Source organism: Tachypleus tridentatus, chromosome 4, assembly GCF_004210375.1.
Source record: "Tachypleus tridentatus isolate NWPU-2018 chromosome 4, ASM421037v1, whole genome shotgun sequence".
Lineage (NCBI taxonomy): Eukaryota > Metazoa > Arthropoda > Merostomata > Xiphosura > Limulidae > Tachypleus > Tachypleus tridentatus.
The window spans coordinates 87,021,407-87,154,124 of NC_134828.1; the positions used below are offsets into that span (position 1 = coordinate 87,021,407).

Genomic DNA, 132,718 nt, shown 5'->3' on the forward strand with positions numbered 1-132,718 from the left:
ATCAACTTGCTTTGAAAAATTGTCATCCAGTCATCCTCATGCACTAATTGGATTATGGAAAACATGGATGAATTGTAGACTTTGGAGAGGCAAGCACTTTTTTCCTACTTTTAGGGAAACTATGCTGAAAGGCTATTACCAAGATTAACTGTAGTAATATGGTGAGGCTCCAAATTCTGTTTAATATAGTGTACTCAACCTCTGTGTATGTTCACTATTGTCTAGCATTAACACTATAAAATGTTTTCAAATATTATAATGAGTCACTTTAATTGTCTCATAAATCTCTTTCAAAGAGTATCAGGCTAATCGTGGCCCGGTGGCTACTATTCCAGACTGGGGATCAAAAGTCCCATGGTTTGCAGCTATTTACCATGAAAATAAGTCAAGCTTTGCACTTTGGGGCCATGGGCTTTTTCTGAAAATAACAATTAAATAACATTATTTGATTAGATAGAGTAAGTGAAGAGTTGGTATTAATTGCTGTTGAACAATGCCACCTTCCTTCTGACTCATCACTTCAAAATTAGAGATGGCCCTAAGTAACTTTGTGTGACATTCTACAAATAACATAAGAAGTTGTATGTTTGGTACATCAATTAATTTTTTTATCATTGTAAGATACCACTTCTAATTTTTCTTTTTTATATCTATTTCTCTTTTCAAAAATCTGGATCCAGGAATTTCCATTGTGGTACAATGCAAGTAGATAATGTAACAAAGAAACATGATTTTTCTTCAAAAATGAGGAATCATTTTTATATAAAAATTTACTATTTATAAAATTAGGAATTAACTCTTTCAGTGTAACATTGCTCTAAATATCATTTATGATCCTGTTTGTAAAGTTGGCATAAGATAACAAGTAATAAAAGTATATTTTAATTTTTAGGTCTGTCATACAATATATCTTCATATAGTTGTTCTGTGTTAAGCACAAAATTTCTTTTTTTCAAAAATGAGCAAACAGTTTATAATGGAAGAGCTATCTACTTAAATACAGTATTACTGTATAGTTAATATGCTATTTTCACAAATTTATTTCTAACAACAAGTCAATATATTTATATGTATTTATAATTGAAATGGGATAACCAAAAAAAGCTACAACAAGTACGCATTTCTTGAAATACTGTTCCTGGACTTGATTGAATGTAAACAAGAGATTATGACCTTTTTTATTTGTTGCAAGCGATGGTTAAATCATATCTGGTAATTTGCTTTTTTGCAACCACAGAACATCCATTTATCCAGAAAGTGGCAAAAAAATGTCATCAGAACTTGTGCCTTTGTTTTATGCATCACTAGGCATCATTGTATTGCATCAAAACTATATATATTACTCTTACTGCCACAATTAATCTCAATACTTATAATTGGTATATCTTACAAACTAATTTAAAAAGAAAAGAGGAAGAAAAGTAATTTTGTGTCAGTTGAAAACTACCAGAATCTATCCTTTGCTTTTTGAGCTTCAAACTGGCAACATGAAATACTAACTGCATTACCCCATAAGGTTGCTATACAATCAGCAGAAGCTGAAACAGCAAGAGTAAATTAATATATGTATGTAATGTCTAGCACATAAGAGTTTGTATAACTGATTGTGGTAGCTAGGAATTTGAAACCTCAATTAAAAGGACTTTGTGCCCTATTGCTTTCTAAGCTAATGGGTGGTATTTCACAATCAAAGAAGGAATTTTCTGATGCAAAATACTATCTCACACTTCAGAGAATCAGTCAGGTAATGTAGCTGAGAGGTGAAAACTATAGTGCATGCCATCCTGTACTTGCTACACTTACCTACATAACTTGGAAGCATGTGAATTCTACAGGTAGCAAGAATGTTGTGGTTCCAGTAAGTGCTTAATGAGGTACAGAAGTAAAAGCACAAATATTTATAGTGGCTGATTAAAATTTTTACAGAAAAAAACACCTTAATTTGATCAAATAGTATAATCAGTCAACCATTTAGAGATGCCTGAAACATATACATGTGCTCTTACATGATGCTTCTGGTGGCTAAGCAGTAGGTCTGAGAGTTTATAATGTTAAAAATCGGGTGCTGATTCCCGTGGTGAAAAGAGTACAAATAACATTTTATGTGGCTCTCGGCTTAACTACAAAAATTTTATACATATATAAGAGCATTGCAAACAGTTATTCATGTGTATAATGTAACACACTTGAATAAGTTGAATTGCAAACTTTGTAAAGTCTTATTCTGACATTACAGCCAAATAAAACAGTTTTCAACAAGAAAGTATCTTGAGTGGCATTTGTTTGGTTTGGTATGAATTTCACGCAAAGCTACACAAGGACTATCAGCATTAGCCGCCCCTAATTAAACAGTGTGAGACTAGAGGGAAGGCAGCTAGTCGTTACCACCAACTCTTGGGCTACTCTTTTACTAATGAATAGTGGAATTGACCGTAACTTATACAGAAGTCCAAAATAAAACTTTCAGGAAATTGATATAAAACTTTTATCACTTATCTCTCCAAAAGAAACAAACTGTAAATCAACAAAATCATTCTCACATTCGTGAACCAATTCGCTTAAGATAAAAAAAAAGTTTCTACTTAATGGTTAGGCCTCGAGGTTACATCTCGCGTGAATAGTTAATTAGCATAATCTTTCACATTATTAATATATATATATGTATGTACGTATGTTACGCTAGTCAACGCAAGAGAAAACTTGTATCAGTTTTACAGTTCAAGCATATTGAAATTCAACGATCTCTAGCTAGAAGATGAGTTAGGCTTTTAAAATAAAGGGAATAATAAATAAAAGATAAACAAAACTAGAAGGACGCTCAATAGAGCACATGTTTCTCAAAAGATGTTCCTTATGTTAGTCGTTATTAACAGATATGAACCATTTTCACCAAAATCCGATTTTTTTACTGAATTATAGAATAAAAATTAGAATTTTATTTTTGTGATTTTGCTGTTACTTACAACGTTAGAAACTGGGTTTCGATACCCGTAATAGGCAGGCCACAGATAGCCCACTGTGTAGTTTTGCGCCTAACTTCAAACAAACAAAACCTTGCTGTGACCTTAACCTTAAACTTTCAGAAACTAATCACTTCTAAGTTGGTTTATAGTCCATATATATGCACTAACTTTTGTCTAAATTCATTCAGCCATTTTTAAGAAATCTTGCTGACAAACACCCACAGAGAGAAAGGAGTGAAATAAAGATTCCGTCCATTTTCGTTAGCAGAGTTAATAAAAAGCAGAAATCAGTGTCATAAGGTCGTTTATATCAAGTTTTAATACACTACATGGCTAAAAGTATGTGGACACCCCTTCTAATTGGTGGATTCGGCTATTTCAGTTACACCCATTGCTAACAGGTGCATAAAATCAAGTATACACCCATGCAATCTACACAGACAAACATTGGCAGTAGAATGGGTCGAACTGAAGAGCTCAGTGACTTTCAACGTGGCATTGTCATAGGATGTCACCTTTCCAACAGGTCAGTCCGTCAGATTTTTGTCTTGCTGTTGCTGTCCCAGCCAACTGTAAGTGCTGTTGTTGTGAAGTGGAAACGTTTAGGAGCAACAACAGTGCATCCACAAAGCGGTAGACCACACAAGCTCATAGAACGCAACCGCCAAGCGCTGCAGCGCCTAGCGCATAAAGGTCGTCTATCCACAGCTGCAACACTCACTACTGAGTTCCAAACTGCCTCTGGAAGCAAAGTCATCACAAGAACTCTTCGTCGGGAGCTTCATGAAATGGGTCTTCATGGCCGAGCAGCCGCACATAAGCCTAAGATTACTGTGTACAATGCCATGCGTCGGCTGGAGTGGTAAAAAGCACACCACCATTGGACCCTGGAGCAGTGGAAAAGCGTTCTCTGGAATGCTGAATCATGCTTCACTATCTAACAGTCTGACGGACGAATCTAGGTTTGTCAGATTCCAAGAGAACACTACCTGTCTGTTTCCGACCTCAATAATGCTCTTGTGGCTGAATAGGAGCAAATTCCCGCAGCCATGTTCCAAAATCTAGTGGAAATGTTGTGGAGGAGGAATAATGGTCTGCGGCTGTTTCTCATGATTTTGGCTTGGCTCTTTAGTTCCAGTGAAGGAAAATCTCAATGCTACAGCATACAATGGCATTCTAGAGAATTGTATGCTTCCAACTTTGTGGCAACAGTTTGAGGAAGGCTCTTTTTTTGTTTCAGCATGAAAATGCCCCTGTGCACAAAGAGAGGTCCATAAAGACATGGTTTGCCGAGGTTGGTGTTGAAGAATTTGACTGGCCTGCAAAGATCCCTGACCTCAACACCATCGAACACCTTTGGGATGAATTGAAACGCCGATTGCGAGCCAGGCCTTCTAGTCCGACATCAGTTCCCGACCTCAATAATGCTCATATGGCTGAATAGGAGCGAATTCTCGCAGCCATGTTCCAAAATCTAGTGAAAAGCCTTCCCAGAAGATTGGAGGCTGTTGTGGCAGCAAAGGGGGACCAACTCCATATTAATGTCCATGGTTTTGGAATGAGATGTTCAATAAGCACATATGAGTGTGATGGTCGGGTGTCTACACACTTTAGGCCATACAGTGTATGTTTCTATACATTAATATGCACTACAGAAATCAAATACATCCCTATATTACTTACCTTTCAAAAGTGCTTGGTTTATAGGGAGTCATGTTTTCTAACATCATGAATAAACAGTAAATGCATCAACGGAAGTATTTCTCAAGAGACGAAGACTTTTGAGTAATTAACTAATCCTGGAAAACTTGCAAGGATGCATGTTGTGATTTGTGTTGCATCTAATAAACATTATGTTTCACTTTAAATCATGCATCAAGTCTTTTTTTTGTTTTGGCTCGGACATAGTCATTTATTTAACTTAAATACTCCGTAATTTTCCATTGATCACGTTTGGCATAGCCAGGTGGTTAAGGTACTCGACTCGTAGTCCGAGGGTCGCGGGTTCGAATCCCTGTCCCATCAAACATGCTTGCCCTTTGAGCTGTGGGGACGTTAGAATGTTACGGTCTATCCCATTATTCGTTCGTAAAAGAGTAGCCCAAGAGTTGGCGGTGGGTGGTGATGACTAGCTGCCTTCCCTCTAGTCTTACACTGCTAAATTAGGGACGGCTGGCGCAGACAGCTTTCGTGTAGCTTTGCGCGAAATTTAGAAAACCAATTCAAGTGATCAATTTCCCGTTATAAAGTGGACCTAAGACTCCTAAAGATATCAGTACCATCATAGAATATCATAACCACGGAGCAAAAAATCCATCAGAACGAAATCCACTTGACATGTGTTATCTATGGCAGCACAAAATTAGAAAAAAAAAACGATTTAAAAATCTTCCTGAAAGTGAGAAGGTATAGTTAGTTTGTATACCACACAGTGAGTAAACTAACTACAGTACACATAAACGAACATTTAGAAAAATATTGCTTCGAAATACATAAATAAATATATGTTCCTTCTAATTATGAAAAAGTGATTGGTTGGTTTGGCGTTTTATGGCGCAAAACAAGTAGACTATCTGCGCCTTGAAAAAGTGAAATTAACAACTTTTTCAATTGCGACGTGTGTAGTGAATAATAATTAAACATGTGACCACGCCTGAAAACACGCAATAAAAAACAAAATAAATATATTTATACAATATACATTCACTGAATTTTTAATCGTGAATGTTTTCCCCGTTTCATCCTTTAAGAAACATTTTATTTAAACTTATCATAATATTATTTGTTGAAATTTTTATGTAAGTGCTACCTTTAAAATATATCATTTGCAACATGGCAGACACCGAGGACTTGTTTAGTGTATTTGAAGATGTACCGAGTACAAGCACAAATAAATTCTCGAAGAACCAAGAAAAAACACCAAAAGTTAAGGATGAGAAAGGATCACCTATATTAAGTGAACATACGAGGTTTGAGTTTCTTTTTAATTAAAATGTTAATATGTATAGAGTAAAACTTACAGGTTTGGGTTTGTATGTCATTTTGGGCACGTTGCTTTAAGATTCACATTAAGCGAAATCTATTTATACGTAACGTTACCATATGCAGTATGAATGGTATTACTGTTAGTGTTTATTTGTAATTAGTATACACTTATTCTTAATTATAGTGTAGGTTATTAAAATGCGTAACAAAAGTTTAGTGATTGGAACATTCTGGATGGACCGATACTTATGGCAATATGTCCATTGTTCTTAAAATTTCTTAGAAATGGGATTTGTTCAATGGTGCATATTTACCGAATTTTCTGTTTTCACAGTAAATGAAAGAAAAAAGTGTTTCATATACATTCGCTTACTTTTTACCCTTAATGTAGAATAACTAAAAACTGAAGCAAGGATACATCATGACACTACTGAAAAAACAAAAACGTTTTTTGAGGTTAGTAAGGTTATGGTTACATTCCATTGAGGAAACACAAATAGTTAAAGAAAAACCTTATTTATAAATAATAAAATTAATATGTTACAGTTAAAAATAACCTAAAAATGAGAAAATTGTACAAAATAAGAATGTGGATTTAAATTCAAAATAATAAAAAAATAGTTGACTTAAGATATTATGCACAGTTTAGGGAATTATATTCATATTTATTTAAAATTTATGCATGCACTTCCCAGATCATTAATATCAGGCAAAGAGGAAAAATCCTGATGCACAAATTAACCTGGATAATAATGTTAGAGTTGTGGTTTAAAGCATGTCAATTATACTTCATGTCCTTTGGCTGATATAGATATTAATGGTTAGTATGAAAGATATATCATCAAAATGTTAAAAATAAAATTGTATATATAAGTATATAAGACAAACATTACAACAAAACTAAAATTTGATATCTGTTATGATTTAATGTTGATAGCATTACTGTTTGTCCCCTGCTAGTACAGTGGTATGTCTACAGATTTACAATGCTAAAATCAGGGGTTTGATTCCCCTCGGTGGGCTCGGCAGATAGCCCAATATGGCTTTGCTATAAGAAAACACATACATTACTGTTTTATAGTTATGATTTATTCACTTACATGCACACGCAGAATGCAAGGTTCATATTCACATTTGCTAGAGAGTTACAAGGTGTCTGACTTTAACATTCACTGGCTACACTTTGGAAATGCAAATACAACTGCATTATGAGTGAATTCTTTGTAACTAGGCAGCTGTATATAATTTGTAAGTAGGTCCTGTCTTAATCAACTTCATAAGAAACGTGTTTTGTGTGCAGTTACAAAAATTGTTCCAGTGATATAACTGTCAAATGATAATTACGTTTCTTTTACTCATTTATTCTTTTAATTTGCACAGGCAAAGGGGGATTTGATGATTGGCTATACTTTCCTAATTTAGAATTTCAGATTCTAAACTTTTTATCCAAAAATATGTGAGAAAACAGTGTATTCAAAACTGCATATTTAATTTTTTTATCACAATTATTATTCTCAGTCTGTAAATAACAAGTAACAAAAGGTTCAGAAAAGTTAATCCTATCATGATGGGCCACATGTCAAAGGCCATGTCATTGTTTTTATTGACTTGCATTTAAAAGCTCATTTTTCTATTATTTTATGAATTTATGTTAGTATGTTTAGTATAAAATTGTAGATTATAATTCTAATTTTAGTGTTATACATAGTTAATTTCTTAATTTAAAAGTAAGAATTAAAAGTCTTAAATACTGATTTTTGTTTTTAATCATGTGGTATTTTGAATGTAGCACTGGCTCAAATTAGGTGTTTGCAATGTCAGAATACCAAGTCTGTAGTTTTGTACAAACTAGAAACTCAAATTACCGATATTGACAAAAATAAGAACCTCGTATCTTTTCATTTTCTGCAATATGATTTATTTACTGAAAGGAATACAGTGGCCCCATTCACCTTCTTCCATGTCTGTAAACTGTCCCTTATATACACTTGCTTTTCTATATGATGTGAATAACCAATCAACAACTTAGAATGTTCTTCTAGTGGTTTTTCTCAGCCATTTTAATCTGTTAAGACTACCATATTCTTTAAAGGTGAATTTTACAGAAAAAAGAAAACTTTGCAGTCAAAAGAACTACTCATACTAATTAATTTTGCAGGTTCACATTTTTTATAAAAAATATGTGCTAATAAATGAAACATAGAACTTGGTGCAGAAAGGGCCCTTTCTGAGCGGCAATCCAAATGTTTTAGTTTTTACTTTTGCCGCTAGGAAAAGTACTGTGACGTAATAGTTGCCAAACAAACTACCAGCATGTTGAATGTAAATAAACATGGCCAGTGCATATGGAGAAACAGAGGCAGAGTCTGTTTTGACTTTGTTGTCTGAACAGTGATGAGTAGTGCCATATCAATTTGAACCTACTTTGAATGAACCTAGAACAGTTACTTTTGACACAGTTCTGATGAGTTCTAGTGATGAGGACAGTTCCATGAGTGAGAGTAGCGGAATTGTGAGTGATACTGAAGAAATAAGTTTATATATTAAAACAACATTCTTTATAAGATTTATGAGATTTACATTTAATATGACAATGTCAAAGTACTGTGTTAAAATTAATTTTATTATGATGAGTTATGAAAATGTGTTATGGAGTTTATATTTGATTGTTTACAAGTCTACATTTTTTTTTTTAAATACATAACATGTACTTGATTACTTCGACATGTTCAAGACATAGTCTTATTTCAATTTATCTTGAAATGTTAAATTTGAAAAATGGAATTCTTCAAACTTTTCCATATTTGAAAATGATACAAAAACATCTTCAGAATGATTTACCAGCTTTTAAACTTAGAATATACTCTATTTGGGATAGATTTGTCCACTGTCTAGACTAGGAAATCAAGGTTTCACTGACTTATATGTGCCACAAATGCAAAACACACTCATGAATGTGAAATGTGTATGTCTAGTTACATTCTTCAAAAACTTGTACTTTTTAAATTATTATATTATACCAGTTATCGTTTATCGCGTTATACTGCACACATACCTTTAAGTCAGTTCTTTTCATGATGGCAAGGGATGGCTTCAGAGGGGTGGAACCTGTATGCTGCAGGCTGAGATCAGTCCTCAGCTCTACATGAGGAGAGATGGTGGGGACGATCCTGTCTACTGCTGATGGTTTTTTAGTCTCAACCTGCCTGGCTTTAAACCCACGGAATCCAAAACAGTGGAATCTGACACAGAACATGAGCGTTCAAAGTGATCTTGACAAAGCTTTGTATGGTGTGGAGTCCAGGTCTTCCAATTGACCATCTGTACCCACTGTTGCCACCTTGCCGGTTTCTTCTCCTTGCACGGAAAGAAAAGAAGCTTTTGCTCAATGCTGAACTGTTTTTACAACCATAAACAATGCAGTAAAAATAAAGTAGCAATATGGAGACAGAAAATAGTCTTGCAAAGTATGTAACCCAAAAAAAGCACTGATAGATTTACATAAAACACCAGCACTGAAAGGAACAAAATGGTCGGCACACAACGAAGCGTGTTTGGCAACTATTATGTCATAGTTGTAAAACGTCACAGAAACAGCCGAACGACCAAGAGGAACTTGAGTTCAAGGACCTGCATATGCTGTTTCATTTTTTACTCAAAAACTAAAGTGTTTAAACATGTGACAACTACACAGGAATTATACCTAACCAAAGTACAGTTTCTAAGGCAATTATTAAATTTGTTGAAAATTCACCTTTAAGAACCACAATTTCAAGGTGGTAGGCTGGGTCTTTAGTAAACAATCACACTGACAAACACAACACCAACATAATTTATAAAATACAATGCAACAACTGCCATGACTTCTATCTTGGAGAAACAAATAGAAAAATTAAATTCAAAGAACACAAAAAAACACCTTCACACATTTTTAAACACAGCAAATCAACTAAACACAACATAACCATAGAAAACACCCATATATTAAGTAGGGAAACAAATCTAAACAAATGCAAAATCAAAGAAGTCCTGATTGTACAGCAACTAAAACCAAAATTGAACCATAATAAAGGAACACTTTTATACCTATACTAATTAATAACCTAACATCCATCTGCAACACCCCCTACAATCCGGTACCCATTTACACTCTCGTCCCTAAGTCATGTCCGTCAACAGTCACATTCAAACACTCTCTATTGCTTAACTTGAAGTTGACCTAGGAAAGTTGGAATGTTGTTCTTTCCTGATCAGTAAAAGTGTTAATACCCATAGCAGCCATTCTGAAATATAGTTTCATATCTTCTATTTGGAAATTTTAAAAATATATGTCCAGCAGCAACCAAGTTCAAACCCCATAGCTAGAAGAGATAATTGTTTGCTTTACTTCTTTATTTACCATTCTAAGTTTTAAGAAAAGTTTAATAACTTATTTCAAAATAGTAATAATCAATATGCATAAATAATATATTATTATTGAAATGTGTATGTATATTACAAGATACTAGTCCATTAGAACACAGCCAAGACAGGGTCACTTTGTAAAGACTAAAGGTCAGTTTTATATTAGTGCACTGAAACAAAATGCTGAATTAATCTTAATTCTAAATAAACAATAAGCTGACAAAAATTATGTTCAATTAATTAAATTACAGGATTCCTTACTTATTTGAAATGAAAATAAGATAACCTTGCTTAAAATAGTGTATTTAATTGCTCATCAGACTACAAATTTAACCCTAACTTGGTAAATTGCTAATGGTCTGATTATAATACATATAAATTGAAAAGAAAAGGCCACATAAAATTACAAACATACAATTTAATAGAAAAAGTATTCCATAAAAGTCATTAAATTTCATTAGTAATTATTTTTTGAAATTGATAAATCACATATTTGATTATTTTTATTCACATCAAAGGAACATTATAGTAAAAGAGTTTGGGAACCATTGACCCAACTCGTATCCTTCTGTAATATATGTTTTTGAACTTTTAATACTTTTCCAGGTTTGAAGTATAAAAAAAGAAGAGTTAAATATTTCTTTTACTGAGAAGCACAAACTTGAATACATTACTAAAGGAGACACTTAGTATACCTGTCACATATTTTTTGCACTTAACAATAAACATATTGGCAATATTTCATTTACTTGAATAGTTGGAATAATTGAATATAATAATAATTGCAAAATCATAAATTTGATTTCATTATTATTTTTGTAACAACCGATGTAAGTGTAATTTTGACTAATCAGTTGTTGAAATAATCAAAACCAGTAATAATGAGAAACACTCAGTAAAATGATTATTTTTCATGACAGTCAACTAATTGTTATTTTTATTAATCAGTTGTTGGAATAATCAAATACAGTATATATTGGAAACATTAATTTCAAGTAGTTGATTATTTTTCGTAACATCAATTAATTGTAATTTTAATTATTTGATTATCTTACCTGGCACTAATTAATGAAATTATTGCTTGTAGGTAAAATCAACGAGTTCTAGTCATGCTAATGGATAAGCCAAGAAATAACTTCATTTTGCTCTTAGATTTGCAGGCAATGTGTAAAGAGCAAATAATTTGTTTTTGAGTGAATTTTTAATATTTTAGTCTTGAATAAACTTCCCATTTTAAAGTTATTGTGAGATTTAAGAGAATTTTTTGCATATTCCAATTTAAGATAGGTTTAAAACAAAAGTGCATGCTATATCCATTTCTGTGGATTATTACATATCCTTTTTCTGATTTTACGTAGTTTATTGTTAAACTGCACATAGAGGCTTGCATTAAGTAATGGTATACTGCAACCAAGTTTTGTGTTGCAAGTGTTTGATGTGACTATTAGTAAATATGAAAGGAATTTTATTGAAAAACAAGGGCTTATGTAAATCATAGTATAGGCATAAAGTTTTTTTCCAATGAATCTTTTTAATACTGATTGAGTATTTTATGGAGTTCAAAATTTATATAAAGTATGTATTGGAAAGTTATAATGAACCAAAGAAAGAAGTGAAGTTATCAACATCAAAGTACTGAGGAAATTTGTCTTTAGTAATTTTTAACATATATTCAACTACATTTATTAAAATAATTTATGTGCAAACAGGGCTGCCAAACATGTAAATATACTTTATTTTATTTTTTAGTTCTGATGACTTTGTGAAGTCTGTGATTGAAGGGAAACGAGGCTTTGGTGATGATGAAGAAAATGAAACACTGGCTAAAAAACAGAAGACTGAGAGCTTACTTGACGATATTAAGTAAGTTTTTAGTTCTTGTTTGTTTTTTGTTTATCTAAACTGTTTATATATAAATGAAACAGAAGAACATTTACCAGTAAATTTCTAAATAATTTGAAAAAAAATTCATTAACTCATCTTACATGGGTATGTCATATCTCTCTCTTTATTTTTACAGAGTTGTACTCAATTTGTAATTCATGACACGTTTGTTGCTATTTATTGACTTAGCATATTAATTTTGGTTATCATACTAAATATTGATGTCTGTTGAATTTTAATTTAGTCAAATTTAAACATTTTTCTCTGTATATTTTTAACTCTGAATATCCAATATGTTTTGCCACATGGTTGTACTACTGGTGCTAAGCCCACTAAAAAAAAAAAAAAAAGGCTGCTTGCCATATGTTTGTACAAATAGTAGTCATTTCAAATTATTTGTGTGAAAATTCTCGTATTTTATGGTAGTGGTGCCTGGTGGCCTTTTTGAGAAGTAGGTAATTTAAGAAACTGAAATTAACCAGGGATGTGTCTTGTAACTTATTGTCCTTTCAAGCCTGTTTCAAACATTTTGATTACTCTCCACTTGGGTTGGTAATGGGTTCTGGTGACGTGTATTGTTCTTTGTTTGAAGACTTGCCGTTTACTTTTGCAGAAGTTGAATTTGTGAATGAAGCTTTAGTAGCAATTATTTAATTTTATTATACTCTAATATATGATTACATTAAACTATAAATATTGATAAAAAAAAAGTGTTTGAGTTAGAGATTTTGAAATTCAGTGTGAGGCAATAATCCACATGCCTCACCTTATGAATTGGCACGTTTTAGTGATAGGCAGCAAATTAGTTGATTGGTTACTCTTTTGTCCCTAGTATTCACTGAAAGAGTATTGCAGACTGCACAGATATAAAAGTTGGTTTAGTTCGTGGGGTATCCTGCTGTCTGAAAACGTTACTCAGAAGTTTACCTTTTATAGTAAAGAGTATTTTAATGGTCACTGTTTACTCCTAGTTGTTTTTATTAAGACATCATTTTACTCTTTCTGAAGCTTCAGTATATTGTGCTTATGGTAAAGTATAATGTATGTAGAAGTTTAGGTTTAAAACATTCATGAAAAATCTGTTAACCATATTTGGTTAAGATTTTACAATGTTTGAATAACGTATTTGATGCATTGCAAAGTAGTTGTCTTTACTATTAATTCTTAACCATAAGTTATACAACCAAGAACATCTCTTAGATAAGAAAAATACAAATATAAACATTATTATACTTTAATTTTTAATCATATTTGGATTGAAAATGAGTGTTGATTTCATTTCCACTTGCATCATATGACAAAACAACAACAATAGAAAAACCAAATAATTGATAAAATACAAGTTTAATGCTTAAAAACTTAAATATTTAAAAAAGTACTAATTCATAACAGATAAGATAAATTTAGCAAATATCTTATTTCTTATTTTATAGGATAATTATAAGTTTAAAGTTTAGACATTAATCTACCTGTAACGCAAGAAGACAAATTAGAAAGTGTACAAGCTTGTTGCACTGAAAATTGACATAAAAAAGTGGGCCTGATAGCACATATGGAAAAATTCTAAACATGTTTTGAAAATTTCATGAGCTAAACAATTCAGTTAGTCTGTAATATGTAATGAGTTTAGTTTTTGATTACATTACTTTAAAGCATTTACTATTATTGAATCAGTAACATACTTTTAAAATGAGTTTGAATACTCTTCATATATTCAAAATTTAAACTTATCCCATCTATTCTGCAGAACATACATGCAAAAGTGCAGAGCTGGGTGATTGATGGTATTTGGTAGTGGATTAATTAGTGGTCATATTAATTGATCACATTTGTTTAGTAGATTAATGTATTGTTCTTCAAACTGTGGGAAAGAACAATATAGGCATTGGATGCTGTCAGCCAGTTGCCTACATTTTAGTTAGCAGTAAAAATTAGTGAATATAGCAGATAGCCTGATGAGCATTGCTATAGCAAAGAGAGGGTTAGCAAATTTAGTATTTGTATTGCTTGGATAAGTGGAATAATCAGAAACCCTAATATCATTTAGTTCCAGACACTCGATATAATCGGAAATTTGATTAATCTATTGCTAGAATAATCAAAAACGTTAATAATTAGAAACACTAATTTCAGCAAATTGATATAATCATTATTTCATTTAATTGATTGTATTACACGACATTTATGTGGTTGCTGGTCATAGGTAACTGATTAAATCATACAGCTCTAACAAAGCATTTTATTTATTATTTGTACTTAATGTTCACAATTGACTACTTGATAACTTTAAACTGAACTTGATAAATGTGGATCTTTTTTAAAGTATGCTGTGGAATATTTAGGTCAGAAGATACTGTACTCATTCATACTTATTATTTAAGCTTACCTTTAGTCTTATAAAAGAATACAGCTGAAGAACACGGGAACATTTTAAAAGATGTACATGTGTTACACCAAAAATTACAAACTAGGAAACTTGAATTGGTTACCCAGTCTTTTAAAAGATAAATTTTTACCTTCTTTTTAAAACAGTGGCTAAAAGGACATACATCTTATAATGGTGTTAAAACTAGGATAGTGGATAATATATCAAAGCAAATGTTTCACTGCCATTTCAAACTGTACTGTAGATAATACTGATAGACGTATCTTCTCTTTTTGATTACTATGATTGTAGTCTGCCTCAAAATAGAAGTAATATTTTGTGTGTTACTGTAGAAACACTTGGCTTGGATGCTATTGTTTATGTATTATACTCAAGATTTGGGGGGGGCATTGCTTTTGTAATTGCTAGTATTTAGTGGTTTTATGCATTATATCGAGTCCCTATATTACTTTCTTTATTGTCGTAAAAATTGCTTTATGTTTTATATGTATTTATCATGTCTTGTTACATTATCTCTCTGAATGTGGGATAGGTCATTTTGACTAACCTTGTAAACACCATGCAGTCATGAAACTATACATACTATAACTCTGTGTTAAGTGTATCTTCATGAAATTAACAAGTTCATAGTAGACATTATAAGTCTGTTGTACACAAAAAAATCAAATTTTCTGATAAAGTATTTTTATTAAATATTTGTCTGAGTTTCTGAAATCTTTATTGAGTCAGTTTTACTAAAAGGCAAGTTTTTTATGCTGAGATTAAAAACACGTAGTTTCATCTTGCAGTTTTTATATTTTCTTTGCATAACCTTTAAAACCTTGTAAATGAATACCATTTTTTAACTTTGTATTCTATATCTTTTTTTTTACCACTGTAACATGAGGTGAAAATAGGAAATAATTATTTTTTTCCAGAATGACAACAGACTGTAACAAACAGTTGTAATTATTTATGTTAAGAACCTTATGGTTCTTAGCTTTTCACTGCTGTTTTAATGTAATTTTTCTGTTTTACTGTTCTTCAAACTGTTTCTAACTACTATAAGTTTCATCTTGCAGTTTTTATATTTTCTTTGCATAACCTTTAAAACCTTGTAAATGAATACCATTTTTTAACTTTGTATTCTATATCTTTTTTTTTACCACTGTAACATGAGGTGAAAAATAGGAAATAATTATTTTTTTCCAGAATGACAACAGACTGTAACAAACAGTTGTAATTATTTATGTTAAGAACCTTATGGTTCTTAGCTTTTCACTGCTGTTTTAATGTAATTTTTCTGTTTTACTGTTCTTCAAACTGTTTCTAACTACTATAAGAAGCAATATAGAGTGTGCAAAAATGAATTTGCTGAAAGTGAAGTTGAGTAACTTTATTGTTGTTTGTGATAAGTAAGATTGAGAATAAAGACAGGTAATGGGCTTGTAAGTTATAGTTTTAATAATTAAAGGGTTTCTACGTGTCTTCCATCATTCACTATAATTAATCTACTTCAAACACTGAGAAACATTTTTTTAATACAGTAGTAGGGATGGATAAGATAGCATCATGAATCCAATGCTTTAGTTCTTCAAGGTTTTGGTTTGTTGCAGTAGACTTTTGTTTTCAAAAAAGCCACAAAGGTGAAAACTGAAGGAGTTAAATCAGGCAAATAAGCAGGTCATTTGATAAGTCCTTTCCTATTAATCTAGTGCTCTGGAAAAGTTTGGTTTAAAAAAACTTAACAGTTCAAGCAAAGTGTGGTGATACTGTATTGTTTTGGAAGGTTGCTCTTTGTAACAAGCCAGGAGTTTCTCAGAGTTGTGGAATACAGAACCCTATAGCATATGTATTTACAAATACCCATTTGTCAAAGAAACAAGAATAAAACAAAAATTATACAACAAAACTTACAAGCCTACCACATGTAGTTATAATAAATTTTTGTTGTTATCTCAAAAATAAAGTTATTCACCTTTATTTTTAGTATATTCATTTTTGGACATCCTGCATACCACCCAATGTAATATTTTGGGTAAACAAAGTTTTGGGTTCCATAATGTGATCTCCTATGCAATTCAAATCACATTCATAAAAAATCGTTAAGTAAGTGTTTAATTTTTACAATTTAGTCACTTTTGTTAAAAAATATGTAAGAAATTAAAGAACAATAAATTTAGAACTTGCATAAGCCTTAGGCCAGTTTGTACTCAGGTGGTATTATAAGCCTTCTTTTTATAACTAAGTTTCTTGTCCAAAAAATTACTTCATTTTGCTTTCTGAACAAAAAATGTATATATTAAGCACTTAAATACGATGTTCCAATACTACTAAAATTTGTCTGACTTTTTGACTAAACTGTAAACAGGTCAGATTATTTCCTTTTATCTGACTTCAGTGTATACACAAAATATTCTATTTTTAAAACAGTGGCTATCAGCAGAAGCACATAGATCACAAAATGACCTTTCTGTTAGTTATAAATATATACCTTTGATAAGTAAGCATGAGGAAATAAGTGAATTCAAAAGTGTGAATGGTCGGATTAATATGATAAATTTACTAATGTCTCAGAAAATAAAGAAAGTAGGACACAGAAAAATTAGTATTTCTTATATATTTTCTTTTGAAACTAATATATTTAGACTTGGATGATACAAGAATTTGAAATATAAACTATGTTGTGATACAAAGCTTATCGATAAATATCGCTAATAAAGTAGTTTAAATTTTGAATGCAGTTTTTTAAAAAGGTTGTGACATGCACACTTTGACTTTACACTCCCACCCCTATGTGGACAGAGCATTTACAGTAGTTATCACTGTATAAGCATTGTTATTTTTTAGTATATTTTGTAGTTTTTACATACAATATGATAATGTTGTATTACATTGTTCTACAGTTAGTAGCAATGGTAGTTATATTTTGCAGTAACAAAGTCTTATAAGTTATCAAGAAATAAAAGAGTATGTTTAGTTTCCATGAAAAACATTTTCAAAAAATGGACAAATGAAAATGCAGATCTGTTTTTCTGGGGATAATCATTTTATGTGTGTGTGAACCTTTTTTAGTTTTAGCTTGTATGTAATTATTCCACATACAATAAGGAAAGTTTAATTTCTGTGGTGTTTTTAGCCTTTTTTAATAAGCATTATTCAGTTTGAACTTTTTTAATGAAAACTAGAGAAGTGATATGTGACATTTTCTTCTTAGCCCATTAGATTATTCTTCTAGAATTCAGATTCATACTGTGGAAAGTTTGGAAGCCTGCTTACATGAGGTGAGTAATCCCCAAAAATATATACTTATGCACATTTTAAAACCTTTTAACCATTATTGTATTTGAGAAAAAAAAATACCACAAGTTTATGAAATCATTAACAGGAATATAATGACTGGTGCATGTCATTTTGTCTTTGGAAGAATTCCAACAGATTTTGAACTTTGCTCAGTAGTTTTAATTTATATATTTTTTGTGATTTTTTTTAATTGATCTCTGTTGTGCTTTCAAGAATTTGTTTCGTTTACTAAATTTAACACTTTCTGGACCAATGACCAGTGAGTACCTTTTAGCTGTTGAATGCAAACCTATAAGTCAATTGAAAATATTTAAGTAAAAATAATAATCTTTTATTTCAACAATAATTTAGGAAAATGTTTTAAGAATAACATTTTGTCAATTTATAACTTCTAGCATAATTTGCAAAGAAAAATGAAAAGTTCAAACACATTTCTGCACAACTTTAGGGAGAAGTGCCTGTATACAATACACTTATCAATTAAAAAAAAATATTTTGAATTTTTAAGCCCATCCAAAGGAACAGGCTTGTAGTTGCTGAAAGAAATATTATTTCTTTGCAATATAATTATCAGTGTTCTGTTTCTAATGTATTTTCTTTCTCTTTCACATATTTTATTAGATACAACCTACACTTATACTATTTTATCATTAAAAATCACTAATGAATTTCTGCTTTTCAAGTAGCTACAGGCAGAATTTAAATATCATTGGATAGAGTAGAGTATAAACCGTTTGTGATAATATAGACTAAATAAATGATATCAAAATTAATAATTTATGATTTTATTAGTAAATGACAAGACCTAGCTTTGGCAGAGAAGAATAAAAGAATACACTGGGTAGCTTAAAATACATAGGAACAAACCATAAATTATAAACTATTTTATAATTTAATTTGACATTGTTTACATTCCTGAAAATGCTTTTATATTAAATCTTACTTAGAGAGTATGTTAGAAGTAGCAAAGTATTTTGGTGACTGAAGTTGTTATTTATTGAATATTATTTATGAGTGTCTTGTATTCAAACAATGATTGTAAGTACTTTATTGGAAAAAAATTATTTATTATATATGTATGAAATAATTCAGACAGAGAATGTTGTTAGAAAATTATCTTTCCTGATCTGATGCCATTATAAAAGGTTCAAATAAAATTCAGATTGTAAGATGAAAGAGAGTACTTTTAATGTTTTTTTGAAATAGTGTCTTACAAAAATAAATTTGCAAATTTCATGATCTAAAGAAAATTACAGAAAATACAATATGAAAAACAAAGATAAACTAAATCATGTTTCTAAGACAGTACATAACCACATTACATGGAATAGCTTCATTCCTTGCATAACTGCTTATTAGACTTGCATGTCACTAGCCTTAAACTAACTCCCATTTACAAAGTCTCATAATTTTATCATGAACTTTGCTTTTGCACAGTGACATCATTATATGATGATATTCTTCCATCAGTAGGAAGATGATACAACCTCCTTGTGCAGTAATTCCCATTAAGCACCTGTGATTGAAATATTTTTGTTCTTATCCTCAACATTGTTTTGAATGGACATGTTTATTGTATAATAATTCAATTCCATGATATTTGCATTAGTTGAAACTTAAAATTCTGTTCTAGTTTACCTATTTATTTGATAGCCAAAGTGTAAAAAAAAAAAGGGGGGGGAAACTTTAATGAATTTTTGTTATTTCTGTCCTCACTCTTATTGTTGTCAGGGGTGACTGTCTTGTTAAGTCTCACTCTGCCAGCCTTTGGTATTCATTGTTTAGCCAACAGATGGATTCTCCTAGTTTTCATCTACTACCTATGCCTTCACTTCTCTTCCTTCCCTTTTCCCATTCTTTTCATCTTCCCTCAATTCCTGTTTAGCATTTCAAGGATGTGGTTTCATATCTCTTGGCCAAGAACACCATCAAGAAAAATGCCTCTACTCTGGGTTTTTTATTTTCATATCTTTATGGTCCCTAAGAAGAGTGATGTTTGGCATTTGGTTACATACCTGTCATATCTCAGTAGATTTCTAATCGTCCCCTCGTTCATCATGGAGGGTTTCTTTTTTTTCTCAGATGGTCTTTTGTACTAGGTTTGTGGATGACCAAGGTTGACATATTAGATGCTTCTCTACATATCCTGATTGCTGCCTTTTCAAAAAAGGATTTGCACTGCCCCCAATAAAAGTCATTTCAGGCAGACATCTGATGAAAATACAAGAACTGTTTCAGGTCTCCTCACTACGAATTCTTCCCCCAACTTTTCATGTAAAACACAGGAGGTGAACTTTGTATATTTCCTTACCATTGTGCACAGCACTGGTGATGACATTACCTGTGTAATACTAATTCTTCCTCAAATATATAGTGTGTTCCACTCCTGCAATGAGAGTCTGTCCAGTTGAGTTGTTCACACACCTTACACTTGATCACATTTTTGCTGACCACTTGTGTGTGGATGTTCAGTTGGTAATGATCAATTTCTGCCCATCCCTGCAACAGTTGTTGCTCTTTTGCCTTTCCCGTTTCCTTCTGAGGAAAGAGTATATTCTATTCAAGGCAACATGCAATATCTTATAGATGTGGTTGATCCTCTGCCATTAGGTGCCACACTTCATGGACATTCCATTTCTGTACGTTTTGAAGGGAGTTTATTTAGGTTTAATATTCTGCACTGGTCCCTTCAACACTGCATTGTGGGAATCTAGCTGTTCTGTATATGGAGGCAAAGTATCATCTCAGAATTGAACGTTCCCTTCACCCCAAACTTTATTTCTTTTTGAAACCTCATCACACCTTACAACCTGTACTCCCATTTCTGGCACATTTGCTTCTTGCATTTACTATTTTGAGCAGAAGTGCTTAAAAGGAGTTATTGCACTGGTGGGCTGTTTATCCTGCTATTAGTGGAGGTTTATTGTTACATGATGATGTCATCGTGTACTCATGTAGTTCACACTAAGTGCATCATTTTTAGGTGGGTGTATTAACTCAAAACAGCATGCAAATCTCATAAGCAAATGTGTGAGGAATGAAACTGTTATGTATGAAAGGTGAATGAATATCTATCAGAAATACACTGTTAGGTAACACAAATCTTGGACTTAGGAATTTTTTTCAAGCCAGAAATAGATAATATTTAGTAAGTTTGCCCTAGGTATTGTGCAGTTTGTTTTAGTATTTATAGAATGTGAAACACTCAGGATATCCCTGTTGTTTAGAAAAGGTTTAATATCAGTGTGATATAACTTGATATTTCTTGAATACTTTGTTTAATTTATAAATATGATTTTGTTTCTTTGTTTTATGGGTATATTTTTGTTATTTTACAACATAGAAGCAAAGTTAGTTTTAAAAGAAAGTGGGTATTTAAAAAGAAAAGCAATAGAGAAGTAACTTGCTTAAAGACTGGCAACATGCTTTAAAACTATGGTTGTTTTACTCTACTCACATAGAAGTTTGTTCTTTTGGATGTCTGATACATATATGAGTTGTTAAAAAGTACTTGCAAGTTGTTAATAGCTAATTTTATGAAGCACTTATCTGGGGTTACCATATACATTATCACACCTAGAGAATTATTTTTAAAAAAATCATTATAGATTACAGAAGTCTGTCAAAGTTTAAACAATGAACAGTCGTTAAAACACTAAATATAGAAATATGTATTGAATATTAAGTGTTTAAGCCTTAATATGGTAATGTATATTTCAAAACAGGTAGCTGTACCTCCAGACATAGAATATGTGCCACTGAGAACATTTTCTGGTAAACCAGTGAAGGAATATTCTTTTATTCTTGACCCCTTTCAGAAGGAGGCAATTCTTTGCCTTGAAAATAACCAGTCTGTTCTAGTTTCAGCTCACACTTCAGCAGGGAAGACTGTAGTTGCTGAGTAAGTTTGTTTTTTTTCAAATATATGAAAAGAGGAAGTCAACTTGTCTGAGATTTAACCTTTGATATGGGTGGTATGTAGTTTAAGTAATAATCAGAGCATTCTATGTGTTTGGATCCTTTTGTAATGAATCTAGCAGATACTTAGGTTGGAAGGTTTGACAAACATTTGTTTGAGCAAGTCAAAACTTGCCATATTAAAAAAGAAAAAAGTTGACAGTACCAAATAGTCAGCATCTAACTGATATTCCTGTTTATCATAATATCAAAATCACAACATATGCTGTATCATGCCCATGTGCACATATTTATCTCTCAATTTGCTCCCCTTCACTATTTTCCCACTTTTTGTGGAGGGTTGACAGTAACCCATGAGGCAGTGATAATTTTCCTATCATTTTGAGAGAGACTGGTCTTGGTGGAATCCTGCCTGCCACATGGCACGAAAGGCTAAAAAATGGGCCTGGGATATTTTTTGTAGGTATCCCACACTCTAAAACCACTTCACTTTCTAGCAGGCCCATGCACATACTCAGCAGGTAAGATGTCAAAGCCAGAAGGGATCTTGGATTAAATTCACAACCATCATCTTTTCTACCACCAGTTCCAAAGTCATATAGGGACAAGATTTGAAAGGTCAGTAGGCAGTATAATTCTGTCCCCCTTTCAATCTTGCTCTCTGATGGCTAGGAAGTAGCTAATACCTGGAGCATTGCCGATAATCTTGATAAACGCTTTTGCTGGGTATCTAACACTTCTGCTTCATCTTCCACCTTCTTAGCCATCAAGACTTGGGCAGAGCAATCACCTCTTTCCATTCGAGCTGATCGTCTTTATGACTATAATTACCCTTTTGCACTCAGGTGGAACTCAATACAGCCCTTCATCAATCTGGCAGTACATTTGTCAAGCCTAATGATAAACACTACAAGATGCTGCACCATGTATCTCCTGCTTCTCTTGCTGTTCTTCTGATTGTTTTTAACCAAATCTGGCAGGATAATGTTTTTTCTGATGTTTGGCACCAGGCTATTGTCCTACCTTTCTCTAAGCCTTGGATGGATCCCAAAATTCCTTCAAACAACTGTCCAATTGTTTTGATAAGCTATATCCGTAAGACCTTAGAGAGAAGGTTAATGCCTGTCTTATTTGGTTCCTTGAATCAAATAACCTCCTATCACCCACCCAGTGTGGTTTCCAAGTTCCAACAACAGCACTCCACTGTGGACCACCTTATTTGACTTGAAACATCAATTAGAAAAGCTTTTTTCAAATGATAACATCTTGTATCAATATTCTTTTACCTTGAGAAGGCTTATGATATTACATGGAGGTATGGCATTTTGCAAGAACTCTACTTATTCGGGTTACATGGTCATTTGCTCATTGCTATTAAAAATTATTTTAATAGACAGGTGATTCCAAGTTCATGTGGGTTCGAAACTTTCTCATTCTTTTCTACAGGAACTTGGAGTCCCTCAGGACTGTGTTTTGAGTGTCACATTTTTCAGTGTAAAGATTAATGCCATCACTGAACAACTCCTTACTGCTGCAAATGTTGATGAATTTCACATTTCACGTCTGTTGTTGAACATGAGGTATATTGAGTGGTAAGTACAGACTTCTCTCAATCCTTAACTGAAATGGATTACAGCAAACAGTTTTAACTTCTCTCTCTCTAAACCCGTTCTCATGCACTTTTACCACCAACAGGGTATTCACCCTAATCCTGAACTTTGTGTTGGTGAAGTTGTGCTACCTGTGGTTCCTGAGACAAAGTTCTTGGCGCTTATCTTTGACCGTAAGCTGACCTTTATACTACACATCAAGCAGCTATGAACAAAGTGTATAAGGGCACTGAACATCCTCCATGTCTTCTCTTCCACTTCTTGGGGAGTGGATCGATGTTCTGTGCTAAAGATTTATCGTGCTCTTATTCTATCAAAACTAAATTATGGATCACTGGTCTATGGCTCTGTCAGGACCTTGACTTAGAAGATGATGGACCTCATTCATCATCAAGGACTTCAGCTCTGCACCAGGGCTTTCCATACTTCCCCAGTCTAGAGCTTGTACACAGATTCTCATGAAAATCCTCTACACCTCTGCTGTTTGTAACTATCTTTACTGTATGTTTTTAAACTTTTATCCTTACCACAACATCCCACCTGGGGTTGTGTTTTCCTTCCTCAGTGGGCCATGCTATTTCATAAAAGACAATCTGTCACTGTTTCTTTTGACCTTCGTATCCAGGTGCAGTTGGATGAATTGGGTCTGGGCTTGGATGACTGCTTTATTCATTGACCAGTCCATCCTACCATGGCTAATTACAATCCCCAAGCATGACCTTTCTTTAAGTCACCTGAGAAAAGCAGATACTCCTGATTCAAAGTACCATATTTTATTTGCTGAACATCTTTTGAACTATTCTTCTATCTCCATTTATACAGATGGCTCAAAATCTGGTGACTCTCTGGGCTCTGCCATGGTTTATTGTGGTATGGTTGTTGTGCACATAAGTTCCTCAACAGTTTCTGTGTTCACTTCTGAACTGTATACCATTTCTCTTGCCCTGGATCACATAGAAGTTAAACTGTACTCAAACTGCACTATTTATACTGACTTGCTTAGTTCTCTACTAGCCCTGGAATCACTTCATGTTAGTTCTCACCCTGTTCTCGCTGATATTGAAAACTGATTGGCCCATCTCTCTATCCAGGTTTTCTGGATACCAGGCCACGTTGGTATTTGCGGGAATGGGCTCGCTGACACCGCAGCTAAAACTGTCTGCTCTCTGGCACTGTCACTGCTGTGCCTGTTCCATACATGGACTATGGTTCTGCATTCAAGACTCTGTTTCTTGCCCATTGGCAGTCGACTTGGAGTGAGCAATGTGAAAACAAGCTTTTCCAAATGAAACCCTGTATTGGACTTTGGCCGTCTTGTTTCCATAAGGATCGGAAGGAGGAAGTTATCCAAATTAGATTACCCATTCATTGGTCATAGTTTTTTAGCTCATTGTTTTCTTTTATCTTGGACTGATGCACCAGTGTGTTGTCTGTGTGGCATTCAGGTTACAAAAAGCTTGTCTTGTCATCGTTACAACTCTCAACAATCACACTATTTTAGACATGTTTTGTCCCAAGGTTTATCCCTGTTGCTGGACTGTGTCATTGGTAATGGTGACATTGTCCACCTTACAAATATTTCTAGTTTTTTAAAGGCTATTGACCTTTTTAATGCTATTTAAGTTTTTAATTCATAAATTAGACCTTTTTTTTAATATGATTCCTTTTTAAGAATTAAAGTACAACTAGTTCGATATGAAATTAGAAGATGGCTGTAACGTTAAATAACTCAAAACAGGGCTTGACAGGCCAACTTCAGATGACTATTGCTGATGTTTGAACTTACCCATTAGTCATCCTGGCAAGTTATGAGAATTAAAATTATGCTACAGAAAGTCCTTTAAAACTTGTGTTATTGTACTTTCTCTCTTACTGCTGTAAACTAGATATAAAAATTGGATCTAATGCTATTTAAGTTTTTAATTCAAAATAAACTTTGTTTTGTTTTAACTTGATTCTTTTTACAAATGTTAATAATTTTACTTTACTTTTAACTTTTTACCAGATGTTTGGCGCAGGTAGCCTAGTTGCTTTGCTCCACAAAATGTCAAACCAACCAACCAGCCCATGTGCACATGCATAGCTCATAACAGAACCTGATGCCATTGTGTATAAATGTATCTGTGGCACACATATGTTACATCTTTAGTTTTATGTGGTAATAATTATAAACCATACTTTAATGTGTAGAAATATAGTATATTTTGGTATTCTGAATATAATTGTACTAGTTAAGAATGCATATTGCTATTTTTATTTTGTACTTACTAAATGTCAAAAAGTTTAACCAGATTTTAAAATAATGTTTGTATTATTCTTTTTCTGAAGTAATGAATCATGTAACCACCCCCTCACACCATTTTTATGTAATCTTTGGAAAATTGTGTACTAAAGAAATCAGTGTACTTGTTATTGTTTGTAAACTTTTAAATACTTGACGAGCATCTGTACTGAAAATTGAACATCTAATTTCTTTATCATTTGATATGACAGTACTATCTTTATGATACTGCTTCATTCATTTGTTTCAATATGACTGTGTTTTTCGACATTTTATGTTGTCACACTACTATGTCTAAATATTATAATAGCTATCAAAATGTAGCCTTTCTATGCAGATTAAAAGAATAGGTTTATTGAAAATCTACATTTAGTGTACTAACATTTTTCTTGGCTCATGAAAAAGGATGACTGACCTACTGCTGTGGTATAACTGATAAAAAAAATTCTTAATAAATAATTGAACTTTTATTATTTTAAATCTATTCTATAGAGTACCTTCAATTAAACTACATATCTGTAAACAAAATAATCATGATTAATAGTTAAATAGATTAAAAATATTGTTCATGCCATGAAGTATTGTGTGTCACAGCATCTAGTCACAAGAATAAATAACCTACCACTGAAGTTAGCAAACTGGGTAAGAGAGATTTTGTTTGCTCAGAGCCATCTGGGTAGTTGTGTTTAATAAAAGTATTATTATAGTTTTGTAATAAATTATTTTAATTAATTACCCTATTTTTGTGTGTTAAAACTTCCAAAGAAAGTTTACAGTGTACATTTCTGATATAACTTTGAAGTATTTATTTTGAAGATTTATTTACTTTGACGATTTACCCTTGGTTTAGTGCAAATTAAATGTTTCTGCCTTTAATATGTTACTGAAATGTTGAGAAAATCCAGATTTCTGATTTGGGTTTAAGTATAAATTCTTAATCTGCTAACTGGTATGATGTTACTGAGATGACTGTATGTATGATTTCTTAGTTTCACCATTAACAAGTGTGTGTTATAAAAAAACAAAGTTAAAAGTTTTATTAAATAAAGTATCTTAATGATTTCTGCTGGTAATTTATAATCTTTATATATTTAGATATGCCATTGCTATGTCATTGCAAAACAAACAACGTGTGATTTATACAACTCCAATTAAAGCCCTGAGTAATCAAAAATATAGAGAATTTTATGAAGAGTTCAAAGATGTTGGTTTAATGACTGGTGATGTTACAATAAACCCTTCAGCTAGCTGTCTGATTATGACAACAGAGGTAAATTATTTAATTTCCAATTTTTTCAAATGTTGTTATGCTTGTTTTTTTCACTGGACATACAAATAAACATGAGAAGCCATTTTGGTTATTTACTAAAAGCCAAACCTTTCATAATGTTTGTCTGTTCATTTTGTATATTGTATATACTTTTTTCTTTTTTAATGAGGAACAGTCCAAATTACAAAACTAAGAGTGATAATTTTAGATGTTGTCACCAAAATATTTAATAACTTGTTTTGTAGATTTAAATTTGTTCTTTATATAATGTAAACTGTATTTGTCTTGCTGACTTTGGAACATATTTACTAGATTTTACCATTAAAGAAATTGATGGCCTCAATTTCTGCTACTTTTTCCTGTAAATTTTTAATTACATCTACTTTAATTTCATTTCAAAAGATAATATTAAATAAACAGCTAAGTTTTATTAGTTTGTAACCAGATTAAATAATTGTGTGTAGTAAACAGACATATTTAGATATGATATTTTAGTCTTCTTTGATGTACTTCATGCATTTGGTTTTGCTGCAAATTAAAACTTTCATTTTGTTCACACAATTTACAAAAATTGTTTTTAACCACTGTTAGAACATCCATGTGGTCTGTTCTGTGACTGTTTGCCTTTGTGGCAAAAATTTTTAGGCCAATCACTCTTCTCCAAATGTGATAGTTTATCTCTGCTTCTTCCAGTTTCATTGTTGAGATACTAGCTTAAACTTGTAACAGAGGTAAGACATTATAATGTAAACTGTTACAGAAATCAACTGAGATTCTAAGATATTTCTTTATGTCATTTACCCTTCTCCCCACCTTGCTGAGTTCTGTCAGAAAATGTGATTGCAAAAGATGGATGTACGATGTGGAAATTAAGTAACAATTGTACATTGTAACAAGCAATGATTAGGCTGGAGATTTTAATAATAGAGGATCTTAATAATGTTGCAGAATTTGTAACTGGTAAACAGAATGAGTAGAAGTTGAACTAAACCATTTGATTCTTGAGAAAAGGAATAGCTTAGTCATGGTAAAGATAACCGACTTTCTAAATTTTGTCAGAAAATGTTAATATTAAGTGACTGTGATTCAGTTGATATTTCTATTTAAATACATAAATGATTTTTGTACCAAACTGTCCAGTAATGAAATGACAAGAGTTACAATATTTTATGTTAATTTCATTTTAGATCTTGCGTAGTATGCTATACAGAGGTTCTGAAGTGATGAGAGAAGTAGGGTGGGTGGTATTTGATGAGATTCACTACATGAGAGACAAAGGTGAGAGAGATTGATGAAAAAACAATGATATGATGTATGCAACTGAACAATAATAAAAGGAAGAAATTAATTGCATTGAATTAATAATTTTATACTTGTATATTTATGAAGCAGTTTTAATTGCAACTAGATTAAATACATATGCAAAAGTTTTCCTTTGCTGTAATTACTGGTTAATAAATGAGTACATTATACTTGTGCTTAAAATGAGATAACTTGTTTGTTGATTAATGGCAAAAGGGCAAATTAACTTGATTTTAAAAAAAATGTTTACTTGTTTTCTATTCATAAGATTTAATTTATTGAAAGCTGTACTGGTTATTGAGAAATACCTGGTGGTGAATTGTTTTATTGTAAAGTTTTGTTAATTAATCTTTTTACAGAAAGATTTTACATCCTTATTACTAAAGGTTTTTATTATTCTCACAAAAGGGAGAGAATGTAGGACCATATGAAGTAGTTATAGTAAGAGTATTCTTAGACTAGGATAAGAATGTGTAGAAGTTATTGAATAAACCTGTACATATTTATTTTGTGTTCATTTGTAAGAGAGAGGAGTTGTATGGGAAGAGACCATCATTCTGTTACCAGACACGGTTCATTTTGTATTTTTGTCTGCAACTATTCCAAATGCAATTCAGTTTGCTGAGTGGATTTGCCATTTACATCATCAGGTATTTGTTTTTAAGTTGATTTGTAATGCTTCTGTGTTATCAGTTACTGTTATTGATATTTGAGTACATTGAAAGGATTTCTGGAATATACAATTCCTTCTTTTGATTTCTTTAATTGTTCAGGTATATGAATTATAGGTGTTGCTCCATGCTTACTGATAGGCTTGAATTTATTTTAAATAACCAAACTTGTGCTTCATATTGCTGGATTTTACAATTTTCTTTGCTTTGATAACATTATGATGTAAGTTGTACATGAATTTGTGCTTTTATCTTTAGCCTTGCCATGTGGTTTATACAGACTACAGACCTGTTCCTTTACAACATTATATTTTTCCATCTGGTGGGGATGGGCTACACATGGTTGTGGATGAAAATGTAAGTTGTAGATCAATTTTAATTTATTATTAATATGAGATATATGTAAGTTCATTGTGGGTGGATTAACACATTTTGTGATGGTTGTTTTTCTGTAAACTGTTTTGTTAATCAATCATTTGGATACTTTATGTTCTTTGTAATTTAATTAATTTTTAATGAAGTTTTAGTTCGTAATTGTTTTTGTTTTTTTTGGTAATGAAGGCTAACATGCTGATTTTGGTTAATATAATATTAATTAGTTGCTTTGCAAACATAAAATGATAAAAATGTGCTAAAAGTTTTGATCCTAAAAGATTGAAGATATTCTTGAAACTTGTGTTTACATTGAGTTTATGAATATATTTTAACAGGGTACTTTCAAAGAAGAAAACTTTAACACTGCAATGTCAGTATTACAGAATGTTGGAGATGCTGCAAAAGGGGATCAGGGAATGAAAGGAAGAAAAGGTGGATTTAAAGGTATGTATTAGGGTTCAGAGTGGGAGTCGTATTTTATATAGTTTTACTTCTTCTCTTTTGGTTGTGTGGGTGCTTTGTTTTTTTGTTCTAAGAAAGAGAAAAAAAATTATAATAGTTCATTATTACATATAGCTATTTGAAACTTAAGAATTGAAGTTAAGTGAAAGAATTTATGAAACAAACATGAAATTTTTATTTAACACTCATTAGGCCCCACTTTTCGTAGGAGTGCTAATTTTTTCCCACCTCTTTGTTTTGATTATGTTTCACTGTGTTTTGTGCAAACAAATTCATACGTGCTTATAATTTTACAGTATGCTCAAAGTTTTTCTCTGTCTAAAATACACTATGCTTAAATTAATTATAACCAAACATGGTTTTTAAGCCAAATAATTTAAGAAGATGAGAACACATATATAATTATGTTACATTTATTCTGTATTGTTTTTGTAGGAGAATCCAACTGTTACAAGATTGTGAAAATGATAATGGAAAGAAACTTTGCACCTGTAATTGTGTTCAGTTTTAGCAAAAAAGAATGTGAAGCATATGCTTTACAAATATCAAAGTTGGATTTAAACACAAGTGAGTAATGTTTGAATTCTGTGCTCAAAGTAAGTTCAGGTTAATCACTAAATCTGTAGGTGAAGTGTATGTATTTAATAAGATTCAAAGAGAAATATTATATGTAAATGAAATAACCTGCAAAAAGGTTAAAATTGGTGGTTGCAGTAAATGATTAACATCGACCAGTGACAGTGTTTGCACAGCCAATAGTGATCATTATCATTAGTCTTTAACATCCAGTCAGATTTTATTGTAAGTCGTTTAATCCATTAAGCATAAGTGAATGTGATCAATCCAATGGAATGAGTCAGTACTGAAAAAATTAATGCTTACTGTAATTCTGAACTGACGTAGTGCATATTCATTAAAATTTGGCAAGCATTTAGTAAACATGTAAGTACGTTGTCCACAGTAACTTGGAATTTTAAATGAAATATTTGAACTAAAGATTTGTCTCTGAATTTACATAAATCAGTCTGAGTGGAATGTAATTTTCACATTAGGAGTAAAAATACTTTGTTCGTTATACATTTTCAAATTTTATTTGCATAACCTCTGGATCTTCCTAAATGGATATCAAGTGTTGTTTTGGTTTTCCAAAAACTTTATATTTTGTGTTGTTTTCTCTATCCTAACACTATGGGCTCAGTCCATTTGACTAACTATTTAATCACCACAAAAAATATGAAACAAATCTAATTTATACCGTTTTCTAAAATAAATGCAAATGGTAACAGACAACTCGTTACTTATACTAAACAGCCTCAGTCTCTGAAAAGGTTGTATCTGCTGTTTTTGTTTGATTTTATTGTTATTTTTCTTTGAATATCTATCTACCATGAAGAGCAATTTACCATACACCAGGAATGGTGAAAGTTGAGGATAAACAAAAATAGTGGTTACATCGTATGGCATGCAGTGATGTATATTCTTCATTTATTACCAGTATGGAAAATTTCATCATTTGAATGTAATTTTTATCTAACCTAAAATTTTTAAGTTTACATTTTAGTAATTAAAAAATATATCAATGAATAAAAAATATTTGTGAAAAGTAGATTTAGTACTTATTTCAGGATTGTAGTATTTTATTATTTAAAGCCAGTCTTCACTGAATCTAAAGTTTTTTCACTAATTTTCACTTCAAAACTCAAATGATAATTTAAACAATAAAACAGAATTCATCAAAACTACCAAAATTAATCTGGCTTTGTGGTTGATATAAAAGAAGGTTTATAAAATTTCCTTGCTTCCTGGGACACCAACTTCAGTCTTCACTTAATAAAATCTGCTTAAAAAGTGGAGTCTTTTAGATAAAGATATTGCAATAATTTATTTCACATTGCCTTTCTTTTGGTTATAAATGTACCATTTACAAGTAAGTGTGAATAAATAAATAATTTGAAAAATATAAAGAGTTGGAAGGAGCTTTTATGGTGGGAGTGGAATATTTACATACTTCTTTCAAATATATAACTTGTGGTCAAACTATTGTTTTCATTGATAGCAAAATATATAGTTATTTTCTGATGTAGTGAGCAATCAACACTTTGCTCTCCAACTTGAAGCCAAAAATTTCTTTTCTGAAATTTTGAGATTTGTCAAGTATCTCAAATCGTATTTGACTAATGTTAGCAAACAAATTTACACATATAACCCAAGTAAATGTCATCATTGGAATAATGTACGTCACACATAAACAGCACGTATTAGTGGTTCTTCCAGCTGTGATACTTGATTTTATTCATGAAAGTTACTAACTTATAAACCTTACTGACAGATGGTACTTTTTGTTGTGGTAGTTTTAATCAGAGTTTAAGTTGTAATTTCTTGGTCATTATCATATGTATCAAACAGTGATCCGTTTTAGAGAAAATAGAATAAACACTGTTGGTTATCAAGTGCAAAGCATGGAAGAGTACTGATAAAAGTTAATATGTTTAATTTCTGTTTTAGAACATGACACAAATTGCCATGCAGTATGGTTTAATGAGTGTATGTTAAGTGTCCTCTTTTTGAACATAATTTTATTAACATGTACTAAGAAAGAATTGTTTATATGTTGCCCATAGAGGATTTATAAATAAAGAAGTTCCTTTGTCAAGTTCCATTAATATATGTACAGTTACTCTTTTGTTCAAGTTATGATTTTGCTAATGGAACTTTTTTTATGTTAATCTATGTGTAAATAAAATAAAAATTGTATTACTGTAAATAAGATATCTTATTTGTTATGTAAAAATCTTGTGATGTTTTGTTTGTAATTTGTATAAGATGAAGAAAAGAATCTTGTTGTTGAAGTCTTCAATAATGCTATGGATGTGTTGTCAGAAGAAGACAAGAAACTTCCTCAGGTTAGTCTAAACTTTATAAGTTATTTTGTATTAAAATATGGGATGTGTTTGTGTATGGATACATGTAATTTGCTCTTTTGCTGTGGTTATATATACTTCTGTGCCAAAGTAAAAAATAACTTCTACTTATTTGGGCCAGTGAATCATTATTTTATTTCTATCCAGTTGTTTATTCTGTGGATTCTACAAGATAAAATATAATGTTTAAATTAGCTTACTATATATGTATATAATTTTTATGAATTTTAAATTAGGTTGAACATGTTCTGCCACTTCTGAAACGAGGAATTGGGATTCATCATTCAGGTTTGCTACCAATATTAAAAGAAACAATTGAAATTCTCTTCTCTGAAGGTTTAATTAAGGTGAGAAAGGCTTTTGTTTCCATAAATTTTCTAAACATGACAAATGATAGTATTGTGTATACTCTTTTAAATCTTTGAGAATATTGTTCCATTGGTGAGAGAAAAAAAAGTAAACAGATGTAATTAATTTGGAAAATCTGCCTTTAAATTACTAACAGAAATGTTAAATATATGTTAAACTGCATTAATTTATCTAAGCAGTCTCTAATTTCATGTCCTTTTATGTGAAAATGCTTCCATAATTATTCTAACTATAATAAAAAATATTCATTTCTGTAAAGTAGGTTATGATTAAAATTATTTTATCAGCCATACATGTGGTTATTATTTTTTAATAGTAATAATAATAAAAACTAATCACATTGTTTAATGCTACTTGTGTATAAATGTTCCTATTATCTATAGACAAGAAACAAAACTTTTGTACAGTTGAAGAAGTGTAACATCAACAGTATAATTTTATATGTGTGTCTCAATTTTATTGTTATTATACAAAAATAAAAGAAAGAGATTACTGCATTAAAAAACGTCACACTAAAACAGTTTATTTATCAAAGTAATCGAATATGGCATAAGTCTAAGTATTATTGATAAGCATGTTGAATTTTTGTCTATAACGTCATATCAGTTCATTTGCAATAAAATGTATAGCAGGTATTATTAATGTTGTTTTTGCTAATTTTTTTAATATAGGCATTATTTGCAACAGAGACATTTGCCATGGGGTTAAATATGCCTGCTAGAACAGTTCTTTTTACAAATGCTCGGAAGTTTGATGGGCGAGATTTCAGATGGGTATGTCTGTCGATCATAAATAAATATTCTTTTTGAACTTTTATTTTGCATCGAAAACAATATTCAGCAGATCATCAGAGTTTAATGAATGTAACGTGAAAACAAAATCCTTTCTGGGCCTGAAAACATTGTTCTTTTAATTTTATTTTTTCAAAATTTGGATTCAGCCACAATGAGCCTTATTTTTCCTACTTGGTAACTTTAAATACCACTATAATTTATGGCAGGTAAATAGTTGCAACAGATACTGGAAGAAGATGCATTTAAATAAATTTATAGATCTTTATACAGCCCAGAAATCTATTTGAATATCTAAATGTCTTTGAAAATAAGTTGTGACATTTAATGTTATAAATATATCATGATCATGTGCTTCCAATATTTTATTTTGCTCAAATATTTTTAGGTAACATCAGGAGAATATATACAGATGAGTGGACGTGCCGGTCGTCGAGGGTTGGATGAACGAGGAATAGTTATTTTGATGGTTGATGAGAAAATGAGCCCCTCGGTTGGGAAAGATATTGTAAAGGTTTGTCACTGTATAATTTTTTTCTTTCCAAATTGGGCAATTAGGCTAATAACAGACATTTATGAAAATAAAGCATGAATGTTACAGACATTCAGCCCTCTGTTTTAAAAATTCCAGTATGTTGGGAAAATAACATTTAATAATAATTCTTAAGTGCTCATTACTTCATTTCAAGAATGCAGTATAAAGTTAAATCTGATTGATGTAGTCTGTCGTAAAGTCATGGCTATGAGATTGTTCATAACTTGTAACTGTAATTTTTATTATTATTCTTTTTTTAATGCTGGTTTTTACATCTAGTCTGATAGCTACCAAGAAAATGATGATGTTGTAGGTGATGTTTTTTCCTTTCATCAGTAATTATTTCAATGAATTCAATTTTGAATTAATAGTGAATAATTATTTAAAACTATGATAACTGCAATTTGTTTGTGATTTGTTGAACATTTGTTTTTGATATACCACGTGTGTGTATTTGTCAAAATAAGTATGTTATTAATGCAAAGCAACATTAAGTATAAATTTGTAACTTCAGTTTAAAGGTGTTCATTAATTGTGGAAGCAACTGATACATCCTGATACTGCTGTTGTTTGTTTCTTTTGTTTTTTTGGTTCTAAATAGGGTCTGCCAGATCCTATTAACAGTGCCTTTCATCTGACATACAACATGGTTTTGAATTTGCTGCGTGTTGAGGAAATAAACCCAGAATACATGCTGGAAAGAAGTTTTTTTCAATTCCAGAATTATGCAGCAATACCTCAGCTTTGTGACAGTAAGAATTGTTTTAGTTTATTTATGATAAAAGCAAGCTACCTGCAGAGTTCAGTGCCCTTCTGCAGAAACTAGCATCCCCTGAACAGAAGTTATGTAAATTTGTGATTAATGAAAGGTTATCTTAGAACATGAAAGTTGTTTCCTTTATATGTAATTGTAAAAGATGCAAAAACACCCATAAAAACAGCAAAACACAAAATGTGAAACCACATGATAACATGTATCTCCACATGGGCACAACAAACCTTCATACCAAATTTGATGAAGATTCATCAACAGTGGTTTAATTTTGGTAAAAACAAAACAACAAAAAATGCCCATAAAAACTGTAAAATTTGTATGCATATTCTTATGGACACCAACCAACTTTCAAACTAAATTTGGTGATGTTCCATCAACATGGAGCAAAGTAGTGGTAAAAAACAAACAAACTGCAAAACACCCATAATGAATGCAAAATGCAAAACTGAAAATTTGTACTTAATTCCCCATAGACCCAATGAACTTCCATATTAAATTTGGTGAAGATCCATCTGCAAGAGGTAAAGTAATGGTACAAAATGCAAATTCACCCATAAAAACTGTAAAATACAAAATGAAAAACTGAAAGTTAATGTGTACCCTCACATGGACCTAATGAATTTTGGCGACAGTGTCCATCCATATCCTGCAGTATAGTTATATAGACATACAACAGACAGTACTGTTATATTTATCTAGATTTAATGTTTCTCAGTATATGTATAATTGTATAAAATCCACCTTAACTATCCACTTTTCTAAATACTGATTTTTCAGCAGTATAATAAATAGTCATTTCACCATCAGTTCTTTCATCCAACAAATACTTCTAGTATTTTAATAGAAATGAAGAAAAATCAAAAATGATAGTTAGGTGTAAATAAAATAACATCTAGAACAATAAAGCCTATCATTCTTTGATTTTCTTCATGTTGTTGCTGTGACATTTTATAGTTGTGAATCATTACAAAACAAATGCATGTCATTAGCAGTTGTTGAATCAAGGCAGTTAATATCATAACATTAGGTCCTTTAATATTGTGTTTTATAAGAACTGCAACATGTAATATTCATGTTTAATATTATTTAATGACAATATTTTAATGTATGGTAATGAAATCATTATTGTAGCTAAATTTGAATGCAAACTGTATGTGGAAAAATTCTTGTGTATATTATATATAAATATATAATCTACTATATAAAGCAGAGTGTGTGTCTGGGAAAAAATATGTGCTTGTATATCTATCATTTCATATCTATTCCTTATACAGTCAAATAGTATAAAGTCAGGAAGGTCATGATGGAATTGGAGGTTGGGATCCCCTGTCTTTTATATAAATAAACATCAGTATACATGCATATGATTTTATGTTTCCACATTTCTTGATAATTCACTGCTAAATGTGACACAGTGATACAGTATGACATGAGAAAGCCCGTCTAATTTCATGTTGACAGAATTCTGAAAAACAGTCTTTCTCTCTTTTCAGTATTGTTACCTTTCTTTTTTGTTGCACTTATAATGTTTATTATGTTAAAGAAATTGAAGCACAATTTCCTGTCCTTTGCTACAAACAAGTCTTTATTTTGTCCATCCAGTGGATAGGTATTCTAACTGAAGATGACCAAAGAAGGTTGAAACATTGTTCTCTATTTTAATAAAAGTTTGAATACCCATACCCAGCCATTTTAAGATACATTTTTATTTCAAGTGGGTTTCTCATCATCATGAATTCTAAATAGTGTGTGCATGAAAAAGTGTTCATTTCAGTAATGTTTTGATGAGTCAGTCCATTGTTGCTGGTTATTTCTTAGATATATTTAAAAGCTAAAACGTTTTTCTGAATTACTTTATATTCCACTTTCTGATAAAATTATTGTACTTGATAAAATGTGACTTTCCTGTGTATTGAAAAAATCCATATCATCCTTCACTGGATGTTTAATTGGTATTGTGGGATAATGTTTTTTTATTTTAAATTGTTAATATTGACAGTGAACACATTTTTACAAGTTTATTGTTTCTGTGGTATAGAGCTAAAACAGCAGCAGAAAGATCTGGACAAACTTGTGATACCAAGAGAACAAGAAGTTTCTGTTTATTACAAAATCAGGCAACAGTTGGCAAGTCTAGCTAAAGAGTTTCAGAGTTACATTACCAAACCTCTCTACTCTGTTCCATACTTACAGCCTGGGCGGATGATTAAGGTATTACTTTTATGTAGCTTGCTAGGTGTCTGTTAACTCATTTTGGGTATGAGTGAAGCCTCAGCTGTAAGAGAAGTCAGGCATCTTTAATTTTGTTTACTTATGTTTGACATTTTTTGGGCACATAGACCTTGTACATTATCAGACTTTCTGAAAAAGTTAAATCTTTTATACATATTACAAGTAATGTTTTTGGATATTTTTTATACAAGTTTAACATAATTGTTTTTGTTTCTGTGCTGTATGTGTTGAATCATGAATTTAATCAAAACTGTTATTTTAGTGTTACTGTTCTTGATTTTACTTTATTCATAATTTTAAAATATGTGATTATGTGACTATCTCCATAGATATTTGGTGATTTGTCATTTAGGTTTATTTTGGTTGAACCATGCCATGTCCAGTGAAGTTTCAAGCTAATTATATGTTTAGGCATTAACTAAGTTATTGATGTAAAAATAATAGTGATATTGTTTGCTATAATTTAAAAAATACATTTTAACATAAAAAATTTGTCTCTCTTAAAACTTCAATTTTGTTCTTTATTGCAACATAACAGTATTTTCCAGTACATTAAATTTTGGATATTATTAACATATTCACTGTATAATCAGGTAAAGAATGGTGAAGATGACTTTGGCTGGGGAGTTGTTATAAATTATCAAAAGAAAACATCTCCGAAGGTATGTTAAAAATTAATTTTTAAAGCAAAAATCTACATTTTGCTGTTGCTTGAAAATATATTCTGAAGTATTTCATGCTGGTGGAAGTAATGCCAGTTTTAACACTTTCACTAGGGGAATCATTATTTGTCTTTATGTCACAAGATTTTAGTGAATTACATTCAATATTGTAATTAAAGTACTTTATTGTCATAGTATAAAAATAGTATATTTGGCATCAAAACATAGTTAACGATCCAAACGTAATACGGTATAAATTTTAAATTCTTAATTTAGAAGGCATTATCAACTTTTTCAACATGGGGTTGGGCTATACATTCAAACTCTTTGTACTCATTTAAAGCCTTTGTAGACTTAATACTTTGAACTTTCAATTTAGCAGTATTTCAATTAATATTAAGTCTTTAACATACAAAAAATCGTATTTTTTTAGTGAAATATTTCTAATAAAATAACATAAAGATTTATCCATAAATATATTGAGTATTTGTTTTGAATAGTCCATGTGTAAAGTAATTTTCATGTTAAAATTAAATATACCTTTCCTTATCTCAAAATCTCAAACTTCCTTTGTATAATCCCTAAGAACTCCTAAATACATATTAAATGTTTCTTTTTTAGAAGAACTTGACAGTTTATTTGTTATTTTCTCTAATCTAACCCAAAATGGAAACAGTAAATCTGACTGACCTTGTTACCACATACAAAAAAGAAAAAAAAATTGAAATTAACATTTTTTTAATTCTATAATGACTTCATATTGTAATATAAAACCACATTCATTTAACATAATTATCTCTAAGTTCACGACATTATACATTTATTTATAATTAAATGTTATTGTTTTATTGCCCTTTGAACCACAACTGACAAATGTTAAGTTGTAAATCACTTGGGAAACATAGAGCTCACATTATACTAAGGAATTACATTTATCATGAGCTACTACGACAACTAGTATGAGCAGTTTGCATGCATGCCTTGAGAAGTATTTTTATTTTGTTAATATTATTTATTTATTTTACTTAACCTAAACTAACCAAAGAAGATTCTTATATTTTTGTTGCTTTTATAATTATGCATAAAGAATAAACGTTAAAACAAGAAATAAAATACCAAATTTTTTTTATCCTGCTTTTAGTTGTGGAAGAGTTTAATTTTTTAATACTATCCATAGTATTACAGTTAATAATTTTTACTTACTTAATTAATTCTCCAACTAATATGAACTAATAACATGCAAAAAGTAAACAAATTCCCATACCTCTCCAAAATTATCTCCCTCGGTGTGGATTCCTGTATGTGGTTAGAGGACCTCACAGGGAATTTTCTGTTTTTTCATTTTACCTGCTCTGGGATCTAAACATCTATCCACATATTTGCTGTGTGTGGTGACCCGTGAAGGGGAAGAGATGATCCTGGTGGTTGAGGGGTCCAGTCCTTACACACCTCTTTGGCCTTGAATTCCTGTAAACAGGCAGAATTGGGGTAGTTCCCATAGGGTCAACCAAGTACCAGTGTTGATGTTCTCAACAGGTGTGGTGGACATTGTATGTGATGCTGATGTTTGGGTATAGTACCCACAAAACTGTGGCATTGCTGCAGTGTCCTTGTTTGGCATTGTAGTGTGTCCCCTCGTAGGGCTCCATATTGGATGGGGTCAGTGCACACTGAAAAATTTTATAATGGATCCTCCAAATAAAAACTTAAATAAAATAGTGAAAAAACAGTACATAGGTAGATGACCACATCTTGAAGATTTTGAGCAGGAATTTTCAATATCTGTAACACCTGCACCTCATTTTCTTGTATTACATTCTTTCAGACAAACCTGTAGGGCATATGTCTCTGTTTTTAATTCAGAAGGGAATAGAGGGACTTGCTGGCTCTCCAAAGTCAGTCAAAAAGCTTTGCTTTGGTGACATATTGGCAGAAACATCCACATCTAAAGACAGAGAACTCCTCTTACATTCAAAGGCAATTGGAGATATACCTATTGAGGTTATGGCCCATGCTACTTCGAATTCCTCACAAGGAGTTATTATTGAGAGGGATTTGAAGAACATCCAAGGAGTTTCTGCAGTGAGGTGTATCTCCACTCACAAAGATGGAATTATGATGCTGACCAATGTCCTCATTTTACATTTGCATCACCACATCCACCTGCCACCATCAAGGCAGATTATCTTAATTTCAAGGTATGGCCATACATTCCAAACCCTCTCAGATGTTTCCAGTGTCAGTGATTTGGTCACTTGAAAACATCATGTTGTGGTTCCTTGACGTGTGCTTATTGCGGTGGCAAGGACCATGATGCCTGTGAGTGTGAAACTGACCCTCATTGCATGAATTGCAATGGTTCTCACCAATTCCACTTTTGTTCTTGCCCTAAATGGTTGGAAGAAAAAGAGGTGCAGCATTTGAAGATGATTCAAAACATTACTTACTTTGAAGCTCGAAAGTTGCTGTTCACCACTTCATCTTGGATGCATGCTGCTGCACTTTGTTCCACTACTACAGTGGGAGTTCAGATGGAACTCTCTGTGGCTCCAAAAGAATTATTCTCAAACCAAATGAAAAGCCTTTTGACCTCTATGGTTAAGAAAGTTAATGAATCAACATCAACACTTATCTCTGTCCCTAACATATGTTCCAACAAACCCCAAGATCCACTTCCTTTGGTTCTGGGTATGTTCATTTCCTCAGGTACATCTTCTTCTACCCCAAGATGCAAAACAATTGTTCATTCACATCCTCAGTTGCTGGAATCCTCTTCCAACAACAAAGACCTGCCCAGTCGACCCAGAGCAGGATCCATGAGATCAACAGACATGGATAAAGACAATAAAGAAAAAAGACATGGTCATAAACAGAAGGGCTCTCCACCCAATTCACCTGCACATAAATAAAGATGGCCACCTTTTTACAATAGAACTGTTGCGGTTTACGTTCTGATTTGGATGACATCAAAGCACTGATTGCTTTCTGATATCCTGTCTGTCTTTCCTTACAGGAAACATTTCTGTTACAGTCACCTTTCAGCAGTTTTCTTTGAACAGAAATAACAAGCTGTGTGATGGACGAGTGCATGGAGGGGCGGCGCTGTTGATTGATCAGCATGTGCCCACCCTGTCTTTGCCACTCAACACACTCTTGGAAGCAGTAGCCATCTATGTTTTCTTGGGTCATACCATCACTGTTTGTTCTCTTTACCTGTTGGCTGGAGAGACCTATGATCAATCAGCCCTTGATGATCTCATTGAACAGTTGCCATCTCTGTTTTTAATCCTTGGGGAATTTAATGGACATCATCCCCCTGGAGAAGTGCTGATTTTGATGGGAGGGTCACTCCATAGAGCATATGCTCTTTGATCATAATATTTCTCTTTTCAGTACTGGTTCTTATACTTATTTTCATGTACCTAGTCAGTCCTTTACTGCTATTGATTTCTCAGTTTGCTCCCCTTCACTAGGCAGCAATCATTTCCTTATAATTTTGGGAGAGGCTGGCTATGGTCGACGCAACCTGACCTGCATGCCCCAATGGAAGCTGGATCAAGCAAACTGGCTCTCCTTCACTGCTGTCACAGAACTTGATCCTGCAGTTGTCTGTAAGCCATCAATAGACGACTGTGTGGCAGCAGTAACTGACTATTATACAGGCAGCTGCTCAGTGTATTCCTAAAACCTTGACACGTTTTCTATGATATCCTTGTCCATAGTGGAATCCTGCCTGCCATGGCACTGAAGGCTCAGAAATGGGCCTGGAAGGAATACCTTTTGTAGGTATCCCACACTCTCAAACCGCATCACTTTCCAGTAGGTCCATACACATGTTCAGTGGGTAAGATGTCAAAGCCAGAAGGACTCTTGGATTAAGTTCACAACCAGCATATCTTGTATCACCAGTTCCAAAGTCATATGGGACAAGATTTGAAAGGTCAGTGGGCAATATAATTCTTTCACCCTCTTCATCTTGCTCTTTGATGGCCAGGAAGTAGCTGATATCTGGAGCATTGTTGATACTCTTGGTGAAAGCTTTTGCCAGGTATCTAGCACCTCTACTTCATCCTCCATCTTTTAACCATCAAGACTCCGGCAGAGCGAACACCTCTTTCCTTTCGAGCTGATTGTCTCTCTGACTATAATCGCCCTTAAACACTGGTGGAACGAAACTGGCCCATCATCGGTCTGGTAGTACATCTGTTTGACCTGATGATGTATATTATGAAATGCCGTGCCATTTATCTCCTGCTTCTCTTGCTATTTTTCTGATTGTTTTTAACCAGATCTGGCAGGAGAACGTTTTTCCTGATGCCTGGCACCAGGCTATTGTCCTACCTTTATGTAAGCCTGGGAAGGATCTCAAGATTCCTTCAAACTACCGTCCAATTGCTTTGACAAGCTGTCTCTGTAAGACCATAGAGAGGATGGTTAATGGTCATCTTGTTTGGTTCTTCGAATCAAACAACCTCCTCTCGCCCACCCAGTGTGGGGTCCAACGACAGCACTCCACCATGGACCACCTGATTCGAAATGTCAATCAGAGAAGCCTTACTCAAATTACAACATCTCTTATCAATATTCTTTGACATTGAGAAGGCTTATTATACAACATGGAGGTATGGCATTTAGTGAGACTTCCATATATATGGGTTGCATTACCATTTGCCCATTTTTATTAATGGACAGGAGGTTCCAAGTCCATGTGGATTTGAAACTTTCCCATTCTTTTCTGCAGGAACTTGGAGTCCCTCAGGGCTGTGCTTTAAGTGTCATACTTTTCAGTATAAAGATTAATGTCACCACTGAACAACTCTCTCTTATTTGTTGTGAATGGGTTCCATGTCAAAGACTTTCACATCTCATATCAGTCTTCAAACATGAGGTATATTCAGCAGCAGCTACAGACTGCCCTCAATTGTTTACTGAAGTGGACCACAGCGAATGGTTTTAACTTCTCTCTCTCTAAAACCATTTGCATGCACTTCTGCTGCCAGCGGGGTATTCATCTTGATCTCGAACTTCATGTTGCTGAAGTTTTGCTACCTGTGGTCCCCGAGACATAGTTCTTTGGGCTTATCTTTGAGTGTAAGCTGACCTGCATACCATACATCAAGCAGCTACTGGTTAAATGTACAAGAGCACTGAACATCCTCTGTGTCTTTGGCCATCTTGGTTCCATGAGGATCGGAAAGAGGAAGTTGTCCTAAGTAGACTATGCATTGGTCAGTGTTTTAACTCATCATTTTCTTCTATCTGGGACTGATGCACAGTGTGTTGTCTGTGTACCACTCAGGTCACAATAAGCCACATTTTACTGTCTTGCCATCATTACAATTCTCAAGGACAGCACCTTTTTAAACATGTTTGTCCCAAGGTTTGTCCATATTGTTAGACAGTGTTATTCGGGATGATGACACTGTCAAGTTCAGAAATGTTTTCAGTTTTTTAAGGGTTATTAATCTTTTTGATGGCACTTAAGTTTTTGTTGTTTTTTTAAGTTATAAATTAGACCTTATTTAATGTGATTCTCTTTCAAGAATCAAAGTACATCTAGTTCAATTTGAAATTAGAAAATGGCTGTAACATCAAATAACTTGAACCAGGACTGGAAAGGCCAACTTCAGGTGTCTGATACTGATGTTTGAACTACCTGTTAGTCATCCTGGCGAGTTATAATAATTAAACTTTTGCTACAAGTCTTTTAAAACTTGTATTACTTTACTTTCTGAAAATGACTAATGTCAAATAACTCAAAACCTGGACTTGAAAGGCCAACTTCAGGTGACTAATGCTGATATTTGAACTTACCCATTAGTCATGCTGGCAAGTAAGGATAATTACAGTTATGCTGCAGAAAGTCATTTACAACTTGTATTACTGTAGTTTTTCTCTTACTAGATGTAAAAATTGTAGTTAATGCTATTTGTGTTTTTAATTCAAAAATTAAACTTTGTTTTGTTTTACCTTAATTTCCTTTTATGAAATTTAATAATTTTACTTTTATTTTAACTTTCTACTGGATGTTTGGTGCAGATAGCCTAGTTGCTTTGCACTATAAAACACCAAACCAACCAATCAACCAGTCAAAATCCAGTTATCTGGCTTCCTATCTCTGTGACAACAGCCATTACAAATTCGTCCAAGCTAATCGTTACTTTCCCATGGGAAAGCTGTTTATACTCTTGACATTCAACCATTCAGAACATAATGTTATACAACATATAATTTGATAAATAAAAACCTTTACTTTGTATTGGTTATAGGTAATACATAATTAATCTTAAGAGAGAACTATTAACAAATGTTTAAAAGAGAGGATGTGGCAGAAAGGGTCTGATTTCTATTCAACAGCTCTGTAACCAAAGAAAGTTGAAGACTATAATAAGTGTGGTTTATATGAGCAATGACAATTTTATAGAGAGTAATTTACATTTAATGTTGTACTTTTTCAAGGGGTGGTGGATAAAATATGGATGATGATGTGCCAAGAGAATATGTCACAATATGGAAAATTCAGGATTTTTTAAAAATATTGGCTTGTAGAATTATGAACTTAAAAGTTATAAACTATTAAAATATGGATTATTTGTTGAGATATGCCAATCTAATTGATATAACATAAAGAAAAAGTAATTTAATAAAATTTTGAATGTAAGATGCTAAAACTTTGTGTGATGTGCAGTAAAAGATACCAGGATGGATAGGGTTAGAGAAAATCCTAAATTTCATTTAATATGAGAATTGTGACATTTGCTCTCTAGGTATCTTCTCTTTTCTAGTGTATTTACCATCTCTCCAAGAAGTATAATGTAAATTATTATCATAATGTAGTTATCACTGAAGCAAAGTATAATTCTTAGAGCCTTAAAACTTGTTTGTTTATAGAGCCATAAACTAGAAAATTACACCCCTCCTGCCATGCCATTTTGTTGTATTTTTCTTTCACAAATTGCCAATAGTTCTTTCTTAAATTTAATACTATATTATTTATAACCATAAGAAAGCCAAGCCTTTAATATATGAAATGACAAATTATTTTTTGTTTAGAGAATTGTCTGTTTTGCTTTCATTTCAGACTTTATTCCCACAGGAAACACATCGACAGTATTAGCTGAATTTTTATTATCTCTCCTCGCCAGTTAGAAAGCTATGCATTTGTCTCTCCTTATTTACAACCTCTGTCTTTTTTTTTTGTCTTCTGCTGGATTTTGACATCCACCTTTTGTCACTCTGTAATCATCTCGCTATCTTTCAGAAGGATATGTACAATTTCTTTTTCAAGACCCCTTTATAAGTTAAAAGGATCTTGTTAGTTGTGTGGTGTTGCATCCTGTGATATACTTACTCTAAATACACATCAAACCAGTATAACAGAAAGTACTTGTACCATCTGCCCTGACTATCAATGTTTGGTGTCTGACAAAACCAATTACCCTCTCCTCATGGTATACATATTTGTTCAGTTGTTTGATCCAGGCTGTACTTCATGGACTGTCATGGAAAAAGCTAGCACCAAGGCTCATGCTTTCCAGCTTTTCAGACTATGGTTTTGCATTCTTCCATTGCACTGTCTCCAGGACCTATCCAGCTGAAGGTCTAATGTTGTTCCAAACACTTCTCTAATATGAATTCTCCCCATTCCTTGCTTCAAGTAGAGCACAAGAGACCATTGCCATTTACCAGTTTGTAACTGCTGGAGTAGTGAACTGTAAAGAATCCTCACTGATTGAGCTTGATGCAGTATGGTGAGAAGTTGGGAGGGTGGTGACTCTGTGTAGTGTGAGTCACCCTTCAAAGCCATAACATACATTTGTACCCTCTGTCTGCAACCTGAGCTTCTTTAATTCAGATGAACATACAATGTATGAAAAACATAATACAACACTAATATGTCCTCCTCCTCCAGTAGTCTGTTCAGTAAAGGTGAGTTATCCAAGTTATGGTTTGGTTTGTTTTGAATCTTGTGCAAAGCTACACCAGAGCGATCTGCACTAGCCATCCATAATTTAGCAGTGTAAGACTAGAGGGAAGGCAACAAGTCATCACCACTCACAGTCAACTCTTGGGTTAATCTTTTAATAGTTGGAATGACCATTACATTATAATGCCCCCATGGCTGAAAGGGCGAGCATGTTTGACGTGACTGGGATTTGAACCCGCAACCCTCAGATTACGAGTCGAGTGCCTTAACCATCTGACCATGCCGGACTTTCCAAGTTGTGGTCTGAATGCATCTTAACTTCACATATTGGCTATTTGATCTCTTGTGTCCAAGTACTTGGGAGGTCATTTTTTATTTGACTTATCCCTTAAGACTTCTTCCCCCCTTTACATTCTGGGTGAAGAATATATCCTGGTTGAGGCAAGATGTGGTATCTCACAGGTTTACACCCTACAGAGCCCCTGGCAAAAACTTTCACCCTCTATGGGCTTCCCTTCAGGCACTTTCTCCCCATTTCTGGAGCACATTTTTGTCTTTTCTCATCAAAGACTGAAATTATCACAAATGGAAGTGTATAGGGAAGGTTACTACACATGGTGGTTGTATTGTCCTCCTTTTGATAGAGGATTTTTATTGTTTTATGGCAACATCACACTCCAGTGCAGTTAAAATGCATACAATTAGGTGGTAGTTGCCTCATGACTAGTGACATGCAAATATCTTAAGCAGCAGCATAAAGAAGATAGCATTCCTGTGAATGTATCTATCAGACATTCATTTTCAAATTAGGAAAATATTAAAACTGTATTCCAGAAAGGTTGAATAACTGGAGTTAATGAGTTTATTTTTATGTAAACTTTACTTTTTATTGATATCATTAAAATTTCTGTAATACGTTTAGAGCACTGTATGTATTTCTTGTAAGCATTATTAAAACTTCTACAAATAGTTTTTAAGGAAAAGTGATGTCAGAGTACTTTGGCCATTAAGCCTGGTTTTGTATATACAAATTCATTTTATTGACAACAGAAAATGGCTAAATATGAGAATAGTCATTCAATATAAAAAGCTGTAATACAGTAAAAATTTCCATCCTACCTGCAGTACCTCTTTGTAGCTTCCAAACATTTTAGCTAAATCTATATAGTTACACAGTGTCAAGATTATAATTTCACATAAATTATTATTATTATGGAAATTCTAAATTCATGTGTAATTTGATACTTTGATAACAGATGCAAAACTTGGAGATAATCACCTTGTGATTGTTGACTATATCTTGTGTACCATAAAATGTTTTCTACACTTGTAGTATTTTAATTCATAGGATAACCCAGCAGATACAGAAACTACTTATGTTGTTGATGTTTTACTGCATGTGTCCAAAGACAGTGCAAAAACAAAAGTCACTTCACAGTTAAAACCACCACCACCGGGAGAAAAGGGAGAAATGCAGGTAAAAGAATATGTTGAACCAGCTTTAAACTTTAGAAATAAGAATTAGTTGCAGTAAATTAAGATTATTTTGAAGTTTTCCAACATACTACATGTGTTATTGTTAATAAGAAAGATACATTTCAATGTTAAATTTGGTTTATGTTTTGTGTGTGCAAACTGTTATTTTATGTTATATTTTCTATTTTACTAATAGATTCATAGGGCATTTGTTTCTTTAAAATCAAATGTTTCTTGACTTCTCTCATTTTACAGGTGATCACCATTTCATTATTTTTAATACTTTTTCTTTACTTCTTTTTGCAGGTAGTGCCAATAATGCTACATCTAATATGTCAGATTAGTTCTGTAAGGCTTTACTACCCACAAGATCTGAGACCCCTGGACAATCGTATGTCTGTTCTCAAGTCTATACAGGTTAGGCTTTGTTAATGTTATTAAGACTGTCACCCACATCCATCACATAAGAAGTATTGACACAATACTATAACATTTACAAAAAAATAGAGGTATTAACATAGATTAGGTTTATCTTATGCATGTTTGTTTGTGTCTGAACTACAAAGTATGTATTTTATGATTTTATGATACTTTGAATTTAGATTTTGCAGTACTATTAATACTATATTTTAAGTCACAAATGACATATTGTTATATTTGTAACCTTTGTAGGAACTGAGATAACATTTTCTTTTTAACTTCACAGTTTTATGGGCCTGGCATGACCAGGTGGATTAAGGCGTTCAACTTTTTGAGGGTCACGGGTTCGAATTCCCGTCGCACCAAACATGCCCACCCTTTCAGCCATGGGGGCGTTATAATGTTACAGTCAATCCCACTATTCGTTGGTAAAAGAGTAGCCCAAGAGTTGGTGGTGGGTGGTGATGACTAGCTGCCTTCCCTCTAGTCTTACACTGCTAACTTATGGATGACTAGTGCAGATAGCCCCTGATTAGCTTTGCATCATTATGACAGTGGTCATTAAATTGAAAATGTACATTATAGTGACCCTGCAAACATGAGCTACAGGCTCATGGATTTGCTAAATGGTGCCAAATGAATCATCTCAGTCCCAAGGTTTGCACATAGGTAAACCTTTTCACCCTGCACCCTTAAGGAACTTTGGTATTTTGCAAAAACAATTTTACAGGAACTTACTGAAAAAAGGGTCCCAAATATGACATGGATTGACTCTAGAGCATGAAAATAAGTAGGTCTACTAATTTCTAATTGTAACCTGTTTAAAGAAATTAGATTTGCATTATAACAGCCTTGTAAATATGGGCCAGGGGTCAATGGGTTTGATAATGTTAAAGAAGTTCAAAGTATTTGGAAATGTAAAAATCAAACATTTACATTTTTATTACAATATGTTACTGATTTATGACATAGAAAATAATGTATAATGATATTTTAAAATCACATAACAGAAGTTGTAGATTTAGTATTATAAAATTTCAGCATGTAAATTAGAAGATTTTAGAAATATTGTTAAAATAGGAAGACAAGAATGGAAGTAACAACTTTTTTATTGTTCACATAAAAATATTAGTTTGTGGAAAATTTTACAAAATTACAAGCAGTTTCCTAATCTAATTATTGTCTCAACTGCTGCATCATCACTTATGCACCAGTTGGCCTGAAAAGCACTGATATTGGGCGAAAGCTGTTGTAGAAAATATTGTATTAGGTAATTTATTTTTACTTAAAAAAGTTCTTGTTAATAAATAAGAAGATATTACACCAAATATTTATCTATACTTGGTGCTTTATACCAAACATATATATATATATACACACACACACACACACATCCATTTCTGTGTTGGCAGGATTTCATTAGATTAATCTTTTATATAAATCACAACCTTTTGTGTTTTCCCAAGCCTATACTGAAAGAGTTTTTTAGATCATTTGTGATGTGTATATCATTCATAACATTATATCTAATATATCAAGTCTCTGTTAGTCAGGGTTTTATGTGCATTATCTGTAGAGTCTGTTCAGTGTTATTGATAAATTTTGATTTGTGTGATTGTAGTTTCACTGTTAGCAAAATCCTTTGAGAGGTTTTCAAATTATTATGAAAAGGTCCTCTTGAAATTAAACTAGAATTTGGTCTGTAAGCTAATAACCCAGTGGCAATGTTTGTTTGTTGTTCATCACAAAGCTACACATTGGACTGTCTGTGCTGTACCAACCACAAGTACCAAAACCCAATTTTTTAGTGGGGTGAGCCCTCAGACTTACCACTGACTCACTGGGAGAGGTGCATAATATGTATGAAACAGTAATTGCATTGTTATATTCAATAGTTTGTAGGCAACATGCCACTGTTTTAGCTGTTACTTTTCTAATAAAATGCTAAGAGAATTATATATAAACTGTTCACAAGTATACGTTTTAAATCAGATCTACAGTGTATATTGTATTCCTGATGAATAACTCTAAGTTATGAATGATCCATGTTATAGCATACACACATTCATTACTTACATTTTTAATGTGAACATTGTAGCTGAAATTTATTTAGAATGTAACACACCGTTGTGTTCATAAAGTTTTACTAAATACATCAAATACATTTACAATCTACTTGATGAAATATTGTAGTTGTTTTAGATATACAGTTATAATTTTATTTTACATGTTATTACCAAGCTTATGGTTACTTAATGAGCATATTGTACTTTTAAAGCTGCTGCAATACCTGATGATGTTTAAGTAGACTTTTAAAGAATACTGTAAATGCATGTCCTTATAACTTTATAGTCCACCTTATAAATAGTTGACATTGTGATGTGCATTTAAATTATAAACACTCGTTTCTTAACATAACAAATAATCTGTCTCTCTCAGTTCCTTGATGACATTTGTTTTCTCTCTGTTTTATATAGGAGGTTCACAAGAGATTTCCCAAAGGTGTGCCTTTGTTAGACCCTATAGAAGACATGGGGATAAAGGAAAAAGGTTTCAAAGATATTGTTAGGGTATGTACAAACCTGTAGTATACACAGTTTTCTTGTATTTTCTAACTTTTGTTACAAAAAATCTGTGATACTAATTATTACATTAAAATACCAAGTTATCATTTCTTACAAGTTAAAAACTTGTAAACTAAAACTTTTTAGTAAACTTTTTTTAGTTTACTGTTTTTAACCTTTGCAGTATGGTTTATTGTTAAACCTACAGTTTTTATTCAAATTTTTCAATGGTTCTGAAACTGATTTGGTTTTCTTTTTATCTTCTTTATTAAAATTGGACAGATTTATGTGGTAGATACTGCAGGTAATTTTGCATGTTCCTAAGTGTTGAATAATTTCAGTTTGGCAGTATTTAATTAAAGAAGTTAATGAACTGTGTAATTTTGAACACTTAAGGATTGTAATACACTCTTTATCATTATTTATAACACTGAAAGAATTACTTGCATGTATCTTATCGTTCTATTGACTTTTTGTTCTTGCACTTTAGTGTTATGAGTACAAAAGACAGTTGTTGTTGTTTTTTTGTAATCTTCAAACCCTGTGATATGCTGTAAATAGTGCTCTGATTACAAATCGAAGTGCCTGATATTTGAAAGCTTGGTGCTTATATCAGAATTCTTTATTTGCAACAGTATTTGTAAAATGTCCCCCCCATCACCCCCACTTTTGTGAGCTTGTTAAGGAGCTTTGTTTTTATGTTAATATATCTTGTGGGTTATTATTACTTCTTAACCTTTTAGATTTTTCTGATTATAATAGAGTACTTTGTAATAGTTCTTGTTAGTCACAAGTGTCTGAAAACTGTTTGTACTGGAATACTGTGTTAGTCCATGTTATATAAAAGTGTCTAATGCCTTTCATATTCTGCTAGAGAACAAAGCTGTGGTAAGACAAACACAAGATTAATCTTGTGTGTGTACTGGGTTAGTATACTGAATTGAACTTTTCCTGGAAAATTAAAACTTACTATTGACTCGGAATATATAAAGTATGGAGTACTTTTAGCAAACAATACAAGTGTGCTGTACAGAAAAAAAACAAGAGTTTCGAATAAAATATATTTACATTCAGAACTTCCTAAATGAGTATCTAGAGTTCTTTTTTGTGCAAAACTTTATACTTTCTCTTTTTTTTCTTACTTTATCTACTATTTAACACTAGTTGGACTGAAATATTGTGTAATGAAAGCTGAAAATTATGAAATAAAATCAAAACTAATTTTATTTCTTATAAAGAATGTGAGTTGTAATATGCAATTACAGTTATTTATCCCAACAGCTACAGGCCTCCAACTATTACATGAATGAACTTAATTTTGTCTTTTTATGACTCCTTGGGCTATGTCTAACTACTAAACTAGCATAACAAAGCTGTAAATTATGTAGCTAGATCACAGTGTAAATTTCTCAAATTACATCACTGATGAGCAGCTTGTGGAGAAATTTTTCATTTAAATTTTCTCATTTAACCTAACAAGTTTGTAATACATGTCAGTTACTTTTATAACAATGAATAAGTAATATTAAGGAAAGATTTCTTGTGTACAGAATATTTTTGTTCAAGGGTTTTTACTTGTAAGAATAAAGTACCCAAGGCCCATTAAGCATTCTTTTATGTAATGCTAGTGTTCTTACAAATAATTTCTTAAAATTCAAATATGCATGTAAAGTACAAAAAATTGTCACACACAAAACACAAGATATTCTAACACTACTGTAATTTAACTGTCTTTCTAATTAAGTTAAAAATTTGTTAAAAATCCATTACCAGGCCAAACTTAATTTAGAAAATGGCAAACAAACAAGCTGGAGTCAAAATTTTCATATTCTTTTGGCTTAATATTCTAACCCTGTGGAAAAATTAATAAATAGAATACTCTCTTTTTATGCATGTAAATAATCCAGTAAAAAATATCAGAAGTTATTGACATTCTTTGAAAAAGATGATAAGATAGAAGGGGTGTGGCATGTGTGTTTCACTTATTTATGTCTTGGTAAAGTAAGAACTGTGGAGGCTACAAATTTATATTTGTATAAGAGGATAAGATAGAAGGGGTGTGGCATGTGTGTTTCACTTATTTATGTCTTGGTAAAGTAAGAACTGTGGAGGCTACAAATTTATATTTGTATAAGAGGATAAGATAGAAGGGGTGTGGCATGTGTGTTTCACTTATTTATGTCTTGGTAAAGTAAGAACTGTGGAGGCTACAAATTTATATTTTAGCATGAAACTTGTGGAAACTTAAAAGATAATGTAGAAAAAAATATAAAACAGGCAATTTACCGTGAAATACCGCATGATACAAAGAAATGAGTAAAAATTAATATAAATACTTTCTGTTTGAAATTAAGTAGCATGACATGTACTTTGACCTCTGCCCATACACACAGGACTAATATTTGTTTACGTGTACTAACAGTGGTTTTGTGCTTATAATTTTAGGACTGTACATAAAAAGTGTCCATTGTAGCTATAGTCTGTTGTTGCCTCTTACCAGAAATCTAGGCAGTTGAGTAAAATGTTCCAAGTTTTTTATTTACCAAAGCTATACTTGTGTTTATATCCTTTTTTTTATTTTATCCAGAAAACTGAAGCTTTTGAACATAGACTTTACAACCATTCTTTGTATGGGGACAGAGAGATAGAAGACCTGTATAAAATGTTTGATAAAAAAATGGCTGTGAGTATTGATATAAATCTGTAGTATATTGTTACTTTTTCTTTATAAAGTGTTTGTTCTGTATGTGAGAAGATAAAAGTTGGTATATTATACTTCCCCCTAACCAGTCCAACCACGTGCACGTACACACGCATCCACAAATGGTAAATTTCTAGCAGCTTTGGGTTAAGTTTTTTGTTTTGTTCAAATTTTATTTTTAATAGAGTTCTGAGCTGGACAGGTTATAGGTTTAAAAATGAAAGCCTTCAATATAATTATTTTTGGTATATAAACATATTAACATCTTCATATTGCATTTTTCACATACAAGTAAGGTTTTTCTTTTTATTTTACCAATGCTTTAAAAAAAATAGATAATAAGCAGTGTATAAAATCATTTAAAATTTAGTATAGTTTTTGAATTTCAGCTCGTTGAAGAAATGAAGGGTGTTAAAGCTGAATTAAAGAAAGCTAAGTCTTTGCTTCAGATGGATGAACTTAAATGTCGAAAGCGCGTTTTACGACGACTAGGGTATTGTACAGCTACAGACGTAATTGAAGTGAAGGGACGAGTTGCTTGTGAAATTAGTAGGTGAGTGTAGTAGAAAGGTTTCTCTAAAGCAATACTTCCATTTTTAGTCTTCACAAATACATCAAATTTCAAACTAAGTAATATAGAAACGAGCTTTTAATAGTGAGACCTGTAGAGTAATGCCAGAAGTAATTGCTTTTTATAAGTTCTATTTCTCAAGCAGTGTTGTATAAAAGTATCCAATTTTTGCTTTTATTGTTCTAACAAAACTGTGTTTACAGAATTTACATTAATTGTTGGCCTAATTGTTTTTGGTGTTGTGACATGTAACAAAAATAATCTTTAATTTTAAAATATTTTTACAATTCTGATGTTACTGGTTTATGCAAAAGGTATAAACTTTTACAGAGTCTAGATATAATATATATATCCATTGTTAACATTCTACTGGTAATATAAGTGGAATTTTAAAAACTTTCTAAACTTGAATATTTTACAAAAGCACAGTTGTTTGTGATGTATTTTTGAAAATATTTTTATTTTTGGATGTATTTTTAGTGCAGATGAGTTACTGTTAACAGAAATGGTTTTTAATGGAGTCTTCAATGATTTGAATGTCTATCAAGCTACAGCACTCTTGTCATGCTTTGTGTTTCAAGAAAAGTCCAGTGAAATGCCCAGACTGACAGAAGAGCTGTCTGGCCCTCTTAGACAAATGCAGGTACATGAAGCTCATATATAATGTCTTCTAGTTTCTATTGCATGCAGTTGTTAATTAAAAGTGTTTTTTGAATGTCCTTGTGTAAAGTTGTTGATTACAGTGTCTTTTAAATAATTTTATATAATTGTTAAGTTACAATATGTTTATAGGTGCTGTTATGTAGAATTGTTAATTAAAATATATAGGTTTTTAGATTCTATGATGCAGTTTTTAGGTGCAATACGTATGCTTTCTAAGTGTCATTGTGTAGAGTTATTAATTGCAACATGGTTTCTAGTTACTGTTGTGTAGAGTTGTTTGTTACAATATGTATGTTTTATACGTTCTGTTGTGTAGTTTTTTGTTACAATATGTATGTTTTCTAGGTTCTTTTGTACAGAGTTGTTAGATTCAATATACATATTTTCTAGGTGCTATTGTGTAGGGTTTTGAGTTGTATGTTTTCTAGTTTTATAGAGTTATGTATGTTTTCTAGGTTACATTATGTAGAGTTTTTTGTTGCAATATGTATGTTTTCTAGGTTTTGTTGTACAGAGTTGTTAGATTCAATGTACATATTTTCTATGTGCTATTGTGTAGGGTTTTGAGTTGTGTATGTTTTCTAGGTGCTACTGTGTAGAGTTGTTTTACTTTCTAGTTGCTATTATATAGAGCTATTATGTACAGTGTTATTAAGTGCTGTTAGTCACAGTATGTTTTGTGTAGAGTTTTTAGTAAAAATGGTTTTTAGTTGCTCTTGTTTAGAGTTTGGTACAATATGTTTTTAGGTACTGATTTGCAGAATTTTTTATTTACATCATGTATTAGATGCTATTGTGTCAAGTTGTTTTCTAGTTGCTATTATGTAGAGTTATTAGTTACAATGTTATCTAGATGTGATTGTGTATTTTTGTTACAATATGATGTTGTGTGTTATTGCATAGGGTTGTTAGTTAATTATGTTGTGTCCACTAGATGTTCCTATGTAATCATTGGTTGTAATATGTATACTGAATATTCTTATTTAGTTATTAATTGCAATATCTTCTAGAAGTTGTTATACAGACTTTTTTGTTATATTGTGTCTACTAAATCAGTGTTTCCCAAACATCAGTCCATGGACCAGTTCTGGTCCTTGACTTAATTTCTACAGATCTACAACATATCTTGCATGTTGAAAGCACTGACACTTATTTACATTTTTTTCAGTATTTGATGACTAAACATCATCTAATTCCACCTGTTCTGTTTTTTTTTATATATCTTAGATTCTCTTGCAATGTATTTCTGCCACCTACAGATATCAATAGTACAATTAAACAGACTAAATATATCCTGTAGGTGTTGGCAGCCCTGAAAATCAGCTAAAGGTTACCCTCCTGCAGGACTATACAGTTGTTAGTTTATTGTGTGTATATTATCCTTTATCATTTTATTTTAAAACTGGGATAAGTCACTTGCCATGCTGAATTAGTACCTATAAATGACACTTACAGATGTTATGATTATGGCTGACATCCCTGGTTATCAGTCATTTCTAAAGTGATTATTCTTTATCCTGTACTAAAAATGTCAAACTTCACTGAAAAGTTTTTGTTTTAGAAAATGTGACAGTGGAGATGATTTGAATTGTGTTGCTGATAGTTCCACAGAAGTAGAAGATGGTATTAAGCCCACCAAAAAGAAAGTGCACTTTCACTCAAAAATATGACAGCTTATATACTGAGTTTAGATTTATTCAAATAAATGACAATGAAATGGGTAGACCTCACTGCATAACATGTGGGAATGTACTTTTTGATGCCATGAAACTATCAAAACGTTAAAGACATTTGAATACAAAGAACAGCAATCTAAAAAATCAATTCAGCAAATACTTTGAAAGAAAACTTTCCAAATTAAAAGGACAACAACAAATTATTCATACTACCAGAAATACAAATAGAGCGGCATTCAAAGTATCTTATAAAGTGTTGCTACACACTGCAAAGGCTAAAAAGTCATTAACAACTGGTGAAAAATTATTTCAACCTGTTGTGAAAGACATTTGCTTTTAACTCTTTGGTGATTCAACAGCTAAAAAAAAAGTACCTTTATCAAATAATACAATTACCAGCAGAGTAGAAGAAATGTGAAGATATTGATGATCAGCTGTTACAGCAGATACAGTTTTCAAAATACTTCATACTTCAGATTGACAAATCAACTTTTATAACAATTAATGTACTTGTTTTGGTGTATGTACAATATAAAAAAACTTTTATGTTAAATAATTACTTTGTTCCATTGAGCTTCAATCACATTCTAAAGTGGTTGATGTATTTGATATTTGTAATGATTGTATTTCTAACCATGGGTTAGATTGGAAGACGTGTTAGTTAATGCTTGTATGATGCAGCAGCCATGTCAGAAATCCAGTATGTTGTGGCAAGAGTAAAAGTAGTTGCTTCCAACTGTATAGAAACTTGCTGTTTTATTCATTGTGAAATGCTAGCAACACAGAAGATGTTCATTGAACTACATAGTGTTCCTAGTGAGGCTGTAAAGACTGTAAATTTTATAAAAATAAGTTCCCTCAGTTTTCATTTATTTTCACTATTGTGTGATAAGGCAGGGGCTGTGCAGGAGCATTTATTACTAAATAAACAGAAGTGCATTGGCTTTTGCAAAGCAAAGTATTATATTATGTATTGGAACTTCAAAGTGAAGCTAGAATGGGCAAAATTCTTACAAAATACAAAGTGGATTACTAAACTAACATTTTGTAGTTTAAAGAAAATCTTTTGCTACAAAGATAGGATGTTTTCAAATGACTGACAAGGTGCATGCTTTCAAAAAGAAACTAATGCAATGGAAAGGAAGAACATTAACAAGATGTTGCAATATGTTTCCTTATTTTTAATGAAAGTGGAGAAAATACTGATGTTCAGAATGTAAATGCTATGTTTTTCCACTATTTAACCAGCCAGAAAAACAGATTAATGGAACTGTGAAATGATAAGGGCTTGGAAATGCATTTGAAAAATACATTAACACTACACGAGTTTTTGTTAAAAGTTCATTTATAATATCCTAAATTAAGTAAAATGGCATTAGGAGTGCTGCTTTAATTTCCAACAACATACCTCTGTGAGGCTGGATTTTCAGCAGTTACCGTCATAAAGACCAAAACGGAACACGTTGAACATTCTGACTCCATGTGGCAGTATCAAACATATATTCATAAATAGACAAATTTACATCAGAGAAACAATTGCATACAATGTAATATACATAAAGTAAAAAAGTATACTTTGTAGTTTTTTGTTTTGTAAAATATCAAATTATTTTGTGTATAGTTTACAGGTATTTTATTTGAAATGTCAATTCCTGTAAATGTTTTTGGAAATTTGCTCCTCTGTGATTGCCAAGAGTCTGGGAACCAATTTACTAGGTGATCATATCTAGGGTTGTTATAATGTGTACTATATAAAGCTTTTATTTGCAGTGTATCTTTTATGTAGTTATTACTTATAGTATCTCATACACGTATGTTATGTTTACTAACTATGTGTTCTGTATGAAAGTATTTATGATGTATAGATGAAACAGTGGACTGTTTGGTTACACTGTTGTATACATTCAGATAGAAATGTAATCCAAATTAGTAATATATATATATATATATATGGTAAGTTACTGAGACATTTATTAAAAATTAAAAACAGTGAATTCATTTCTGAAGAGGTTTATCATAACATGAAACTCATAGGTTCACAATATGATATTATTTATGGATTACCTAAAATTTGTAAAACTGATTATCCTATTCAACCCATCATAGTTAATGTAGGTATGTATAACCATAAACTGGTGAGTGTTGTGTGGTTTATTTTATAAAACCATTCACCACCAGTGAATAATCATAATGAGATAGTTTTGACTTCTCAAAATATATCAAAAGTCTTAATTTCCTTTGATCACATATAAAGTACCAGTTCTGATACAGAATCAATATACTTATAACCAAACAGATTGTATAACAATGGGGTCTAAGTTAGCATTTTTCCTTTGCTATAATTCATCTCTTTTGCCAATGCTGAAAACATAGTAAGTACAATTACAATGAAATACACGTGAAAATCCACCAAGCCACAAATGTTTTGTGTACATAAGCTACTTTTATCAATAGATGTATTGTTAATATATAAAATAAAAATGTGTTGATAATTATAAAATCATTTCTAAAAATTGTAAATGTATTTTCAAGGTGAAAGATTAAATTCCAAACTGTGTTGCTTCCACAGTACACCATATTGTGGTTCAAATCAAATAATATCTCAAATTGAAGGATATAAATCATTTCAGTATTTACTTACACTTAATAATATGCAAAATGTGGCATCTTAAAAGAAAGACTTTAGATTTCTTTGCTCAGCAGTGATTGAAAGAACACTTTAGATAAAGGAGATTATTAATTAGACATTTAGAACAAAGCCTTTTCTGTTAAATATCTAATTGTATTGAATATTTAATTACAATATAATTCTGAGATGCTTGCATGTAGAGTATTTGCTAGATCTGCTGAATTCTGAAATGTGATGGGTAGAAAATGAGATTTGTTTTGTTGTTAAATAAAACTAACAATAGCAAATACAACTACATTTTGATAAAATATGAAAATGTAAAGAAGTGATTAAAATATAAACTTTATTTTGTTACCATTGGGACTTCAATCAACTGTTAATTTTGAGATTGTGTTCTGGAAGAAAACATGTTTTCAACTATTATCTAAGGCATTAATTTTTTTAGTTTTGGAATCTTGAAAAAAAAGTTTAAAATATAGTTTACTGTTTCATAGAATAGTAAAAAGAAAGACAAAGCTAGTAATTCTGCTTTTTTATCTCTTGCATCAAGAAATCAGTGGGTGTAATTAGTGCCAGATTTTTCATTGTTCATATATTGAAAATGAATAATTACTAGATGTTAAGAATATTTGTTTGAAATAGATGCAGGATGATTCAGAAACATCTATTGAATTCCCTATGGATATAGATTTGATTGTTGTCTCAAAATATTTGTTTTAAGGAAGCAGCTCGAAGGATAGCTCGGGTGAGTAAGGAAGCAAAGTTAGACCTGAATGAAGACAATTATGTTGAATCCTTTCGTCCTCACTTGATGGATGTAATCCATGCATGGAGTAAAGGGGCTACCTTTGCACAAATATGCAAAATGACAGATGTTTTTGAAGGTATTTGTTTGTGTAGAAATGATGGAAACTTATCTGACTGTTTAAAAAAGGATGTTTTTGTCAAAGCCCTCTTTCAGTACAACAGGATAAGGTCATAACTTTTGTTGTTGAGCAACATAACATCTGTTATATCCCATAATTGTTAAAAATAACATCCAATAAGAATTTTAAAAAATACTAACATCTCATAATTGGTGAAGAAACCATTTCTTTCACATCCTGTAATAGTTAAACCTTTTTAATCAACATGTAAACTACACATTCAACATCATAAGAATCATTATTGTTCTTAACAACAATATCAGTGATAGTTTTGTTGTGTTACCAAAAAGAAGAGTGATCAAAGAACAGACGTTGACTTTTATAGATTAAAACTTAAAAATTTTCACCAAATTTTCATTCTATTTTTGTTTAAAGAAAGATGGAATTTGAACTAGTTCTCTTCATCTCACTTGAAATTCCATCCTTCTTTAAATAAAAATATGACAAAACCTTGAAGATTGTTCAATCTATTCAATTTCAACTAATATATTTATATTCTTTTTGTATGTTTTAGATTAACAAGTAAATATGACTGGAAAATATTTTTCTTCATATTTCTCACATTCTTGTGTTAACAGTGGAACATGAATATATAAATATATGTCAGTTTAAACATTTGTATATTACAGGAAGTATTATCAGATGTATGAGGAGACTTGAAGAACTTTTAAGACAGATGTGTCAAGCATCCAAAGCTATAGGAAACACAGAACTAGAGAACAAGTTTGCTGAAGGTAGGAATATTAGAAAGTTGAAATAATTTAAGTTTGAAAATAAAGCAAAGAAGTTTTAATTTATAGTTTTGAAAATTTTGTTGTAGCTGTCGTAATACGGATGCTAGACTTAAGTTTATATTTTGCTGTTTTTTTTTTGTAGCCATCAAGCTAATCAAGAGAGACATTGTGTTTGCAGCAAGTTTGTACCTGTAGTTTGAAGAGCTGTTATATTGTACATTTAAAACTAAACTTTTAAGCTGTTAGAATGACCAAAGTCATTAGACAGGTGTAATGAAACATTCATTTTTTGATATTTCATCATACTCGAGACACAATTCTAAACATGTCATTATTAATAAATCATTTTCACACTGTATTTAATTTTTTTAAATTTAATCTTGAAGTTTAAAAACTAACAGATTATTGTGCAAAAATTTCCAGCATGTTTTGAAACTGGTCAGAAAAACGTTACATTCAGATTTTACATTTTGAACAAGTTCACAAACTGTCACAGCAGCATCCAGCTTTTACAAAGTCAAGATAATTTACATAAAGGTCCTGTTGCCACTCATTGCACTGTTTGTTGATGTTTCTGGGTGTGAAGGTATGGTTACTTTAACTTCTTCCTTCCTGAAATCTTGCTTATTTTTTATTCCTGGTCCACAGGAAAGTCTGTTAAACATTCCCCAGTTTTCACAGTTGGTTAAGCCCCCCTTTATTGATATTTTGGTCATATTTCCTTTAGACCATTCTTCAGGGATTGACTCCTTGTTGGGGATTGCAATGAAGAATATCAATAGCCATGTCTAAGTCTGCTTTGAAGATTTTGACATTTGCTGGGTCTGTTCCTGGAACTTTTACATTCTTGAATGCATGAATGGTTTCCCTGATCTTGACTTTGGAAAGAGGGTCAGCATTCATAAAATATGTTTCTCTGATGTCTGCTAAGTGTTCAGGACCCTCTTTGTTCAGTAGTACCTTGAAGTGCTCTGCCCATTGATGTTCCTGTTTTTTTATCTGATGTGATCTTATTTCCATTTTTTTCTTTAATAGGGACATTAGTTACAGCATGTCTTTTGCATAGCAGTGTTGTAAGTTGGTAGACATTGTTTTTGTCTGTTGTGTAGCTACACTTTTTGTCCATTCTTGTCATTCTCTCTACTTTCTTTGTGTTTTAAGTGTTAATTTTATATGTATATACACACTTGTGTGTGTAGGTGCTATGACTTAGTTTCTCCTAAAGATATATTTGCTAGGCCCATTGTTATTATTTGTCTCTCTGTGGTTTAAGACTGACTAATTTGACTCGTTGTAGACCAACACATTTTTTCTTCCATGCTTTGTTTATTTGGAATACTTGATCTTCTTTCTCACTCAGTGTTTGAATTCTGTTCTGAGGTATTTCTGACTTTGGAATCCCAAAACTTGCTAACATTGTATCTTCTTAAGATGTTATTTGATGCTTTTGAGGTAAAGCCTAATGAAAGCTTTTATAAGGTGATGTCCACTTATATTGATCTGTACATCTTGTTATGTCTACATTGATCTTTGATTCTGGCTTCTTCTGTTGGAGGATGTCCAGGTGATTTTGTGTTTATTTTGTGCCTGAAAATTAATCCCTTTGCTTCTTGAGTTTTTATTAAAAAACATCTAGTACTTGAACTGGGCTTGTTGTAAAAGAGTAGCTCAAAATATTTTGGCTATAGAAAAACTAAAACCATTAATATTTGTTGTTTATAAACATATTTAAGTTTGCTATTAGAAGAAAATATGGAAGTTTCAGAGCAATCAGCAGATATTTTTGGTCTTGTAAAGTCATAGTTCTGACGAGGCAAAATACTACTGTTATAAAATGTCTGTAACCTTCCCTTCAGTTATCTGTAGTGCAAATGATTGACCATTCAGCCTATATATGTATATATAATGGTCTCACAAAACTTTCAAAATAGATATAACTACTTTGCTCATCACAATAATTATTGATTGAATGGAAGTCAACTAATCAGATTAGACTACAATGAATTAGATGCATTTTGAAGTCATTAACAAAATGTGAAAGTCACCTCCTAAGCAATGTACAGTTGCTCAAACAATTGGACAATGAGGCCATTGTCCACAATGTAAGCTTTATGGACCACTATCTGTGCTTGCAATGCCATGATTTTTACAAACCTGATTGAAGACTGGATCAGGTGTTCATAGCACAACTGTATGTCACATCAGTTTAAAACATTCTTCACCAGACTCACTTGTAAGCCAGGTGTGAATTGAGATGCATTCTGTTCATAAAAAACCACAAAGCAGCTTGTAAATAGTGTTGTTGAAAGTGTGTCCATTACAACATGTGGAACAATATTATCTAACAGATAAGTTATTCCTAATATTTTGTTTATTCATTAGGAAAAGTGAAAATGATTGTGATAGGTGTATGTAATACAACATTATATGATTTTGTTATTTCATAAGTTTTCACTAACACATATCCCAGTGCCATTTTCAGGAATTTTAAGCTTTCATTAAACATTATTAATTCAGCTTTATGTATTTGACAAACGTAAGACTATTAGTGTCAAAGGTTACTGTGAAAGTGTCAGAAAAATGAGCAACAATAGTTATTAACTCTGGTTTCTTAACAGAGAACCACATATAAAGAGTTATACTAAATGACATAATACATACCTTAAAATCTTTCAAGCAGTGTCCTAATAATATTAACCAAAAAGATGAAAGTGCTTAAAACAGTCTTAAATTGAACAACAATATCATCATAAAGCCAGCAAACAGGGTGAAGCTTTTGTTATTTCTATCAAAGATGATTATATCATAGAAGCTAAGTGACAACTAGAGGAAACTGATATCTTACAACTCAATTTATTAAGACCATAACTGATGAGCTTAAAGAACTCCTCCAAAACAATAAAATTAACAAAAAACTTTTAAGTATTTGATACCCAGACAAGCTTCTCCTAGTAGGTTTTATATCTTGCTCAAAATACACAAACAAAACAATCCTGGTCGACCCACATTTCTTAACATAAACATGGCTACTGAAAAGCTGTCCATTTTTATTAACCAACACATGAAATGTATTCCCTGTACCCTCCCCTCTTACCTAAAGATACTACCCACTTTCTTAATATCATAAACATAATAATACTGACAGACAGTTACAACCCAATAGTCTTTGCTGAATGTATGTTTTCTCCCTTCACACCAGTATTCCCAGCTGATGGACTAGAAACTGTAAAATCTGCATTAAACCTTTATAAGGCATCAGAATCTCAAACAGTAACTTATCAGGCTGGTTTTAACTCTGAACAACTACGAATTTAATAATAAGCATAACATTCATGTTAATGGAACTGCATGAGTACCGAAATGGCTCCCAATTATGTCAACATTTTTATGGGTCATATTGAAAACCGATTTTTACAACTGAGTCCTGTAAAACCTCGTACATAGAAACGTTACACAGACTTTTTTTTCATTTGGATAGCCGACCTTAAATCACTTAAAGAATTTATCATAGATGCAAACTCTTCTCATAAAACAATCAAGTTTATTTGTGATTGCTCACCTACCCAGATTAACTTTCTTGAGTCACAGTTTTTCTAAAGGACGAAATTTTACACACTGACTTGTCCAAAAAAAAACCTACAGACAGACCCCAATAACTTTGCTGTAAAAGCTGTCACATTTTTCATCTCCTACGGCTCAATGATTGTCTTAAACAGATATCTTATGAAATTCCTGTTGCCTCTTCCTGGAAAATCAAAACTCTAAAAGATATCCTTGTTCACACAAAAGTGAATTACCTAAAAATGGTTGTTGTACGTGCAATAAAGCCTGTTGTCAAAAAAACTACCGACTCAATTTCTGACAAGCACAATTAAAAAGTATCCTAAGAAATTACTTGTGAAACAAAAAAACAATTTACCTTATACAGTGTAGAAAATGCAATCACCTATATATAGGACATACACAAACATCTCTTAGAGAATGTTTCAACAATCATAAATCTTTTATTAACCTCGAAAAAGATCACCCTGTTAACCAACCAGTTCATTCCATTAACGATGTTAGTTTCATTAGTATTGAAACCGAATTCAAAACTAAAGCCGATAGAGAAATTAAAGAAGCTTATTTAATTGCTAATATAAACACTGTTCAACCTTCCCGAATTAATCTTAAATCCTAGAATCGATGATCTTCAATAATAGATTTCATTCTTTGCTGATTTTTTTCATGTGATACGAAAGCTAAATTTCATAGAACTTACAATAAGCATAACATATTTTTTTTAATCAGTGTCTAGGTGTCATCTTTATTTTACTTAAACACTTAAGTATGGTTTTAAATATACATACATTTAGCCATTTCTAAATTAAAATATCCTCAACACCTTGTCACATACACTCTCGCCATCGGTTACATGGTACCGGAAATGAGAGGCTTCTTGGAAAACCGGGTGACCTTCATGAAACGAAACTTTGGCAGAGGTTTAGAGAGAGAAAGGTCTGAGGAATTCTCTCCCCAACAGGGGTGTTCAGGAACGTTGTAGTTCCTCTTCGTTTACCTTTACGTGGGATTTTTTCTGTATTTTAATTTGGCGATAAAGTGAGGTGGGGCAGTATGAAAATGTCGGTGAGAACTCTGAGCGAGACCAAGGCGTTACAATGGAAGTAGGCCAGGCCGGAGCCCGTAGTCCAAATAGCCGGACGGTAGACAAGACGAAACATCAACTCAAACGGCACGATTCGGGGCTGGGCAAGGATATTGCCTTGGCTGGGATCTAAAGATCCAATGTCTGAGATTTAGGTGTGAGAGGAATAAATAATATCAAATTCGTGGCAGGTATTCCGATTTAACACTTTGCGCCTCAGAAAGAAACGCAATGCGATCAAGGGCACTTAGAAGAGACCTTCTCTTCGTCCTACTCATGAGGTTACATTTTGCTAGGCTTGTGATTAATAGCTCAACTGAAAGAATTTTAAGTATACCAGATTATACTACAGGCTGGTGATAAAGGTCCGTTGATGGTCTGCGAGAGGTTAAATATTGACCTCCCCCCACAAACAAAAACAACACAAGAGGATAGGGATCTGTAAATCCTAAAGCCTCAGAAAACCCGCTTTCATGATCAGGGCGCTGAATGATCTACCCTGATCGTGCCCGGAAGTTGCTGAAAAGGAAATCATTGTTAGTAAAGCTTTAAAGAAAACACACACGAGAAAAACGGCAAAACATACGAATTAAAGCAATGATGGATCATAAAATCGATCTAAGGCACCAGGAGGATGTAGATAGGCCGTTCGTGAATATAAAACTGATTGATAGATTCTATCTGTATCGATGAGTCGTTCTATTTCAGTCTGGGGTGATTTGTGTTTTCTTACTGAACGTGATGTTGATGTCTCTTGAGACTGACGCGTCTGTGGTCTTAACGTGCGTGAGTTGAGTCTGGCTTGTAGCTCTATTCTTCGAATTAGGTCGCTGTTGAAGATTAATGTCAACGTTGGTCAGAGTATCCTTGTCTTTCTTCTTGGACTTGATTGTATATATGCTGCTGGCAGCAGAGATAATAGGCATAAATGGAGTTGAAAAGCTTACTGGACGAGGAGTACTCTGATTGACATGACATGTTGAGGTGTAGTTGGTCGACACCAGGGACGTTCGGCACTAAAATGAAAATAATGTAGGGTGCATTCGTGGTTCAGTATATAATCAGCTACCTGTTTATGCTGAGTCACGACTTTTACAAAATGAGTTGGTGGGCTTGTGGTCTTGAAGTGGATTCTATGGGCTGCATGGAGTTTGAGGAAGTTGTTGTTTCCAGAGAATGTTGTATTTCGACTGGAGTTATAGAAAGATGAATGTTCTTAATGAATACTGAGCATAAGCTACTGGAACTTGTGGTGGGAGAGCACTGCACGTTGATATTTGCATTCCACAGTTTACATAGGTGAGCGTGGTCCTGAAATGTTAAAGGCTGCAGTAGTATACCTCCTCAACTAAGGATTGTTTTTCTAGTCAACTGAGACGTTGGGTTTGTACTGGTCGATGAAGTTAATAATCTGGCGAAGGGAGAAGTACATCGGTAATCCCTCAATAATTACCGGGAGTACTGATGATGTTGGCGTAGAAGGAAGCTTGTACGATAAAGGTAACACGGTAGCTATGAATTCACACGTCTGAACACTTCATCTACTAGTCAAGGAAAAAAGAATGAATGATGTCACTAAACTCCCTTTATATATATATATATATATCATATATATAATCTCATTCGATTACGTCATCATTCCCAGTTTGCTCCGGAAGAAGAAAGGTCCTCCTTTCGAAAGCGCTCGAGTTATAAGGTTGTTATTCATTTGTATTAAGACTTCTTGAACCTACGTGATTTTTTTACATCATGAATATATGACAAGCCTCAGTTTCTGTGACAATGTATATGATACAAAGGATAAAAGCACGTAAATATAGCTAACTAGGTCTAGATAAATAGCTTATTTCTAAAACATAACTCCTATACTAACAACAACAAATAAATATATATTAGACTGTACGTTATAATTTTAGGAGCTTTCAACAGTTCCTGATATTTGGAGTTCAATCATTTAAGAGTTCCAATCCGAAGTTCATAATTTGATGATAACGACTCATTATTTCAAGCCTTAATTATTTATGATCAAACTTGATGACAGCTATTTAAAATGTAGAGACTACTTTTTCCAAAGTATTTTATCATTCGAACTACATGCCGTTACCTAAAAGCAGTGATTTCCAAAGTGTGTGCCATAGCAACTTACTAGGGATGTTACGAGAGTTTCACCTAACAAAGAAAAAATAAATTTAAAAAAATGTTTGCAGTGGTGGTGTTGGGGAATTTGCTGTAGTTACGTGTTTCAAAGGTTCTAACTATGTAACTTCGTTCACATCTATATTATACATATAGATAATATGTAATCGTTTTAGAGCAGAAGTTCTGCCCACTTTTAAAATTTTAAATTATTGGTTGGAAAATAATTCTCACGTTAAACTGTAGATTACATTTTCTTACTGTTTCCTTTGCCTTGGTATACAACGCGGGTCAGCTAACAAGGGAACACGTTAAACATGACGCCATTTGCAGCGTTATTTTTCTTACTATACCTTCATAAATTTACTGTTAACAAAATTTTTCTTTATTTCGAATTGTAAAGTTACACAATGTGCTGTCTTTGCTCATAGGTATCAAAATGTGATGTTTAGTGCTATACAAAACATTAATATATAAGCAAAAAGCCTACGTGGAATGTAAAATACAATAACTTCATTTTAATGCTATTTGAAATAAAGCTTTCATTATTAAAATATAAACTGATAATTGTTTTATTTTTTTTATACTAATCAACTTCAAACCACAGATGGCGGGAAGTAGATCAGTCATAAATACCACATTGTCGTGGGAGTCATTTGTGAAATTTATTAAGCCATTTCAAATTAATTTTTAAGCTTTTAATAAACATTCCAGTTTTCTTAATCCTCTTTTACAAATTATAAAGTTTAGGTAAGGAATTATTTTCGTTCCTTAATGCTGGGGTCGATATTATACTATCTAGATACAAAAGTTTTACCAACGGTTTATTACAAGGTTTAACAGCCTTGACAATACCATTTAATAAAATAAAAGAAATGTATAATGCTAAGTACTTTAAGATACTTAGAGTAAGCATATGTAGTTTTCTGCTACATTTTGAAGTAATTCTAGGAAAAAAGAATTTTTATGGTGGTTACGAGGCTGATCAAACTGACCCACTTCACGTAAAATTGAGGTAGTAAATACAGCATATACACTATGAAGATTTATCGAAGGAAAAAAGTCGGAAATTCATTTAGGAGGTTTCAGAAACTACATAAAAATGTTAATTTTTATATGGAGAAAAATATTGTAATCTTAACGTGAAAATCGCCTTACCCTCGGAGCAGTGACAACTTTGATTCCATGATTTAAAACATTAATGTTAAGCAAAAATACTTTATTAGAGTGTGCATGTATTTTTCTTATCCCAAAGCCACATCACGCTATCTGATCCATTTACCGAGGGGAACCGAACTCCTGATTTTAGCGTTGTAAATCTGTAAATTTATCGCTGTCTCAGCCAGGGACACTTTATTATAAATCATAATATTTATATAAGAAGGACTTTTAATGTTTAATGAAGCTTGCCAAATTTCGTGAAGATACATATATAAATAGAATCGTATGACGGCTTCACGATACGATATTCGATCGTATCATGTATTGCTACATCCCTAATTAATGCACACGTAAATGCTTCATTTTTGTAGATGAACACTCCTACTTCTAGGTGGTAATCTAAATAAAATATTAAATAATATGTTTGTTTGTCGAGTGAGCAGTACTAATTTTAAATAACGTACCCATGTGTAATTTACCAAAATATATTTCACAAAAACATTTTCTGTGCATATAGACTTATCTAAATAAGAAAACCAAAGGAGGTCTTTATTTTACTGTTTTCATAATGCATGCTCTACAGAGTTAATTAATAATTTAAATGCTTACCTTTTGATTTGTGGTAAATCACGTAAAAAATAGGACAGATAAATAAGACAAAAAAGGGTCCACTGTATGTCTAATGTTGGAATCATTAATATTTATAATAACACCGACTATTAAACAGATTTTGAATCAATTCCTGTGCCTAACAATGGACACCAAAGATCATGAACATATTATTCCTTTCAAAGTTTCTTATCTGAACATAAACCGTACAGATGTGGTACTTTGATAATATAATAGATGAGATCAAACTGTCTTCTAAAATATCTTTTCTTTACGTGGATAACGGCACAACAGGATCCAGTAAGATATTAGGTTATTCATACACCTGTATGGCACATATATTAATAGTTAACAGCATATATGATAATCATTCATGAAAGTTGCTGATCAAAGGTTGCATTTAACTGGTACTATTTCTGAGAAGTGGTACTTATATTGCGTAAATGATTAAGTTTTCTTATTACGCTGTTTATTGTGATATTTGGATCTGCTCAAATAGATCAAAAATTAAACATGCATCTTCAGAAGAACAGGATAGAAACGTTTATTGGTTTTAAACAAAGTCTGAAAACAACAATTTTTTCCATGTCGATATATTTTTGTAAGTGTTTATAACCTAGTACAATCACACATTTCTACTACGTCTTGTACAGGGTGATAATTAAAAAAAAAATTCAAATTTAGAATATCATATCTCGTAAACATTGTTGCGAATTCCTTTCGAAGGAAAGATTAAAATATGAATTATGACCAAATGTGCTAATAAATGGTTAACTTAAACAATAATTAAAAAGTTTTGCACTCCATTGTAAAATACCTTACACCTGTTTTTAGTAAATTTTACTTATCGTGCGACTACTAAACGTTGTATACATTTTTAATATTTCATAATAGATAAGTTATTAGAAAAAAGTGCAAATAACTTTATAATATATATAATGCACTAATCTAAGAATCTGAAAGAGCACGACCAAACAAACTCTTATGGCAAACTCACAGAAGAGATCACATTACTGCCATTAAAACCCTACAAGTTCAGATTTTGTTTTAAATAATATGATGAACTAAGTCAAAGCTAATTTGAGCCATGGTCCTGTATACATCTGGGGTATGGAAAAGGAAGAAAAGGTAAGAAAGATGTATTGTCCTCAGTAACTAGCCACTCGTTAAGAAGTAAGATTAGTAGTTTTAAGTAATATCTTTTTGTGTGGTTCTGCCAGTGTCATGCAAAAAAAAAAATTACTATAGATGAAATGTCTTTATAAATAACGAAATATTTAATTTGATGATTCATTGGTCTTGAACGGTTTTCTACACTTCCTGGTCGCAAATGCTTGTCTTGGGGAAACTCACAGATGTAAACTCAGATTCGTTCTAGATGATTATTTGTTATGCATTATTCTGCGACTTTATTTGTCTGGATAACGTTTCATAAACTCTGGATGCATCTTTATGAAAGATAAGCATGCAAAGCAATTTAGTCAGCATAGCTAATTAAAATGATGGGCAAAGCGTTGTTCAACATTTCAGTTTTTGATCCTTCAAGTATTTTTGGACATTAATAATTACAGCAGACAGTTGTCATCCTGCATTATAGCGGTTTTTTTTTCTTCTTCTGGTAAATACAGCTGTCTGCTGTACTGATGAATGTCGAAAGAACATTTGAAGTATCAAAAACTAAAATGTTGAACAACGCTTCACCAATCATACTGGTCAATTATGCTGACTAAATGTTTGATACAGCCCTTTTTTACAGCCGGTACTTCTACAATTACGGATCTTTTGTTCGCCATAATCAATTCTCAAACTCGTTAAAATACAAAAAAAAACTTTTTTGCAAATAAAGGCTTATCTGACTCTCGCCAACTTTTTAACATTTTCCTATAAATGATACCTTTTAATAACGATTTAATTAAATAATATTTATAATTTGTTAGTGTTATTACTTGTGCTATAAAATTACGTGATAATTCGGTGAAGAATAACAACAGGGTACATATTATGTTAGTTTAAAAAGCTTTTGGAATGTTACGGACTAGTTTTTGTAAAATTTAATACCGTGATCAAACGTACATTGGAAATATTTTATTTGAGCAATAAGACTGAGATTTTACCCCATAAGAATAGGCAATATAGACAATAAAGGCTTAGTTCTTTCGTATTTCTACAAAAATAAATTATTGAAATGAATTCCACTGCTGTTTTCTTTGGTATATCGTTGTTTATGACTTAAAGTAACATTCAAATACATATTGATGTGTAATTTCACGAGTTTTCAATCTAAATTATATACACTAATGTCAAATCTGCCTTGGATTATGTTTATAAAACCATACTTTATATAGGAGCACTAGTCAATAAAATTACAAAGTATAATCACATTTTAGCTACGGAAAAGTATTTGTATTTGTTACAGTACGATTTCAATTTTTTTTTTTAATTTCAACCGAAGACACTCATAGAACGTTTTCTTTGCCCAATCATCCTGCGGCGAATATGGCAACATGGTGGACTTACAGTGTCAGTCTAATTACGAATTTATTGAGTACTAGTTACAAGATACGTATATTTAAAGACAATATTTTAACCTAAAAATAAACGTTTTAATAATTCAAAATTTCTTAAAGTAAAATATATAAACTAAATTATAAAAGGTAAACATACATGGGGGTATAGCTCAGTGGTAGAGCATTCGACTGCAGATCGAGAGGTCCCCGGTTCAATCCCGGGTGCCCCCTTCGCTATTCATTTATGCCAATTTCCTTCTTTTTACTTATTTTATTTCTTAGTTCGTTAATATCTTAACACTTCGTTATTTTCTTGTTTCAATGAATTACAACTAAAAATTGTGAAACTGACTTACGATAAATCAAATTATTGGAATTTTTCAAGCAAACAATAAGGTGAATCACTACCAAATATACTAATTAACATTACATACAACAAAACCTTAAATTCTCTACTGATAAAAATGTATTACATCCAGCTGCTAAACTACTATTAACAATATTTTCTGATGTAATCTCGTTATTAAGCCTGAGGTTCTTAAACCTATATAAGAAACCTACAGTGAAAAATAATATTGACAAGTAAAAATATTAATTTGAAAAAGAAACTACAAAACATTATAATCACAAATTTTTAATTACATTTAGTATAAAAGAAAGAAAATATAGTTTCTGAAGAAACGTATAAAACACTGCATAATATATTTTTATATTAATATATAACATATTAATAGAAAAAAATGGGTGAAAAGTAAAAACAACTATAAATAAACAGAAACTTGTTAACATGCAAATAAATAGTACATTATCTATATAAGTATTAATAGTTTCAAATTTATAAATGCACCCAAGCATCAATGTGTGTGAGCAATTGATTTATTTAAGTAATACTAGTGTTTAGAATTCCAATACACACAATTACTAACAAATGAAAGTGCATTATGTAACGCCATCTGTGAATAAACATATGGACTAATATGATAATCAATAAAAAATTATCTAGCTGATCGTGCTACAAAACATACTTGACTAAATGGTTATGTTACGAACTAAATATTTTTTGTTTTTCTACATGTTTTATTAAAATTACTTACTATATTTGCTTGATGACATTTATCACTAGTTGTAAAAGGTTTATTCTCTTTGCCACTGTATCGAAAATGCTGTACCAACAAAACTATCACTTAACTGTTCTTAGGTCAGCTGTAATGGTTATGTTGAATGCTCACTATTCATGTTGATTTGTTAGGAAGGACTGTTTTTTTATTATTTGATTTTCTAGTTTGTGTTTTTTTTTTATAAATTCGGTGATATAAAAACAAAATAATACAATTTAATATAGAAGTTTTATGACAATGAGTTGTAGTCAAAAGCAAAATAGTCACGTTTCTGTATTAAATTAAACTACAAATGGTCTTACTATTTATTACTAAAGTTATAAAGGCAGCGTTTAAAAAGTTTTAAGTGGTGAATAAATTTTAATTAATGAATATTAATTTGGTATTTTAACACACGTACTATCTATGTAAAAACGGCTCGTTTGGGTTGAAAAACTTTTTTGTGAACCTGACGATGACCGAAGAAGGTCGAAACGTTGTTCACTCCTCTACGTAAAAAAAATTTCTCAACCCAAACGAGCCGTTTTTACATATATATTTCTCTACAAGTGGGTTTTCTCGACATCACACATACTATCTACTTGGTCTTAAAACATAATGAAAAATAAACGTTATTATTACCAAATATCTTTTCTCTTTTGTACAATCGAAAAAAAACAACAACACTTAAAACATAACATTTGTCGGAATGCCCGTACTATGTTAGGCTTAGAAGTGCTATTAAGTCTTTTTCAGGGTGCACGTTCACGATTTGTTTGTTTGTTTGTTTTGGAATTTCGCACAAAGCTACTCGAGGGCTATCTGTGCTAGCCGTCCGTAATTTAACAGTGTAAGACTAGAGGGAAGGCAGCTAGTCATCACCACCCACCGCCAACTCTTGGGCTACTCTTTTACCAACGAATAGTGGGATTGACCGTCACATTATACACCCCCACGGCTGGGAGGGCGAGCATGTTTATCGCGACGCGGGCGCGAACCCGCGACCCTCGTATTACGAGTCGCACGCCTTACGCGCTTGGCCATGCCAAGCCAACACGTTCACGATAACATTTCATTTTTCCGCGAAGCGTTTACTAAAATATAGTGATTATAGAATTAGTTCGAGACTGTTGAAATAAGGGAAGAGTCGGTTAATTTTGGAGGTACAAATTCGTTTTAGTTAAATTTTATAATTTTCGTTACTCATTCAGCAACGGTTTTCGGTCATTTTCGAGAGGACTTTTTACTAATTTATTTTATAAACAGTTTTAATATAATTTTCGATAAACATGCTTAAGTAATTCTATGAAACACAACAAAGAACATTTATAATTTTCACGCATGGTCCCATAATAACTACTTCTGCACAGAATTCCCTAATTTTGAACTAATGATTTATAGACAAAAGCAGTTAATCAATAGCAACCATCGCCAATATTTAGCCATTTTTGTCTAAGCGATGTTTGATCACTCTTACAGCGTACTCTCATGCCCAAATATGAAGCACATTTTCCAACAATGGGAAGTGCGCCACGAATCTTTGGATTTAAAATTCTGATACTCTAGCATTTATGCGACACCCGGCTCTCAAATAACGTAAATATTAGTTTTTACTTTTCAAACTTCCCACACTATTAAAGAAACACTTTAATTTCATTATGCTTTAATCGCAATTTTTTAACTTAACACAGTTATAGTAATGTATTCGCCAGGAGAAATTTGCTTAATATGTGTAAGATTTGTTTATAGTGAAGCACAAAGCTGGAGTAGGAGCTATCTCGCTCTGCCCACCAAGAGTATCGAAACCAGGATTCTAGCGTTGTAAGTCACAGCAAGGTCACGAAAATAAAAATCCCTAATTTTTGCTCTATTAATTTAAAACTTAAATTTGGATGAAACTGGGTGAACAGATGGGGAATATTATTCATCATTGACAAGCCAAAAATGGTTCATATTCGTTCTTATTTGAAAGAAAAATAAGAAACACCAACGTTTTGGACATGATTTCCTCCCCTTCTTTTTTAAATAAGGCATTAAATTTTATTACAAGTGAAAAAGAAAACCTCAGTACAGTGTACAGATCGTATTGTGGTATAATAAGACGAAATAATGTGGTTCGAATAACAAAAAAATGTTTGAATGTAACTCTCCTTGAGATATGATGTAGTAGTTACGTTTTTTCCCAGTTTTTTTTTTTAACTCTTCCCAATCAGCTGGGTGTCGCTGATATCACCAGATGTTTTTTTTAAATCACAGTGGAGATGATGTGCGTAAACAAACCTACCAAACAATATCCGATTTCGACTTTAAAAAAAATCGTATAAGTTGGTTTAGTTTTATATAGTATTTTAATTAAGTCGTAAATGTTTAATATTTTGTTGAGAGAAATCGTTAAAATATTTTTTCTTGGATTTTTAAAGAATGTTTACTGATGACAAAGACGTTATATTATATATCCAACGAGTTTAATAAAATAACATTTTGTTAACTTACTTTGCTGATCGCAGGAGTAACCATTTCCGGCCCTAATACTTATGAAACTGCAAAAACTGATAACGATTATAGAATATATAGCTGTAGTCTTTCGTAATCGCCAAATCTGACTAAACTTATTTGATATATATTCATTAGTTAAATTATGTATAAAAGGTACAATTTTTTAAAGATATTTTACGATGAAAAATAGTACGCCTGAAACACAATTTCCGAGACTTATGGTTTGTTCCTTAGTTTCTAAGCTTTCCACTACATTACTTTCTTAATGCTACATGATATTCAGTTATTAATTTTCCTAACAAACAATAAACTAATACTTAAACCATTTTATTTAAATATAATTGACTGGAACTTTCCATTTGCTGATCGAGCCAATCACATTTAAACCTTCGCTGTTCGAGTTTAAGCTGTTTTATTGGTAGTTAATTGTTCAAACCACGTGATGCGAACAGAAACATACTTTGCGATGGCCAAAAAATGTTTTTTTAAATCTACAAGCGCGTTGTTTGCAAGCGAAATTCTTCAAATATGTTCAGATTTGAAGTGACTAGCAGAAAGGCCTGCATAAAAAGCATACTATATCGTAAGGTTCTAAATGCTGTGGGCTCCCTTTTTTAATACTTTATATTGTTTGCTATAGAGTTTTGACAAAACGTGATGATGGTGCGACACCTAGCAATTTTCTACCTAGTTTAACGTGACGTCTCAACTATGGGATTTAAGGAAAATCAAGTATCATAAAAACACCAGACAGCGAATTAATCAGGATCGTTCGGTGTTAGTAAGTCAGTCACTTTAGTAATAAGCATGTTTGAACTTGTATCGTAGATACGAGAGGAAAATTAACGTTTTATTTTTGAGTTAGGTCTAGCGCTTAATTACATGATTCATAGAACTACGAAACTTAAGTTTCAGTGAGAAATAAAACTTATGTGGACTAGAATTTGCACTAGTTTTACTGAATAATAACGCACTCAGATTGAAATCGTTAAACAAAGTACCTTTTATTTTTTCATTTTTTATGTGTCATTCATCTATTGTGAAAACAATTTATTAGCAGTATGTACTCAATATAAAACACTCGTTGTTGATTAAGATTGCCTTGCAATTTTTTCCCATTATAAATTAATTACTATTATCATAGAGTAACAAATTAAGTTATAAAACCGGTTTGGGATATAGCAAGAAATAACTAGTTAGAGGTTATTTTTATCTCGCCGCGTGTGTTAAGGCGTTCGACTCGTAATCCGAGGGTCGCGGGTTCGAATTCCGGTCGCACCAAACATGCTCGCCCTTTCAGCCGTCGGGGCGTTATTATATGACTGTCAATCCCACTATTCGTTGGTAAAATAGTAGCCCAAGAGTGGGTGGTGATGACTAGCTGCCTTCCCTTTAGTCTTACACTGCTAAATTAAGGACGGCTAGCACAGATAGCCCTCGAGTAGCTTTGCGCGAAATTTAAAAAACAAACATTTCGCCGTTCTTTGTTGTTTTATCGATTTGCTGCTAATATTTCAGCAAATATCTTGTAATTACGTGTTGCTAAACTGTGTTATATTATCAGGGGTTTTCTTTTAGAATTTTGTACTAGGAGGGTAAGGGTAAGAGGAGGACTTAGCGACTGGTATGGCGCAGGAGATTCAAGTGCTAAAAAACACAGTACGTTTTATTTATAAACATAGAAAGAGGGGCAGTTTTAAGAATACCTAGCTTTTCTTGCACCAAAACTTGAAATAAAACCCTCAAATATTGCAAAAAATTTAGGGAGGGAAATTACTGAATTTAGTAGGGGATGGGGACTTCATGCCCAACGAATAGAAGATCTTAGTTTCTTGATTCATTCCTAAAATAAAAATAATAGTTACGCCCCTACTTGAGAATCACATAATTATAGATTAACATTCATGATAGAGGGAACGTTGGGCTGAATAGTCCTCCCCAGTCTCTCACATTTTTCTATTACAAATGTTAAATTAGAATTGTAAGCCTTCATTTTTTAATCTCCAAATTACTAATTTGAAGGTCTATTTATTTGATACTAGAATTAACTGGTCACTATGGGATGGACAGTGGCAAACAAAGTCAACCGTGGTCACTATGGGATGGACATAGTGGCAACACCCAAATAACACTTTATATGAAGTACGAAATAACAGTGTTAAAGTATTAAAAAACAACTGATGAAATGCATTGAAATGCGTTAATTAAACGGAAAGTAAGAGACATTTACAGTCTGACGTTATTATTACCCAGAAATGAAAGGCTGGGAGACACAGTAAAGGTTGAGGGTGATACACGTGAACAGTCTTACCCGGCGTTTGTTACAAACAAAATTTTATTTCATACAGACATCAATACAAATCGTTTCAAAATATTCTTCATTCAAATTCCTAATGTTACATAAGAAAATAAGACTCAAACTTGAAAATACATAGCTGGCAACCTGCATCAATCGCCTCCCCTTCCTCTCACGAGAAATCAAGGCACAGATTTTTGATGAACAAAGACAAATATTTAAAAACATGTTCAAGTACAATGTACTAATATTAACTTATATTAAAAGAAAAATTTAGTTCATTAAAATATTAGGTATGAACTCTGAAAGACTAGTGGATACCTAATGGAATAATTTAATACTTCTTAATACTAAGACATCCAAAGCTGAATTATATATTCGCATTTTCACTTGTTCCAACATATTTAAAATACACGCAAACAACATACTAAGTCAAAAGCTGGTAGAATAGTTATGTACCCTAGAAAAATAATCTTTCACAATAATACATTTTAAAAAAAAAAATCTGATACAGCAATACTGAAACGTAGTTTGTTAAAATCTTGAAAAGTTTGGTAAAAATAATGAAATTTAAGAATGACACATGTAACAATCTCTTCACAAAGATAAAATATATTATTAGCCAGAAGCTCATTACGTGGAGAAAATAAAACATTTGCCAAACATATCATTTATTTAAAACTAACTACACAAACAATAACACTGAAGGAATGAATGAATACGCGCGCGAAACACATCTGCCACTTACTAATCGTTTTAGGGATGCACTTTCTTATAGGTTTAAATAGTAACTTTTCTTTTAAATATACAAGTGTTAAAAAATTCGAAACGCAGCACAGTACAAGTTATGATTAATATAAACTTGTTATTCCAAAATAAGAGAAGATTTTTGAAAGAATAAATTGCTAAAAAAATGTAATCAGATGTAAAGATTTACTCGCTTCTCTGTGTTTTTATTACATTATAAAAATTAGATTAATATTCCCAGCACTTAATTATTTAAGGAAAGTCTTCAAGTGCTCTTAAAATACGTTTTTGGATGGTGGTTTGGAGGAGTACAGGTGTTATTCCTTCTCTATATATATAGTTATTTAAAATACTACGAAACCATTCTAACATTTAAACGCTACAAAATAAAAAATTACTTAAAGTCTATCCATCTCGTATGACTTTACCGCCTAGCTTACTGTTTGGACGCTTTACGTTGTAGCTCCAAATTCGTGGTTATTCATTTGAACTAAGTTCTATGTTCATTTCAAAATTAACAATATTGTTATACTTGTTTCTTGTGCTCAAAAAAAATAAGCAACCTTAGTATTCTTATTTATGGTCCTCTAACAAAATTAGAGACAGGTTATCGTATATTTTAAACACATTTGTTGAATATTGGATATTAATTATTTTTAGACACATTAATTAAGTATTTACAACAATGGGTTAATAACTGTTTATCAAAAGATGGGGAGTGGCTGGTTAATTCACGTGTGTAAATGTCCATTCCATATTGGCCATCTTCTGGAAAAGACATGTGAAAAGAGACAAAATCATCGTCGACACTATGAGATACGTACTTCGACAATATTTTTTCATCAACTCCATTTTTGTGTAACGTTGCCATGAAATCTGCCAAAGGTCGCGACATGCGGAACTGGATTTCCAACTCCCTTGACGAGAACAACAAGGCATCTTTATGGGTCATTGGAATCAAGCCAAACAACCGTATGGCTTTCGTTGGACCCCATTCTCCACTAGCGCAATCCGGTAGAGGAACCATTACGGTCTGCAGATCCTTGCAAACTATTTTGAACTTACCGACGCTCTTGAATTTCATTGGTTCTCCTCTAAGATATTCTTGTGGCGTAACGACATTGGCAAAAACATCCAACAAGAACGAGTTATTACTGGCTGCATGAACTCTTATAGAGACGATGTTGTCAACAACTGACTGCATCACAAACCGTTTGAGGCTAACGCCCTCGTGAGAGTCAACGTCACTTCCGAATACTTTTAAATTATAATGGAAGATCAGGCAAGAAGTCATCTTAATTGGCATACCAATCTGTATGGTGGCAGCATCAGTACCATCCGTGTATAAAACAGCTTTGGTTTTCTCATCAGGAAAGTAGAGTTTGTAACGGAAGAACAGAGATCGGACAAATGGCAGTTCCTCAAAATCCTTTAGAGTTAAAGGATTCTTAAGAAGTTGCCACTCTACTTGTAGAGGAAAGAATTCGTATATAAACTCTTTCGGGTCAGTTAAGAAGTAATGATCGTCATACTCGTAACGCAAATTGTCAGACTTGCTTTTGTTTCCTGGTTTTGGTACTTCCTTGGCGTTTACCAGATGGCGAGCACCCCAGTTACACTGGACGAAGCGCCAAGCTCCTGCAACGTAGACAGCATTCCAGGAGTTCCTAAAGCGGTTGTCTTCAAACTTAACACCAGGTTGGTATCCAGCACTCTTAGAGTAACCTTTGATGACCACGCAATGTAATCCTGCGTAACTATTAAGGTAAACATATTTATAGACGTTATATAGTTTGCTACCGTGTTTTAATGATTAACCATACGTTTTCGAAACAGTTATTGGAGGGGTAAGTAGATTTATTTGGAAACAACGTTCCGTCTCCAACAAAATTTCTCATTGGCCGTTTCAAAACTTCATATTACATACTGCGATATTTTTTTCTCTCAACTTACGGCATTTATCAAAATCAGGTAAAATATCGAAAATTAGAGGAAAAACCCAACAAAAAACAAATAATTTAGATACAGGCTTTAACAGAAATATTTCATGTAAGGAACGTGTTATACGAGTAGTGATTTAGTTTTAACCCTATATGCAAGGTGATAAGAGCTGCAGTTTAAACTAAAAGAATATTTAGTGTTGTAGAAATGACTTCACAGATGGAGCTATAAACACCTAATTGATTATACATATTGTTCCAGAAGCCAGACTTACCTACAAAGACGTTTAAATAACACATGGTAACTTTCTGTTCCATGTTTGATTCCTCGTAAGATGCCCATGGGGGTATCAGCGTTAAGGTTGTCATCAAATATCATATTGTTCAGGTTTTTCACTGTGATCCAGCGAAACAGAGCCCTGGAAGGATGTTTTATCATCACATTCGAAAGAAAAAACAAACTTGATACCTATCATTCAATTAATCATTAAATTTCCACAAGATACACAACTACGATTAAATGACAGATTTCACTATTATTTGGTTATAGTGCTTGAAAACGGAAATTTCACTGTCTCAAATAGCATTAAACATGTTTGTATTAAATGTGAAATCACGTTTTGATTTTCATAACTTCAACATTACGTTACCTGGCTTTCTCAATATCTGAATGACAATCTCTGATTAAAAGCCTAACAAGTTCTGTGAAGGTCACTTGATCTTCTTGCGCCACCTATGACAATGACAAAACTTTCATATTAATTTTATTTTAGAGTTTCGTAATCACCATTCCATTACGAACAAGTTTATTGTTTTACTTTGAAAGCAGTTTGGTTTCGTCTAATTAAACGTTACAAATGTTAGGTTCTTCACAAACTTGCTTCTTGTATAATAATACTACAAATTTAGGAAGACAAGGAAATTTGAATAAATCAATGTGCTCGTGTATTTTAAAAAATCGGTTTACTCTCGTTATTCAAGAAGCCTGTTATATTGACTTTCATGACAAATATTTACAACAATGATCAATTTTAAACAAGTGCAAGTTTGCAATAATTAACTTTCGTTTTATGAAAATAAAAAATAAACTAGTTGATATTTTATCTTCCCGCTACATTAAATATGACAAAAAAAAAATAGCAAAATGAAGATGAAACCACAGAACTATTTGTACGTAAACTACAGAAAGAAAGAAAATTTCTTAGACATCAAATCTTTCGAAAATTTGTAAATTGAAGTTAACATTCGAAGCAGTGGCGTAAGTACAAAAGATGCCCCTCCCCCGCATACAATTTATCAGGACCTCTCCATGGTTCTCTCTATAATTGTAGTTAACATTCTGGCTGATTCGCTCCCCCAACCTTTCAATTTGTGGGGCATATTTACGTCACTGATTGGAAGTACAGGTAAGAGCTTTTACACCACAACAGATAATCAGAATGGAATAAAGTTAACTGAAGCTTAAGGAGAGGATAGATTTTGTGTGAACAGTTAATCTTAACAAAATCCATTATTTTGAAGACAAAATGGCGTGCGTCTGTGGAAACAAGCATTCTACAGAACAAGATTATAGTACACAACCATCTGATGGAATGTCTGCCAGACAGAAGTATCTACCGTGTTAAATAATTTTGTGTGGATGACAACCTATGGTTTCCACGTTTTAAATCAACCACATCATGAATGAGTAAGTAGAACCGGGGATAACTACTAACCCTTTAAGGAGAGGACATCTACCGAATAGTAAAGAGAAGGCAACTTTAGCATGCTAAAAGAACCATTCAAGAAGGGGCGTAGATCCTGGGGAGGATAGGGTTGGTACATACCCCTTTATTTTAGGTGTGGGGGTATGGTGCATACAATCATTTCCCCTACAGTTTGGTGTGTTGAATTGTTTTATTGCATCGCAGGGTTACAAATTGTGTTTGTTCTTGTGATTCTCGTGTTCTTACCAATCAAATTACATAATTAGGCCTAGATGTAGGCTTTTTCAGTAGCCGAAATATAATCTTTAATATAGGCGTACTTCTAAGCTTTTCGATCTGAGCGATAGTTCGTAAGTATCAGTTAGTAGGCCTAAGTATACATGCAAGGCTTGCAAGAACTATCAAAGAATTTACCTACGTCTTGAAATTCGAAAACATTACTCCCAAGCGTAAACTCCTGTGATCTAGATCTGGTAGGCCATTTGTAGCTTGTATCTGCATCAATCTTGTGTATATTGTGCGGTTTTCCTACGCCATTTGTTCTTATGCATGTCTAGCCGGTTTTATTGTCGAACGCCTTTCTCTCCTTAGCTGTCGAATCGCTGACCATAGTGTACGTTTAGTGTACAGTTAACGACAAGTTCGGGCCACTCAAACCCATCATCACCCCTTCGCTCCCTTTAGTCTGAGTCTCGATTTTACAACAGGGCTCATTAGACCTGCGTTTGTGGCCCTCATTAATCCATGAAATTTCAGATTATCACCGCCCACTAATAAAGTGCTGGTGCTTTATGGTAAAAGAAAATATATTCTCTTATCATAGATAGTAAAAATATCGTATTTTCTTGTATAATTAGAACACAAAAGGAGCAATTTCAACGGCCTGAATCCTCTACTCGAATTGTATTGCTAGTTTTTGTTTAGGTGTTTTTATTTAATAGACGTGCTTATACACATTATATCACAACGTGTTTGTCTTTTGATGAGCTTTAACAGGAATATAATATATTTGTGATTGTTTAAGCATTTTTCGAGAAACTTGCAATTACTTGTGTTGTAACCAGCACACATTATTGTCCCAGCGATGCCCAGACGGTCAGTCGGCTCGATAGTCACTGTGAGGTTCGCGCGTTCGACTTAAATACATTGTACAGTTCAGTCCTACTTCCATTCTGTTCTATCTTCGTTTCAATAATGACTGTTTTAGCCTATTGAGTCATCTGGGAAGCAGATTCCAATTATGAAAAGCAAGCGTCTGAAACTTTCCGATATTAGACAGTTCTGCAAGCCAGTTACTAGTACTACAAGTGACAATGCAGATGCAAAGGAATAGAAACTTGCCATACAGAGGAAATACCATGTTCATCAGAGGACAAGTCTGAAAATGCTTGTGCAACTATTGCACATCATGAACCACCAAATAGTAATGAAACAAGTTTGTGCAGTAATGAAAAATCTGACACTCCATACATACAGTGTGAAAAGCCATATCATCCAGACGCACAACTAATACCACGACAGAAAGCAAAATCTCAAAATAAACTTCCAGAGCAAGTGGTTTGATGAGTTCCCATGGCTGCACTTCGACAATCAGACTCAAAGTCATATGCTTTCATTGTGCCAAGGTGGAAAATATAGGCCCTTTTACAGGGAAATTGGTGACACCAGTGGAGTAGACCTTCATATCCACCGGTTTTTGCAACTGGAAAAAGGCAAAACATAAATTCAACGAACACCAATCCTCCTCTCAGCACAGATTCGCTATATCTCCAGAAGGTTCACTTGATGTAACTCCAGTGACTTTCCAGCTACATGATGGAAAAAGAAGCAGCAGGAAGAATACAAGAAGTCTAGCCAAAATATTCAGAAGTTTACGTTTTTACTGCGTCAAGGTTTAGCATTACGTGGACATACTGATACGGAGGGGAACTTCCTGCAGTTAATGAAGCTCCTGGAAGAGGAAGATCCTGAATTGAGGGCCTACTTGTCAAAGAAAACCACATTCACATCACCCCAGGCTCAGAATGAAATAATGGAGATGTTCAGCCATCAAATACTGAAGAACGTAGCACACGAAGTGCAGCAAAGTAAAATCTTTGCATTAATGGTTGATGGCACTGAAGATGTTACAGGTGCCGAACAGGAAGAAATGTGTACGATACGTATATGAGAACCATGACGTCCATGAGACATTTCTTGATTTGTAGACTGTTTCCAATACAACTGGTGAAACAATATCCTCGACTATACGTGATTTACTGAATAGACTCAATTTACCACTGTCAGGATTGAGAGTACAAACTAATGATGGAGCCGCTAATATGAGTGGTGCGTACAGTGGATGTCAGGCAAAAAATAAAAGAGAAACAACCGTCAGCTTTGTTTTTTCACTGCAGAGCACATAAGGCTAATTTAATAATACAACATGCAGTTGAAGCTTGTATGGTCCAGTTAAATACATCCGCCCACTGTGTCCAACACACAGTGCCGCCTATCTGCAATTACATGTGCTAATGATCACTACAGTGACACTGTTGATTATGTTTGAATTAGCAAATGAAAAATCAGATGTAGCAGTAAAAGCACGAGGTCTGCTGGACAGATTTGACAAAGGAAAGACAGTTTTAGGGTTGTTGATGGCTTAGCATCCATTAGCTGCATTAGAGAAACTAAACCGTGCATTCCAAGCAAAATCAGCGATAGTATCTGGAATGATTGAAGCATCTGCAATGACAATTGAGCAATTGCAGGTATTGCGAACAGAGGAAAATTACAACAACATATTTGATGATGCTGAGAAAAAGGTAACTTCCCTAGATCTGGTGCCTATTGAACTACCACGCATACGCAGACTTCCCCCCCCAGAAGGATCACAGGTGATGGTCAGCACATCATTCTGCAACAGCTAGAGATTACTACAGAAGCCAATATTTTGAATTTGTGGACACAGTCATAGAACATCCGACCACTAGATTCAATGCAGACAACAATAACTTGAGGCAATATGTGACACTTGAGAACATGATCACATCTGGCATGATTGACAACTCGGTTATAAACTTCTATCCAGAAATCTCTGCACAACGGCTCGAGTTTCAGTTGCCCATGTTCAAAGGAACAACAAAAGCAGTATCTCTGAAAGGTGCAAATGATGCTTACTATAAAATGCATGAAACAGATGTTTAGTGAAGTGTTTCTTCTCATTAAAAATTTTCTAGCATGTCCAGTATCCAGCTGCGAATGTGAACGCAGCTTTTCTGTATTAAGACGGTTGAAGACGTAGTTAAGGTCAACTATGTCTCAGTGCCGCCTCAACCATGTGGCAGTTTGTCACACTCACAAAGTTGAGGTCGACAAGATAAATATAGAAGAGCTTATGAAATAATTGATAAACAGATCATTACAAAAGAGGTCTACGTTTGGGAACATATAGACTAGAGGACTAAATGAATCTTACCTCAATGAAAAGTATGAATAATTATGTGCTACATTGTATTGATGTGTAATTTTCAAGAGTTCGCAAAGACATTTTAATTATTTTTATCAAACAACATGAACAGTTTTTCAGTAGATATAAACGTATCAAGGGTAATTACTAATTTTATTAATATTTGAAAACGTAATTCATGCAATGAAAGTTATTAGTAACCTTGTCAAGAAAATGGCCATCTTTTATACTGTGCAGTGTGCAGGAATAAATTCATGTGGCAGTTAATTTGTGACATTTGTCTTTATTCTATTAACATTTTGAAAACTGTTCACAACACCTCACTTATACAAACCTACATAGAAACCTTGAAGTATCGTGGCAACAAGATTACTCTGTGACTGCATGTTTACAGCTTTCAGGTTCACGTAATCAGATTACCAATTTGCAAATTGAACAGTCCACATAAGTGGTTGCAAAATCATCCACCCCATCGGGTGTAAAAAATCTATGCCTCTGAATTCAAGGTATGCAGAAAATGGACTAGTTACATGGTGCTTGCCAAGATAAAGTCTTCAAACTGTAACATATAACTTTATGGAAAACGTTCACCCTTTTAGGCCTTTGTAAAGGGCTATAGATGAAATCCAAACAAAGTGCTTACTTTCCACCCCTATACGAGACCTATTTTGATTTCCTCTTCCAAGCAGTACCGAGCTATGAATCCAGTGAAACTGGTCTGCTACAGACTAGAGTTTTACGTTTTTACTGGAGTCCATGTTTTGGTGCAGAAAAGACATTTGTAAACAGCCAACCTATCAATCCAGTGAACAGTAACGGATAATTAACTTTGACCTCACGTCACCTAAAGTATTTTACGTTAATAGTGGTGAGTAATGGTTACAAGTCAACACCAAGAACGATGATTTCCATTTTTGTTTTCATTCAGAAGTAGTAAGCTGGGTCTGGTCAAAGATTCGAAAATATTTATTCACATGAACAGACTTAATCGGGTCATTTTTATCCCGTGCTTGGTACATTGTCTACAGTAAACACTAAAGGCTGAAATGTCTTAGGTGCGATTCATTTTATGTTCTAAGAAAGTTCAGCGTTTAGACAGACATTCAGAAAACTAGTTTCTTCTTAGTTATGCTCTTAGAAGATTTGTCTGAAAGACTTCGTGATATTTAAATATCGTAAACTATAAAGACAGTTTTAAGTAGTTTTAAAATATTTCATTAAAAACTTTAAAGCACTACAATTATCGCTATTGTTACACTGGATTTATTGTCAACCGAATGACCATCGCCCAAGTTTAGTTATCACAGATTAGTGTTTCACGATTACTTAATGAAATATGTCGTTAAGTAAAAGACACTAAAATATGGTTTCTCGGTAAATTCTATTATAGTAACACCTTTCCGCGAGTTTTAATTAACTGAATAAAATGTTTGCAATCGCTATTTTACAAACATTTAAGTGGATTATATCATAAAATGCGATTTTTTATTAAAGACGAGTAAAAACAAACCACGGATTTAGCAGTTTTTTTTAAAGAAAAAGAAACGAATTTTGAACTCGTTCAAACTTTACGACCATCTTATTTAATTAATTTATCTGTTTATTTGTATATCCGTTTTGTAGTTGTCCGCAATGCTGCCTTACTTCAGAATGATTAAAGATTTTATTATCCGCGAGGAAAGTTAAGTAACTTACGACCTGCTAGATAAATTTATGTGGTTTCACTTAGTACTTAAAGCTCTTTGAGTACTTACGTTTATAGCAACTTGGTCCAACTCTGTAAAAACTGTCGGGTCGTTGTAGATTTCTACTTTTTCTGTTTGTGGTGGAGTTGGGGATGGAGGATGTGTTGGATACGGAACCAGCTCTTCAGATACATAACCATCCTTATCATCATAACACACACCTTCCAGCTGCAAGGCAAATAATGAAAAAATACAAGATGATACAATTAAAACTCAAATACAGAAAAAGACGAGCTACAAACAATGATAATTAGTGTAAAAAATCTCTGCACAACATTCACACAGTTTGCTATAGTTAAATAACCTGCTACTGTATGAATATGAAGCACGGCGGTTTCTTAGGGATTTTTTTGATTGCAACAACGAAAAATCCATTAAGCGCAACGGTGAATTACTTTATTTTTAAATAAATGTTCAATATAGCTACGTTCACTTCTAAGCCTAAGTTCAATTACACTTTTCAGCATAAACTCTGAAAATGAATGTAAGCTTAATTTTTAAAATTTCACGGCTAATTGATCGAGTAATGTGAATAAAATAATAAAGTTCAATAACTCATTTCCAACGCTGAACTTTGAACTAATTCTGAAATGAATCACTAATAGAATACTCGACTTATTACTGTCGTAGTTATTTCCTGAAAGTTACTAATTCAGTTGATACTCACCGATTAACTATTCAGTTTACTGACTAGCACTGAAATAAAGTACTCGTTGAATATCTACCGATTACTCAATCGACTACTCTCGTATTTGTATCACATTCGTTCTCCATGGGTTTTTTCTCCAAACTTTTAGGCCCTCGTTACATTTTATTTTTGTTCATACTACACAGTTTTTATTTTTCTAATATGATAAACTGTTACTTAATCATTAATAATTTTAGGTTTTCACATTTTTACGTAAAGCAGAATTTAGATTAATATTGCACATTTATTTATTTATTAAAATTCAGTTTACTTAGTCAAGCTATACGTACTTTTGCTAATTCGTGTCGTTTCTCATTGATCAAATCCAACATTTCCTGGCTGTGTTTTTCCACCAGCTTGGCAGTGGCAATGCGCTCTTGCTCTAAAAGTTTCTTGGTCAACGACTCTTTTTTCTTGTCCAGTTTGAGTGTCATATTTTTCTCGAGATTCTTTCTTTCCTTCTGATGTCGAACAGTGAGAACCTTTTCTTCGTCTGTAAAGATATTTTTTCTCCTGATATTCATCTGATGTTGGAATCTTGATGTTAACTTTACCAACTCTTTTTCCCACTCTTCCTAAATAAGCGAAAAGCCACATATAATACACTCAAGTGTTTTAGTTCTAACTTTGATGTTTAGTCGTTTTGCTGCTAAAATTGTAGATTGAAGTAAATTTTACACGATTTTACTTGGCATGGCCAAGCGTGTTGAGGCGTGCGACTCTTATTCCGAGGGTCGCGGGTTCGCATCCCCGTTGCGCCAAACATGCTCGCCCTTCCAGCCGTGAGGGCTTATAATGTGACGGTCAATCCCACTATTCGTTGGTAAAAGAGTAGCCCAAGAGTCGGCGGTGGGTGGTGATGACTAGATGCCTTCTCTCTAGTCTACACTGCTAAATTAGGGACGGCTAGCACAGATAGCCCTCGAGTAGCTTTGTGCGAAATTCAAAAACAAACAAATAAACTTAGAAATAAAATAAACTTAAGAATCCTTAATTCTTTTAGCAAGGTTTCGACTTCAAGTAAATTAATATGAGACTTTCCCCCCCATTTTAGTTTTTAAATAACTATGTTTGTGTACGTCAGCAACGCCAAACGAGGGGCGAGCGTATTACCGATTTGATTTTATTACTCATCAGGACCTCTACGAGTCAACCCTCAAATTGAATTATTTTACGTAGGATTAGAGTAAATTAATTCACGAAACTTTGGACGTGGTGAAATAGATCAAACGAAAGGGTTTGACCTCTGGAGTCCAGAACTGTAATTAGATCTCAAATCTATCGATATATGAATATGAGAGAGCTATGAGCTAAAAGTTTGTACATAGATAAGAAGAACAAGAGCTATTATACGATACGTTATACCGCGACGAATAAACGACCCACAGCTTTATACTTTAACTACATAAAACAAGTGAATATTTAATAATAAGAGCCTTAACAAAGATGTTTATATATTAAGGTAATCTTGTACAAATTGCTCATATTATTGTTGCCCCCCCCTCTAGCACAGCGGTAAGTATACGGATTTACAACGCTAAAATCAAGGGTTCGATTCCCCTCGGTGGACGCAGCAGATAGCCTGGTGTGGCTTCGCTATAAGAAAAACACAAAACACATTGTTAAAATAAGATGCAACAATTACAATACAATAGACAAAGGAACAAATTCAGATTTCAACACCATGCTAATGAACTTCACATACCAGGAGCAAAGTTCTCATCAAGTAAGCTTATCGTGTAAAGCGATACATCTATATGGTTTTTACCTTTAAATATACGTATGATACTGTTAGATATATCATATAATGAAACCTCACTCACTTTAATCTCTTGATTAACGTTCGTTTCTTCTTCTACTCGTTTCTTTGCAAACTGCCGGTAGAGGTCATCTTCTTCAGCACGATGCCTCATTTCTAGGGATCTTTGAATGTCTTCATCCTTTAAAAATATCGCGCAAAAATATGAAAATAAATTCGTTCAAATATAAAACAAGGTTTTGCTAACAGTTTAAAAGAACAACGTACTAATTGCTTTTTGTTTCTGAACGCGAAACAGATTATTAAAGTGTGTTAGGAGCCATTTCTTCAATACGAATTATTTAAGGTGAAGTTCTAGTGAAAAACCAATGAGTGGTGTAATAAAAACAGCAACATAATGAACGAAATAATTCTGTATGGTACGTCATGATACAAATAGAACTAACGGGACAAAGTTGTATCATCAGTAGGCAGAATTACAACTACGTGGTTCACGTACAGAAAAGTGACAATCACGTGGTGTAACGTACATAGGATGTCACATGGAATATAATCTCAGAAACAGGTAATCAGATGTTACAATACCGAGATCAAACCTTTAGTAGTATCAACAAATGTTGTCGTTATAATCTACCATGATAGCAGAGAAATGTTAAAGTTTCGTTATAAGTTAGTTAGTTTATAGTTTCTTCCTATAAGCAGGTAACACACACACATGATCAAAACCATGTCAGCATTCACACCCTTCAGATCTGACGTCTAATAGGCAATTAGATCGATTGGAGAGAATGGGTATAACCTTGGATAAAATTACATGGGAATATGGAAGTTTGTAGATTAGAGGTTGCAAAACCCCGTATGGTATACGATGAGTCACGCACCAAAGTAACATAACATGTAATTACAAATCAGAACCCTCCACACTGGTAGCAGCACTCGAGCGATTAAAAAACAACAAAAAGGAAAACCAGAAACAAGATTAAAGTAAAGTAGATTGTTTACACTTTTTCGACAGTAAGGATGTGCAGAAGGATCGTTATAAACGTTTTATTCAACAAGGAAGCAACAGAACAAAACACATTTGTTACTCTTAATGTGTGGAGGGTTCTGATTTGTAATTACAAACTTGTCTGTCGGTGTTTGGATAAGAAAAGTTAATACCTTGGAGGATCAGGTTCTCTATGACCTCTTCCTCCTGTAATTACATTTCTGTTTGTTTGTTTTTTGAATTTCGCGCAAAGCTACTCGAGGGCTATATGCGCTAGCTGTCCCTAATTTAGCAAAGTAAGACCAGAGGGAAGGCAACTTGTCATTACCACCCACAGCCAAATCTTGAGCTATTCTTTTACCAACGAATATTGACCGTCACATTATAATGCCCCCATGGCTGAGAGGGCGAGCATGTTTGGTGCGACGAGGATTCGAACCTGCGACCCTCAGATCACGAGTCGAATGCCTTAACCCACCTGGCCATGCCGGACATCTTACAAACACAACTTAATACTGCAAGCGTAAGAAGTACGTGATATGAATTGTAGAAAAGAGTGGCTAAACTATCAAGGATTCAGGCGATACATATGCACTGGATCAATACATGTTATGCGTTGTAATAACAAAAATACACATTACACTTTCAGTAAAAAATTTACTTTGTGTGTAAGGGGGGGAAGATAATGAGATGTTTTAGAGAAGATAATATAACATTAACGTTGACTTCTCGCCTATTGTCCTTTAGAGAACAGATCTTTACTAAACCAGAAAGTGGTAATTTTGTTTTTCTATTATTCAATTGTTACCAACATATATTATGATCCCGTTCTAGCACAGTTGCTTCAAAATGTCAAATATTAATCCTCAAATACAGGATAAAGTTGTGACCAATAGCCTAGTCCTAAAATACTGGATGAAGTTACGATAACTGCTAGAAACAAGTTGAGAAAGAAATTGTTTCTGATATAAAAACAACATTTCTTTTCAGTACTTATAAATACGACAAGACATTTTAAAAGTCGATCAAACCAGTTAAATTTTTCGATGTGTCAAAATAAACACTAAACTCAAACGGACTTTACGACTTTGAAATCAAGGAATCGTTGATTGGATTTCGTCAAGTTTCCGATCAAACTGCTATTGGATTAGAAAATGAAGTTATTAAAAAATATATTATTCTTGAATAAATGTTATGGTTAAGGGCATGATGGTGCAACCAATATGGGTGGTCTATATGCAGAAGCTCAAGTTAGAAGATAGCCAAACGCTGAATAAGTTCATTTTTCATAATCTAGATTTTGTTCTCCATAACAGGATCTAAATATCTCCGAAATTAAAAACTTTCATAATGATGCTAAAGTTGCTCAGAATTTCTTTGCTCGTGGTATAAAACGGTGGGCTATGTTAAGAATTGAATTATGTCTCCAACATTAAGTTTCTCATTTGCGATTAAGCACAAAGTTACCTGTGCTCTGCTGACCACGGGTATCGAAAGCCAGTTTCTAGCGTAGTGAGTCTGCAGACAATCCGCTGTGCCATGTCTGACTCTATGGTCGCGTCTAGACACGATTTACTGGCTACGTTAAGATTCTGCTATTTAAACACCGTGATAGGGCTTTCAAAAAGAATTCTCGTTAGCAAAATGCATGATGAACGAGTCGAAGTGTTTAGTCTAACGAAGTGAATAAAAATGAGTTTATTTTAACACAAAATTATTAGAAATAACTAATGTAACTAAGTTACTGCACAGTGGAACTATGTTGGACCCAGTAATTACCAAAGCACTTAACTGACTAATGCAAGTAAGAGACAATTTTGTACAAATAAACAGACATCTGGAGAAAGTCTGACGATGTGGATCCCAAATTTCAGCACAAGAAACGAAAAAAGGCAAAGAAACATTTTGATAAATTGTGCGAAGATGAAAGACTTGAGAACTCAGAAAAAAAGCAAAAAATTAAGATCAGCGTATTTTACAAGTTTAAACATTAGGATTCTCAGTTAGATCTTAGATTCTAATACCTAATGTGTTGCTGAAACTTAAAGTTATCCTCCAAAATTTGCTTGGTACAACCAATAAGATGGGGTCATAAGATGTATGAAAAAGAAACTCAGTTGCTTTCCTTTCGACAATATTCCAAATCAAATCTTGAAAACCTTTCTACAGTTTCCGAGTAAGCAACCTAGTGAATACAGCACCATACGTTCGAGCTTCCCAACCTAGTGACTACAGCACCATACGTTCGAGCTTCCCAACCTAGTGAATACAGCACCATACGTTCGAGCTTCCCAACCTAGTGAATACAGCACCATACGTTCGAGCTTCCCAACCTAGTGAATACAGCACCATACGTTCGAGCTTCCCAACCTAGTGAATACAGCACCATACGTTCGAGCTTCCCAACCTAGTGAATACAGCACCATACGTTCGAGCTTCCCAACCTAGTGAATACAGCACCATACGTTCGAGCTTCCCAACCTAGTGAATACAGCACCATACGTTCGAGCTTCCCAACCTAGTGAATACAGCACCATACGTTCGAGCTTCCCAACCTAGTGAATACAGCACCATACGTTCGAGCTTCCCAACCTAGTGAATACAGCACCATACGTTCGAGCTTCCCAACCTAGTGAATACAGCACCATACGTTCGAGCTTCCCAACCTAGTGAATACAGCACCATACGTTCGAGCTTCCCAACCTAGTGAATACAGCACCATACGTTCGAGCTTCCCAACCTAGTGAATACAGCACCATACGTTCGAGCTTCCCAACCTAGTGAATACAGCACCATACGTTCGAGCTTCCCAACCTAGTGAATACAGCACCATACGTTCGAGCTTCCCAACCTAGTGAATACAGCACCATACGTTCGAGCTTCCCAACCTAGTGAATACAGCCCCATACGTTCGAGCTTCCCAACCTAGTGAATACAGCACCATACGTTCAAGTTTCCCAACCTAGTGAATACAGCACCATACGTTCAAGCTTCCCAACCTTGTGAATACAGCACCATACGTTCAAGCTTCCCAACCTAGTGAATACAGCACCATACGTTCAAGTTTCCCAACCTAGTGAATACAGCACCATACGTTCAAGTTTCCCAACCTAGTGAATACAGCACCATACGTTCAAGCTTCCCAACCTTGTGAATACAGCACCATACGTTCAAGCTTCCCAACCTAGTGAATACAGCACCATCCGTTCAAGCTTCCCAACCTAGTGAATACAGCACCATACGTTCGAGTTTCCCAACCTAGTGAATACAGCACCATACGTTCGAGCTTCCCAACCTAGTGAATACAGCACCATACGTTCAAGTTTCCCAACCTAGTGAATACAGCACCATACGTTCAAGCTTCCCAACCTTGTGAATACAGCACCATACGTTCAAGCTTCCAAGAAGTGTTAGCAGTTTTTGATAATTCCTGTGACAGTTGCAAGTGCCGAACAAATCTTTTTTTTTTTTCAAAGCTTAAGTTGAAAGAAGTAAAATTGTGCAAAACCAGATCAAATGGACTTTAATAATTTATATTAAAAGTAGAATTGTAAGAAATAATTAAGCTGGAGTTGAATAATTTTTTGCCAAAATGAAAGCAAGAAAAGTTGTTTTCCAATAAATGGTAAGTACTAATTGTGTGGTGTTAATTATTATTTTGATACTTGTTAACATTATTGGTTGTACACCGTGGTAATTTTGCACTATATGATGAGGCTTACCAGAGTATTTTACACTGGTGCCTACTATTTCTACAAAAAGTGCCTACAAAAAGTGAATTTCGCGCAAAGCTACTCGAGGGCTATTTGCGCTTGTCGTCCCGAATTTAGCAGTATAAGACTAGATGGAAGGCAGCTAGTCATCACTACTCATTGTCAACTCTTGGGCTACTCTTTTGCCAACGAATAGTGGGATTTCCCGTTACATTATAACGCCCCCATGACTGAGAGGACGAGCATGTTTAGTGTGGCGGGGATTCAAACCCGCGACCCTCAGATTACGAGTCGAGTGCCTTAACCACCTGGCTATGCCGGGCTGGGTGTGAATGGATTTACAAATTTGATATGAAAGTTCATTAGATTTACGCGAGAGGTACATACAAATTTCTTGTTTTAAATTTTGCTATTTTTATGGGCACTTTATTCCCACCACTTTCCATTTTGATGTTGGCTGACTATCTATAAGAGTGTTCACCGGTTAAAAAGATCTTAGTCCTTTGTAATATGTATCAAACTATATCCTCGCAATTAAGCCCAAGGGCGTTTAAAAACCCGTTCATGTGTTAAGGGAAGTTAAAAAAAACCGCTAGAAAAAAAAATCACAAAAATGTAGTGCGACAACTTTTGAAATATTGTGACCTACTTTACTTTCAACAGGTACAACTCCCTCGTAGGAAGTATTGAAAAAGTTAACTCATATATACAAGCAGTTGCACAGAGACCTCCAGCGTATAAAAAACGAAACATACAGCACTGCTTACGTCAGAGGTTGAATTAAAACAAAAAGAGTAACAGTGCCGAATAGTTTTTATTAACTAATAGTGGAATAGATCGAAACGTTACAATGACCCCGTGACCAGTAGATTGCGATCAAGCGCCAGGCCATGCCAGATCACGTGATTTTATTATCAACATAAAATTAATTTGTTAAAGGTTTCCGAAATCATTCATATTTTTTACTTGGTTGTATCTAAATTATTTCAATAAAAAGTATTTATGTTTCACTTTAAACAACTGCCAATTTGTAAATTATTAGAAGTTTCATGCATTTACTCAAATTATTAAAGAAAATCTATAATACAAAGCAATAAATAAAGACGTCTAGTATCTAAATCGACACAGAACATGAAATGCAACATGAAAATAGTTAATATAATGACAACACCTGGCCAAGTAGTGGTATAAAATCTTTTACGAAAAATGATTAATCTTAAATAATTTTCCCATCAAAGAAATGAATTATATTGATAATTGGCAGATAAACTAGATAAAGATTTATCTAACTTAGCTTGTGATACGTGAGGGGTATATATGATCAGCGAAAAATTTATCATCATTGTTACTATTACCTTAAATACAATGTATATGCTCCGGGGAACATTCCGGCCTCATTTTATCAGTTTAGTCGAACTCTGTTTAACTTTTTAACGGTATATATATTTGCGTCATTAGTTAACATGTATTGATTTAATTGGGAGGGGGGGTAAAGAGACTTGCCCTTCCGTTTTCCGGGTTTTTAAATCTGTTAACATGACTAAAGCTGAGTGAATAAAATTGAAGTATCACAGAAATAAAAATTATTGGTTTACAAAAAAGCGTGACAGAACTTTTAGTGTTAAATATCTCCTAGCTGTAACTTTTAGTGTTAAATTTAAAACGAATCACCAGCCAAGTCATTGTTTCTTTAAATATTTTGTTTTCACGGCATCGACACCATGAGACTGATACGAGCGGACAATTGCTCGGTTAGCAAACTCTTCAAAAACGGTTCAATTATGCACCCACTTTTCCAGGTTGTGCATAGTCATCCTAACTTTGCCAGTATAAATACCTTAGCCTCCTAGCTTTCATTCTATTAATGTTTTACGTATTGCTGGAAATCTAATACATTCTAATCTAGTGATTACAGTTACAAAAAAAATCGCTTGATAATAAAGAAAAACAAAACTATACATCAAGGTGGAAAACATAAAATGGAATTCTATATGCTGATCGAAAACAGTTTATGAAAGTACAGCTACATTTTAATAGATCATCAGCAATAGTGGGATTGATCGTTCCATAACAAATGACCCTACATTTCAAAGAGCCATATGTTTGTTTTATTTTCGTTTTAAGAGATTAAAATCATTAAATGAAAGAAGTTCCGTTAAAAATTACTTTTTAAAGAGTACGTATTCCCGAATTTTGAAAAACAAAACTGCCTTATAATACAAAAATTCCGATCTCCATGGAAGTCCCCTGTACTGAATCTAGTGTCGAACTCCTGCCCCAAACCCTTGAATAGGTATTCTTAAAACACGCATGTAAACGATGTTACCCCTAAATCCATTGGCCTTCTCCAAAGTAAAATAATCATAGACAACAATGTAATTAGAATCTATTTACACAATTTGAATGATTCGTGTAACCACTAAACGAGCCAAGTCCCAGTAACATGTCTTTCCATATTACTTGCATATTCATTGAAAGACAATGAACGTGAAAGAAACAAAAAAAAACAACAGCGCTTTGGCTTAATTACCGTCCAATTACAGTTATCAAACGAATAATTCGCGATTTTTCATGGAATCAGATAAACACGCGCTAGTAGAGGATTAAATTACATATGACCTATACAGTTTGGATCTTCTGTATTTAAATATTCCTTTAAAAAGGTACTTAAACCTACATGACAAGTTACCCAGTGTTTCGTAATAATATGGCCCAGCATGGCCTAGCACGTAAGGCGTGCGACTCGTAATCCGAGGGTCGCGAGTTCGCGCCCGCGTCGCGCTAAACATGCTCGCCCTCCCAGCCGTGGGGGCGTTATAATGTGACGGTCAATCCCACTATTCGTTGGTAAAAGAGTAGCCCAAGAGTTGGCGGTGGGTGGTGATGACTAGCTGCCTTCCCTCTAGTCTTACACTGATAAATTAGGGATGGCTAGCACAGATGGCCCTCGAGTAGCTTTGTGCGAAATTCAAAACAAAAAAACAGTTTCGTAATAATGTAGGCGTTTTCATTTTTATAACTAAATATCGTTTTCTAGCATTTACATCATTCACACAGTTTATGAGAATACCTGTTAGTGAAATTAAACTGATGTTCTTCACGACACCCATATTAAAATCACTTGTATGTTTTGTTGTTGTTCTCGAGTTTCGCGCAAAGCTACACGATGGATATGAGCGCTAGTCGTCCAGAATTTATCATTGTAAGAGTAGAGGGAAGGAAGCTGATCATCACTACCCACCGTCAACTCTTGGACTACTCTTTTACCAACAAATAGTGGCATTAACCGTCACATTATAATGCCCTCACGGCTGAAAGGGCGAGCATGTTTAGTGTAACTGGGATTTCAACCCAAGACCCTCAGATTACGAGTTGACCGCTTTAACCACCTAGCCATTAAATCTCTTGTAATTTATTATTTATTTTTTAATCTTCCAAATTTAAAATATAACAAGAGGAGCTATAATACCAAACATTATGAGAAAAAACGGAAATATTTTAATTCCCCTTGCTTTTGCAAATATGATTTTCTGCGAACTCCTTTCACTTTTGGAACTGGCAGGTTCAAATCAGTATGGAAAGTTAAAACGCACGTGGAAGCTCACCCACACATTATGGGGATCTAATAATGAGTATTCAGGGTCGCTGCAACCTGATAAGCCAAAGGGAAGGCCATGTTTAAAACTATTCATAGTGGTTCTCCTAAGCAAAGATACCACAGGTTGGTGTTCTAAGGAGGTTTATTTAATGGTACGGTACCTCTTTTGGTAGCTATAGAAGTAACTGTAGATAATGGACGAGCTTGATGGGTACTTTTGGGATCTGTTAATCATGAGGGGCCTTTAAACACCCTCAACAGAGCGCGGGTAGTTTACGTTAGTGTTTATATAAATAAATAAACACACACATATTGTGCAATATTAACCATGGAAAGAAAGAACAAGTTTTCTCAAATTTTAAAATGAGTTTCCAAAAGACACTCTTTGTAAAGTATAAAGGAAATTCACAAACAACCATGTACCGTTCTTTGTAATACAAACTTGAAGTAAATGTGCGACTTCTGTACAAGACAGAGTTGCACTTTTCATATTTATAAACATATAAAACTGTATAATACATAATACTTTTATTTGTGTTTTTTGATATCATATTACAGTAACTTAAAACGAACCGACAGTATTCCACGTGCCAGTAGCAGTTTGGAAACTTGTGATTTGAACTGACGAGCTCAGGCAGGATAGAACTTTCGAGTACCGTTTGCCTGGTGATTTTACCTAGTTCTACTTAGCTTATTTGGATACCTGGATTCTAGTTATTTGTGTTCGAGGTTATGGCCGATTGTAAAGTAACTAGAGACAGGTAGACCGAGTTCGTTAGGACTGAAATAGTAGTTAAAGTGAAACGTATTAATACAATTCGTTCAGTACGAATAATTATCAGGATCAGACCTTTTCACATTCTATAAGTAGTTATTTTATGGTTGATATCCAACGTACATGTGAACAAATCTGAAAGCCACTTTCAGATCGAAGTCGCACTGTTTGCGAATGGCTCGTCAAGAAATCGAGAATACAACTGCCGCCCACATATTGACACCTCAAGTTCTTAGGCTAACAAGAAAGAAACAAGATCCCACGGGAGAAGTTCAGTGTATGTCCTCATTTAAAGCGAAGGTGCAGTTCATCTTTCCTATTTGGAAAGAAAACAAGTTCCACCAACATTATAATCCTTATCATGGGTAAAATTACGTAACATAAGCACTTGAATTAAAGAAACTGATTATATAACTTACTACGGGCCCTACGCGACCCTCGGATTATGAGTCAAGGGTTCGAATTTCCGTTACACCAAACACGCTCGCCCTCCCAACGGGGGGCGTTATGATGTTACGGTCAATCGCACTGTTCGTTGGTAAGAGTAGCCCATGAGTTGGCAGTGAGTGGTGATGACTAGCTGCCTTCCCTCTAGTCTTACACTGCTAAACTAGGGACGGCTAGCGTAGATAGCCCTTCGTGTAGCTTTGCGCGAAATTCAAACCAAAACCAAACCAACTTATTACGTTGATCTTTGGTAACTTATCCCAAAGCGAAACTGTTCCACCAATAATTTATGACATTACTTTGTTGCTTATATAATGGTGCTGTACAGAAAGTTTGTAACATTTCATTCATGCGACCAGGCGTTATCACAATTTTGTCCCAGTTAGATTTCACGTGAGAATTTAGGATTAACTATCCTATTTTCGAATGAAAATTTGAATACTCGAAAATAAATAAGCATCTTATGGTATGCTACAAGAATTTAAAGATGTGTTAAAACAAATTACAACAACCAGCTTTCAAAACAAACAAGTGATGAACCTGCTTCCGAGTTAAACCTGGGACAGCTACATTAAACGAACAAAGAATATAATCCTGAAAAACATGGACCGCCATGAACCTTAATTAACATTGCCAAGGTTAATAGTTCCTTCAAAAACATTATACGCGTAAGAACAAAATCCATATTTTAAAAATGCTAAATGGGCTATAATGTTCTATGTACAACTTAGTGCAGTATTTTATTAACGCAGTTACGATAACACAGTATTATGTACATCTGTTACATGCTCACGACAGAAATTAAGTTTATTATTTTACTATTATTATTAATGATCTTGACTGTGAATAACGTGGCTAAACATCTGTCGTCTGTTGGCATCGTGTGACGTTAATATTTAATTTGGCACCATATTGAAATTTGTTTCAAAGCAAATGGAATGACATTTCGGCCCAGTATAGCCGGGTGGTTAAGGTACTCGACTCGTATTGTAAGTGCCACGAGTTCGAATCTCCGTCACACTAAACATGCTCGCCCATTCACTAGTGAGGACGTCATAATGTTACGGTCAATTCCACTCTTCGTTGGCGAAAGAGTAGTCCTAGAGTTGGAGGTAGGTGGATGACTAGCTGCCTTCCCTCTTGTCTTACACTGCTCCATTAGAGATGGCTAGAGCAGATAGCTCTCGAGTGGTTTTGCGCCAAGTTCAAAAACAAACAATTCAAATAATGACACATTTTCGGTAATTACATGAAACTGTTTGCTTTGTTCTATCTTGTTTCATCGCCTAAAAAGTTAACTCAGTTTTTAGTGCTTCTTAACGTCATTCAATATAATACATTGTTCGAACAACCCATTTTCATTTGTATGCTTTTTTCATATATTCAAAACAGTTTGTGTAAATTTTCACACACATCCAAGTTTATCGTATTTACCCTTGAATTTTAACTCACCCAGTAACTGAATTCCAATTATTTACGCAAATACAATCACGCAATCATCACAGCTGAAAGTAAACTAATATAGCACATCATAGAGACCAATCACTCAGTTACTCTATTTTAAATGAAGTGTTTACAATACGCGGTTTCTTCAGCAACAGTAACTTTGTTTTGACGGTATTAATAAAAAATCTCCCCCCCAAAAAAACAAACAAACAAAAACAACAAATAATTTTCGCTAAATTTCTTTAAACAATCTGCAAACAAACAATACAGTTAGGATACAAAGCCTTCCCTAGAAGAAATACCTTTCGAGTTAAGCGTTGAATATAATAATATTTAGTTTTAGAACCGTTAAAATGAAAAATATTGTATATATTTTGGAATTTAGTATTAAATCATTTTACAGGTAAACAATGTACAGTAGACACGTTTTTTGGGTGATCAAACTTCATAAGCAACACCACAGGCTGAAGTTTTGTACATTATCTCAGACTAATAGTGATCAAAAATTAAAATTTAGAATTTAAAAAAATAGTAGATAAAAAGTATTATATGTATAGGAGATTATGGTGGAGTATTTGCACAATAGTCCACTGTGCATATTTTAGCATAACGAGTTTTAATTGTAGAATTTAAGCTATGCGACGAAAATTGTGTGAACATCTTTCCTTAGAAGTTTGTGACTTGGGACTACAGAGCATCTAATTTTTAAGACCAAGTGGGAGGACTTGCGCTGTTATTTGGATTCTGCTATGTCGTGATTTAATGAAATATCACTAATTTTCGAGGGTTTTCGCTAAGTTCGTAGATAGTACGAGATATTTTCAAAAAGTGAATTGTATTTGTCATCCTAAGAGCCTGTAGTTAAGTTTTCAATTAAGATAATCCTTTAAGACTTAGATTTCAAGTTTGATAAACTTGATCATTTAATTATCAACAAGTACGAAAGAAATGTACAATCTTAATTAGAAATTGTGAATAAAATATTCTAATACGTACAAGGGTTTTTTAAATTAAAATTGAATTTATGGTGAATTACTGTACATTAAGTTGTAACACAAAACTAAGAATGACTGGGTTAATCTGTCACGATATCAAACTATTATTTTCATATCTAAACTAAAACTTTAGAACAAGTGATTATTATCACAAGTCACGTGAAATTCACCACCCTTATTATATTAACAGGTGATCTTTAGAAAACTCAGAATAAATTTCCACTTATTGTCTCGTTACTTTAAATACACGCTGTTCTTTTGATGGTAACAAAAGTAGCATCAGTTTCGTTTGATAGTCCCTAAAATACACCGTCAATTTTAATTTATCTGTTTATTTAACGAGATGAAGTCTAACGAATCCTCTTCTAACATGAATATGTAATAACTAAAAATTCAGTCAGATATAAAGAATGTCTTTTCACGTGGAATTGTAATCAAACATTTCAGTTCAGTTGATAAAACAATTTTTGTTGCAGTGGAAACTGACAAACATCAGATAGTCAAGTATCCGGTACAATATTCGAAAACTTAACTTTTCTATTGGTGAGCAGCGGCCAAAAATACGACATCTACTATATACTGAAAGCATTATGTTATAATCTAGATTTCACGTACAGATACCCATAACAACAGCAAAAAAAATTAACTTATTAATAATCAACACCTTCTACAAAATTTCTTTTTCTTTTCCAGCGTAAGTACATCTGTTAGTCACATTAAGATTGTTGTACACTTAGAGGGAAATTTCAGATTAACGAAATTAACTCCCGAAAGAAACAAGTTTCGTCTCGGCGAATTATCTTTGTTGGTTTTAACGTTTCTCTTCGAGCGTACGATAAACCATGATAGTGTACAGGATTTAGCCTCCCATGACGTCACATCCGTTTGCCAGGTGATGAACTTAACTTATTTTTCTTTTTTTTTTAATTCGAAATTAAAAGTTAAAGAACAAATAAGACAAGCTTTCCATATGGGGAAGGGCGAGTTTTATGAAGTAAAACAAAGACTAAGGCCCAACTTTTCCAACTAGAAGTGGAGTCACAAAAGTGAAATTTTTAAATATCATCCATAAAAACAGCTCCGAATGGTTTTCATATTAGTATTATTTAACGTAGCTGGCTAACTCTCTTGTCAGTTGTTTAAAAATCTCTGCAACATTACAGTTAAAATACAGTGTTGTTGTTAGCACATTGATCCTTTGGAAGAAGTGACTGCACCGAGCTTATATTCTCTGTTACCGAATGATGCTTTTGACATAAGTATTATTACGGTATAATAGGACAAGGGTTTTGTACATGAATTATTCCTCCGTCAGCCACACATTCTGTGAGCCTAGCGATACATTTATACAGGACAAATTGACTATAATTAAGTAGCTTTTACAGATGTAATTGCGGTAATGTGTTATAACTTGTGCATCTGAAACATACGATTATTTTTAGCCCTTTTTCAGGTGCATACGAATTTTGAGTTTTGTTTATTTCTTTTATTCACCATTCGACAACTGAATCTATCTTATGTACATTTGCAATGTTTTTTTTTTATTTCAGTTTTCTCTGACAACGTGCTAATTTGTCACAAGTTCATCAGAAGCCCACGGGCTAGTGCCTCAGTTATGATAGAAGAACAGTGAAAAGGTAACACAATATTGATCAACTTTTCCCAATAACTGTCAGAAACTGGTAAGGGTTAACCTCATGTGATTATTCTACCTACTGAACTTGACAAAACGTGTTTCCAATACAAAAAGTATAGTGCTTAAAAAGTTGTAAATGAATTAATTTAACAACTTTTGTTGTTTAAAACAAAAGTTACTAGGTTATTACTTACCAGATATTCGTCCATTGTCCGTTCTGCACAAGGGCTACGATATTTTTGTTGAAGTTTGGTAGCCTTAATCCCGTGGGCAATATGGAGGGCACTAGCGTCAAACTTCCCAGCTAGACTTTCCCGATTTCTGCTGTCAGTTTCGGATACTCTGGGAGATGAGAGAGCCGTCTTAATACCTATAGCGTCTACATCGAGCGTTCCCTTTCCAGATCCACGAATCTGGTCATTTACAAGGTGGTTCGTACGGGGTGCGGCGAGTGCCGACTTTATCCCCACGGACATTCCATCCAAGGTACCAGGGCCAGTTTTCGGAACGTGATTCTGACAGTACACCTCCTTATCATCGTGATTTTGTTGGTTGTTGTAGTATGTTCTGAGTGTCAGCTTGGAGCCACAGACCAAACACTTGAAACAGCCTTGGTGGTAAAAAGAGAAATCTTTCAAAGGCCCAACTTTGTCCACCTGATAAACAGTTTGCTCGCACCGAAGACACGTGTGTTCATATGGGCTCGAATACTTTTGTGACATTTTGAAGACCTTATGTTTAAATGAAATAAAGAGGGTGAAATTCCATCAGTGAAACAGCCATATACATATTCATGAAGATAAAGGAAAACCAAGTGTTTTCCCTATCCGTACACAGAGAGGAATAGTAACCGTGTGTCATAAAATCATAGTATTACGCCTCTTAACAAACCAGGGGCTGATTGTCTATCACGTGTAATTATTAACACACGCGAAGCGTCACACAACGTCATCAAGCGGATAGTTGGTTAGTTCCACTATCAAGCCAGGTAGGTACGTGTTTTATATCCAGTTTTTGATTTTATATTTTGACAGAACGTTTCCTTTGTAACTTTTTAGATTGGCACACGCAGTTCTTTGTTTTATTATTTTTTCGGTCAACTTTTTAAGCTTGTACAGATATCATGATCCCAACTATAGTAACAAGTCAACCCCCAGGCGTCATATTCCAGGAAAACAGTTTAAACAACTACCAACAGCTTGATGGCTGTTCCATATCAGCTTCGAGCTTGTTTTGTTGTGTATTTAATTTGTTTTCAATATCATATTTGTTCTATAAATTTATAGTAATGAATAAAAACATTCTGTTTGTGAACTACATTGGGTATACAGGTAAACCGTAATATTTAGCCATGTATATATATATTATTGAAAAATGGGTCATTTTTTAAAGCACCTGCCTTTTATATTGCATATTCCACGTTCGTTGAGACGTTAATAACTTCCGGTTAGCAAAACTTTCAGGAACTGGGAGTATTGACATTTGACCCATTCGTGATAAGGTAAGAAAGGGTTAGAAATATTTATATAAACCTTGATGTCAAATGAAAAAAGTTTCTAAGTTCGTTAAAATTCTCAAGATTGTGTTTCAGATATTTACTGGAATTATTACACAATAATTTCATGTTTAAACTCTACCAGATCACCAGTAGGTTTTTGTGTGAAAACGTAAGACCCGTAGTACTAATATTTTTCATTTTTTAAATTTTTTTACGTTGCTTAAATTTCATAAGTACCTTTTATTTAATTTTTGTTTATACAATATATATACCTGTCTGTCATCATCTGGACGGCTGTCTAAAATTCAGTCAGTTCTCAATTTTTATTTTTGTTGTGTATTTAGGCTTACTAACCTCCTCGATGCCTTTTTCCTCTCTCTTTTTTGTGGGTGGGAGGGGAGGCGGTAGATATTTAATAATACTTATGTCTTTTCAAATGATGGTGTAATTAAACTACCCGATTGTTTTCTTTGGCTTAAGAACGTTACTGCTCATATACTTATACATATACACGTATGTATATATATTATCCAACAGAGACTAAATTGATTTTGAGTAAAAGGTGGACAAGACTAACCCTTGATCTGGTGTTTGGCATAGCCAGGTGGTTAGAGAGCTCGACTCGCAATTTGCGGGTTAGAATTCTCATCCCATCAAACATGCCCACCCTTTCATCTATAAAGACATTGTAATTTTACGGTCAATCTCACTATACGTTGGTGAGAGGGAAGCCCAAGAGATGGTGATGGGTGATGATGACTAGCTGTTTTCCCTCTGGTGTTTCACTGTTAAACTAGGGACGACTATCGCAGATGGCCCTCGTTTAGCTTTGCGCGAAATTCAAAACCAAACCATTCCTTGACCTGGAATGGGATGGTGGCCTAATAGGATTTGACTAGCCCACTGAGACTCTAAACACGTTTAAGATATGACAACCTATTGGTGACACTCTTTAAGAAACAAGAATTCTTTGAGTCCAACAAACCATCTGAACTCATACAGTCCTTTGAGATCACATAACCTCTTTTCAGTTCACAACTCTTGAAGAATAACTTCACTAATGCAATTTTATGTTTTCTGGCAAGTGGGGCAGGTCTTGGCTTGTAATGAGTAAATATCATGATGGTAAAACATATCCATATCCCATCTAATTCAAGAAGTTATGAGTAGTTAGTGCATTACCTGTTGTACTCAAAGGATGCTACCTCAAAGATTTGTATCCTACCCCCAACTCTTGTGCTACTCTTTTACCAATGAATAGTGAAAGGGCAAGCATATATGGTGAGATGGGGATTCGGACTCGCTACCCGTAGACTGCTAGTCTAGCAACCTGACCACCTAGGTATGACAAACCTCTGTAGCAACCTGACCATCTTGGTATGACAAACCTCTGTAGCAACCTGACCACCTAGGTGTGACAAACCTCTGTAGCAACCTGACCACCTAGGTATGACAAACCTCTGTAGCAAACTGACCACCTAGGTATGACAAACCTCTGTAGCAACCTGACCACCTAGGTATGACAAACCTCTGTAGCAACCTGACCACCTAGGTATGACAAACCTCTGTAAACAAACCACTAGATTTGATGAAAACTTTTCGTGATGTATGATCTGTTGAATAAAGAAGTAAAAACAACAGAACTAATAAATTAATGAAATGTTTTGTACCTAAAGAATCAGAATATCGTAAAAGGGAAAAAAAGGAGCTATGTTATAATATTTGCTTCATTCAAATAATGGGTAAATTAAACTGGTACGTGTGGAATACATAATATATTATGTTATAACAGTTATCTTGTTCATATAACGGTTTTACTTGTATTCAAAACTTTTATGAAACATGAAAATTAAGTATTAATACAAACAGCTACACTATCGCTTTCAAATAATAGATTTATTTGTTGATTTTTAAGAAATGTAATTAAATATAGTCTATAATATTTATGGTGTTAGGAAAACACAAGAAGTTTTCATAGAAATGAATGAAAACTCTATAATTTGAGTGGTTTCGAAACGCCCACCTTTCGAAACCGCTCGGGTTATAGGGTTTTTATTCATTTTTATAGTCTACAATAATGACGTCATGTTGAGACACGTTGATATCTGTTGAATTCCATTATCCTCTGGTGGTTTGCTTGTGAACTATCTGTTCAGTCTTTGTAGACGACTTCATCGTTGTACCCCTCTTGTAGTAAAGCGCTCTTCCGTGCCAGACAGGGCCTGGCATGGCCAAACGCGTAAGGCGTGCAACTCGTAATCCGAGGGTCGCGGGTTCGCGCCCGCGTCGCGCTAAAACATGCTCGCCCTCCCAGCAGTGGGGGTGTATAATGTGACGGTCAATCACACTATTCGTTGGTAAAAAGTAGCCCAAGAGTTGACGGTGGGTGGTGATGACTAGCTGCCTTCCCTCTAGTCTTACACTGCTAAATTAGGGACGGCTAGCACAGATAGCCCTCGAGTAGCTTTGTGCGAAATTCCAAAACAAACAAACCGTGCCAGTTCGTGGAACTGTAACTGCTAGTCTCACCATACTTCCCGAGCACAGATGACACACTGTACAGCTTTGTTCTTTATTACAAAGACTTCTAAACACGCGCCCTCTGTTGTCGAACTATAATGCCACTTCTTCTTAGACAGTCGCACCCTCTGGTGTCAAACAACAATATCAATCCTCTCTTAGACAGCTGCGCCTTCTGGTGCCACTTAGTGAATATCATTTTTTCTCTTACCCCCTGGTGTCGGCATCACTTGCATACTACATAATAGTTATATAATAATCAGGCGGCATCCTTTGATTTCCACTCATCTGGCGACTTCCCACTGAAACGGCATGTTTTTGGCACAGGGGAAATACACTAACTGTTGTTACCGCTTCAGATCACTGAATATCAGTACACAATGAATCAAAAAGTTCCCCATAACTGTCAGACCATATTATCTTAAAACCATATGGCCGTAATATTTGAAGAATTGCATATTATTTCTCTCTTTTAGCTTATAAAAGTGAACATTTTCACTAATTCGGCGCACGTGTAAAATTTAATATGTAAAACTCCGGTTCTAGAATGTAGCTGCAATATTGTTTTTGCTATTAACACAACGTACAAATTCATTCTCTTTTCGTCTATCCACAGACAAAGTATCTTTAATAAGATCGACTGTGCAAAAATATAGAAATACATTGCTGGACAATGATGAGAACAACAAACGCTATATGTGAAAATTAACGCTATTCAAACAAGTAAGTAGCACTTTGATGGCTGAATCTTATTCGGATTGCCTTAAACAATAATCTGGCTTAGGACTTTCTCCTATTAGATTGTGCATTAGTCCTGTCTGCATTGAAATGCACTTTGTAATTTATTATAAGCAAATAAAGTTTTGTGTTGCTAAGTCTCATTCTTGAACTCGGTAAGGCTGGAAACAGAGTTTAATTACATAACAATTTTCCTACCAGTCCTCTAATTAATTTGATTACTATTCTTAGTTTAAGACTATCAGCGTACATGAGAACATCAAAGAATAAGAGAGTAAGTGTGGTAGTTACGTGTAGTGCTCTTGAGATTTGTTTTTCAAGGTTTTCAGTTTTTCACGAAGAGTGTGTTTTTCTATGCTTATTTCGTTCGTTGGAAAATGAAAGTTTAAAACTTCAATATAAAATTGCATTTTTCCAGCCATGAGATTATTGATAAAGGAGTTGAGTTTGAGGGTGACCACAGAAAGCAGTTAAAGGTCCTTTCGTGGATTTCAGTGTTTCATTTTAATTCAACTGAACATTTAGGAATAGGAACCAGAGCCTGAAACATCCAGAGCTACAGATCAGGTTCTGTCCCTAAGTCCTTCGATTGACAAAAAGACACGCATGACCATGCGCAGATATTTAAAATATACTTCAAACCATGATCATTCACTTAAGAACTGCACGTGAATAATGTAGTCATTAATTATAACCTCTTACCTTTAGATATGATTTACTGTTTACTTTTAGTCATTTGCTATTCTACCAGAAGTATTAAATGGACACAAATGTTTCTGTTTAATATTTCGTATTTTTTAGCAAAAACTTGTTGTATAATGTAGCTGAAGTGTACGGACAAGATACTTTATAGTCGAAATTTATCTGTTAGAGAATCATGTTTATGGAATGGTTGAAGAAGAAGAAACATCTTTTCATGATGACACTCTTACTGAAAATGTAAGTTTGTTGTCTTGTACTTTGGTTGCAACAACCTATACAAGTACATCCACTTGTTTGAAATGACATGAAGCAAACCAAAAGTTGGATGTCTATACCGGAGAATGATGATGCCTTAATGTGGGTTTGGCTTTATACTGACCTGATTTGATAATTATTGAGGGGTATTTAATGGTTGGTTTTGTATATTGATATCTAATGAGTTACACGTTATATTCAGGAATACACTACGCATTGATGTGTTTTGTGATCAGAATAATGACATTTCATTTGATGACATGAGATTACTTTGTTGCAACATGACACGTTTTTAATTGGCTAAATGTTATCTATCAGTATTTATTAACTGTATTTTTGTCATTTGGCTTCAAAGGGTTGTTTGTGTGGGTTTAATGGTTGACTGAGATCAAAATGTTAGAGACTTAAAAGTATCAAATGATTAATCTTTTTTCAACCCTCAGGGCAGGAATCATCGTCGGCCCATATTTTTTATACATGTATGTACATTGCTAACCATAAAGTTGAATACAAGGCATCAAAGGTCAGATTTTAAAGAAAAGTAACGAAAGGAAAGGACTATTTTTATTTCAATTTTATATTTACATTCAGTATTAGAATGTTAGTCATGAAAAGTTACTTTTGGAAAATAATGAATAAAATAATCAATGTTTAGTAGGCCTTCCTGTAGTCTAAGCTACATAGAATGCTACTTGTTATTTTAGACTATCAGTAGGTATTTCCTCAAATTTTATTATACAATCCCCCAAACTTTTAACATTGGTTTCATTTTTACAACACGTAATTTTACCTGATAGCACAACTGGTTAATTGGATTAACAAAGAAATGAAACGAGAAACGTAAAGCATCTAACATTTACAAAACCTCCAGTTTTTCTCACTGTTTCGTTCACACTCTCTTGCCTAAACGTCTCATAATCACATCTCTACATAGCGTTTCCAAAATACCCAACTTTTGCTTTATTTCTCACCTAAAACATTGTCCTCTTCATGTTTTCGGTTCCTTTGCAAATCTACAACTCTTGTTCATATTCACACGCAAAATATTTTCATTTTATAAACATTTTTTCAAATACTTTCCAATAGTTTTTACTTTTGGTTCGAATTTGGTGCAGTTTACGTTTGTACTTTTTTTTTAGGGGGATGTTTGTTTGTTTTTTTGTTTTCGAATTTCGCACAAAGCTACACGAGAGCTATCTGCATTAACTGTCCCTAATTTAGCATTGTAAGACCAGAGGGAAGGCAGCTAGTCATCACCACCCACTGCCAATTCTTGGGCTACTCTTTTACCAACGAACAGTGGGATTGACCGTAAAATTATAACGCCCCCACGGCTGAAAGGACGAGCATGTTTGGTGCAGGGGAGGAATGTTTGGGCTCGATTTAATGTTGAAATTCTTTGAATAGCCGTATTCCCACCTCTGAATGTTTTCATTCCCAGTTGTATCAAAATGCGATAATTTTCTTTGAATGAAATAACTAAAAACACTGTTCTGAGTAAATATAATACAGCTGAGCTTCATTTTCATCACAAAAGAAAATATTCATTTCGTTAACGTTTAATTTTGACTTACGGTTTCAGTCTTTGGATTTCATTGCAATTCAATTAATTGAAACAAGGGTGTTAATGATTTAAATCAGATGTGAAAAATAAATGTATCATTGTGAAAATGCGTACAAATTAATGATTATTTTTGTATTATTATGATACTCATGAAAGCGAATGAGTTTTTCTTGGAAGTACAAAACAGTATATTAAAACAACAGAACGAGTAACAACAATGTTGCATTATCAGATTTTCCTTTTTCTGTGGGTTTTTGAAGGGAAAATGGTCATATTTTTATTTATATTTTGGGCTACATGTTACAATCAGTACTATGTGTATTCGTGTGTATATATATTCCCTAGAACTCTGGCAACAGAAAATTACTTTTGTATATATGAAAAACCTAGCGAAATTGAACACACTAAGTAAACAAAATCCTACAGGGTCTCTTAAAACACTGAGTTTTGTTTGTTTATTAGTAGTTAAGCACAAAGCTACGCAATGGACTATCTGTCTGTCCTCTGTCAACCACTCGTATCGAAACAAGCTTTCTAGCGTTGTAAACCTACATACTGGGCTACTAGGGAGGGAGATACGACATCATCTAAATGTTCGTTTTATTGAGAAGTTTTTGTTTTTGTTTTTAGAAGCTGTCTAAGCTAAAAACAAGGTATTGAATATGGCAAGTCGTATTACATAAAGGCCCGGCTTGGCCAGGTGGTTAAGGCACTCGACCTTTAGTTACGGGTTCGAATCCCCGTCACACCAAACGTGCTCGTCCTTTCAGCCGTGGGGGCATTATAATGTTACGGTCAATTCCACTCATCATTCGTTGATAAAATAGTAGGTTAAGAGTTGGCGGTGGGTGGTGATGACTCGCTGCCTTTCCTCTAGTTTTACACTGTTAAATTAGGAACGGTTAGCGCAGATAGCCCTTGAGTAGCTTTGCGCGAAATTCAATCCAAACCATATTACATAAATATATTTGAATAATAGTATTCGAGGTTGTTTTCCTTTTACATTTATCTCAGAATTTGAAAAATATAAAAAAGTTCGAATTATTTTACTTGAAACGTTTATGCCACCCGCTAATACAGCAGTACGTTTACGGATTTACGACGCAAAACTCAGGGGTTCAAATTCCATCGGTATGCTCAGCAGATGGCTTGATGTCGCTTTGCTATAAGAAAACACATACATACAAACACATAAAACGTTTATAGAAGTCTCCCGATGGGACAGCGTTAAGTCTTGGGATTCAGGGTTTCGATTCCCTCCGGTGGACACAGCAGATAGCCCAATGCGATTTTGCTATGAGAAAAAAAAACACACACTTATTGGGAAATAATTATAGAGAATCAAAACCTTTTTTCAATATACTCGTACCCTTCTAGTACAGCGGTATGTCTACGGATTTACAACTCTACAATCAGCGGTTCGATTCTCCTCGGTGGGCTCAGCAGATAGTCGAATGCGATTTTGCTATAAGAAAAACAAATACATACAGTATACTATGGAAAGCTTTTAGTACAATTAAACTTGAATAGAGTTCCACATGGCTTTTTATGGTTCAAGAAACAGTGATTTGACGAAATAGAAATTAGTTGGTAAAGTACGGTAATTGACATAAAAACACAAATCAGAAACTGTCGACATTTGGAAGTTTTTTAATTCCCAATAGTTTAAATATGCACATAATAATATGATTTAGACTTATAAATTTCACAATTTTACAGGTAGTTTATAGACGCAACCTTAGCTCATAATTATATTCCCTAACACAAAAGAAATGAAACAAAACATTGAATAATATTACACCTTAATACTTGATTTTGGTTTCTCTCATTTGAAATCTAAACACTGAATCTTAATGGAGAAATAAACCATTGTGATTCTAATTTTAATTTTTCTTTGTCTGCCTTTCAGTCTATTCTATAGTAGAAACTTCGGTTAAATTCCAATTGATTTTCTTACAACTACTGTATTTGAATTATTTGAAGCTGTTTTATGCTTTACTGAGCGCGGCTGAATGATTATCATGATTATTTTTTACGTATTTAAAGAAGGTTCTTAAAGATCCCAAATGGCGTAGTTTAAAAAAAAATTAGTTGAAAGTTATTTGTAAGAACACCCAGTCTGCGAGTCACATTCAGAGGATTGTATGGGCTGCAGATGGTTTGTCACGCTTTCTCGGTTTTCAAGTTCAAGACAGAAAGATACAGTTTCCGATAAAGTGTTCTGTCTATTAACATAAAAAAGCAACACTTTTGTTCCCCAAGATCTCAACTCTCAATACTGTTCTGCCACAAAGATGCAGAATTTAAGGTTAGTGGGATTGTGCACATTTTGCACAAAATAGTAGAAATGTTCATCTTTAGGAAGGTATCACATTAGTCACTTTACAGCTGTAAGTAAACACCCTTGAGGCCTTCTTCTGTCATCTCTATCAACGGAACTCACGAAAACCGCGAAGATAACTTTATACAACTGAGGAACCAAAACTAGTATTGTGCAACATGTGCGACTATTACCTTGTTTTATGAGGAATATTTTGATTCCGGTGTCGATTTTGCTCTCTTATAGCCTAGAAACAAGTGCAATTGCATTGGTGAACGCTTGAGTTTCAAAATATTGTAAGGAATTCATATTTCTATTCATAATCTTTACAAAAAGGACTGGAAATCTTTGTTTAGGAATCAACCAACTAAATATGGCATCCTGATTTACACAATGGGCGTAAATATATATTAAAAAAAAAAACTGTTTCACTTCAACTTAAGTATTTTTGGGGAGGAAATTCAAAAGTATTAATGTTTCGTTTTGTGACCTTGTAATGTCACATTTGTAAAATAGACACATTTCAATGACCTAGCGTAAAAGCAAAAGCAAAATTAATATATGGCATTTAACGATAATAGAACATGTCGTTATTTATTTATTAAACAAAAAGGAATCCTCAATAGCTGCGTCAGTTAAAATACTTTGAGGCAACATTAGAGTAAATTAATCAATAAGTCATCCCCTTTTATTTATTAGCTGTTTATTATGTGCGCAAGCAATACCAAGCATGAGGCGCCAATATACCTGCTTAAAATTTATTATTCATCAGGATCTCTACCAGTTTATCCTGAAATCGAAATTATTTTGACAGGATTAGAATAAATTAGCCTATGAGTTGACCCCTTGGTTCAAAATTGTAATTAGATCTCAACAGGGGCATAGATTTTTTACACCCGATGGAGGGGATTATTTTTGCAACCACTTATGTGGACTGTTCAATTTGCAAATTGGTAATCTCTGATTACGTGAACCTGAAAACTGTAAACATGCAGTCACAGAGTAATCTTGTTTCCACGATACTTCAAAGGTTTCTATGTAGGTTTATATAAGTGAAGTGTTGTGAACAGTTTTCAAAATGTTAATAGAATAAAGACAAATATGTCGCAAATTAACTGCCACATGAATTTATTCCTGGACACTGCACAGTATAAAAGATGGCCATTATACTTGACAAAGTTACTTATAACTTTCATTGCATGAATTACGTTTTCAAATATTAATAACATTAGTAATTACCCTTGATACGTTTATATCTACTGAAAAACTGTTCATGTTGTTTGATAAAAAATAATTAAAATTCTTTGCGAACTCTTAAAAATTATACATCAATACAATGTAGCATATAATTATTCATACTTTTCATTGAAGTTAAGATTCATTTAGTCCTATAGACTACATGGCGGCCCGACATGGCCAAACGTGTTTAGGCGTGCGACTCGTAATCTGATGGTCGCGAGTTCGCATACCCGTCGCGCCAAACATGCTCGCCCTTTCAGCCGTGGAGGCGTTATAACGTAACGGTCAATCCCACTATTTGTTGGTAAAAGAATAGCCCAAGAGTTAGCGGTGGGTAGTGATAACTAGCTGCCTTCCCTCTAGTCTTACACTGCTAAAATAGGGACGGCTAGCACAGATAGCCCTAGAGTAGCTTTGTGTGAAATTAAAAAAACAAACAAAAACAAACAAACTAGTATACATGTTCCCAAACGTAGATCTCCTTTGTGATGATCTGTTCATGAATTCTTTCATAAGCTCTTCTATATTTATCTTGTCGACCTCATCTTTGTGAGTGTGATAAACTGCCACATGGTTTAGGCGGCACTGAGACATAGTTGACCTTAACCATGTCTTCAACCGTCTTAATAAACTCGAGCCGTTGTGCAGAGATTTCTAGATAGAAGTTTATAACCGAGTTGTCAATCTTGCAAGATGTGATCATGTTCTCAAGTGCCAGATATTGCCTCAAGTCATTGTTGTCTGCATTGAATATAGTGGTAAGATGTTCTATGACTGTGTCCACAAATTCAAAATATTGGCTTCTGTAGTAATCTCTAGCTGTTGCAGAATGATGTGCTGAGCCATCACCTGTGATCCTTCTGGGGGGGGTCTGTGAATGCGTGGTAGTTCAATAGGCACCAGATCTAGGGAAGTTACCTTTTTCTCAGCATCATCAAATATGTTGTTGTAATTATCCTCTGTTCGCAATACCCACAATTGCTCAACTGTCATTGCAGATGCTTTAATTATGACAGATACTGTCGCTGATTTTGCTTGGAATGCACGGTTTAGTTCCTCTAATGCAGCTAATGGATGCTGAGCCATCAACAACCCTAAAACTGTCTTTCCTTTGTCAAATCTGCCAAGCAGATCTCGTGCTTTTACTGCAACATCTGATTTTTCATTTGCTAATTCAGACAAAGAATCAACAATGTCACTGTAGTGATCATTAGCACATGTAATTGCAGATAGGCAGCACAACTAGCGTGTTGGCACAGTGGGCGGATGACACAATATTTTCAAAGATTGTCTTGTATTTACCTGACCTCTGAAGCAAGACACCAAGATCATGCACCCACTGGATAGAATCTTGAACACATTCACAAGCTTCAGCTGCATGTTCAGCCTTGTGTGCTCCGCAGTGAAAAAACAAAGCTGACGGTTGCTTCTCTTTTATTTTTGCCTGGCATCCACTGTATGCACAACTCATGTTAGCGGCTCCATCATAAGTTTGTGCTTTTAATCCCAACAGTGGTAAATTGAGTCTAGTCCGTACATCAAGTATAGTTGAGGATATTGTTCCACCAGTTGTATTGGAAACACTGTACAAACCAAGAAATGTCTCGTGGACGTCAAGGTTCTCATCTACGTATCGTACACATATTGCTTCCTGTTCGCCATCTGTAACATCTTGAATGCCATCAACTATTAATGCAAAGATTTTACTTAGCTACACTTCGTGTGCTACGTTCCTCAGTATTTGATGGCTAAACATCTCCATTATTTCATACTGAGCCTGGGGTGATGTGAATGTGGTTTTCTTTGACAAGTAGGCCGTCAATTCAGGATCTTCCTCTTCCAGGAGCTTCATTAACTGCAGGAAGTTCCCCTCCGTATCAGTATGTCCACGTGATGCTAAATCTTGCCTCAGTAAGAAACGTAAACTTCTGAATAATTTGGCTAGACTTCTTTTGCATTCTTCCTGCCGCTTCTTTTTTCCATCATGTAGCTGGACAGTCACTGGAGTTACATCAAGTGAACCTTCTGGAGATATAGCGAATCTGTGCTGAGAGGAGGATTGGTGTTCGTTGAATTTCTGTTTTGCCTTTTTCCAGTTGCAAAAACCGGTGGATATGAAGGTCTACTCCACTGGCCTCACCAATTTCCCTGTAAGAGGGCCTATATTTTCCGCCTTGGCACAATGAAAGCGTATGACTTTGAGTCTGATTGTCGAAGTGCAGCCATGGTAACTCATCAAACCACTTGCTCTGGAAGTTTATTTTGAGATTTTGCTTTCTGTCGTGGTATTAGTTGTGCGTCTGGATGATATGGCTTTCCACACTATACACGTATGGAGTGTCAGATTTTTCATTACTGCACAAACTTGTTTCACAAGTATCTGGTGGTTCATGATGTGCAATAGTTGCACAAGTATTTTCAGACTTGTCCTCCAATGAACATGGTATTTCATCTGTATGGTAAGTTTCTGTTCCTTTGCTTGAGGTTGTTGGATTATCTGCATCTGCCTTGTCACTTGTAGTACTAGTAACTGGCTTGCAGAACTGTCTAATATCGGAAAGTTTCAGACGATTGCTTTTCATAATTGGAATCTGTTTCCAAGATGACTCAATAGGCTAAAACAGTCTTTATTGAAACGAAGATAGAACAGAATGGAAGTAGGACTGAACTGTACAATGTATTTAAGTCGAACGCGCGAACCTCACAGTGACTATCGAGCCGACTGACCGCCTGGGCATCGCTGGGACAATAATGTGTGCTAGTTACAACACAAGTAATTGGAAGTTTCTCGAAAAATACTTAAACAGTCACAAATATATTGTATTACTGTTAAAGCTCATCAAAAGACAAACACGTTGTGATATAATGTGTATAAGCACGTCTATTAAATAAAAACACCTAAACAAAAACTAGCAATACAATTCGAGTAGAGGATTCAGGCCGTTGAAATCGCTCCTTTTGTGTTCTAATTATACAAGAAAATACAATATTTTTACTATCTATGATAAGAGAACATGTTGTTCTTTTACCATAAAGCACCAGCACTTTATTAGAGGGCGGTGATAATCTGAAATTTCATGGATTAATGAGAGCCACAAACATAGGTCTAATGAGCCCTGTTGTAAAATCGAGGCTCCGACTAAAGGGAGCGTAGTGGGGTGATGTAGGGCGCGTCTGGATCCGAGCGGTCCGAACCTGTCGTTAACTGTACACTAAACTTACACCATGGTCAGCGCTTCGGCAGTTATTGTCGGGCATGTATAATAGGTCTGCCTGCACCCACCCACCCCCATTATCCTCTTAAACCAACTTTTTTTAAAGTTTTTAGGATACTTTTGAAGATTAAATATGTTTCTGGTTGCGCTTTCATGGTATAAGGGGGTTTTCGGGCCCTTTTCAAAATGGCCGCCACCGAAAATTATCATTATTTGCATCCACTTGGCCTATAATATTTATATTGTTGTTATTCACTTATGTATAAAGCACAAATTGGACCAAAATATAGAATTTTGAAATTTTGTGACATAGCAGAAATCCAAGATGGCGGCCAAATTTTGGTGCATTTTCGCAAAATCGCTCATAACTTTTGAACCAGTTAACGTATAAAGTTGATTTTGGTGTCTAACCATATGTTTTGCCACATACGGAATTCAATAGAACCATAATTAGAATGATTCATCCAACCCTAGCCATATTAGCAACATATTAACTGTGCATAATGAGTGCAAAGTGATTCATGCCATTTTCCGAAAAACGCCCTATTATTCCACTCTATACTCAACGCTTCATACATTTGATTTCCAACATTTTTCTGAACTAGGTACATAACAAATGACCTTATTCAGCAATTTTTAGAAATATTTTGTACAAGTCTATACTGAATAAACACTTGTTAAAAATATTTATCTCTGGTCACATATGGCACACACATATACTACACATCAGTAAAACATATAAAAATAATATAGTAATCAAATAAGATATATAAGTTGCAATATATACATGTATAGTAAAAACACTATAAACATGACGAATAATGCATTGTAACATGTTATTTTAAAATATCTTTCTTTGTTATAGGTGGCATAATTACCAGTCGACGGTGGTTAACAAGACACACAGACTTAGAGCTTTCCCTATTCCTAGGGGTGTCGGTGATCTAATATTGTAGTTGCAGAGACACTTTAACATCCGTCTGCATTACCATGCCCAAAGCAAAATCTAAAACTTGTGGTGGTGGTGGCACTGACTCTGGTGATGGTCCAGCTAAAAACAAAAAAAATACAAAATGGCGACTGTTACTTTGAGTGACACGTGTATTTGAAAGCGTTAATTCAAGCACGTTATTACATCCAAGTAAGAACACAGAATAAAATAAAGTGAAAAACGTAATTATTTCAGAAATTACGTCACAAACCGTGATTATTCTGAAACAAGGAAGAGTCGAACAAAATCAAAATATATGAACCTCAGAAATTTCGACAAAACATTTAGTTTATCGTAAGAAATATATTTATAGGCATTTACTTTCGTTTATGGTGGTTGAATATTTAGTGCAATATGAATTCCTAAAGTGAACAAAATTATGCTAATTTATGAAAATCGCCTTGTCTTACGACACATTTAGTTTAGCCTAGGTTTACTGAGGCGTAACACTTGTGTTTAGTTTTCATAGTATTTTGACTGTGTTTGCTCAGTTTATTTGTTGTTGTTCTTATGCATTAGACAACAAAGAACTGAATGCTAAAACATTAATATACCTTACACGAAGATCTTCGTACGTTCTACTTGAGAGACGTCAGGGCATTGGTTCCCAGCTGGCGGCCCACGAGCCACATCATGCCCTCAGAAGCCATTCGTGTCATCCATATAATCAGATACAGCAAAAATAAAGAAAACTATATTTGGAGAATGATTTATTCCTCAAGAAGCCTAGGTTTTATGGCTTTCATATGAAATAGCCCAGCCTGGAAGATAATTAAGTAATGCGGGTGTATATTAGTGAATTTTAAAGATACATACTGTAAAATGTGGAAATACGTGAACTTAAATGCTGACATATGTGAATTTTCAATGCTGTGAACTTACCTCTTGCCTGACTCATACTTCGCTCTTGCGTGAGTTGTCAAGGCCTTGTGATGGTGCGAGATTTCAAGGGCTTGCGTATCTCCTTGTCTCGTATGTGGTTCAGCTTAAACTTAATAAATCGGTTTGAAAAATAACAGAGATAAATACATGTTCATAAAGGCATATTACCTTGGAGTAGAAGTCCAGTATTCTTCGAAAACAACAACAATCTATATTCAAACAAAGCACGTGCACTTGCAAATACATGTACTGTCAAACTTTTAACTTTATGGAGGTACTTTATCTTACCCAAATCAGGTGGTTAGGACGCTCGACTCGTAATGTGAGGGTCGCGGGTTCGAATAATCGTCACACCAAATATGCTGGCTCTTTCAGACGTGGGGGCATTATAACGTGACAGTCAATCCCACTATTCGTTGGTAAAAGAATAGCCCGACAGTTGGCGGTGGGTGGTGAGGACTAGCTGCTTTTCTTATAGTCTTACACTGCTAAATTAGGGACCGCTAGGGCAGATAATCCTCGTGTGGCTTTGCGCAAAATTAAAAAACAAAACAAAAAACAACCTCCCTTCCCTTTATTATCCCTACGCTGCTTAGCGGTATCTTTAGCTTAGTTGTTGTTGCACTAGATTTTGAGATTCAATTCTTGCGTCAACCAGGGAAAAGATAGCCTGCTGTGAAGCTTGGCACTCAAACTTACAAAACTTTTTTTTGGGAGGGAGGTGTTATGAAGAAAGATAAAACTCTATGTAAGTTTACGCAGTGTTGGAATTTATCAATAAAAGGAAAAACTACTGAAGTAATTTGTGTGGTTTCGTCAATTTATCATAATATGGCTAATATGAATAAATTAAATATTATACAGTTTCATAGGCTGATAAAAACCAACTGTTTGTTTGTTTTTCGCACAAAGCTACTCGAGGGCTATCTGTGTTAGCCGTCCCTAATTTAGCAGTGTAAGACTAGAGGGAAGGCAGCTAGTCATCACCACCCACCGCCAACTTTTGGGCTACTCTTTTACCAACTAATAGTGGGATTAACCGTAACATTATAACGCCCCCACGGCTGAAAGGGCGAGCATGTTTAACGCGACGGGGATGCGAATTCGCGACCCTCCGATTACGAGTCGCACGCCTTAATACGCTTGTCCATGCCGGACCTAAAACCAGCTGTCATACACTATTTTTAAGTAATTTCGAAAGCAGTGTTTTGCAAAGAAAATTAACTCAAGTAAATATTGACTGATGACGCAACTTTTCTTGTGGAGAGAAACTGTCACTTTTAAAAGGTTTGGTAGATGTATTTTCACATTATTAAAATGTACTGTGAATCAACATTTGATATACCACATAGATAGTCAAGTCAGACTGAGGTGAGACAGAACTACAACTCACATGTGGGCTGTTTCTGTAGGCATCGGGCAGGTGAGACAGAACAACAACTCACGTGTGGGCTGTTTCTGTAGGCATTGGGCAGGTGAGACAAAACAACAACTCACGTGTGGGCTGTTTCTGTAGGCATCGGGCAGGTGAGACAGAACAACAACTCACGTGTGGGCTGTTTCTGTAGACATCAGGTGAAGAAAGAAAAAAAATGAACAATATACATACAACAGAAAAAGGGCCGACAACTTGGTCAACACCATGACGTCACGCAACCGCGCGTTGCTAGAATTTTACGCTCGTCTTCAAGAAGAAACAAACAGACGGTATTGTTAATTAATCGTTGCTGGTTTTACTAGGAGATATAACTGTGATATAGATATAGCAGATATAATTGCAGATTCTGTTGTTCATCTCATGTTATCTTGGAACGGAAAGAAAATCTTTAGTCATTTCCTCTCTCTTCTATGTTATAAAGTTACGTGTATTTCGGTTTTGGTATTTTCCTTTCACATTAGCTTTAAGATATTGTTCCAAACCAATTCTCTTATATTTATAACATTGTTAAACAGGAAACGGTAAAACCGTGGCAGAAAAATGAATTATTTATGTGCTGTTCAAACAAAGCTGTGCAGTGGGTTATCTGTGCTGTGCCCACAATAGCCATCGATACCTGGTTTTAAGCGTTATAAGCCCTCCAGAATTACCGTTGAGCAACTGGGAAGCAAACAAAAGTATCGATATGGTTAGAGTATCGAACTGGGACACAGTTTTTTCTTACCGATTTCCTTCATGTGATGTTTCAACCTGTACGATATTTAAAATAATGATAATTTATAATATATAATGATATAAAATGAAGAACTTACATGATTCCTCTTTTCATCTTTATTATTATTTTTCCTCTCTATTTCCGTACATTGCAATAGTGGTACAGGTTTTTTTAATTATGGTATACGTATGACGCTGTTGTGTGCTTTTTTATGTAGAACGAGGCAAGGAAAAAACAAAATTCTATCAGATATGGTGTTGATGGTTTATGAGTGGTTTATTTGCACTAACCTTCCTATTGAACTAAAATATGAGAAAAAATAATAATAAAATGAAAAGGCGAGTTTCGAAAAGTCTTTTGAAATTAATTTTGGTATAAATTTGATATAATGCGTCATTTCTTAAAAATTTAATAGCATAAAGTATTCAGTGTAAAAATATCAGATATTTTCAGATGGATTTAATTTGTTCTCTGCATGAAATTAATGAAAAGCAGTTATTTTAAAGAAGAAATAGGTTGAACTTCACCATCGTTATCAAAGTGAAACAGCAGCCCGGCATGGTCAGGTGGTTACTGCTCTGGACTCGTAATCTGAGGGTTGCGGATTTGAATCCCTAACACACCAAACATGCTCGCCCTTTCGCTTGTGAGGGCATTATAATGTTACGGTAAATCCCACTATTCGTTGGTAAAACAGTAGCCCAAGAAGAGTTAGCGGTGGGTGGTGATGACTAGCTACCTTCCCTCTAGTCTTACACTGCTGAATGAGGGACGGCTAGCGTGTAGCTTTGCGCGAAATTAAAAAAATAAAATAAAAAAAATAAAGTGAAACAATCTTGCTATGACCCTTCTGGGTATTTAACATCACTACCCAAATACCAACACAGAGGAAGTCGAATCTTGCTATAACACATTAGTATTAGTCCTAATCCATGTGTTAACAATACATTTCTTATTTAGTCCCTCAGGATTATCAAAACGTATTGTTGAAATAATAGGCCTAATACTAATTAATGTCTTATGACAAGTATATTTAATTATAATTACGTTTCGCCAGATTAGAAAAGACATTCGCAACATAATAATAGCTTGAGTTATTTGAGAACATAATTTTAAATAAGTCAGTGCTATTTATTATTGTTGTTTCCAAAGTTCATATTTTAACAAATTGCATTAAGATTAAAATGGAGTTTCTTCGTAATTAATCCAAAGACCCGTCTAAATTGTATGGTACTGCATGTAAGAAATACCAATGTGAATGTTCAGATTTCGAAAGATAAATAATATTAATTAAATAATATTAAAAATAATATTAATTAATAATAGTAATTGTAAATTAAATTTTGTAATTGAAAGTTGATAGTGTTTTGCGAGTTTTTTACAGTGATGACGTTTGTATGTAACATGAAACTGTGCTTTGAAAGTGATGACGTTTGTATGTAACATGAAACTATGCTTTGAAAGCCTTTTCGAAAGTCTTTCTTTTTTAAACTTCGTCTTTTGTTTTATGTATAATAACAAATTATCTTCGCTTTAATTCCCTCTTCTAGGAAAAAAAAAAAAAAAGTTTACTAATTACGTCTGAACGCAGTTGAAGAAGCAATGAAACCATAAAATATATCTTTTAAAATATTGTTTTAAATGAACCCTTGGTTTCAAGTTAACAAGCGCCAATATTTTTATGTGACGACGAGTATGTTGATTATTCATCTAATAATAAAGAATACATATTGATCTGTTATTTCAATTTTAGATATGACGTCATGTCCAAAACCAATCATTTGTTTTAATTTTATAATAAGTTCATTTCGATATAAATATCTAGCAAATTGTAGTCACCGAAATATTTCTTCTTAAAATGGCCCCTGGTAGCTCATCCATAAGCTTAAAGGCTTTTAACACTAAAGTTTGCGTTTTGATCCCTGCGGTGGACAAAGAACAGATAGCCCATTGTGCAGGTTTCATGCTTAACAGCAAACAGTAGGCCCGGCATGGCCAGGTGAGTTAAGGCCTTCGACTCGTAATCTGAGGGTCGCGGGTTCGAATCCCGGTCGCACCAAACGTGCTCCCCCTTTCAGCCGTGGGGGCGTTATAATGTGACGGTCAATCCTACTATTCGTTGGTAAAAGAGTAGCCCAAGAGTTGGCGGTGGGTGGTGATGACTAGCTGCTTTTTCTCTAGTCTTACACTGCTAAATTAGGGACGGCTAACACAGTGTAGCTTTGCGCGAAATTCAAAAACAAACAAACAAACCTTTATATATATTTCACAACAGTCAAGTTAACTGTGAAAAAAGCGGTAAACGGACAAATAAAACTATCTTTATATGCATTACACAACTGAATTAAGTGTGAAAAATTAAACAGTTCTAGACCTAAAGAGCTATGTGAATCGTTAAGGGTCGAGCGGTCTTAGCTATGTAAAGACTTTCTTTAATGTAGAGGTCAAGGTCCTGTGGTGGTGACAGAAAAATTGTTAAATGAAATACTGTGACCTGTAGTTTCAGAATGTTAACTTATTGATGAGTGGCTTGGTTTAAACAGTGGAAGATTTGTTCTATTAGATACTCCTCATGTTCACAGACTCTAATTTTTAAGTGGCGTTTCGTTTTGCCAATGTACGCAACTTTACAGTTAAACAAATATTCATAAACGAACCATGAAGGTCAGATTGATCTTTGTACTGAAATAAGTTTTTAATGCGGAAGGTAGGTCTCCGAATTTGAGGGTAGAGGCTTTTTATAAGAGAAGAGAGTTTTCATTTTTGTTTTTTTAAATTGGTGGGGATTGCGAACCCGTAAAAAGAAGGGAGATAATGTGGGGACGGTTTGTACAGTGGCTGATGGTTGAAATTTGTTGTTTACGATTGTTGTTGTCGTTGTTTTGAATTAAGCACGAAGCTACACAATGGGCTATCTGCGCTCTGCCCACCACGGGTATCGAAACCGGTTTTAGCGTTGTAAGTCCGCAGACATACCGCTGAGCCACTGGGGGGCTGTTGTTTACGAAATTGCGTGTAAACTTCATTAGGAAATCAGTCGGATAGCCCTTATTTAACACGTATTTATACAGAATAGTAATTTCTTAGTGTAAAATCAAATAATTAGAACAAAGATTCATTACGTTAGAAAAGCGCGTAGGTTTAAGAAGTCTTGATAGGTCCACAACGCTAAAAACTTGGTTTCGATACCTGTGGTGGGCAGAGCACAGAGAGCCCATTGTATAGTTTTGTACTTAATTCCAAACAAATAAACTAGTCTTTATGAAAATGAATTAAAATCCTGTAAACCGAGCGCTTTCGAAAGGTCCACCTTTTAGAAACACTCAGGTTAGAAAAGAAAGATTAAAACTTCTGTTTAACAATGCTATAACTAGATTACGCGTGAAGAAGTTAGGAATAAAACTATTGAAATTGGTGTAGAGGCCAATAAAAGTTACACATGATACACATGTTTATGATACACATAGGTAGAAAAATATTTGCCTTCTTTGGTCATCCTGACGTGTAGGAACGGCAAAGAATCGTTTTCTTCGATTCAGACATGATTTTGATGTTGGGAATTAAGGTAAGACAGGAACTTAAAAACGTGGCTTGATTGTTGTAATAGCAAGAAAGTATCACCAATGTATACAGCGTTTATAAAGGACAGGCTTGAATTCACGTGGGCAATTTCCTAGCCACTTGCGTTCGTGGTAGCATAGAAAAACTATTTACTATTATCGGACTCAGCGGGGATCCCATGGCGATTCCATCTACTTGGTCATAAATGATGTCATTAAAGAAGAAATGGTTTAACTTTTTGGAGAGGATGAGAAGTTACAGGAATTGTTTACGGGTGATACCAAGATACTGTTCAGTATCTGTGAGAAAGAGAAAGCCCAAGTTAAATTTAAAATTTCATGGAGGGGAGGCATTGCTATATAGAGATTCAATATCAAAATTGGCCATAACATAATGATCAGCATAGAGGATTTAAGCAAAAATAGAATATTTGGTAATCGTAAAATTCGTTCAAGGTAAGGGATTTATGTATAGTAACGATAACTTTCGACAGGCTGTAAATACTAGAGCCAACAGCTGAGAGAATAGGACAGATAGGGTATCCAGTTTTGTGTAAGATAGATAGACCATAAATAATATGGGTTTGGTGCCACATGGGGCAATTTGTTGAAAAGTCGTATCATAGATAATATTTTAATTTTTGAGGGTCTTGAGGAAAGTGGAATCTTATCTCCTATCTTAAAGGTTAAGGATAACCAGTCTGTATCTATATTTTTTTTAATTTACAAGGGTCATGTTATTATATTGATGATTCGACAATTAAGCCTCGTTTCAAACTTCCTTTTGTATCTTAATTCCCAGCATCTAAGCTGTCTACCCACAAATCTAGCCAATAAAAATGATCTAATAAAAATCACGAAAACAATGAAGCTCTTCTGTCCAATTTTTTAAAAGGTATAATTTAGATTTGGGACAACAGTAAGTAGGAATAGTTTAGTAAATTTAAGAAATAAAATGGTCAATACTTTGATTTTAATAAAACAAATTATAACATCATTACAGAAGTTAACAAATGGCTTTTTATAAGTCAAATATACTTAATAATTATGAAAATTATCAGATACTTACTGCATGTGAGGAACTGAATTCTATCAAGCAATATTTTTATGAAGACGTAGTTTGTAAACAAGTCCCATTAACCCAAGTAAACAACTTGGACGTTATTTAAGCATATTATCGATTTACAGGATAAAAGGACTGATTGTGTTAGTTATTATAATTTGCTCAAAACTACGCACAGTGGGATACTTGTTTATATTAGTATTGCATACATTTACTATTCTTTATGTAACCTGCTTTAAGTAAGACGAGCAGTGAAGAAATTACGTTTACAAAGTTTTTAGCACATTTACTACATCTTATAGAAATACATTGGTTCGTTCGAACAGTAAATCTAATGATTCGTGATTTGCAGCCCATTACAGCAAAATCACTCCTCACAATTTACAGCTGTGAGAGCTTTATAGAAATGACAGTTAAATCACACTATTCAGTGTGATAAAAGAAGCACAAGAGTTGGCGGTAGGTTTTGTTTATTAACTGCCTTCCCTATCGTCTACTAGTTCAAAACTAGCGGTGGTTAGCGCAGGTAGCCCTTCGTGTTATTCATGCACGAAACATTTGAAACTAAGATCAAACATTCCTTTATAAAATGCAGATCCTGTTTAATTTCTATGAAATACGTTTCAGTCCACCTGGTGTCATATAAAAAAGTCAAAATATTTCCAAACAAATAAGGAATTTTCAGTTGTAGACATCGTTAGATATTCTTAATTTCAAACTGAATGTCTTTATGTGCATGAATAGCGTTGTTAAAAGATCGTTATAAGTACCTTTATATAAATAACGATGCTTAGTCATTCTACTGTTTCGAACAGACAGTATTTATATTATTTTGGATTTATTAATTGCTTCTCATATAAAATTTATTATAAAATTGTAAAAAAATTACAAAAAAGAAACTATCAAGAAATTTTGTACCTCATTCAACCTGTCACTGGCAAAAAACTATTCAAGTTATGAATAAAAAAAGTTCGTTTCTTTACATTGAAACATTAATATTGTTTGAATTTGCTCTCTAGTGGTGGTCGATATTTTTATCCACTTTTTCTAACAATGGTTTTTACCACTTTCCATTTACTGTAATGAAACGACAGTCTTGACTTTTGAAATGGAATCATATTCAGCTTTTTGTTACAGTGGAACAATAACCACCTCATACAGTAGTTAAGGATGTGACTGGATTCGCTCGTGCTCGGAAGTATTGGCGTTCTACACTCAATATAAAATAATTCAGCGAAATGTGTGAAATTCAAGCAATTATGAGTAATGTGGTGAAGACAAAAATACATTATTTATGATAGTTAAAATAATATTTATCTATAGAATGGACTTAAGCAATTTAAATATTTGTTCATGGCAAAAATATTTGCACTTTTTGTTTAAAGTCAGCCAAACCCTTAGAAAACTAATTAATAAAATTTCAATTGATAGAAAATAATTACACAGTAATTACGATAACCAAATCAAAGTCAATAACAAAAAAAGAAGTAATTATTTACACCATTTGTTGAATGAGTGCTTTGTGGCAACAAAACAAATGCCGGTGAAGAAAAACGTTGATTGATTGATTAGTTGGAATTATGCACAATGGTCTATCTGTGCTCTGCCCACCACGGGTATCAAAACCCGGTTTCTAGCAGTGTGAGTCCGCAGACATTTCGCTGTTCCACTAGGGGCCCAAGACAAATGAGCTGGTTTGTTTTGAATTTCGCGCGAAGTTACACAAGTGCTATCTGCGCTAGCCGTCCCTAGTTTAGAGGGAAGGCAGCTAGTCAGCACCACCCACCGCCAACTCTTTTACCAACGAATAGTAGGATTGATCGTTACATTATAATTCCCCCACGGTTGAGAGGGCCAGCATGTTTGGTGTGACGGGGATTGAACCCGCAACCCTCGGATTACGAGTCGAGTGCCTTAACCACCTAGCCATGCCGGGCCAAAGAAAGACACACAAATTACTAAAACAAGTATGCCAATATATTTGTCTTGAACGAATATTTTAAATAAGTTTTTTTATTGATAAGGTTTATTTCTTAAGTCCCTAGAAAGTGTGTATTTTGCTTTTTTTATTAACTTTAAAAATGATTGCAGTTTACTAAGCAATTATCCGTAATCTTTTACTTTTATGTATGATATAATAACTGTATGACGCTAATACCTTTGTACACATTGCATGTTTACTGTATACACAATGACAGTTTTGTTTTGAGAATCATTGTTTGTTTGGTTGATTCAGAATTTTTTACACAAAGAGCTATTTGCTCACAGTCGTCCTTAATTTTGAATATATTAGGGGAAAGCAGCTGTACCTAATAGCAGCCACTCTCAAGTCTTGGACTACTACTGTCCGTCTGAATGGTAGAATTTGATTGTCATTCTTATAACACATCCACTGTTCTGAAGTACAGAGAGTATTACTGTAGAATCGGGATGCGTATAATGAACTCTCGAATTCACATTTCTGAAATGCTAATATTAAATCACAACTGGTCCTGTTATTTTTAATAAGTTTCAAGTTTTCAAGCTTTCACATTTGTCTGTTATATGACGCATATATATTTTTCACCATTAGTAAATAACCAACGATGAAATGTAATCGTGACTAGAGAATATATGTTAATAACATAACTACGTATGTCAATCCTTTCAAGGTTCAAAATTTATAACTGTCTTTGTTGTGTGTAATTCGTTTATTCTATAAGAACATCTTGAGGATTTTATCTTTAATTAACATCTGGCACACCATTAAAATAAAGTATTTCATATTAATAAGGGCTATATTATGGAACGCTTTAGAACAGTTTCCCCAACCTTTCAGCAAACAGTAAGCACTCATTTCCCTTTCTCATCTGTGGGAAAATTAATCACTTATAAATGGCCTGTACGGGGATCGAACCCACGACCTTCGCGTTATTAGCACGACGCTTTTTTTTTTTTACAAACCTCTTGAACAAGCCTCATAAACACATATTACATACAAAACAAATACAACAATCAAATACACAATTATATACAATTGAATGCACCGAATACTATTGGTAATTACTCATATCAAAGGACACACAATAATGTAACGTTGTGAACAAGGACGAACAAAGTTAGAATAAAATTGACAAAAATAATTGACATCATTACGAATAATATACCTGGAATAATCAAAACTTATTTTCTTTCTTAAGTTACCCTTATAAAATACAACAGATTTAAAGAAAAGTTAAAACTCTGTCTACCTTAAACATATTAGATAACCCGTAAGCATTAACCGTGCATAATTTTAACTCAGGCATGCCAATGACATTTATGAAAAAAAGAGGAAAAGGTATATAGCCTGGCGCCAAAGGCGCCACAGCGCGGCAAAGCCGCGCCTGACTAGAGGGGTCCGGGGGCATGCCTCCCCCCCCCTCCGGGAAATTTAAAAAAAATGGATGCTATTTGGTGTGATTTGGTGCAATTCTTTATATTTTTTGACATTGCAATGTTAGAAAGTACACAATATATATCATATAAAATAACAAAAGGAAATTAAAAGACTAAATCAAACTAATAAAAACTATAACTTTCATTTACAGTTTTTAGCAGATTGATTTATTCTTTTAATTTGCATTCATTTTTTAGAAGATATATCAAAATATCTAAAATTAACAACTAAAATAAAAAGTAAATAAACGAAATTTAAGATTGTTTATTTGCTATTTATTCAGTTTAATTTTTTTCTAAATCAAAATATATTAGTAATATGAGTTAATAAAGCCAAAATAACTCAGTAAATATTTCAAATACAAATCATTTCATTATTATCCTTTTTGTCATCAATAACATCATCATCATCATCAACTACTGGTATGCTGCCAATTAAATGTTTTACAGTCATTGCCAATAACTACTTCTCTGCTGCATATATTCCATACAATTTTCAAATCACATAAAATTACTCTTTTGACTAATCATGACTACCTACAGTTCAAATTGTTCATCTATGCAATCTTGTCATTATACTACTGGTACCTTAATGTCAGTGAATTTTCCATTCTTTCACAAATTGACAATACAAACTAAAACAGCATATGAAGGAAAGCTATGACATTGCTTAAAAATTCAACTACTGATATGGTTCAATATTAAACTACTGATATCAGTGATATGCCTCAGAAATTAAATTTTGTACAGTCACCGACATCAACAACTACTGCTCTGCTGCATGTATTCCATTAAAATTTCAAATTACTTAAAATTACTCTACATGACTACCTACAGTAAAACTTGTTCATCTATACAATCTTGTCAGTAAATTACTGGTACCTCAATATCAGTATATTTTTCATTCTTTCACAATACAAACTGAAACAGCAAATCAAGGAAAGCTTTGACATTGCTTCAAAATAAAATTAATGATATGCTTTAAAATAAACCACTGGCACTGTATGCTGCAGATAATAATAAAATGTTTTCAGTCACTGATATCAACTTCTGCTCTGCTGCATAAATTACAGTCAAATTTCAAATCACTTAATTTCCTTTAATCAATCTTGGCTACTTTCCTCTTTTTCGAGACAAGGGTTTCCAGTGCTCTCTTCCGAGCTTTTTTTTTCTCTCCTTCTCTGAATGGGCAGCTCTCTGTGTCTCTGCGGCTTTCTGGACTTTTTCTTTAGCCAAGGTGGCTGGGCCAGATTTCACAGAACCATAGGCCTCAAGCCTTTCTGCCCTTTTCTTCTGATACTCCCTCAGTTTTGAGGTATACTTTGAAGCTGTTGATCTAATGTCCTTACACATTCTCTTGTCTACAGGATCAAAATGAACATCTTTCCTTTTAAACATTTCAATCGCTGTTGTTTCTTTGGAGCGTAGAGAATATTTTATCGTCTGGTATGCACACGATACCAGACCACGAGACCTGCAACGAGACGAAATGAGACTGCCTCCAAGATGGCGATAAGATTTTTTTTTTCTGCAATAAACATTGAAAAAATACGATTTCTCCTCAAAAACCACCTACCCGGCCCTCAAATCGCTCATATTTTCTCCTCGAATTTATACGAATCTCGTGGGTGATCGTTGGCCCTTTGAAAACCGCAGAAATCCGCGTTTCAGCGGAAAAATGGCACGCATGTTAACTGGAAAGTTACATTGTGTTAGTAATATCTTTCTGGTTATGTTTCCTGCTATTATTCTTGAGACGAACCTGTTTTACTTTTGTATTTTCTTGTGGTTTATTTTCATCAATCGATAACCTTTTTCGTGTTGCATTCGCGTAATCCATAACATTATCTTCTTTTCCACTTTCGGAAAAAATTACAACTTCTGATTATATAACAGTGGCGGGAACAATCTCCAACGGTTTTTCTAGTCTCGTGTTCTCAACGTACGATTGTACGTCAGGAACTTGAGTGATTAAAACAGGCGATTCCACTTCTACTTCGGACGCAATGGGGGTGTCCGTGAATTCAGGAGGCTTTCCTTATCAGATATTAGTACGTTCATTATTATCGACATTGTAATCTCGCGCAATATGTCAGATGTCTCCACATTTCTGACATTTACGTTTAGGACAGCTGCTCTACAAATGATCGTCGGCCATACATCAATTACACACTTTTACCTGATCATTGTGTTTTATCTGATAGAACGCAGCTTTTCCAACTAGATCTATAAGGCGTATAGCATACGATAGAGATGATACACCCGTTAGTAACTGAACACGTACCTGCCTAATTCCTGTATAGATACCGTTAATTTGTTTCCACACAATCGGACCTTTTAGAGTGCAACCTAGTTGGATTAATTTGTACTTAATTTGATTATCCGTTATGTATTCTTGTACTTGAAAAAATGAAACAGTTACCACTTTGCTAGCGACACCAAGTATATCACAAACCTGACCGTTAATAACAATATCATTATCGATAGCCAAATCAGCATCACTCTGCAAGACAAAGGTAACATCTAATCTTCCAGGTCTTGGAACTATTGCCGATATTGATGTATCACCATATTCTGCACATATTTGACGAAATATATCCCGTAGTCGATATTATCAAGAAACAAATAAACAGAACGCTTCATACCCGATTTTACATCGAACAAATCATCATCTCTCCTTATATCACTGTCCACCCCTACAGAGGAAGACATAATGGTCTAACCAACTGAGCTAACAGGCTACTCCTTTTCTTAAGTTCGGTTTGTTTATTTATTTTAAATTTCGCGCAAAGATACATGAGGGCTATCTGCGCAAGTAGTCCCTAATTTAGCAGTGAAAGACTAGAGGGAAGGCAGCTAATCATCACCCCCCATCGCCACCTCTTGGACTACTCTTTAACAAACAAATACTGGGATTGACTGTAACATTAAAATACCCTCACGGCTGAAAGAGCAAGCATGTTTGGTGCGACGGGGATTCGAACCCATGACCCTCAGATTACGAATCGAACATCTTAACCCACCTGGCCATGCCGGGCCCTCACGTTCGTCACTGGGATTTTAGGTCGTTGAGGGTCTGGATGGTTCAGCTACGTTGTTGACCATTTCCTACTTCCTCTTTCCAATAATTTTTTTTTAATACAAGTACCCAAAGTAGCACTAAAAGAGAAATGCTCAACGAATGGACGAAAAGCAATTGAGTGAGCGTTACTTGCCACAGACTCACTCACACGATGATTTTTACACAAAAGTGTTAAGAGGAAAACTCCTATCAATAACATTTTATGGTTTAATTTTAGCAAATATAACTTTTAAACCCTCAAAACATTTCTGTGTGCCCTCTCTGCCGCTTCTCAAAGTTTACTCCCCCCTGAAGTTTAAAAACGCCCACTAGGGGGCGGAACCGCCCAGAATGGAAAACAGTAATTTAGAATGAAAACGTTCATTGTATTTTTATCCAACAGTTTTATATTGAAAGGTTTAGCTGGATTTGTGTTGTTCTTCCTGTAATCATTTTTTGGCTCGTTAAATTTCCCACAAAGCTGTTCAAGTGCTGTCTGTGTTATTCATTCCTTTTGATGTGATAGACTAAAAGAAAGAAAGCTGGTCAACACCACCCACCGCTAACAAATAGACTGCTCTATTCAAAAAGTGGGAT

General features: G+C 33.7%; 2 protein-coding genes and 1 non-coding gene across 4 annotated transcripts; 2 read left to right on the forward strand and 1 right to left on the reverse strand.

The window, feature by feature from the left end:
• The first annotated feature begins 5,721 nt into the window (after positions 1–5,721).
• Mtr4 (exosome RNA helicase Mtr4) lies at positions 5,722–60,723 on the forward strand. 2 transcript variants are annotated; one of them, XM_076499810.1, is made up of 26 exons: positions 5,727–5,932; positions 12,102–12,215; positions 17,819–17,885; positions 21,630–21,805; positions 26,809–26,983; positions 28,171–28,261; positions 28,811–28,935; positions 29,215–29,313; positions 29,667–29,775; positions 30,229–30,360; positions 32,617–32,696; positions 32,951–33,061; positions 33,755–33,856; positions 34,263–34,388; positions 35,011–35,161; positions 37,223–37,395; positions 38,010–38,078; positions 47,354–47,482; positions 47,788–47,898; positions 50,379–50,471; positions 53,053–53,148; positions 53,556–53,719; positions 54,218–54,380; positions 59,427–59,589; positions 60,261–60,365; positions 60,508–60,723. In XM_076499810.1, exons 1-26 carry the CDS (start codon positions 5,796–5,798, stop codon positions 60,558–60,560), a joined length of 3,114 nt encoding a protein of 1,037 aa, XP_076355925.1. In that variant the 5' UTR covers positions 5,727–5,795; the 3' UTR covers positions 60,561–60,723. The 2 variants fall into 2 exon arrangements, with proteins under 2 accessions (XP_076355926.1, XP_076355925.1); XM_076499811.1 differs by lacking the exons at positions 59,427–59,589; positions 60,261–60,365; positions 60,508–60,723 and adding an exon at positions 55,701–55,742 and having other exon boundaries at positions 5,722–5,932.
• Positions 60,724–71,582: 10,859 nt separating this feature from the next.
• TRNAC-GCA (transfer RNA cysteine (anticodon GCA)) lies at positions 71,583–71,654 on the forward strand. The gene has a single exon. It is a non-coding gene; the product is annotated as a tRNA-Cys (tRNA).
• A 5,679-nt stretch (positions 71,655–77,333) lies between these two features.
• On the reverse strand, positions 77,334–103,847 carry LOC143249628 (hillarin-like). The gene is made up of 7 exons (XM_076499813.1): positions 103,138–103,847; positions 89,410–89,526; positions 87,877–88,161; positions 86,908–87,066; positions 80,650–80,732; positions 80,275–80,418; positions 77,334–79,816 (listed from the first exon to the last, which is right to left on the reverse strand). Exons 1-7 carry the CDS (start codon positions 103,663–103,665, stop codon positions 78,706–78,708), a joined length of 2,427 nt encoding a protein of 808 aa, XP_076355928.1. The 5' UTR covers positions 103,666–103,847; the 3' UTR covers positions 77,334–78,705.
• Positions 103,848–132,718: the final 28,871 nt, after the last annotated feature.

Excerpts from the sequence above, each read along its gene's own strand:
- Mtr4 (XM_076499810.1), top strand. The coding sequence starts at position 5,796 with ATGGCAGACACCGAGGACTTGTTTAGTGTATTTGAAGATGTACCGAGT. Across the intron at positions 21,806-26,808 it reads GGGAAGACTGTAGTTGCTGA|ATATGCCATTGCTATGTCAT; the intron begins GTAAGTTTGTTT and ends TTATATATTTAG. Across the intron at positions 50,472-53,052 it reads GTTTCAAAGATATTGTTAGG|AAAACTGAAGCTTTTGAACA; the intron begins GTATGTACAAAC and ends TATTTTATCCAG.
- LOC143249628 (XM_076499813.1), bottom strand. The coding sequence starts at position 103,665 with ATGTCACAAAAGTATTCGAGCCCATATGAACACACGTGTCTTCGGTGC. Across the intron at positions 89,527-103,137 it reads GGACAATGGACGAATATCTG|GATGAAGACATTCAAAGATC; the intron begins GTAAGTAATAAC and ends ATATTTTTAAAG. Across the intron at positions 79,817-80,274 it reads TTATTTAAACGTCTTTGTAG|TTACGCAGGATTACATTGCG; the intron begins GTAAGTCTGGCT and ends TTACCTTAATAG.